The sequence below is a fragment of the Malaclemys terrapin genome, chromosome 7, assembly GCF_027887155.1.
Source record: "Malaclemys terrapin pileata isolate rMalTer1 chromosome 7, rMalTer1.hap1, whole genome shotgun sequence".
In the NCBI taxonomy this organism is placed as follows: Eukaryota; Metazoa; Chordata; order Testudines; family Emydidae; genus Malaclemys; species Malaclemys terrapin.
The window spans coordinates 20,442,108-20,550,499 of NC_071511.1; the positions used below are offsets into that span (position 1 = coordinate 20,442,108).

A 108,392-nucleotide genomic window follows, 5' to 3' on the forward strand; every position below is an offset into this window, starting at 1 on the left:
TTTTCTAGCTTTTCTCTGCAATCAAAGGGCTAGAAACTTTTCTTAAATGAAAGCTGAGATTCTTACAAAATAACATGACTCCAGGAGCTGGGGCTTTAAGAAAGAGACCAAATATCATGAGACTCAAGGTAAAATGCAAGAACTGACCAGACTGAAATGATAACTGTCATTCAGATTGCCCCTCCTCCTCATTCCCTATTGTATCACCTCATCTCAACTCCTCTAAATGAACAAAATGCAAGTGTTGGATAGCTTTCTCTCATTTCCTCCCCATGAAACTCAAGAGGATTTTGCTAGCTCTTAGTTTGCCACCTCTCTGCAGAGATGCTGTAGAACTACAGAATTCAGTTATGCTTCCCACAGAATGTAGCCCCAAATAACCTGAGGGGAGGAACAATAGAATGGGCTTGTCTGTGGCTGGAAAGCTGGCTAACCTTTAGTCAGTGAGATAAGTCTGATAAAATCTGCATTTCCTCCCTACAATCAGCATTCAGCACCCCTGTGTCAAGGTGAATAAAACATCTGACTGCATCACCCAGAACATATTTTGTCATGATACAATGGCATCTACTGGCCTTTTCCTCAGAGAGTTGTAAGGGGAAAGGTTCCTGCTGAGGCCCATAGCAGCTGGTAGCTGCTAATACATTTTGTACTACATGAAGCACACAAGGGACCAAAGCCACAAAGCTCAGAGGCAGATCAAGATTTTGGATCCAGGGTTTTTTTCAATCCATTAGCGAGATGTCCAAGAGGGAAAGTTTAGATCTGTCTTTGAACATTCCCAAATTCCAGTGAGGTTCTTGTCTGGAGTTATAGTTAGTAATAGTAATTGTATTATTATTTGTGTTGTAATAACCATCAGCATTTGTTCATCAGCAGGATTTTAACCTAAGACCATAAGATCCACATTGCAGACCTCTGCCACTTAAAACTACAGGAGTAACTCTGTTAGCCGGTAGCAATAGTTGGCTGTTATCCATTAGTGGACTAGCAATAAGGGAAGTCGGTAACACATAATTTGCCCGGATGTTACAATAGCACCCAAAGAACTCCACTCAGAAGCAGGGTCCCATTGTGGTGAGCACTGTATAAGCACTTAGTAAGACATGGTCCATGTCCCAAAGATATAATGTCTTATAATCTAATTTAAAACAAGATGCAACAAACAAAGACAACAAACAATAGGAGAAGGAAGAGGGTAATGTTAGGGCTGGCTGGAAAACAATAATTCTGTTTCATGAAAAACTTCTTGTCAGGATGGTTAAGCACTGGAATAAATTGCCCAGGGAGGTTGTGGAATCTCCATCATTGGAGATTTTTAAGAGCAGGTTAGACAAACACCTGTCAGGGATGGTCTAGATAATATTTAGTCCTGCCACGAGTGCAGGGGACTGGACTAGAGCAGAGGTTTTCAACCAGAGGTACATGTATCCCTGAGGATACATCAACTCATCTAGATATTTGCCTAGTTTTACAACAGGTTACATAAAAAGCACTAGCAAAGTCAGTACAAACTAAAATTTTATACAGACAATGACTTGTTTATACTGCTATATATACACTATTCACTGAAATGTAAGTATATTTACATTCCAATTGATTTATTTTATGGTAAACGTGAGAAAGTAAGTAATTTTTTTCAGAAAGTGTGCAGTGACACTTGTATTTTTATGTCTGATTTTGTAAGCAAGTAGTTTTGAAGTGAGGTGAAACTTGGGATACCCCATCAAATCAGACTCCTGAAAGGGGTACAGTAGTCTGGAAAGGTTGAGAGCCAGTGGACTAGATCAGTTGTTTTCAAACTGTGGGTCAGGACTCAATACTGGGTCGCAGAATGTAAGGCACTGGGTTGTGGCGGCTCTGATCAGCATGGCCGACCAGGCTGTTAAAAGTCCTGTCGGCGGTGCTGCCCAGTTAGGGCAGGCTAGTCCCTACCTGTTCTGACACCGCGCTGCGCTCCAGAAGTGGGCAGTAGCAGGTCCGGCTCCTAGGCAGGTGGGCCACAGGGCTCCGTGCACTGCTCCCGCCCCGAGCACTGGCTCAGCACTCCCATTGGCTGGTTTCCGGCCAATGGGAGCTGGGGGGGTAGTGCCTGCAGAGAGCCGCATGGAGCTACGTGTGCACCTCTGCCTAGGAGCCGGACCTGCTGCTGGGGTGCACCGCAGTCTACGGTGCCAGGGCAGACAGGAAGCCTGATTGGTTGCTGCCCAAGGTAAGCCTGCGCCCCAATCCTGTGCCCCAGTCTCCTGCCCCAGCCCTGAGCCCCCCGCAAACCTGGAGCCCCTTCCTTCACCCCAAACCTCTCATTCCCAGCCCCACCCCAGAGCCTGCACTCCCAGCCCAGAGCCCTCACCTCCTCCTGCACCCCAACCTCCTCCCCCGGCCCTGAGGCCCCCCAAACCCAGAGCCCCCTTCTGCACCCCAAATCTCTCATTCCCGGCCCTATCCCAGAGCCTGCACCCCCAGCCCAGAGCCCCCTCCCACACCCTGAACCCCTCATTCCCGGTCCCATCCCGCAGCCCTCACCCCTGCACTCCAACCCTCTGCTCCAACCCTGAGCCCCTCCAATACCCCAAACCCCTCATCCCCAGCTCCTTTGGGTCGTGGGCATCATCAATTTTCTTCATCTGGGTCACTAGAAAAAAAGTTTGAAAACCACTGGACTAGATGATCTCACAAGGCCCCTTCCAGTCCTACAATTCTATAAAGGTTTCAACATTCATTTTGGTTCCAATGTGGAATAAAACCAAGACTTTTTGAAAATTTTCATGAAAAAAAGAGAAATCAAGAGAATACCCAATAACCTGGGAATTAGGGCACTCACCTGGCATGGGGAGGACCCACATTCAAATCCCTGCTCCAAATCAGGCAAAGCACTTCTTTAACAAAACTTTGGTTAGGCAGGTCTCTCAGGTCCAGGAGAGAATATCTGGTCACCAGGAGAGAGAGAAACCCACCCCAGAATAGCCAATAGGCCAGTGATTAAGGCACTCATCTGGAAGGCCCATGTTCAGCTCTAAGTCCCTGATCTGACTCAGGCCCGATAGTGACTTGAACTTGCATCTCCCACAGCCCAGACTATCCTGAGGTAGGGCCATCTCTTTACCAGAAATTCCATCCTGCACCTGAAAAAGCTCTCTCAACAAACTGGCATTTTCCATTGAAAAAATGTTTCATCAAAAAGTCTGCAGCCAGCTCTAGTAACGATAAGATCATGTAGTTACATGAGTTAGCTATTGTACAGTTTAATGATTCTGAATAATGCCAGCTATCCGTAACTGCTGCTCTACCTAGCCATCTTTCATTGGCTGATTTCTTGTAGGCATCGCAGCAGAAGTGGGTCTTGAGGCTAGACTTCGATAAGGTTGAAGCTTGGTCCTAGTTCTCATATCAAGGCAAATGAGGTAGTATATTTGCAGGGAGAGGCATTCCTAGGAATAATTCAAAGACTCCAAAATTCTCCAAATTCAATAATGGAGTTTTAAGCCATCACTGCACACGCGACCCCAGCCTGTGCTGTGTGTATCAGATGCTCCCCAGGGTCTGGCCCATTATTTTTCCACGCACTCAATCTGTCCTTTAGCACAAAGTGTACCTTAGGCAGTTCTTATGTTCCATGGAATTACAAATGTGTTCTTAAATCTAAATGTACACATGAATAGCCAGTCGCTTCATTAAGATCAGAGCTGTGATAACGACCTCCCAAGGAATTCATACTGATCACATACTTAACAGGGAGAAAATTTTAAAGATTAAATTAAGCACATATGATCTCTTAAGTTATTCTATGAAGATCCCTTGGTAATTAGAATTAACAGGAGAAGCAGAGCAGGAGAAAAGAAATGTCTCAATGTCACTTCATGCCGAGCATCCAGAAACCCCAGATTCAAGCTACATATTAATTTGGGGAATGCTTACACTATCAACAAAAAACTCATAATACTATAGACTATTCAAACTGGATTTTCAAAATCTAAAGTATTAATATGCTGGTGATTACCTCATTTCATTTCATTGGGTTGAGACTATCAACCTAGACCGGTTACGTTTCACTTATATTTATAGAAAGTTTGGTCCAAATTCTCAAAGACAAACACATACTTTTGCACATGCCTAACTGAGATGTGGCTATCCCAGATGTACATGTATTCACAACCTGATTAGTGCACTTTAAGCAGATTCGCACTTATCGGAAAATGTAGGCCTCCATCGTCAGTTTCACTTCCTGGTTTTCATGCACTAGCACAAATCCTTGGTTTGGATTCACACCACCTCACTGCCCTTAAAACTGCCCCTCCATTTTATCCTTGAAATTTTAAAAACATTCACAAATGCTTTTCTTTTCATAGGAGGTTTTGTAAAACACTTTTGTTAAAGAGACTAAATCTTGGGCCCAAACCCTAGCTGGGAGCATGTTCCTTTAATTCTGGACAACACACGACAGGATCAAGTAGAAACAGAAATGAATAGAACTTGATGCATTACAGCACAGTATCAGTGACTAATTGCAGCTTCTGTAGGCGATGGCTCTGGGATGCTGTCGGAAAACATCAATGTGACAAGCAATATGTTGAGAGTGAATCACCATTTCAGGGTTGTTTGTGGCCATGGAACAGAGGGAAGATACAAAATGTCACACAGGGTGAATTCTAGGCCTGCCTCTAGATAACAAACAATCTTACTCATAAAAGCAAAACAAGAAGCTGATCATCTGCCTTTAGAACTGGAGCATCTGAGCTTATAACATCTGTGACACCTGCCGGATGGAAGCTGAGTCCACCAGCCAGAGGAGACGTCTTTTCTTTCTGAGTCTGTGCCTGTTAAAAGCTTGAAAATAATTTTCTGTCCCACTTTAAAGCTGGCTTAATAATAAGAATTTTACTGTTAATGCATTATAGAAATTGAAGGTGAGAGATCCGTTAGATTATTTTCAGAGTAACAGCCGTTACTTCTTGCATCCGAAGAAGTGGGCTGTAGCCCACGAAAGCTTATGCTCTAATAAATTTGTTAGTCTCTAAGGTGCCACAAGTACTCCTGTTCTTCCGTTAGATTATGTAGCCCATCCCCATGCTGCTGCATGAAAGGTTTTGTTTAAATATTTAACAGCAAAATTTTCCTGATGCCAAACTAATATGGAAACTGGTTTATAAATACAGTCCTGTACATCACCAGCTAGCAGGGACCATATTATTGCTTCTTATACTAACCAAATAAAGCAGGAGTTGGTAAACACCAGGTGGGGCGTAAGAAAGATGCCCCAGGTGGGACTTAAGAAAGATGTTGAGGAAAAAAAGAGAAAATAAAGATGGTAGAGAGCTGTTACATGAGACAAGCGTATATTTACAGTGGGGCAGTCTAATAAACATCCACATACTGGGGCCTGTTGTAATCATTGGAGCATAGCAGGTCTACTTTAATTGTAAGCCTAATTGATGGAAAGTGGTTAAGGTTCACAAATTTTCACATGATTTGTTATATAAAACTGTTTAAGAAAACATGTGAGAAGGAGACAGAGAGACGGAATTAATTTAAACAGAAAGGGTTTACTGATAACACAGTCCTTGAATGGCAAGATTATGAGTGGTAAACAAGAGGAATAGAGGATTGGACATTAATGAACCAAAATTGGTATTTCAGAAATTAGGCCTAATTGGTGGATGAAATGAGGGGATGAATTATTCCACCCATTGCCTGTTTGGGGCCCTTAAAAAGAGACTTTGGTGGAGAACAAAAGAAGAACCTTTATTATTTTACCATCACTGCAGCTGCAATGGAAGGATTGTTGCCATGACACCAGATCTTGATATTCCATTGAGCATGCTTGACCATCATTGCTGCACCAGCAAGGACTCCAATTTGATACATGTGAGAAATTGTATTCTATCTTCCCCTCCCTATATGCTCCTTTCTGCCTCCTATCTTCTTCCTGTCCTCTCTCTTGGCTTTTCCACTGATCCTGAAATCAATTGTACTCCATGGCACCTAATGTAACAGGATCTGACAACCCCTCTCTGGTATGGATTGCTCTCCAGAATGTGACAGCATTACAATACAGTCTTTAATTATATGATCACATACTATTTTTTCCACAGGCCCCCAGCCTGTTAGAGGTGGAAATGGGTGGGAATAAGCAGGAGGGGGCGGAGGGAAACAAGACAATGGTGAAAAGGAATCCAAAGAAATGTGGCAGGAAGAGGTGCGGTCACAGGGAAAGACATGAAGAATGGATGTGTCACAGGGAAGGATGTGAGGACAGAAGGGCCCTGATCTGCCCAACCCATCAAACTACACAGCAACTATTCAAATTCTTATTTGTAAAAGAAGAAGAAATGTGCCAAACTAGCACTCATTTAGTTGATACTGAGCAATCTGTCACTGCATAGCTGGGCTCTGGAAGGGGAGGAGCACAGGGCCAAAAAAGGAGAGGGAAAAGAGAAGGAACGTGAACCTATGGGCATGTCTACGCTGCAGCTGGCAGTGAGCCTCCAAGCCTAGGTAACTCTGGCATTAATGGGACTGAAGCTAGCACGCTAAGGATAGCAGTATGGACGTTGTGGCCCATCTGAATCTCTAGGCTTGAAAGCCTGAGCTCTAACCCAAGCTGCAACGTCCACATTATAGTGCCCTAGCTTGAGTCTGTCTACCTGGGCTGGGAGGCTGCAGTTAGACATACCCCATGACACTTGGAAAGTCTGCATGTGCAAGTGGAAGTCACCCCCAAGTGCAGCAGCCCTGTCTTACACAAGCCTCATGAACATGGATATTAGAGGAATCAACATGGGCGGGAGACTGCTGCTCCCTTTTCATTCTACCAAGTCACCTTGACACACTGACCTCTCACTTAAAAGTACCTCTACATCGGCCACAGCGGCTTTCCAGGTCATGCGCCCATCCCATTATAATGAACAACCTGAAGTAGTCATGGATAGAAAAAAAAATCCGCATGCAGATGAGGCTGTCTTGTTTTGTTTTTTGAGGCTCACACTTTTAAAATTGCAAGCACAAAAGTGTGCATGCAATGCAAGTGAACGTGTAATTTGCATGGGCAATTGCCATGGATGCGAGTGACTACCCAACGAGTATATGCAATTGCAGTCATTCAATGTATATATTTTTTAAATCTTTACATATTTCAGAATTTTTTAAAATATCCTTTAAAGTAATTTTAAGAGTTTGTTGTATTGTACAATATTGTGTCCCAAACAGGTTTGAAAAGGGCCCTCAGATTAAAGTAATCTTTACCCAGTTCTGCGTCTTTCCAAAGTTATATAACATTTTCTTTATAGTGTAACTGAGACCTTTATTTAAAAAAAAACTACTAATTAATATGACAATTTATTATGTGCTGGATGACATTTATTTCCTTTTAGCTGTTTTGAATTTTCCACCTTTCAATTTAATTGAATGGCCCTTTGTTCTTGCAACATGGGACAGGAAGAATAGAAGATCCTAATATGCCTTCTCTAGAATATTCATTACCATAGAAAATCTTCAAATTCTGTCAATAAAAACAGCCACAATGGGTCAGACCCAAAGGTCCATCTAGCCCAGTATCCTGTCTTCCAACAGTGGCCAATGCCAGGTGCTTCAGAGACAATGAACAGAATGCATAATCATCAAGTGATCTATCCCCTGTCACCCATTACCATGTTCAGAAGAAGTGGATGCATTGAACTAAAGGGAAAGGGAATTGAGATGACAGGGGAAAAAGGCAAAATTCATCACGGCCTTTTTGTCTCAATATTGGATTGGGAGCCAGGAACGTCTATGTTCTAATCCTGGCCGTCTGACACCCATTGCGCGTGCACCACTCTTCTCTAATACCCTGGAATGTTATACCTGCGGAAGTATTCATCATTTCCCACTCACACAGAGTAAAGGTTTGTGTTTTTGGAACTACAGATCATGAATTCCAGCTGTGTGTGTGTGTGGGAGGCCACAGAACATTACACAAGCCATTATGCTTCAGTGTATCACAAGTTGCCACAGCAGCTGTCAGGGTGCTGTTTAAATCCTATCCTCTCTAACTGCCTCCTGCAGGAATTTTCACCCATATCGTGGAATCAAGAATAAGCGAATCCCATGGCGATAGTTGAACATTACACAGCTGACATACCCCCAGTCTTTACCTGATGGCTGCCCCATTCAGTTATATAGCTGATCCACAGGAACAGAGAGGCAGATATACATAAGGGGCCCTCTTCGGCTCCTGTTAAAATCAGTAGCAAAACTCATTGATATCAGTGGGAGCACAATTTAGACCTCACTTTTGAACTTTGTGCAACACTGCCATCTAGTGAGTGAAGTATCGGAAACCCAGGCCATGCTTTCTCAATACATTCTTCCATGCACATTGTGCTATGTAGGTAGGATGGAGCGGGAAGACCAGCTGCTCACCTGCAACTGAACATGCCTTTGCTTCTTATTTACAGCTTGCATTTCATATCAAACAGAATTCCTGCCATTCATTCTCTATTATTCTCATCCACCCATAAAGCTATCTTTGAAAACGTTTTGATTATTTCTGCCTGGAAACAAGCCTGCGCAGGACTCTTCAGAGCAACAGCTCAGAACCAAAATATTCTAAACATTTAAACACTTTCTGTCCCACGAAGGGGTTTTCAAACCACCATGACCAAGGCTTTTTGGTGGGTGTTATGTACAACATATTTGTAATTGGTTGGATGGTTACTAAATTCTGGCTATATAGATCAATGGATCTTAGACATAATAATAAAAGTGGACTATTATTACTTGTATGTAGCGGCATTTCAGGTGAGGACCTCGAGGTGTTTTGCAAACATTAAGCAAGGCTCACAACCTCCTGGGGAGCTAGGGAAGTATTGGCGCCACTTTACAGGTAGTGAAACTGAGACTCCTGGCTCTCCCACTCATTTGTTGTGTGGCCTTTGACGAGACAACAGGGCCCAATTTCTTTAAAACTCTGATTTTGGCTGCCAGCTTGAGAAACCTGATGTGCTGAGTTCTCACAACTCCAACTAAAGTCAGTTGCAGCAGCAGGTGTTCAGCACATTTGAAAATCTGGCCCCAGGTGTCTGAAGTAGGCATACCCAAATAGAGACGCCCCAAATGAGTACCTGGGGAATGCCAAAGTCCAGGGATGCTATTAATGCATTTGCCCAAATCCTGCCCTCTCCACTGTGTTTGTTAATTGAGTGATACCTCAGATGGATTGGGCCCATAAACCTCAGTGTATAAATGTAATGATTACAAATAAAAACAATCACTATCAGCCCAAGATTAACTCAATTGTTTGCCTCAGACGCATCTGATGAAGTGGGTTATAGGCTACGAAATCTTATCCCCAAATACATTTGTTAATCTCTAAGGTGCCACAAGGACTCCTCGTTGCTTTTGCTGATACAGACTAACACGGCTACCCCTCTGAAACTTCTTTGCCTCAAACTCTGAAAGAGGAACAAACTCTGAATCATCATATCCGTCACTGGAGCATGAAGCGCTCTCTACCTAAACATATCACATCACATCCTAATGCCACAGCTTTATTAGAGTGGGGTGGCCCAGCAGGCCAATAAATAATTAAAACCAGTGGGTAGTGCATTCTTCAAAGTAAAGAGGAACTTATTGAAGACACCGTGCTGACAATGTACAGCATGTTCTCGGAATTAAAGGCTCTCCCGTAGGTTTTAGATAGTTTGTTTTAACAGTGGAAGCTCAAGAAGATCTCCTGTTCTTCCTTTCTCCCTCCCTTCTTCCCCCTGACTCTAGGGAACAATGCATTACTAATAAAAACCACAAGATCAACCCTAAAAACAAGTATCTGCTGTTGGGCTAGAAAGGTTTGACTTTTGAAAGAATTTGATCTGAGTGGTAATTACATTTCATTTTTCAATCTGTACATGAATTTAATGCTGGGGAGAGGCACCAGATCATTTATCTTCCTATCCCTTCACCAGTCCATCCATCAGCATTTATAAAACATTCACGTAGGCGGCGAGTTATATGGGCCCATGGGGCCTGTGCTCCACCAATATTCAGGAACGTGGGCCCGGCTCCACCAATGTTGGGGCTTATATTTTCATAGGACAGACTGGGGCAACCGCCCCAGGCCCTGCACTTTAGGGGGGCCCGTGCTTCAAGGGGATGCGGGGTCCAAGGTGGTCTGGGTGGTTAGCAGGGGGCTCCTCCCTGCATATTCCCACCCCTGCTCCACCCCTGCCCCGTCCCCACTCCACCCCTTCCCCCAAGTCCCCACACTGCCTCTTCCTGCCCCTGCTACGCCCCCAGCCCTCCCTCATTCCACCCCTTCCCTCAAGCCCCTACCCTGCCTCTTTCCAATTTCCACACCCTCCCCCGAGAAACACTGGGAGCCGGCGGGGCAGGGCCGCATCACTCACTGCTGCCAGCACCAGGACCCCTGCTAAATCCCCAGGCTGCCCTGGACCCTGCATCCCCCTGAAGCACAGGGTCCCCCAAAGCACGGGGACTGGGGCGGTTGCCCCAGTCCGTTCTGCTTGGACCCGTTCTGGGCACCACCAAAAATTATACAAACCTGGCACCCATGAATCATGGTAGTGGCAGTGCTACACCCTAAAGTCCTTTGTTTATTCACAGAGCAGACACAGACAGAGGCAAGTTTCCTATGCACAGTGCCCCATTACTATACCTCCACCATACCTGGAGAGAGCACAACTGGGTTTGAGTGACCCTTTTATTCCTTGGCCTCTGTTCTGAGGTTGCCCACTGTTTTTCAGACAGGGGAGAGTGGTTGGTATGTGTATGTGAAGGGCTGAGTGCTATTCTGCCATATTTCAGCCGGTTGAGATAACTACCAAAATAAAATACCCCATGCCCTATGGTTGTGAACATTACCCACAATACCAGCCACCAGGGATTGACAAGCATGGAGACTGGCAGAAAATAAACAGCAACTGGGAAATTCACAAGAGCATGGCAAATAGTACAAAACGAACTCAGATCCCCAAAGGAGAAATGCTAAGAATGCAGGCCATATTTACAGGAGGGGGACTCAACCTTGGGAAGCAATGACTCCAGAAAAAGACTTGGGGAGTCATGATGGCTAGACGGTTGAACAAGAGCAGCTCCAGGTGAGATGCTGTGGCTAAAAGGTCTAATGCACACTATGGCTGGATAAACAAGGGAACACTGAGGAAGAGTAGAGAGGTTATATAACCTCTGTATTTGGCACTGGTACGATCACTACTGAAATACTGTGTCCAGTACGGGTGCCCACAATTCAAGAAGGATGTTGAAAAATTGCCACAAGAATGATTGAAGGGCTTCTGGCCTGTATTATGTAGCAGAACAGACTAGATGATTACAATAGTCCCTTCTGGGTTATAATCTATGAATATATTAAGTGGACTGCAACCCTTTTACAAGCAGGTCACTTTATCAGATGGTAATAACATTAGAATTTAGTGGGCACCCTGCCTGATAGCCATAAGGGAAAAAAAAGTTGTCTATTATCACGTACATCCTATATTATTTTGGAGTAGGCTGATATGCTCATCTTCTCTCTGAAGATCCTAGTTTGACACTGCAGGTAAATGGGTGTTATTCTTTCAGCTGGTGGTCTTTGTTCAGCAAGGTCTGCCTTGAAGCTTCTGGCCCTCTACACAAGACTAGAGAATAACACTTCTTATGGAGTCAAGTATCAGAGGGGTAGCCGTGTTAGTCTGAATCTGTAAAAAGCAACAGAGGGTCCCGTGGCACCTTTGAGACTAACAGAAGTATTGGGAGCATAAGCTTTCGTGGGTAAGAACCTCACTTCTTCAGATGCAAGTAATGGAAATCTCCAGAGGCAGGTATAAATCAGTGTGGAGATAACACCTCCCTTGGTGTTCACACCTCAACTGCTAGCAGAGCACCTCACCCTCCCTGATTGAACTAACCTCGTTATCTCCACACTGATTTATACCTGCCTCTGGAGATTTCTATTACTTGCATCTGAAGAAGTGAGGTTCTTACCCACGAAAGCTTATGCTCCCAATACTTCTGTTAGTCTCAAAGGTGCCACGGGACCCTCTGTTGCTTTTTACTTCTTATGGACTCAGAGATGGGAGAATTTTTTTAATAATCATAGGATTTTCCATCTCAGGTCAGCCCACTGTCCAGTCTAATTTAGCCCTAAAGAATTGTACTCATCCTCTTGCCTAGGGCAAATACGGGTTATGCTGGACAATAAGTGAATATCATTACTTCCCTTTTCCATTATCATCTCTACTACCACTGTAGTAAAAATAGATGAGGAGAGGCTGATCTAGTCTGACATCCTGCCTCTAGCACTAGCCAGTATTGGATGCTTCTCCTTTATGGCAAAGGTTTTCACTTATAGAAAGCTTATAAACATCACATGGAAGGATTTCAAGTGAGGAAACTTATTTTCTTCTTTACCTGCTTCTCTTGACAGGCAGGGATGTAAGCGGCAAAGTCACATGTCTTGATCACTGCCTCCTTCAAGTTAGAAAGAGAGGCAAGGCGCAGCTATTTAAGTTATGCCCAGCGACGTGACTGTTGGCTTTTTTTTGTAGGACACAAACAAGCCCCCAGTGCACTAGTACCTCTGAGCTTTTGCCCCTTAGATCCCCAAGCAGTTAGTGGTTTCCAGAGCATCTATTATGACTGGCCCTGCTACTTAAAAGTGATATGGTACTGGATAAAGTGGGCATCACAAGGGAGCACTGAAGTACATAGAGGGAAAGCATGAGGAGATCACGTGCCTAGTTCCAGCCCCTAATGGATCTGACTCTAGAAAGTGTACTTGTCACTGGGGATATAATGAGTGATGCAGCCAAAATGATATGAATGAAAAACTGCTTTTAATATCTCCCAGAAGTCAAGTGAAACCTTTGAAACATCCAGAAAAATTTGGAAAACACATTCTTGGAGCAGATCCCCAGCTGCTGTGAATTATCATAGCTCCACTGGCTTCAACAAAGCTATGACAATTCAGAACAGCTGAGGGGCTGCCCCCATCTTTAATTTTCATTTTAAATGTCACACCTCTATTTACTTCCGGAAATCAGGATGGACTAAAAATAGAAACACTGGGATTGCTTCCTACTAGGTATTAACATAGAGCCTAGAATAATGGGATCTCGATCTCAACCGGGACTTCTAGGTGCTACCAGAATAAGAATAATAAATAATAACAATAACAGAAAAATGCATGGTTCAGTGGTCTGAGAATAGGACTGAATACAGGGAATGTCTGGCTAATCCTAATCCTGGTTCATATAGTTCCTCCAGTTGTGGCCTTGGGTAAATCACTTAACCTCTGTATCTCATTTCTGTATCTCTAATCTGCCTGTTGCCAAAGTATCTAGGACTGAGTCTAGGAATTCCTGTCTATTCGAAAAGAGTATGTGAGGGTTAGGCAATGTTTGTAAAATGCTTTGAAGATGTAAAGTGTAATCGTCTGGGGATTCCTGACTGGGGTGAAATCTTGGCCCCACTGAATTTAGAGGGGTCAAGATTCCACCTCAGGACTTTGTAACACCTAGAGAGTGTCCCTCCTGAAAATCCATTCTGGTTTTACACTTGCTCCAGTGCATGCTGGGACAGGACTTTGGGAGTTCAGGAAGCACTGACGGATACCAATGCCATACAAATAGGATTAACAACGCACATAAATACAAACCAATGCGATCAAACTTTAAAATTAGGAATTCCCAGTAGCCTGGGACACAACACTGGACACTACCATCTAAGTGTTCAATACTACATTAAATAATTATTTTAAAGAATATAGGTAATTTTAAGAATACATTTGGACATATATATATAATTAAGTGGAGTTTTGAAAGAGAAATTATCCTCCAGAGTAGGAAATGTTGGGAATCACTCAAAACTACCTCTTCAGATGATATTCTCTGCCCTATGTCAAGACTGAAGATGCCCAGATAAGAATCCAAACCTTCATTATCACTCTGGAACTTCAAGACATTTTGAGCATCACTCATGACTGGCCATGGCATCCTACATTCTGCATGCCATTGCATTTACTGTAAGGCAGTGGTTCTCAAACTTTTGTACTGGTGACCCCTTTCACATAGCTAGCCTCTGAGTGCGCCCCCCCCTTCTACATTAAAAATACGTTTTTATATATTTAACACCATTATAAATGCTGGATGCAAATGCTGGGGTAGAGGCTGACAGCTCGTAACCCCCCATGTAATAACTTTGCGACCCCCTGAAGGGTCCCAACCCCCAGTTTGAGAACCCCTGCTGTAAGGGGACAGCATGCTGCAGAAAGCTATGTTGAAATATTTGCACAGATGGATGCAAACATAAAACTTCCTTCCCTCTCAGTGCACAATCTCCTCACTTCCCACTCACAACAGTTCTCTTATTCTGCCAAAGAAACAAGCCAAACAAAGTGAAATGACTATGGCACAGTATGTGTTAGCTACTGTAGCCGCCTACAGCAGCCTAGTGAATTAACAATAGCCATTTCAGATGAAGGGTAAGAAAACCTGAGTGTACTGCTTTTTTGTGATAGTTTTAGGAGAGTGCACAATTTCCTGGGAAGAAATGAAGAAAAGCAGAAATTAATGCAAATGCTTATGTCAGCATCTGCATTGCACATCACTCAAAAAGGGTATTTCGCTCTTTAGGCAGGGTCTGTTTTTGGAAGTGAAACTTTTTATAGTGATCAATCAGGGAAGGGTTATAAATAAGTAAATTGGATCTATTGGAGATCAACCATGTAGGGTCTGAAACATACACAAGCCAATGGACTTTTCTCCTTTCAGAAATAAGCTGCTCCTATCATGGGAATAGTCTTTAGGGCTTATCTACATTTACCATGGATTGATGCTGCGGCAATCGATCCACAGGGGGTCATTTTAGTAGGTCTAGTGAAGACTCACTAAATCAACTGCTGATCGCTCTCCCGTCGACTCCGGTACTCCACCAGAATGAGAAGCATAAGGTAAGTCAACAGGAGAGTTTCTCCCGTTGACCCAGTGCAGTGTAGACACTGCAATAAATTGACCTAAGATATGTTGACTCCAGCGACTCCAGCGCGTAATTTAGGTCGACTTAATCTCATAGACCTGCCCATAATGTTAGCTGGGACTGCAGTTAAGAATTAAATCTGAAGAAAAATGTGTATTTTGCTACAAGCCAAACAAATATCTTCTAACTGTACAATATGAGAAACCAAAAAAGATTCGGAGAGGTGATGAAGATAACTAGTCCATGTTGTCTAACTAACATTTCTTTAGTCATCTGATACAGCAGGATTATAGATCTGACATACGACAAGATCAGGCATCAATGGGACTACTCACCTAACTAAAGACAGGAGGACCAGACCCTTTGATCTGGGAATTGCTATATACATCAATAATACATGTTTAGCAATAAATTATATAAATAAATCTTCCCTTTTCCCTGGTACTTTCAACATTAGCTTCTCCGTTCCCTTGGTTCATATTTTCAAGTTCCTGAATAAAACACATCAGGCATCTTTGCGTCTTCATAACATTTTAAAATAAAGTTCTTACACTTTTTTGCTAGAGATCTATTGTATTTATTTGTTTAACCTAGTTATAAGCCAAGGGCTGAAATAAATCCTGGCTCCACTGAATACAATGGCAAAAGTCCCAGAACTTTATAAATCCTGACATCTGAGAAGTTTCTAAAGAATCAGGTTCATTTTCATCATCCCATCACATGGCTGTACAGATGGTGTGTTGACCAGAGATTCATAGAAGTTATGGAAAAGACACATTGTTTGCTCACCTAGTCCATCCACCCACAAGCAATGTAGGATTGCTCTCCATAGCATATTCTCCACTGATTTGTTGCATCTAGTTTATCATGTGACCATGCTAATGGTCTGTTCATCATGCAGTTAAGCTGGTGGTTTTCTCAACACCGAAGAGATGTTCAGGGATTAATGTAAGCCCTGGGTGAAATGAAAATTCCTTTAGCCTTGGCTCATGCATTGTAAAACTCCCACTTAAGTCCATCTCATTTCAAGTTCTATTTTGTTAAACAATTAAAAACAAAACAAAATCTGTCTTAGGCTGGAAAGTTTTACATTCCAGTGCATATGAAGGATGGCAACGTGCAGCTTGTGGGCCAAATACAGCCCACACAGAGTTCCACAATGTGGCAGTTTTAATCTTCAGTACAGCGGAGAAACCCACAGAAACTATAGATCTGAGCATACAATGTTCCATCTTGCTCGGAGCAGAAACAGAGCATTGCATGATGGGCCCTGCAGTTAATGAGTACACTTGCAATCTGCAAAAACAACAAGGAGTCTGGTGGCACCTTAAAGACTAACAGATTTATTGGGCATAAGTTTTCGTGGGTAAAAAACCGCACTTCCTCAGATGCAATCTGCTACATCTTACTGCACTTAGACAACCAAGTACTGCCATTGATTTCAGTGGGAGCAGCACTGCTCCCTAGGTGTGAACCAGAGATAGCTAGCAAGGTGCTCAGAGGGCTCTTAGTTGCACTAAGTTTGCTGCCCTGTAACATACATTTTCACCCTTTAGTCCACTGATTCTTTGTATGTGCTGCATATTTATGAAGCCTTAGCATGCCAGAACCTCTTTGTTGGTGCACCAGCTTCATCCATGATATTGGTACAGACGTTCAAATAGCATTTGTGAGTTTATTGCCACTGTAGAACCAAAAGGAATGGATAAAAGATTGTAATGTCGTCGGGTCTAAAATATTGCATATTGTAATTTCTCTGCAAATGTATGGGGCTAAAAAAATGTGAGTTGTGGTCTTACAGTATTTTAGTAGTGTGGGAAGAAAAAAATTGTGTGTTATTTTGTCCTTATAATTGGTTCCTTGAGGCATTAAAATGCCCATGAAAATGATAAACATAAATACAAATGCAGATTTATTCAGCTTTATTTGGGTTGTTATGGAATCCAAAGTATCAACCCTACTGTAAAGGTATGTAAACAGATATAGCCAAGAGATTACTAGAGATCAGAAATTTTCATCTGGTACTGTAAATTAAATATTATTTCAGAGGTAGCTTGGAGGGTACTAGAAATGACCCTCCCCCCTTGCAAAATTTGGATCTAGATGTAAATTTCCTCAGTGTTTAGAGGTGGTCCAGATTTTCAATTCTGGCCTATCTATATAGAAAATATCTGACATTACGTCAAAAGGGATAAGCAGTTAGACAATTCCTGTGCTGCAGAAGAAGTGTTTTTCTCCACTCTCATAGAATCATAGAAATGCAGGGCTGGAAGGGACCCGAGGAGGCCATCTAGTCCATCCCTCTGTGCTGAGGTAGGACCAAGTATATCTCGACTATCCCTGACAGGTGTTTGTCTAATCTTTTATTAAAAACCTCAAATGACAGGGATTACAAACCTCCTTAGGTCACCTGTTCCAGTGCTTAACTATCCTTAGGCTTGGCAGGATTTGATTTTTCTTAATATTTTTTTTTTTTGTAATTTCAACAGATATCAATATTTATTTGTATTTTGTAATCAATTTAAATATTCATGGTTTCATAGGAGGGGCTAAAGGGGGATCCTGGTGCAGCTGTGGGGCCAGTGAAAGTGGGGTTTGCAGGGGGCTCCCTGTGCAGCTGAGGGGCCCAGTTTACTGTATCCCTGCAGCTGCTAGGTACAGGGGAGGCTGTGCTCTCCAGAGAAGCGGAGACCCTGTTTGATTACTACTGATGGATTTTTTTTCACTGATTCATCTATTTCTGTGTGTGAAATTGATGTTTAAAGATGATGGTACAAATCGAATCCTACCAAGCCTAACTATCTTTGTATTTAGAAAGTTTTTCCTAATATCAAACTTAAATCTCCTTTGCTGCAAACTAAGCTGATTCTTCTTGTCCTACCCTCAGTGGACATAGCGACAATTGATCACCACCCTCCTTATACCAACTTTTTACATATTTGAAGACTTATGTCCCACCTCAGCCATCTCTTGTTTAGACTAAACATGCCCAGTTCTTTCAACCTTTCTTCATAGGTCATGTTGTCTAAACCTCTTGTCATTTTTATTGCTTTCCCCTGGTCTCTTTCCACTTGCTTAATATCTTTCTTAAAGTTTGGTGCTTAAAACTGAACACAGTACTTCAGCTGAGGCCACCAGTGCCAAGTAGAGCGGAAAATTACCTTCCACATCTTACATACAACGCTCCGGCTACTACATAACAGAATGACATTTGCCTTTTTCTGAGCAGCATTGCACAGTTGACATTCTATTTGTCATCCACTACAACCCCCAGATCCTTTTCTGCAGTACTGCTGCCTAACTAGTTATTCACCATTTTGTTTCAGAGTAATAGCCGTGTTAGTCTGTATCCGCAAAAAGAACAGGAGTACTTGTGGCACCTTAGAGACTAACAAATTTATTAGAGCATAAGCTTTCGTGGACTACAGCCCACTTCTTCGGATGCATATAGAATGGAACATATAATGAGGAGATATATATACACACATACAGAGAGCATAAACAGGTGGGAGTTGTCTTACCAACTCTGAGAGGCCAATTAATTAAAAAAAAAAAAAAAAAAAAAAAAAACTTTTGAAGTGATAATCAAGCTAGCCGAGTACAGACAGTGTGATAAGAAGTGTGAGAGTACTTACAAGGGGAGATAGTCAACGTTTGTAATGGCTCAGCCATTCCCAGTCCTTATTCAAACCGGAGTTGATTGTGTCTAGTTTGCATATCAATTCTAGCTCTGTAGTCTCTCTTTGGAGTCTGTTTTTGAAGTTTTTCTGTTGTAATATAGCGCTGACAAAGGAGGTGCTGTCGTCATCATGAATAAATTGGAATATGACCAGGAGGCTGCTAGACAGCTCTCTAACACCACATTCTACAGGCCATTATCCTCTGATCCCACTGAGGATTACCTAAAGAAACTACACCATCTGCTAAAAAAACTCCCTGACAAAGCACAGGAACAAATCCGTACAGACACATGCCTAGAACCCCGACCAGGGGTATTCTATTTGCTACCCAAGATCCATAAACCTGGATATCCTGGACGCCCCATCATCTCAGGCATTGGCACCCTAACATCAGGCTTGTCTGGTTATGTAGACTCTGTCCTAAGACCCTACGCTACCAGCACTCCCAGCTATCTTCGAGACACCACTGACTTCCTGAGGAAACTACAATCCATCGGTGATCTTCCAGAAAACACCATCCTGGCCACTATGGACGTAGAAGCCCTCTACACCAATATTCCACACAAAGATGGACTACAAGCTATCAGGAACAGTATCCCTGATAATGTCACAGCTAACCTGGTGGCTGAACTTTGTGATTTTGTCCTCACCCACAACTATTTCACATTTGGGGACAATATATACCTTCAAGTCAGCGGCACTGCTATGGGTACCCGCATGGCCCCACAATATGCCAACATTTTTATGGCTGACTTAGAACAACGCTTCCTTAGCTCTCGTCCCCTAACGCCCCTACTCTACTTGCGCTACATTGATGACATCTTCATCATCTGGACCCATGGAAAAGAAGCCCTTGAGGAATTTCACCATGATTTCAATAATTTCCATCCCACCATCAACCTCAGCCTAGATCAATCCACACAAGCGGTCCATTTCCTGGACACTACTGTGCTAATAAGCGATGGTCACATCAATACCACCCTATACCGGAAACCTACTGACCGCTACACTTACCTACATGCCTCCAGCTTCCATCCAGGACACACCACACGATCCATTGTCTACAGCCAAGCTCTAAGATATAACCGCATTTGCTCCAATCCCTCGGATAGAGACAAGCACCTACAAGATCTCTATCAAGCATTCTTAAAACTACAATACCCACCTGCTGAAGTGAAAAAACAGATTGACAGAGCCAGACGAGTACCCAGAAGTCACCTCCTACAAGACAGGCCCAACAAAGAAAATAACAGAACACCACTAGCTGTCACCTTCAGCCCCCAACTAAAACCTCTCCAGCGCATCATCAGAGATCTACAACCTATCCTGAAAGATGATCCTTTACTCTCACAGATCTTGGGAGACAGACCTGTCCTCGCTTACAGACAACCCCCCAACCTAAAGCAAATACTCACCAGCAACCACACATCACTGAACAAAACCACTAACCCAGGAACCTATCCTTGTAACAAACCCCGATGCCAACTCTGTCCACATATCTATTCAAGTGACATCATCATAGGACCTAATCACATCAGCCATACCATCAGGGGCTCGTTCACCTGCACATCTACCAATGTGATCTATGCCATCATGTGCCAGCAATGCCCCTCTGCCATGTACATTGGCCAAACCGGACAGTCTCTACGCAAAAGAATTAATGGACACAAATCTGACATCAGGAATCAAAATACTCAAAAACCAGTGGGAGAACACTTTAACCTGTCTGGTCATTCAGTGACAGACCTGCGGGTGGCTATATTACAACAGAAAAACTTCAAAAACAGACTCCAAAGAGAGACTACAGAGCTAGAATTGATATGCAAACTAGACACAATCAACTCCGGTTTGAATAAGGACTGGGAATGGCTGAGCCATTACAAACGTTGACTATCTCCCCTTGTAAGTACTCTCACACTTCTTATCACACTGTCTGTACTCGGCTAGCTTGATTATCACTTCAAAAGTTTTTTTTTTTTTTTTTTTTTTTTTTTTAATTAATTGGCCTCTCAGAGTTGGTAAGACAACTCCCACCTGTTTATGCTCTCTGTATGTGTGTATATATATCTCCTCATTATATGTTCCATTCTATATGCATCCGAAGAAGTGGGCTGTAGTCCACGAAAGCTTATGCTCTAATAAATTTGTTAGTCTCTAAGGTGCCACAAGTACTCCTGTTCTTCTTTTCACCATTTTGTATTTGTGCATTTTAATTTTCCTTCCTACACGTAGCACTTGGCACTTGTCTTTATTGAATTTTATCATATTGATTTTGTACCTATTCTCCAGTTTATCAAGATCATCTTGAATTCTAATCTTGTCCCCTAAAGTGCTTGCAACCCCTCCCAGCCTAGTGTCATCCACAAATTTTATAAGCGTACTCTCCTCTCCATCAACCACGTCATTAATGAAAATATCGAACAGTACCAGACCCAAGACAAACCCCTGCAGGTCCCCACTTGATATGTCCTCTCAGCTTGACAGTGAACCATTGGTAACTACTTTTTGAGTATGATCTTTCAAGCAGTTGCATGCCCACCTCATACTAATTTCATCTAGACCATATTTCCCTAGTTTGCTTAGGAGAATGTCATGTGTGACAGTGTCAAAAGCCTTAATAAAGTTCAGTTGTATCACATCTACTGCTTCCTCCAGCCACTATTGTGGTTACTCTGTAAAAGAAGGCAATTATATTAGTTTGGCATGATTGGTTATTGACAAATCCATGTTAGCTATTACTTATCTTCCAGGCTTGAACAATTGATTGTTTAATAATTTGTTCCAGTATCTTTCCAACTTAGGCTGAGTGGTCTGTAACTCCCAAGGTGCTCTTTCTCCCCTTTTGGATGACCCTGTTTAGGACCATGTCTGCCTTTCATGAGTTATCAAAAATAATCACTAACGGCTCAGAGTGCTTCAGCTAGTTTATCTATACTCTAGGGTGAATTTCATCAGGCCCTGCCAACTTAAGAATGTCTAACTTATCTAAGTATTCTTTCATTTGTTCTTTCCTTGTTTTGACGTGAGATTCTTCTCCCTTGTTAATATTAATTGTGCTAAGCATAGGGTCATCATTAATTTTTTTTTTAATGCAAAGCTGAGCACTTCACGTCAGCATCTTCTATGTGATCTGTTATTAGATCTCCTTCCCTCATTAAATAAGGGACCTACACTTTCCCCCATTATTCTCTTACTCCTAATGCATTTATAGAACCTATTCTTTTCCTTGCTAGGTGTAAGTCTTTTTTTGCCTTTAGCCTTTCTGATTTTGTCCTTACTTGCTTGTGCGATTCATTTATACCCATTGTTAGCAATTGTCATTGTTTCCACCTTTTTTTTTTTTTTTTTTATTTTCAGGTCAGTAAAGAGCTCTTGACGCAGCCATATTGATGATTTCTTATCATTCTTCCTATCTTTCTTTTGCATGGGGCTAGTTAGAGACGATGTAGAAGAGGAGGAGAAAGCGTTGCCCAGCACAATCCACACAGATGTAGCTGGAAGACAGAATTTTCTGCCGTTTCATTTGCATGACAAGTTTCACCACTAACAGACTTTTGATAGACAAATTAACACTTGAAAATTGGGGTTCAGAGTTCTGATTCCAAAACAGATCAGTTACCTTAAAAGAGATCTGCAAAATAGGCAGGGCTAGCTCTTGAACAACCGCGGCCCCAGTACCATGGTATCTGGCTGCCAACTGAAGCTCTAATACAAAATCGTGGCCTCTGTAATTTGTAAGGAGTGTAGCTCCAGGTCCTTTAAATTCCACAATGACTCACACAGGACCTGATAATGCAGCCCTTACATGTAAGACTCAGTGGGACTCCTCTTGAGGAAGGCAGCGTGGTGCCAATTATGGACACTGGCTCTGGGTTCTACTCCCAGCTCTGCCACTGATTGACTATGTGATTTTGGGCAAGTCCTTTAATCTCTGTGCTTCATTTACCCCATCTATAAAAATGGAGATAATGAGGCTTATCTTTGTAAAATGCTTTCATGTTTACAGATGAAGTGTGCTTAAGTCCTCAGTATTATTATTCACATGAGGGCTCGTCATCTCTGTAAACTGGCTGCTACTCTACTCTAGCATTCTGCTGAGCAATCTAAAACTGAGAAGAAACCCCTCCAAGGTACGAGGTGATGGTCAGGAATTGTCTCTATCCGTAGGATGATTTAATACCAAAGCAAGAGGTGAGACAATCTTGCTGCCCCTTGCCCTGAGCCAGACAGCATCAGGCTTGCAGTGTAGCAAAACACAGAGTATATCCCATTCTTATGCAAACTCACAAAAAAAAATAAAAATCTTTATTTGCAGGAAACTTAGGCTAGTGACCCAGTGGAGACCAGCCCCTGCTACTCTGCCTGCTATTGCCTCAAACTCAACCCTCTCAAAATTTCCAAGGGCCTGCTGGTCCCTTAAAGTGGAAAATGTTCTGATTAATTCCTCACAAATATCCAGCTCATACACACAAGAGCCACACTGAAGGGAACAGTTATGCAACAAGGCCTTATGGAGGAGAAAAAGTGCTCAAGGCAAATTGGCCATTTACATCATAAATTTTCATGCTCTGTTTGTAATATCTTGCGGCAAGATTTTCACATTTCTGTTGCAACTAGAGATGGGTGAATAGGTTTGGATGAAATAAATAAAAATACCCTACCTGAACCTTCACCCCACACTTAATTTGAACAATTTACTTTTAAAGCTCGAACACATTTGGTGATTTCTGCATTTTTTTAGGTCATGTGCCCTCAATATCATGGTTTCAAGTGGCAAAATTTGGTTTGATTTCAAATTTCCCCAAAATGCCGGGAGGTGTGTGAGTGGGAGGGAGGGTTGGCCTCATCTCTAACTAGAAGCAGAAGCAGCAAGAAATCTATTTCTGTAGTATCAATGGCTCTTGCAAGGAAGCCAGATTTCCAAGCTGGAGGCTCAGAGAGGCTTCCAAATATCTGGATATTCTTTGGAACTGAAATGCCACAGCTTCAGAGATTCACCCATCATTAACTATAACCAGAGGAAAAAAGTGTTAAAAGGCTAAAGTATTAACGAGATATGATGGCTGCTGCCACAGGGTAGGGCTACTTTAAGCACAAGCCAAGCAATCTGAGAGCTGCTGGTTCAATGCATGTTCTACAACTCAGTGGCAGGTCACATCTCCCTTTGGAGCAGCTAAAAGAAAGTTGACACCTCTCACTCCCTCATCTTCTCTTTTAGTATCAGAAAGGGACTGGGGAGGCAATCTACTGGCTGATCTCTTCTTTAGCAACAGGATCAGAGAAGGCAGCTTGTTACATAATTCCTTCCCTTCCCCACTGTGGCAGATTGGAGTCCTGCTTTTGCTTGGGGCCCCATGAACGTCAGACCAGCCTCATGCATCGCATTTCAGTGCGCAAGTATTATGTTCAGGTTGAGAACGCAGTTGTGTCTTACGTATATAGTTTAAATAGAGCTTCAGAGATTTGCTTAATGTGATAGATCTAGGCTGCCCATGATTCCCACTCCATCAGACATCACTTCTTCGAAATTAATGCAGTGTCCATAGAAACTTGACAAACATCTGCATATTGATCAAGTGCTTACTGATTCTTATGATTGCTCTCCCTTCTTGGCTGCTTATGAGTCAGAAGAGTGAGAAGCACAAATGAATGACTACATCTATTGCAATGTAGAATATGCTGCAGCTGACAACACTCTTACTAGCCTTTGGCTACAACAGAAAGAGCCAGAGAGATTAGTTCAATGTTTTTGTTTACTTTCTTAAAAGCCCTTCTCTGTTAATCAGACAAGAGAATCACTAGTATTGAATAAGGTGAAGGATTTGCCTCCTTTTCAAATAGGAATTAGAGATTACAAGATGCTGTATTATACTAAAGGACGCAGCAGCATAGTCCAGTGGATAAGGCACTGGATTGGGAATCAGCAGATCTTTGCTTTCTACATTGACTCTGACCTATGGCAAGTTACTTCATCTCTTTGTGCTGCGGTTTCACCAGCAGTAGAAGGAGAACAACTATGTGGGTGAAACAAGCCAATCACTACGCTCTCGAATGAACTCACACAGAAAAATTATAAAAGACATAACCACCATATCACCTGTGGGTGCATGCTTTTCATACAGTGATCACTCTCTATCTGAGCTCTCGTTCTCATCCTCAAAGGAGACCTACACAACATCTTCAAAAGATGAGCTTGGAAGCTTAAATTCATAACTTGGCTAGATGCTAGTGTGACAAAGTCAGGCTGGGCAGCTATAAGAGGGTGGTAGAAGGCATATATATTAGCCCCAGAATGATAAAGGCCCTTTTCCCTATAAGTTGAGAAGGGGTTACCTCAGGCCGATTCAGGACTCCCGAATCCAATTAAGGGCTGCCTGAGACCTTTTAAAAACTCTTCCTCAGGTGAGAGGGGGGGATAGCAAGACAAGCTGCTGCGGAGCTAGTAGCAATAAGGAAGAAAGGCTGCTCCAGGGTGGAGGGCTGCTCTCTTCCCTACAGGGGAAGCTACAAAACAGACTGACTGACTCTTGGGGAAGGGCTGGCACCCCAGGGCCAATAACAAGGCCACCCACCCTAGTGAGGGGAGGGAAAGGTATTTTCCCTTGTCTTCAGTTGGAATTGGTTTCCTTTTGTTTTGGGGTTGGGTTATTTTTGGCAGAGGGGTATTCCCTCAAGCCCACCCCAGGCTTCTCTGGAAAATACTGGGAAATAAACTGCCAAAACCCCAGGCCCTCACTGCCAGAGAGGGAAGCACTGAGCCTCTGAGCCAGAGGAGGTGCCTTGCCACACTGGATATTAAAATCATGGACTGAATGAAGACACAGGATTTATGTTTATTACAACAATCTATAATCCACTTACCACTGCCCTCCAAACTCCCACCCCCCCCCCATTTCCCCCTACGACTGGAGAGGCATTTGCAGACGACTTCACCTTGAATGGTCCCTTGAAATATGTAAGCTCAAAAGTTTGTCTCTCTCACTGCAGAAGTTGATCCAATAAAATATTACCTCACCCACATTATCACACATGAAAGAAAAGACAGACATGGTAGTTGGCTCTTGGATTAAAGAGTGACTGGAGCACTCATGCCTAGAGGATGTCACAAATCTGTGGGCTGCACATATGCAACCACAATGGTTTTCATTTAAGATTACAGATGTGGTTTGGGGACTGAAATCAGGACAAGCAATTGCCACAAACCTTACCATTTGACCATAAGGAGAATTTCCATTTACCATACCAGTATTAAGTCGTTTAGCATATATGTAGGGCAGCCATTAGAAAGCAACATAACACTTGAGCAGGTTTGAATTGCACCAGCAGAGGGCAATAGTGATCATCTATGGCAGGGGTGGGCAAACTACAGCCTGCAGGCCGGATCCGGCCCCTCGGGGCTTTGGATCTGGCCTGCGGGATTGCCCCCCGTGGCGCCGTGGGCCCCACACCACTCTCAGAAGCGGCCTGCATCACCTCTCTGTGGCCCCCGGGCGGGGGGGCAGAGGGCTCCGTGCATTGTCCTTGCCTCCAGGCACTGCCTCCCGCAGCTCCCATTGGCCGGGAACAGGGAACCGCAGCCAATGGGAGCGTCGGGGGAGGTACTTGGAGGCGCAGCAAGAGCAGCACACGCGGAGCCCTCTGCCCCCCCACCCCCAGGGGCTGCAGCGTTTCCTGGAGCGGCGTGGGGCCGAGGACAGGGCAAGCATGCAGGGGGCCTGCCCTAGCCCCAGTGCACGCCGCTGCCACCCTGGAGCCGCTTTAGGTAAGCGGCACCAGGCCCGCGGCTGAACCCCTCCTACACCCCACCCCCCAATTCCCTGCCTGCACCCCACACCCCTCCTGCACCCCAACCCCCTGCCCTGAGCCCCTTGCCACACCCCACCTGCACCCCAACCCCCTACCTTGAGCCCCCTCCCACAGTCCGCACCCCTCCTGCACCCCTGTCCTGAGCCCCCTCCTGCACCCCAACCCCCCTCATGTACCCCACACACCTCCTCTGCCCCAATCCCTTGCCCTGAACCCCTTCCTGCACACCACACCCCCTCCTGCACCCCAACCCTATATACAATTTCCCCACCCAGATGTGGCTTGGCCCAAAAAGTTTGCCCACCCCTGATCTACAGCTACTCTAACCAGTACATTATAAGGACCCTGTTAAGAACTATGTTTAATTTTAATATAGTATCTTCTGTTGGTTTGCACTGGAACTTCCTCTCTTGCCTTAATTAAGCAGGCAACTAAAATTTAGCTTGGAGGAATGTATCATAAACATATCCAATTTAAGACAAATCAGATTAGCTTCCATGCTTATTGTTAACACCTCAGTTCTTCTCCAAATTCTGCTGATCAGAAGCATGCAACATCTGTACACCGGGGAGAGGTAGCAATTTTACTTTAAAGTCCCGGAACTGGATGATCTAGAACATAGCAAATCATTTCACAGACTTTCTGACTGCAAGATCCACAGCCTTCGATGGAAGCCATCGCAATTATCTGAGGCAAAAAAATTAAATGATGTTCCTTTAAATTGTGCCTAATCTGTGTCACTGCTATGTAAAGAAAAGAAAAACAAACTGTCACTTTTATGATGTTAAAAAGAAACAGGATTATAGCAATTAATCGTGAAGGATGAACATGACAAAGTCAGAGTCATCTGATGCAGAGATAATTTAAACAGCAGCTCAAGCATTAGTGCACCCTTTCCCTGGTTCAAGTTTTTTCCCTACAATCATAATTGGAAAGGTCTGGAGGAAGACTGGGTACACAGCTACAGCTAGGCTGATGCTCAGAATTATAAGCCTTTTAAATTAAGAAAGTTTATAAAGGAGAGACTCTCAGTTTCAACAACAACAAAAAATCAAGGTTCTCTGTGATTTACATAGAGTGCAGTGGGGAAACCATTAAGTGACTCGTTACAAAATTTTAGACAAGCATTTTGTGTTTGGTGTTGAGCGATGCACTCACAAACACATTTGGAATAATGATTTGTGTGGCATTTGTGATGATTTTGTTGCCCAAAGATCATAAAATGAAATTAGAGCAAAGGAAAATTTAAAAGAGCAAGGAAAGTGTCTCAGTTGTGAGGTCTGTTAGACAGTGAATGATGGAGAATCCCTTAATGCATTGGCACCCTTGACAGCTATAGGATTTTGCACCCTCCCAATCCCAAATTAGAGATCCTCCACCAAGAGAACACCTCCCCCAACCCCTTCCATGCAGCAGCTGGGTGTTATGACAAAGGTGCAGCAGCTGGAGAGAAATGGCCTGCTACTGGGAGACCAGGCCAGACCAGGGCTGCCATGAAGTTCCTTTAAATGAGGAGCCATATGCTGCCAGTGGCTAAGTTTGTGACTACAGTCAGTCCATAAAAAATATCCCCAAAGAAGTGGTGGAAGCCCCATTGGTTGAGTCATTTAAAAGTGGACTAGTAATTATTAGAGAATATATTGTAAAGAGCAATCCTGTATTGGCAGGGGGTTGGATTACATGATTCAACTGGTTATGATTGGAGGAAGTTATGCTTATAGATTCATAGATTATAGGACTGGAAGGGACCTCGAGAGGTCATCGAGTCCAGTCCCCTGCCCGCATGGCAGGACCAAATACTGTCTAGACCATCCCTGATAGACATTTATCTAACCTACTCTTAAATATCTCCAGAGACGGAGATTCCACAACCTCCCTAGGCAATTTGTTCCAGTGTTTAACCACCCTGACAGTTAGGAACTTTTTCCTAATGTCCAACCTAGACCTCCCTTGCTGCAGTTTAAACCCATTGTTTCTGGTTCTATCCTTAGAGGCTAAGGTGAACAAGTTCTCTCCCTCCTCCTTATGACACCCTATTAGATACCTGAAAACTGCTATCATGTCCCCTCTCAGTCTTCTCTTTTCCAAACTAAACAAACCCAGTTCTTTCAGCCTTCCTTCATAGGTCATGTTCTCAAGACCTTTAATCATTCTTGTTGCTCTTCTTTGGACCCTTTCCAATTTCTCCACATCTTTTTTAAAATGCGGCGCCCAGAACTGGACACAATACTCCAGCTGAGGCCTAACCAGAGCAGAGTAGAGCGGAAGAATGACTTCTCGTGTCTTGCTCACAACACACCTGTTAATGCATCCCAGAATCATGTTTGCTTTTTTTGCAACAGCATCACACTGTTGACTCATATTTAGCTTGTGGTCCACTATAACCCCTAGATCCCTTTCTGCCGTACTCCTTCCTAGACAGTCTTTTCCCATTCTGTATGTGTGAAATTGATTTTTCCTTCCTAAGTGGAGCACTTTGCATTTGTCTTTGTTAAACTTCATCCTGTTTACCTCAGCCCATTTCTCCAATTTGTCCAGATCATTTTGAATTATGACCCTGTCCTCCAAAGTAGTTGCAATCCCTCCCAGTTTGGTATCATCCGCAAACTTAATAAGCGTACTTTCTATGCCAATATCTAAGTCGTTGATGAAGATATTGAACAGAGCCGGTCCCAAAACAGACCCCTGCGGAACCCCACTCGTTACGCCTTTCCAGCAGGATTGGGAACCATTAATAACAACTCTCTGAGTACGGTTATAAAGCACTCTGTTGCTAAGGTGTTAGATGAATAAAGTATAATAATAATGAAAAATTTGTTTTAAATTTTAAGAAACTAGAGATGCAGAATTATTATTTATATAGCATTAGGGTTGTAACAGGTATTAGACTAAGACAAGCTCTGTGCCCCCATAGAGTTCACAATCTAAAATATACAACAGCATATCTACAAAAATGTTATAGGGCCAGACCCTTAGCTTGCAAGAGTCAGATAAAGCTTCATTGAAGTCAGTAGTGCCATGCCAATTTACTGCAGCTGAGGATCTTGCTCACTGCAAAATATTTCAAACATCTCCAGAAATAAACTATCATTTGGGGTCCAATAATGTTAATGCTTTCTTTTCAAAGTTTCAACTATTTTAGTAATTGCAATACGAATGTGTATTATGTGACTATAAAGCAGGGGTGGGCAAACTTTTTGAGCCGAGGGTCACATCTGGGTGGGGAAATTGTATGCAGGGCCGGGGCAGGGGGTTGGGGTGTGGGAGGGAGGGGGTGCAGTGTGCAGGAAGAGGCTCAGGGCAAGGGATTGGGGCAGAGGAGGGGTGCGGGGTGCATGAGAGGGCTCAGGGCAGGGATGCAGGAGGGTGCAGACTGCGGAAGGGGTGCGGCAAGGGGCTCATGGCAGGAGGTTGGGGTGCACAGGGGTGCAGCAGGGAGCTCAGGGCAGGGGCTTGGGGTGCAGGAAGGATGCGCCAGGGGGCTCAGGTGCACAAGGTGCAGCAGGGAGCTCAGGGCAGGGAGTTGGGGTTCAGGAGGGGTGCGAGGTGTAGGCAGGGGGCTTAGCGCAGGGAGTTGGGGGGTGGGGTGTAGAAGGGATTCGGGCTCTGGCCCGATGCTGCGGGGGGCAATCCCGTGGACTGGATCCAAAGCCCTAAGGGGCTGAATCTGGCCCACAGGCTGTAGTTTGCCCACCCCTGCTGTAAAGCATTATATGCACTAAGGGTCAAATTCCCCCTTCTGATTCACACAGTAGGTTTAGATTCCACTATCCTATTATCCTCTATGCATGGTGGAGTCAAGGTAAGTCCTGTGGATAGTAGAAGAAAATTTTGCCCCAAAGAAAGTGCTCATATGAATAAGTGATTACCACCAAACCTTTTCACAGGATTAGGCAGAATTTTCTGAAATTCCTTATTCTGCCCCCAGAGGCAGTTAATTGTTTTCCCAAAAGGCCAGGTGGTTCTGATCCAAAGTTTGGAAGTGGGTCCTTCTCTCATTCAAACATATTTAGGTAGCAATGCAAAATTTACCTCAGAAGCAGGTAACTGCACCTCTTTCCTTCAATAGTTTGTTTTGCTCTCAAGGCCACATCATCTAGTCCCTTCCTTTCACCCATCTTTGTTTCCCCCCTTCTTCCCCCATAAAAATTTGGATTATATATTATCTTTTTTCATTTGAACTTTCTATTTGCCTTTCCCATTCTTTTTGTTTAGTATATAAAAGGAACACCCTCTTTAGAAACTTGGAGCACAGCATTGTGCAGCCAAGTGCTTTGCAAACTTCCCTGTTGTGGATGACATGCACATTTCTCCTTTGCTATTCCAGGCCTGAGCCCCTGCATAGCTCTGCCATTGCAGCACATTAACCCACCTGTAGTATATACCCTTACTATTCGAGCCAAATCTCTCCTTTGCAGGGAGTAGCAATCCTGCCATGATGATAATGAGGTAACAGGCTTAGCCCACCCAAACTCACATGTAATCTACCCCAGATTTGAGAAAAGGATATTTAAAAGATGAAAGCTACCATGCAGTTACCCTACCCATTGTCCCTTCCCACCTTAATTATCTCTAAGAGCATGGTGTGGAAACAGAGCCTACCTTAGATACAGAATGAGAAACTCTGAACCAAAACAGACTATACAATCTGTAGGTAAGAGTTACAAACTGAATATTTAATGCTGGTCCTTCCTCCCGCAATTTAGCCAGATTTGATCCAAGTCACTTTCATTGGCTCAGAAAGAAAATAAAGAACAATATGGTGACCGTAACTGGAAATAACAAGTGTTTGTCATGTTTTAAACAGAATTGGATACAGGCACATTCAGAAGCTTGACCTGTTTCTAATGCTGAACTTTAATCACATCAAGGCTGGTTCTCTACAGAATATTGAAGTCAATGGTAGCGACAGGCACAACTGGCACATGCATGCTTTCTGTGCTGCTGTTCTTCAAGGAGTGTTCAGCAGCAGCTGAGCAGTTAACCACAATTTTTGTTTTGAAATGGTGGTGTTTCACTGATGCTATTAGCAATGTAGCCAGCCAGGATTTCAGGAGTTTGAATCAGACATAATGCAGGCATGGACGGGAGGGATGGGACGTTGCCCCCTCCTCCTCCAGAACTGCAAACCTTGGGCAGCCATGGAATTTGCCCCCCATGCATGGCCCCAGTGGCCTGACCGGAGCTGCCCCCCCCCCCCCCAAATATAGAAGTCAAACTACACCTATGAATGCAGGGCACATGTACTAAACTGTTTTATACTTACTCTGCCCCGAAATCATTTGTGCCTATGTAAATATCAAGACATATTTGGATGTCTAACTTTACTGCTCAGCATAAGTAATTAGGATCACATTTGATGGCAGTTTTAAATTAAAAACAAATGACTAATTTGAGGAGTATAGGTACAGCTCAAACATACATCACCGATAAAATCAGGCAAGGTGAACCAAGCTTAAACCTGAGGGAACAGAGCACCATCTAGTGTTTTGAATGAGTTAAAATTCAAAGATCAGCTTCAAATTAATCTACACAGAAAAATCGCAGACAGAGATAGTCATGAAGGAAGAAGTAGTTGTAAACCTAATACCCATCCCACACCTCACCTATGGAGTAGAGGCTTTTTGGGGTCAATTGACAGGAAGTGCTGCACCTGTTTTGAAACACCGCATTAAATACCAGCAGCAGACAGAAATAAGACAGAGTTGCACTGCACCAGAAGAAGCCATTAAGTGAAGTTTAGATGTTTACATGTTATGGGCATTTCCTAGTCTGCTGTGCTGAATGAGGTTTACCTGTTTCCTTGGAATGAGTTTCTGAAGGCAGGAAAGGTTTGAAAACCACAGTGGAAATGGGGCATATTACCTCCACTGTAGATCAGTAGTAAAAGGAAGCTGCAGCCTCTTCAGAAGAGGAGCTCTCCACAACTGCACATAGGAGCAGGGCATCCGAAGGAACTTTGGTGCCACTGGCGTCCTACACCTCATCAAAGGCAATACAGGTAGTGAATAGGAGTCAATGCAACTTGAACAGCATTAACTCTGCATGGATATGAGTGTAGGCCATGTGCTGCAGCTGCTCTCCGTACCTCACAACAGAATTGATTTAGAGCAGCAGAGCTTCCAAGGCAATAATCAAACACAGCATAGAGAGGGAAGCTTGCTACAAACTCACTGGTTCCCTGCTCCACCAGCCTTGTTCTGCTCCCTTTCCCTTCAGTAGAAGAGAGCATATAAGGCTACATGAGGTGCCTAAAACACAAAACCATTATTCTTATTAACTATTTTTACATGTGGAGAAGACTGGAACAATTTGCTTACCTAGCATGTTTTTTTACACCACATTCTAAAAGTTCTACTGCTTTCAACAGAAGGCTGTTATTTTTTAAATGGGATAATTAATGCACTGTTGTTACCTGCAGTAATTTGAACTTTGTTTCAGCAATTGTTTCCATTTCACAGAGTTGAAGATACATCTCTCACTGTAAATGTAGGAAAATCATACTAGAGCACCTCATATTATGAAACATATAGAAAAATTAAGTTGAGGTATTCCACTGAAACCCTAACTGGCTTTCTACCCCGGTTGTCTTGAAATGAGGGGAGCAGAAACATACAGAACAGATGCAACGTGGAGGTTCTCGATCATCCTTGGCATAAAAGGGAGCATTTTCTCTTTTTAGAATACAAACCCAGAAGTAGAGTCTAACACATCTGGCACTCTTATTACTCTGGCCACACAAACTAGGGGTACTGTAGATCAGGAAGGGTGTTCACTTCTAGGAGAAAGCTATTCAGGACAGCAGCTTGTGCTGGCATTTATTACAAACTAAAATGTTAAACATGCACTATTTGAGAAACAGGCACAGTACAGAACCAGCATCCTCAATCTAGCCCAGAGAAATTTATTGAAATGGGAAATATGCCCAGATAGCTGGCATTTTATAACTCATTATAAATTGCATAGATACCTAGCTCTCAGGCAGTCCTTTTCAACAGTAGATCTCAAAGCGCTTTACAAATTTGGTTGGTATCATGATTCCCACTGTACAGATGAGGATTAATTGTCTTGCAGAATCTGCTATGCACTGTGGCTTAAATGAAACCTCAATTTCAGACACAGATGCTATGATTCCCATGTGTCAGTGCTTGCTAGGTTTAAGAGTCTAAAGAAAGCAGGTTCCCATCAGCTACCAGGATCACACTTTCCAAATAGTCTGCAAGACATTGGTGACTACTTATACATATTGGTCAACACAAATGGTTGATGTTCAGAGAACAAACCTTGTCAAAACTGAATTTGGATAATAGTTACTAGGGCTGTCCGAGTGTAAAGCAGAAGACTCTATACTTTAGAAATCATGAACTGTATGTGCATACACAAGGATACATGTTAAGAGACTAGGCACAAAACAGCCATCTGTATCTGAGTGATACAACAGCGCCCTGTAAAGTGTCACTACAAGCTGCAACCCTTGCAAATTAGCAGAAACAAAGATGTAATGCAATATAAAAAAATATTAGCCTCCTCCATAAAATAACTATAAGTGCACTTAATTCCACAATAAGTTGTAACTTGTAAATATGATGCATGTTGAAGAGGTTATTTTTTATATACCAAAAATTGATGACAAATCAATAATCCAAAAGATAAACCATATTTATTAAAAAATTAGAACTCAGCAATTGCCAAGACTGTAAAACTGAAAAGATTAATTTACTGATTTGAGACACACCTGTATTATAGCATTTAAATTTACTCCTTGAAAACTAAACTGTCTCACACCATCCTTTCATCATTTTTGTCTGTTGTTTTCAATGATCCACAAGCCAAGCAGGTGCAAAAAAAAACAAACACAAAAACAAAACACAAACCAACAATATCATATAAAAATATGCACAGAGTTTTGCACAGAAGTGTGATCTGAACGGGAGCCTTATCTCAAAGCGAGCAGCTTTCCAACCAGGGAAAATCCTTTATGGTTTCAGCCAACCCGCAATGGAGGAGCTACGAGCACAACGCCGTCACCTCTGACAAAGAGCATTGGAATATTCCTCTTGGTAGACTAAGAAGAAGGAAAGGAAAGCATGATTTATACAATGCATCTGAGAAATGTAACCAACTTTAAATTCATGTTCAAATAAATAGATATCAGAAGTTCATAAAAAGCAAGTTTTGAGGACATACAACTTAGAGTCTTATCCACACACTGAAAAGAGCAATACAGTTAGCAGGCAGGTTTGCTGTAGCTTTTATTTTGATAACAATTTGCCTGAAGTTGCTTTAATGCAAATCCTGCTCAAATCTAGCTATCAAAAATCAATTTTCATCTGTCACCCATTTTAAGTTTAACTAGATAAAACATTTAACTTAGAAAGCACTTTTAGTTTTTCTTTTCTCAACCATAAGTACATTTAAACCCTTACTTTATAAATCTCTTCATAGGTTTCCTCATCAATCTCTATTGTTGTCACAGTCTCTTCAACATCACCCAAAATCATATTTAAGTGCTGATCATAAGCCTGTGAGAATGAGACCAGTTTAAATTATTTTCTTTACAATCTGTACCACACACAACAAAAAAAAGTGTTTAAATATTTGTAGATCAAAGCAGTTCAAATACAAACTGATTAAAATGAAAGTACCTTTTCTCAGCGTATTTCAACTTGGACTCAAGAATAATCAATTGCTTTGACCTTCAAATATACCAGTATTTTAACATTAGTGTTAATTTACTAGTGCACTAGTGAACACAGTACAACTTTTATTTTTACACATTAATTTTCTTTCAAATAGTTGTTACAGCTGTCACATACTTTAACCAAATTATAGTAGCACAGGTTTAAGCTTACTAAAGTTATATAGGTAGGGCCCTACCAAATTCATGTTCCATTTTGGTCAATTTCATGGTAATATGATTTTAAAAATAATAAATTAATTGGTTTCAAATATTTAAATCTGAAATTTCAGGGTGTTGTAACCGTGGGGGTCTCAACCCAAAATGGGATTGTGGGGGTGAGGTTGCAAGGCTATCGTAGGGGGTCGAAGTATTGCCACCCTTACATCTGCGCTGCTGCCTTTGGAGCTGGGCAGCCGGAAGGCAGCTGCTGGCTGGGTGCCCAGGTCTGAAGGCAATGCCGCCACCAGCAGCAGTGCAGAAGTAAGGGTGGCAATACTGTATGATGCCACCGTCACTTCAGCAGTGCTGCCTTCAGAGCGCGGCTCCCAGCCAGCAGCTGCAGAGCTTCCTGTAGCCGGGGGAGGTTCCTAGAGGTGGGCCTGACCTGGCCCCGGAAGCGGCCCATGCAGGGGAAGAGGAAGTCCTGTCCCTCCCCAGCCCATCCAGGACTAGCAACTGGAGCCCACAGCACAGTAGGAAATCCTGGCTGGGGCATCCCCAGCCCTGACTCTACTCAGCTCCAGACTCAGTGCTCAGGAATTAAAGGGGCCTTGAGCTGGCTGTGTGTGCGCAGGGGTGACCACAGTGCCCTGGGCAGTCACCCACTCGCCCACCCTTTAGGCCAGCCCTGCCCCCCTTCAAGCGATGACCTCCTCCCCCCATACCTTGCTACCCTCACTTCTGTGTTGCTGCTGGTGGCAGTGCTGTCTTCAGAACTGGACTCCCGGCCAGCAGCTGCTACTCTCCAGCTGCCCTATGTGAAATCAGGTCTCCACTACAATAGCCAAATTTCACAGGGGAGACCACATTTCACAGTCCATAACATGTTTTTCATGGCTGTGAATTTGGTAAGACCCTATATATAGGGCCTAATCTTGAAGGTTTCACCTAAGCCAAGATCCCCACAGAAGTAAATGAAAGCTTACAAGAGTAAGGCTGCAGGATTGGCAACCTAGTGTGGGTTTTGTGTGTGCACTGATCACAGATTGGACATAAGTGTGCGGTATCTGCTCTATTTGCAGGTTAATTTGCCCTGACACCGTCTCTAAGTGAAGGAACTCTTTCATGAACTATCATTTTCATGTGTATAGAACCTCACAGTGATGACGTGGTGGATGAACAACAGACAAAATGTTGACCCCTCACTTCCACCTTTAACTATCAGAGGGGTAGCCGTGTTAGTCTGGATCTGTAAAAAGCAACAGAGAGTCCTGTGGCACCTTTAAGACTAACAGATGTATTGGAGCATAAGTTTACGTGGGTGAATGCCCACTTCGTCGGATGCATGTAAGCTTATGCTCCAATACATCTGTTAGACTTAAAGGTGCCACAGGACTCTCTGGTACCTTTAACTATGTAATTCTATTTGAAGTATTCCTTAGAAAATTCAATGAGCTTTTTCCATTAAAAAGCCAGCAAGGTAGAACTCAGCAGTACAATGACATAACGCCTATGTATTCATGAAATAAAAGTTCCTACAGGAAACAGATTTGAAGCTTTCAAGATGTCATAAAAGAACATAGGCAAAAGGCTTAATGTGACCTTTTTAATTTAGTCATTAATGAACAGTAAAAATCCACACAATCATCTCCAGTAGGGATGTAAATACTGTTTAAAAAGTTAACCGTTTAAATTATTTTAAAATATGTCATTTAAACAGTTAACTGTTTAAGTGGCTGGGGCCCATCAGGCCAGCATGGCTCGGGCCGCTCCGGGCAGGGAGTGCGGCTGGGCCTGCTCCGGCTGGCCAGGCCTAATGGTTAAGGCAGTTAACCAGTAAGACTATGCTTACCAGTTAACCTTTTACATCCCTCATCTCCAGTATGCCCACTGAAACTGGATCTACCTGGGGCCAACTCAATAAGCCACGTAAGAATTTCAGCTAGCGTAGCACTCAGAAGGCCTAATCAGAGATGACCATTCCCAACACATTAAACCAACATGCCATGAACCACACTTGTGCTGAAGCCATTTCAAGGTTATTGTCCTAGGGATAGCCCGTTTGGGACTTTGAAGATGAGGACTATACCACATTGCAGTGTTCAGGAGGGATGCTTTGACAAAATGCCAGATATCTGCTTGTGAGAGCAAGGGACAGGCCATTATCACTGAAAGTTGCTTGAATACAGAATAGACTTCTGTAGGATATCAGCTTGATTCCAAATACCATTACTTTTAGAGAATGTTTCAATACCTACCTTTTATAAAGCTCTTTTCATCGGCAGATCTAAAAGTACTTTATAAAAAGGTTGGTATCATTATCCCTATTTTACAGATGGGAAACTGGGGTATAGCGAGCTGAAGTGACTTGCCCAAGGTCACTCAGGAGGTCAGTGGCAGAGGCAAGAAACAAATCTGGGTGTCTACTGAGTCCCAGTCCTGTGTTCTAGCTTAAACTAGTTTAGAGCAATGTTGCTTAGTGGATAGATTTCTCCTGAACCATCATATTGTAAAGACAACTGGTAATGGCAGGAAAGAAAATCCAGCATCTTGTCATTCTAAGATAACAGAATAAAAGACAAGGATTTCTACCTTTTACCAGTACTGGTGCTCAGATACCAAGAAATGCTCAATTAACATGTCAGGCACAAAAGAAATTTCTATACACTTTAAACAGACCTTAAAAATGAACTTGAATGGAATACCACAAAGCAACCAACCTTTATGAGTATAAGTTGCCTTGCCTTTTATATCTACTGTTTTATAGTTAAAAGTACACCAGTGTTAAATCTTGCCACAGTGTTTTACTTACATGTAATCTGCCTCGAAGTTCTCGGTCATTCCTCATTTTCACATAGATTCGTTCATCTAGACTGAGTCTGATCAGATCCAGTGGCTCCTCTACAGTATTTGTTGTTTGTTGCTAAAAAAAATAGAAAGCAGTTTTTGCAATATACACAAAAGCCTCTGAACTTTTATGTTGAAAAGCAGTCTCTCTCTCTCAGGGATAGGATAAAGTACCTTTCACCTTCAGGTCAGTTATTTGATCCTGCCCAAGCTGGTAGCAACCAAAAATCATTACCATAGGATGAGCATTTGGTGGCCTGTATGAAGTTACATGAATTTCAGTCCACACTACCATCACAATTGGTACCCTTTACTGGCAGTCTTAGTGGACAGGCCAGAAACCTGAACAGAAAGGGAACCAAATATGCCTTTCACTCTCAAAGTAGAGCTCACATGGTCAGGTCTGAGATACTTTGGCAGGGGATGTAGAGAAGTTTACATTGTCACTAACTATGCTGTTCTCATTGGTGGATAATTATTATTTGTATTATTGTAGCACCTAGCAGCTCTAGTCACGGACCAGGACCCCTCTGTCCTAAGCATTGTTCAAACAGAACAAAATGGTGGTCCTTGTCCCAAAGAGATAATGCATTGGGGTCTCTGGGGTAAGTGTCCTGTATTTTATATTCCTTCACAATTATTCCTTCAGCTTCACTTTCAACAAAACAAACTGCACTAAAAATAGGAAACATAAAGCCATGCATCTCTTAAGCTTGATAGCACTGACAATATTAAGGTTCCAGAAGACTTAAAACAGCACTGAAATGGCACTAAGACCACAAGGAACAATTCAAGTTAGATTTTTATTTTTTAATAAAGCAAAGATCATAGTAAAGACTGAAACAAAGGAAAAAGTTTTGATGTAAAATGCAGTAGTGAGAGCTTAAAGATTTGCTGTTCCATAAGGAACATGCAGTCTGCCTCACATCAAAGGCTGCAGCTTTCTGCAATTTTTTTATGTCATGCCTCCACTCTGTCATAGAATCATAGAAAATCAGGGTTGGAAGAAACCTCAGGAGGTCATCTAGTCCAACCCCCTGCTCAAAGCAGGACCAATCCCAACTAAATCATCCCAGCCAGGGCTTTGTCAACCCGGGCTTTAAAAACCTCTATGGATGGAGATTCCACCACTTCCCTAGGTAACCCATTCTAGTGCTTCACCACCCTCCTAGTGAAATAGTTTTTCTTAATATCCAATCTAGACCTCCCCCACTGCAACTTGAGACCATTGCTCCTTGTTCTGTCATCTGCCACCACTGAGAACAGCCTAGCTCCATCCTCTCTGGAACCCCCTTCATGTAGTTGAAGGCTACTGTCCTTTTCCTGCTCTGCCTTAGCTTACTAACCCAGGGAAAAGGAAGCATCTCGTGTCACTCTTGAGCAAGCCCCTCTGGCTGAGCTAGGACTGAGGAGTGGTGGAGGCATGCTCTGGAGTAGTGGTCACCAATCTCCCAGTCGATTGCGATCTCCGGTTACAACGGTCCCAGGGGGGCGGTGCTCCCTCCCCACGCTGCTCCTGCATGCAAGCACCACCCCCGAAGCTCCCATTGACTAGGAACAGGGAGCTATAGCCAATGGGAGCTGCAGGAGTGGTACTTGCAGAGAGGGGCAGCTCACAGAGCCATGTACCCCCCCCTCCCCCCCGGGGCATGCTGACCCCTTCCGGGAGTGGCGTGGGGCCAGGATAGGCAGGGAGCCTGCCTTAGCTTTGCTGTGCCGCCGACTGGGAGCCACCCAAGGTAAGTGTTGCCTGGTGGGAGGCCACACCCCAACCTGCCTCCCGGAGCCAGCACCCCATACCCCCTTCTAATTTCTACCCCAGCCTGACCCTCTCAGAGCCAGCACCCTACACCCCCTCAGGAACCCCAACACTCCGCCCCAGCCCAGAGCCCCCTCCCACACTGCAAACCCCTCAGCCCAGAGCCCACATCCAAACCCCTGCCCCAGCCTGGTGAAAGTGACTGAGGGTAGGGGAGAGCAAGCAAGGGAGAAAGGGGGGGATGGAGTGAGCAGGACAGGGCTTTTGGGAAGGGGCGGGGTAGATCCTGGGTTGCCCCTAAATTCAAAAATCGATTTGGGGCACAAGAAGGTTGGAGACCACTGCTCTGGAGGGAGCTGTATCCAACGTTTCTTTGCTGGAGGGCTCAGTTCAGTTAGACAGTGAGCGTCTGAGGCAAGCTGGGGGGGGCTGAGACAGGGGACACTGGGGAGAGTAAATAGTGAGGGACCCCTAAGGAGCCCCCCTGTGAGCCCCATTCATTAACCATCCCGGCACTGTCTGAGGAGGGGAGAAGCTGAGTAAGAGAGGGGGCCGATAGCTACAGCGTCCAGGCGGGAGGACGACCCCGCTGCGGGGAGGGATCCCCAGGAGAGGGGACCAGCCCCTGGAGGAGGGGGGGAGCCTCGCTCGACCCCGCACAAGGGCCCAGGCTGGGAAGGGGGCGGGCCCCAAACGTGGCTCCCGCCGAACAGTAAGAAAGGGGGCGAGTCGCTCACCTGGTCCACTTCGTCCGCCATCTTTCAAACGCGAGCCCCGCCTCCTCTCGCGCGAATCTGCCGCCCCTCGGCGAGCCGCCAGGAGCGCGGGCGAGTCGGCGCGTAAGAATGGGGGGTGGTGACGACACGCATTGCGTGAGGGAGGGGGCGTGGCTCGGTCTCCAAGCGAGGCTAGAGTGGCCGTTGCGCCGTTGGTCGGCCCAGGCTGGCAGAGGCGGGGCCTGGCGGGAGGGGCGGGGCAGGCGCTGTCTGTGCCCCACAGGCAGGGCGGGGCCGAGAGGAGCTAGGGGTGACTCCCCCCTCACCCGTTGTTCTGCCCTAGACGCTGTGGCTCAGGTCCCCCCCCCGTCACAGGGGGCTGGGCAGGGTGAGCGCTGGCTCCCAAAGGGCGCGGCGAAGACCCACATTACAGATGGGCAAACTGAGGCACTGCCCGGCCGTACCCACCGGCTCCCTTGGAATTACTTTAGAATGGCCCCAGTAGGCGCGAGAGCTGCCAGCGTGGGTCAGCCCACGGCCTGTCTGCCCCGCAGTGACCGCGCCAGGTGCGTCAGCAGCGTTGCCCCAGGCAGGCGCACGGGGCGGGGTGGTAGCAGGGCACGTGCTAGTGCCAGGCAGGCTCGGGGCTGGGAGCTGCGTGGCCCGTGGAGACCAGTAACTGGCACGTGTGACCGGGGTAGCCCGTCTAGCCCCTGCCCGCAGTCACTCCCGTCCCGGGGGGCACGTAACGGGGACACGGCGTTCGCCCAGCCTGGAGCAGAGCGGGCACAATGGGAACAACCGCTGCCAAGAAGGGGCAATTAGCGAGCGCTGTCCAACAGGCCTTTGCAGCGCCCCGCACGGAGCAACGGCAGCCCCGCGATCCGGCCCTAGGCAGCTCTGCACAAACGGGATGTGACGGGCGCCGCCATCTCCCGCCCTTGCGGGCTGCAGCCCAGCCGGCTGGGACGGAAGAGACGTCAGGCAGAAGGGGAGGAGAGAACTGAGGTAGGAGCCGGTTGTGTCAGCCCAGCCTCCCCTGGGCTTTTCTGCAGCGACGGGAGGCCAGAGGGTGCACATGAGCGTGCAAAGGCCTTGCCAAAGGAGGGGGGCTGCCTTCATCATCTCCGCCGTGTTTGCTTTGTGTCCCCCCACCAGTCTCTGGTTGCTCCCCTTGACAGACGCAGCTGTGAAGAGGAAACAGCATGGGCAAGAAGCGCAAAGGTTCCCTGCAGCAAGAGGCTGCCAACAAGAAAGTCAAGGGAGAGCCTGCTGCAGCAGCCACCAGGGCCCCCCAAACTCACAGGCAAGAATCAGAGGGTGAGTGTAGAAATAAACTCTTTCTTAGGCCACAGTCTGTTACAAGCAGTTGCATAAGCATCACGGAGAATATAAAATCAAGGAGAAGCAGCCCCTGGCACCAGATTGCGGGAGGGAGATTCATTTGGAGGGAGTCGGGGAGATTTCCCTTTCCCCCAACATGCTCCTTTGGAATTACTTTAAAAATGACTTTTAAATGATCTATCTGTGCTGATGAAGGATTTTTTGTACCATATTTCTATAGGACATTTAAAATCTTACTTGATTTTTTGGACTTTCCCCTCATTTAAATGTTACTGTTTTTGCAAGCCTCTGGCCTGCTGTCCAAAGTGCATTTCTAATTAGATTGTGAAGAACAAACCAAATTTTCCCCCGTAGTGTTTATTTCTAGCTGCATTCATTCTGTGACTTCAGTTTTCCTGTAAGGTTTTTATAGGAGTTAAAAAAAAAAAAAAGTAAAAGTTTATTTAGAATTGTTTTTGTCTCTATTTTTCTGTTTAAAGCTTAATAGAGCGTTTGGAATATTAAACAGCAGATATACCCCTTTAAAAACACAATCTGTTTTCATAGCCACTAAATAATGTAGTGTTTGTGTTTAACTCCATCTGCTGATATGTTGTCCCTTATACAATGTGTAATCATGTGATCATGACTGATTTAGCTTTTTTTGTACGCCTCATTTAAATTGTACAGATGTTACATAAGCAAGATAGTTTCCTCTCTAGAATTGAGAGAAGTTCTTAGTGCTGTCAGTAGACAATCCAAGATTTCCAAACCTTTCCTTTGTCACAATGAAAGAGGGCAGGATCAAATGAATTGGTCTGGCAGCTGCAGCTAAGAAAAATGAAAGGTTCTAGGGTAGATTGTGGTTGGTGGCTTTTAGTAAGTACAAGTCATTTTAACAGATCTTTAGGGCATTATCTTATCTGTGTAAAATATAAGCATGGAATTCAGGCCATTCTTAATGCAAATAATAGAATTTGATTGATTGTACATCGGCTTGTGGAAAAGGCCAACTGAAAAAAACACTATAAACTCTTAAGGCCTGAGCCTATATTTCTTGTGCATCCAACACTCCGGCTCATAATTAATATTATACTATGGTATCGTCTGTTCCTTCACCACATCTTCCATGCGTGTTATTTCTCTCTGGATTTCACATAGGTGTAGAACAGGGATTCTCAAACTGGGGGTTGGGGCCACTCGGGGTCGCAAGGTTATTACATGGGGAGGTTGCGAGCTGTCAGCCTCCACCCCAAATCCCGCTTTGCCTCCAGCATTTATAATGGTGTTAAATATATAAACAAGTGTTTTTAATTTATAAGGGGGGTCACACTCAGAGGCTTGCTATGTGAAAGGGGTCACCAGTACAATAGTCTGAGAATCACTGGTGTAGAAGATGATGTGGTGAGAGTTCCAAGCAGTCTATCATTCCTTAACGTGTGAGAGAGACCCTAAATTTTCACAGAGTACTGTCCTGCTTTTTTGTGACTGCTCTGTCCAACATATTGGATTTGGTCCTTCAAAGTGCTCAGCACCTTTAACTCCTGTTCAGTGAGAGTTGAGGATACCCAAAGAGCCTCAGAAAATCAGGCCTCTCATAAACTCACCATTTAAGAAATTATGATTTTGGAATCAGTGTAGGCCTTGATAGAATGTTATTGGACCCTGGTGTCTATGTAAAACCCTATGAAAGACAGGAGGCTACTCTGTGGGCTCAGGAGTGTGGTGTTACAGAGCAGTTTACAGGATTGGGGCCTTTGTTTTTTTAAATGGAATGTTTAAAGTACAAAAGCCTCTCTCAGTAAATTTTCTCTTAAGGTTGCTTTTTAAAAATTTCATTGAATTTGAACCAATATTACTGGTCTCAGAATTGGGTCCATTGTGGATGCTCACCAACCATTGCAGTATTGCCAACCCCACATGTTCAAAACCATGACTCAAGCCCCCAGAATGCATGGTATTGGCTTAAAAATCATGAGACTGTAAAAACATAAGAAGGTCTTCTTGTTTGCCTTCTGAAGTGGTGTTGTTATTTATTATTTATCATACATTTGGGTCACATTTTCAAGTTTTGCTTGGCTGCCTATGTTATGCTGGGTGTCGTTCTAGCTTCCATAGCAGTCCAGTATGAAGAGGGTGCAAAGGTGGCACCTTAGACCCCCCTCATCCTCCCTCCGGTGTTGTGAGTTCTGCTGTGCCTTGAACAGCAGATACTGCAAGACTTGCAATAAAATCATAAGAGTTGGCAACTCTGCTTCTCATATATATTTACAACTGCACTGGTTTGCAATTGCTTGGTCGTATATGTACTGACTTGAAATAAGAAAGCTTGTTTCAGTAAAATTGATAAACAGAGTCAACAGAGATCTCTCTAGTTTTCTTGCTTCTCTCAGACTTCCAGAAGCTGTAATTTTATAACTGATAATCTCTACTTATTAGGAAATAAAAATTAGGTCCTAATCCTGCAGCTAGCTCTATACATGCAGAGGATCTTAAAAGTGACCTTCAAAGCTTTCTTCAAGGTGGGATTATTACAAAGTAATGAGCTGAATATCAGATAGCCACAGGCAGAGGAATATTCAGCTAGTAAATTATTGTAAACGTAGCGTTGGGGTGGGGGGGGAAATCAGCTCCTTCAAAATTACATCGGCTGGTGTTTCTCTGCTATACTGACCCAGAATGCATTGATCTGTGGGCCTGATCCTGCAAACAGTTAGACACGTAAGTGTCTTCATGCAAATAGCCCTATTACTCATGCATTGACTTCAGAGGGGCTACATGCATGAGTAAAGTAACTTGTATATGTGAGTGTTTTCAGGAACAGTGTGTATGTCACTTGGACACCAGCAGCCTCCCTGGAACATGGAATAACCCATAAGGGATTAGGTAACTGACATTTTTTTCCTTACATAGAGTGGCTTTGGAAACCACTTATAGACATGAAATGACTATTTCTATATACTGGATACCAAATAAAATAAATTATGTGGAACCATGCCATATTCTAAAAAAGGAGGAAAACCTAGCACATTGCATGAGGGGATTGTGCCCATCAATCCAATCTCATATGTGTATAATGCACCCATCACAGTGGGCACAGTGGTTTCACCCAGGTGTGATGAGGAAAGCATCTTGCTATTGTTACGGGAGAATCTTCAGAAAAGAGGTGCTTTAAATCATTCTTGCTAAATTCCACTTGTCTGGGGAAAAAAGCCTTTTGCAATAGGTGATTACAATATTTGTTTTTCATCCACCATCAAAGGTAAGGGTAGGTATTGTCTATCTTGTGTATTTTGGGCTGCCAAATTTCCCTGATGGTTTTGCTTCAAATGCACTTTTTGGTAAAGACTTCACATTTGTTATTAAAATATTCTCATAGGCAGTATGTTCATTTTAAGCCTTCATTTTTCCCTGCAGCCTATGAGTGATTTATGCTGGCTCCCTTGAAGTTGTTGGGAGTTTTATTATTGACTGAGTTCTGTGGAGCTAGGATTTCGCTCTTTGACATGTATTTTTCCCCTCTGATCCATTGCAGATGATTTTGAAGAGGAAAAGCCCAGTATGAAGAAGAATCTCTCAAAAGTTTCTGGTGGAAATAATAAGAAGAAAGGAGATTGTGACACTGAAGTTCATAGCCTGCCAGGTAGATCTTCAAGGCAAAAAGGAGCAAAATCAGTAGCGAAAGAGGAAAATAACATAGATGTAAAAAACAAAGGGAATCGTAACAAAGGGGAAATGTGCAGGTAAGTTATGTACAGCATCAGCATAACAGTCTGGAACAATATTGTATTCACTGTTAAATGTGTTTAGTTAGAGCCTGATCTTGCACATACGCACATGTTCCTTTACTCACACTAATAACCTCATAGTTCCAATATGCACTTGAGCATAATTATTCAGGTGCATGGTTGTTTGCAGGATCAGGCCGTTGGAATTCATTCTGGGTGGAAAGCTAATATTTGAGACATTTCCAAGTTTTAGTGCAAATAATTGTAATTTTATATGGAAGTTGTCAAGTAATTTAGGTCAAAAATTCAGGTTTGTTTGTCTTTAAATGAGGGTAGGGAGGAGGAATGTAACCTATGACAAGAAGAAATGGGCCTAAACTGCAACAAAGGAAGTAATAATCCTGCCTTCTGTGCAGGGGACTGGACTAGATGACCTATTGAGGTCCCTTCCAGTCCTACACTTCTATGATTCCATGACATTTTGTATTTAAAAATGTCAATAGATGCTTTTGTATGGACTAATAGCAGGAAGTGAAACTGATCAGTTTTGTTTCACTGGCCAACCTGAACAAAATTTACTAAAATAGCAAAACAGACACAGTTCTAATTCCTATTCTTTTTATATTGATGAGGCTTCAGCAAGATTAACAGTTCAGTGCATGAATTCTGTGAAGCCCTGATCCTGCAAAATGTTATATGGAGACAGAACCTCTGCATCTATGTAGAGCCCCATTGATTTCCCTGGGATCTTTTGAGGGTGCAGATATCCATCTCCATGAAGATCCTTACAAGATGGGGACCTACATTACACACTGCACTGGGAAGAATATTTCCCCATATGTACTGTTCTCCCTCTACTTATGGCAGAGATGTTTTACTTTACAAGTACAGATACATTCTTTGCATTTGTGCTTTGCTTGTCAAATATTTTAAGGCTTTGCAGCTGTTATTTTTAATACAGATACATTGTATTTGTTTTTCTATTATTTTAATATTGTTTTCCTCCAATTTTTAAACAAACTAGCAAACAAACTACACACTGCAACTCTGAAAGCCTTTTTTTTGTTGTCTTTTGTAATCTTTATAGTGCTTTACCGAGCCCCTCTCAGAAGGAGATGACTTTGAAGAGACAGTCAACTATTAAAAAAGAAATGGATGATGATGATGATGATGATGATGGAGATGGAAGTGAGGATGAGTGGGAGGATGTGGAAGGTAACAGTCTTTTACAGTGGCCCTATCAACTATTATGCTTTAAATATTGTCATATACTGTTCTCAGTGATGATTTATTTGATTTTGGTGCAACCTCTCTTGGATTCAGATAGTTTCTACAGTCACTATTACAGCTATAGATTTTTTTTATTGAATCTCTTATATAAATATTTATAAAGGATCTAATCTAATATACAGATCAAGATTTTGAACATCCCAGTGTTCATGGGTGTTTAAAGATGGGTCCAAACTAAAATCAATATACTTACCAACAGGTGGTATTTTAGCCTCATATTATTCATGCACAAACAGTGGATAAAGGGGCAGCCTTACCCCTTTTCTGGAATTTCCTTTACTGCTTACTTAAATAACACAAGGTTCCTAGCAGAATTTGCCCCTGAGTTTAGGATTGCTCCCTGCAGAACCTCTCTGTCTTGCCCCTCATTCAGTCTGCCTCAGAAAGACAGTAGAGACCCTTTTATGTATGGTAGTTGGTGTTACTAAGACCCACCTAGTTTGGCTGCCAGTGTCTGTGAGCAGAACAGCTCTGCATCTTTATGCACTTAATACCTATTAACATGTGTAGCAATGCTGCTACCCAATATGTGGCACTCTGAACTATTTGTAAATATGAAATATCACTTTATGCCGAGAGAAGCTTAGAATGAGTCCAACAAAAGAATCAGACTGTGATTTCCTAGAGATGGGGACTAGCCAAGTTAAGTCATTCAGTCAGATACCAGTTAGTTGGCCATCAAACCAGGCTGTGAAGACCAGAATTGTATTGTCTTGTAGCTGTAAATGTGTGCCTACTGAAGTGAACTCTCTACTTAAAAACATTCCTGAGTTTTGCCAGTCATTTTGAACTGATACATTCAGGCTAAATCTTTCACTAAGACTAAGGCACCATGGGAAGAGGAGCTCCAAAAGCCAGAGGGTGAAGTCGAGAATACCAAGGCTATGGTAGAATTTTGACATTGTTACTGTACGTAATAATATCTCTCTACCACAGGACACATGGTAGAGCCCCAGAACATGTTACTTTAAATAGGGCTGCAGCGCTGTAGAGAAGGCTGCATTCTCAGCTCCTACCTAATGTGGAGCACCCAGTCCACGAAAATATGAATGAAGATAATTTTACAAATAACTGTCTAAATGTAGTGATCCTGTAAGGTGCCATAGAGACTGATCTGAAACCCAAGTGCTTTGTCCCCACAACAAACGCAGCATGGCCCATAGCAAGGCAAAGCTTCCCTTATGCTGCTCCACCAATGTTCCTCAACCCACTTCGGAAGAAATTATTTGTTCTTTCGACTTTCTGCTAAAGTGATGTGATTGTGATGGTAGTGTAGTGAAAGGGAGACCTGTCTGCTAGAAACTGGACTGAGTCAATACCTTGATACTAAAGCGACTGGCATTCCATGAATACCTTAGATACAGAATATCCGCTCATTTAACATAGGTTACTAAAGAGACACCCAATGGCAGCGACTTTTGGCAGTCCAACTTTGGCTATGTTTGAACAGATGAACTTGAGAGGAGAGACTCCCCAGGGCCATTGATTCCATGGGTATTAATTTTAACTTTCCATTTCCAGAGCTCGAAGATCCTGTCCTGGATAAGTCAGGAGAAGCTGCTGCCCTTCCTGCACTGATGTTGCCCAGCCAACCAGTTGAGATAGAAATTGAAACTCCAGAGCAGGCAAAGAAAAGAGAGAGAAGGTAAGATCAGTTATACAGGGGAGGCAGCATAGGCCAGTGGGTAGAGCAGGAGGGGCAGGAGTTGGGAGACCTCAGGTTCCAGCTCTGATCATTGTCTGGCTGTATGACTTTATCATCAGTTGGGGTAAGTAAATGGTCATAGCTCCATTGACTTGAAGTCACTGGAGTTATGACCATTTAGACCATCTGAGGATCTGTCCTCTGATCTTTAGATGTGCTGAGCATCCAAAACTTGAACTGAAGTCAATGGGAACTCACGGTGCACAGCACCTTAGAAAATCAAGCCCTTAACTTTACTGTGCCTTTGTGTGTCCCCATGTATAAAGTGTATATACTTTTATAAAGCGGTTTGAGATCTGTGGCTGTTGTAATGTAATTATACAGTACTATAACTGTATATATCGGGGTGGCCAACCTGAGCCTGAGAAGGAGCCAGAATTTACGAATGTACATTGCCAAAGAGCCACAGTAATACATCAGTAGCCCCCCATCACTTACCCCCCTTCTAGCGCCTCCCACCCACTGGCAGCTCCCAGCACCTCCTGCGCCCTCCTCGCACCTTCCGATCAGCTGTTCTGTGGTGTGCAGGAGGCTCTGCGGGGGAAGAGCGAGGGCACTGCAGGCTCCGGGGAGGGCACGGGAAGGGGTGGAGTGAGGGCAGGACCTGTGGCAGAGCCGGGGTTGAGCAATGAGCATCCCCCGGCACATTGGAAAGTTGACGCCTGTAGCTCCAGCCCCAGAGTCAATGTCTATTCAAGGAGCCGCATATTAACTTCTGAAGAGCCACGTGGCTCCAGAGTCAGAGGTTGGCCACCCCGGTATATACCTCCTTTGTCTTTTCCCATTTCCATAAGATTTTTTTAATATAGTAGTACCCCATCAGTAAATTCAGTTAGGAACAGCCCTTTTAGATCCTGTCACAAACTTGGGTAGCCAGGCTAAGAATTTACATCTGGTCTTATAAATCTGTGCATACTAGTTACAGGTAGAATCTTGTTACCTGTATGCTGAATTTTTCTTTCCTAATTCACATGGGTATTGGGAGAGATGAGTAGTTAGTTAGTTAATGAAAAGTGCTAAATAAGTACTAAGTATTTTTTTTATTGTTAGTTTGTTCTACCCCCTTACACTGACAGCTCTTTAAATTAAGGCACTAAGTCTCAGTAGTAAGGTATGTAGAGCTCACGGTTTTTTAATCACATCTGCACCTCATGACTGTTTGCATAGAATTGACTGAATTCTCCCAAAGCATGCACGGGTCTCCGTGTAAAACCTGGAATTGATTCTCTGACGCATTCTTTTTTTGATTATTCAGAGTCCTGGTCAGAAACCTGGAATGGTAGGTCCATAGGGCATTACAGCATTCATTTATTTTATAACACTTTGCAGAGAGAAAAGGAAAGCCGAGTTTGAGACCTATCTCCGGAGAATGATGAAACGCTTCAACAAGGAGGTTCATGAAGATACGCATAAGGTGAGGGTCACAGAAGCAACATGGCAGAGAGGGTACAGATCATGAAGACTTCAGAACAGTTGTGGTATGTGATTAAAAAGGCACAATGACATGCAGAGCCAATTCTGATCTGTATGATCCATGGACATGCCTAGAAATTAAAAGGAAAAAGGAAAGTAAAGTTCCAATCAAATTCACATACAGGTTTCTCTCTGACCATCATTTGGAATGCCCTGCCGCTTGGAGAATCTGCATTACTGGAATTCAGGAACAAGATAGATGTCAGTGGTGTGTGTATATAGGATTAGCTACTGAACTGGGGTGATTCCTGCTCATATTCATGGAGTTAAACTGTTCATCACATTTGGGGCTGGTGATACTGATGAGCACCAAAGGGATTTTGATCCAAATCCTCAAAGGTATGTAGGCACCTAACTTCTATTTACATCAATGGGAGTTAAGTACTTACATACCTTTGAGGATCAGGGCCTTTATCACCTTCCTCTGGAGCATTGAAAGGTAAGATGGCCTTGTGTTCAAGGCACTGGGGCTCAGGAGATTTGGGTTCAATTTCTGTTTTGACACAGATTTCCTCTATGCCTCAGGTCCCTATTGCTAGATCCAAGGATATGACTTTCCTATTTCACTAGAGTGTTGCAAGAATAAACCCATTATTGTGTAGTGCACAGATATGGTGAAGGTAGCCAGATAAGTACCTAGATACATGGAGTTAAATTAGGAAGGCATATGTACATGATTTTATCATTGTTTTGTTATTGGCGGATCTCCTTCCAGCTTCTGTTTCCGTACTGGCTATGGGAAAAGGGTGGGAAATCCAGTACAATGAAAAGTATTTAAAATAAGGACTAGCTTTTGACTTTGAAATTGCCTTTGGAGATGAATATTGCTTCTGCTCTCAGGTGAAGCAATGACAGTTGTTTCAAATGAACAAGACACAAAGTTGGTTTTGTATCTGTTTTGTGCCTAGTCCTAGAAAACAAATGATGGGAAGTGTTTAAAACAAAGCTCATCAGTGTTTCCAGATGGTAGATGGATGCATGGCTGTCAAAAAGGGAACTTAACTGGCATTTCATTTTGCATTAATTTCAGGTATAGTTTAAAATTTGCTCCTCCTATTTTAGCTATCGTTATTTCACTTCCCTAATAATTGTGTCATGGAGAGGGAATTGAAACAAAAATCTTAGAACTGATCATTTGAAAGACAGAATTTATGCTGTTCCAACGGAGGCTACAGAAATTGTAGTCACAAAAGGCCACGTTCTCCTCTGGCTTACATGGCCACAACTCCTTTGAGAATCTTGGCATCTCCTTCCTCATATAGCTATTGGGTCAGATTCATGCTGGTATGTTAACTGTAATGGTGTTGCACCTGAATTAATATGGCTTGTTGTATTAGCTGAAGAGCCTTTGGATTTGCCCTATCCCTGGCTGTTGATGGAGGAGTAAAGTCATTAACTGTACCAAAAACACTGGCTGTTTCAATCTTAAAACCTATTTTCTATCTCCTCCAGGTTCACCTACTATGTTTGCTAGCAAATGGTTTCTATAGGAACAGGGTCTGCAACCAGCCAGATCTTCAGGCTATTGGCCTTTCCATCATCCCCACCCACTTCACTAAAGTGCCTGCAGGTCGTGTAGACCTTCTCTACCTCTCCAACTTGGTGAAATGGTAAGAATCTCCCTTATAAACCAGCTCTCTCATGTTAATTTTTGATGCAGCACAAGGAGAGAGATCAGGGTTGATGAGTGTAGTCACCCAAGCTCAAGTGATTTATCTTGTTAAATACTAGTTTGGGGAAAATCCCCCCCCCCCCCTTTTAATTTTTTTAGGGGGGTGAACTATGAAGAAGTTATTCAGGAAACTGGACACTAAGGTGAATTTGTCATTCTTCAAGGTTTGTTGCAACCTTCACTATCAACACTGAACTCTCTGTTGATGATCGAGAGAACCTGCAGTCCACTTTAGAGAGACGCTTCGCCATCTACGCTGCAAGAGATGATGAAGAGTTGGTCCATGTGAGTGACTTGAAGTCTGGAAGCTCCTGAGGTTGCTTGCTGGGTTTGGATGCCAAATCACTGGGGCAGTATTGCTGCTGTAGAGGTCGCAGGTTAGGCTCAAGGGGTCGGGCTGGATTTGAAGAAAACTGATAGATCATCTCTGGGCCTCTGCTTTCTCTTTATTTTTTTCTGTTTTGAACGTAGCCTCTGTGCTTTGAATGACATATGTGCCTTATAACCTGAACAAGCACCCACTGGGGTTCTGCTGTGATTAGGCCCTGGTTCTAAGCTGTACCCAACTGAAGGCCTGGTGATTTTGACCCTCTGTTCTAGGCAATATCCAAGTGGGTTAGTGTAATCGGTCCTGATGCTGGTGGTTTCACAGATAAGTATGTGCATTTGTTCAAAATCATTACCCCCGAGTCTGCTCTGGCAGTGCAAAGCAACTACAGAGACAAATTAACCAGCTCCCTAAGGATTCCTCTTTTGTAAAGCGATTCCTGGGGTCACACAGCCCCTTCTTGGTCCCTGGTTTAAGGGGTTTACCTGAAAAAAGAGTTGTGATCAAGGTGTCACTGCATTGAGGCAATCCTCAGCAGTCAGAATGACCCCTTGAGGCCAAGGCAGCCAGGTGTGATTTAGAGCAGCCTGAAGGCTTTAACTGACAACTGTTTTTTAAGGCATCTGGCAATAAGTCAGCCTGTGACTTTGGAACTGGGGTATGGGGGCAAACTAGAGTCATATCTTTCCAGTTCACATAGGGGTTGCTGGTTAAAGAAAAATAATTCATGAGTATAAAACTGAACATTGAGGGAAGGTTTCCCATTCTTTGGGAGAGCAGCATGTGAACTGCCATTTTGCAGGCATTCTGCCCCCAAATCCATCATGGTCCTTGGAAACTGGGAAATTGCAGCCTTGATCTAGTTGTAGAATGTCTTTGCTGTGGCTGGAGATGTAGAAGTACCTCTAGCTAGGAACTGAGGAATCATGTTTACATACATTGACGGGAGAGGAGCACAGACAAAGTGAACCATGCCTAAGTTTGAACGCTTCTGGTTTGAATTTATCTGTTCTTGCCCATTTCTGCTGAACTCCCACATAACAAAACAGTCAGCAGGTCACCACTGATACTAGGTTACAGTTACTAAATTACTATTGCAGTGTTCACATGAATGGCAGATGTTTCTGTATAGTAACAACTTGTTAGCATACATAATTTACTCAATCCGTCCTTGAAAGAGGTGCCACTTTGTCTTCTTTCATTCCGTTTACCTCAGGAATGAGGAACAACGGTTCAGTGTTGGAGCACTAGACTAGGACTTGGGAGAACAGGGTGCAAGGCCCTGCTCCACCACAGACTTCCTTTGTAATCTTGGGCAAGTTATTTAACTCTTTGTGCCTCTGTTCCCCATCTATAACATGAGGATAAACACATATATTGTGAGACATTGACATTGTGGTAATGGGCGCAATGTAAGTACCAGAAATGAATCTTTATCAGCACACATTGAAAGATCTGGATGAAACTGACTTTTGGGTTAAAATTTGGCTCCAATGTGGTTTTAAGCTGGCTGTTCATACTTTAAAAAACCAACCCCCTCTCCCCACCCTCCACCCCCAACCTCAAGTCTTTTCTTTTTTCTTAAATAGATGTTTTTACTTATTCTACGAGCGTTACAGTTGCTGTGCCGGCTTGTGCTGTCTCTGCGACCCATTCCCCTGAAAGAGCCAGCGGGAAAGGTAGGGTTCATTGGGATTGTGAAAGAAAGGAATTGACTATTTTAGGGGTCCACACTCTGGCCCAGAGCATGATCGGTTGGAGTCACATGATGTTAATGAAGAAGAAAAAATTAGGCTGAATATCAGAAAAATCTTTGACAATGAGCTGTATTAGGGCAGAGTTGCCAGGGTTTACCTTAAGGTGTGATGTTAAACTGATTTAGCTAACAGTAAAGGCTGTGTGGACACTCTCTTATTTTGGTTTGAATGTCTTATTTCAGTTTAGCTTATACATGTTTCTATTCAAATTAAGATGAATAGAAATAAGCCAGGTTTAAACCGAAGTAAGAGTGTCCACACAGCCTTTGCACCAGTATAAATTAAATCAGTTTAAAGCCACACCAAGTTGAACTGGTGCGATTGAGACAAGGATTTAAGCTGTAGAATGTCTTCCACCACTTTTCTTTGGAGACCAAGTTGCTTGGGACTTTTAAAACTAGGCTGTATGAAACACTAGAGTTGGACTGAATGATTGAATAGGTCTTTTCCATCTCTGACATCTGTGATGGAGACTAAGGCCTGGTCCATACTAACCCCCCACTTCAAACTAAGGTACGCAAATTCGAAATACCTTAGTTCAAACTTACCGTGGGTCCAGACGCGGCAGGCAGGCTCCCCCGTCGATGCCACATACTCCTCTCGCCGAGCTGGAGTACCTGCGTCGACGGCGAACACTTCTGGGATTGATTTATCACGTCTAGACAAGATGCGATAGATCGATCCCAGAAGATCGATTGCTTACCTCCGGGTCCGGCGGTAAGCAAAGTGTAGACCTACCCTAATTAACAAGCTCAGATCCTTTAAAGCCAGCCAGCCCGTGTATCTAGCCAGTGTTTTCTTCTCTGGGGTTAGGAACACAGAGTACAGCCTCTTGAAGCTCACCAAATGGCCCTCCCCAGCTGTTTGACTTATGGTTCCCTAAAACCTGCATATTAACAGCAGTGTACTGTACTCACAAAGCTTTGTTCCGCTTCCACCTACCCCAGTTAGTAGAAGTTGGAGTTATTTACTCTAGAAAAATCAAGATCGCCTCTTTTGTTTTCAGGGCAAGAGCTCCTGCAAGAAGCACGCTGCCAAAAACCCTAAGGCTCCATCAAGAAAAAGCTCCTGCAAAGGAGCCAAGCAACAGGAGACTGTGTCAGGGAGTGAAGGAGCTGAAAAGGAATCAAACACCTCTGGAACCAAAAGGAAAAGTAAGTCAAAGGTGATCAAGGATTGCCAGGAACAAAAGGAATCCAGTGATGATGAAAGCAACCTCGGGGAAGAGGAAGGAGCGCACAGGCCTAGAAACAATTGCCGACGAAGAGTGACCTTGAAAGTGTCTTACAAAGAGGAGAGTGGAAGTGATGAGGGCAGTGATTCTGAGTTTGAGGCTTCGGAGGAGGAGGACAGTCATTTCTCTGATGAGGATTTTGAAACTGTGTCTAAGAAGCAGAAAAGATCATCGGGGCCCCATAAAGCAAGGATAGCGGTTGAAAACAGCAGGAAAACCAGGTCTTTGGAATCAAAGGGGCCCAAGAATTCAGGTGGAAATGAGCAATTGCTGGCAAAAGCAGCTTCTCCAGGCTCTTCTAATACACCCAGGAAGAGGAACAAAATCATATCTAGTGACGATGATGGGGAGCAGGAGGTGGTGAAAGTGACAGGCACAGATCAGTGGCTGGAAATCTTTGTTGAGCGGGAAGACAGGTGGGTGTGTGTGGACTGCGTTCGTGGCATCGTTGGCCAGCCCTCTATGTGTTTCAAATATGCCACCAAGCCAGTTTCCTATATTGTGGGGATTGACGGCAATGGGCACGTAAAGGACGTAACACAAAGGTACGACCCAGCATGGATGACTTTGACAAGGAAATGTCGTGTGGATCCCCAGTGGTGGGAAGACACGCTGGAGCCATATAGAAGCCCCTTTGTGGAAAGAGAGAAGAAGGAAGAAAGGGAGGTAAATGAACACCAGATATTTGGGTCATTTCATACCAAGAGCCAAATCCTGACATCCTGAATCTGGCAAAACTCCCTGGGAGATTTTCCCTGAGAAGGGATGCTGGGATTTGGTGCCAGAAAATTTGCTGTAATCATATCTGGGTGTTTTAAATCTGGGATCACTAAGGGGAACATATATATATGTTAGTTACAAGAAATAAAATAAAATGGAGGCTGTTTAGGAGAGAATCTGGGGAGAACAAATGCAGAGGACAGACCCATTTGTAATTTGTCGCATAGAACAGCATTGCCCTTGTCGTTAAACACTTTGGACCAAGTTCATCTGTGGTGTAATTCCATCAACACCAAAGGAGATCCACCAGGGATGCCTTTGGTCATTTGGATTACCTGCTTTTGTATGGGTTTCTGATTCTTTTTGGGATCAAGTTTATAATACAATCTTTCTTCTTTTTGTAAAATGCTGGTGCAAAAGACCATTGAATTCACTATTATTTGCATGGGTCATGCAGTTTCTAGTTAAGCTTCAAGACCAACCGCTGCCGACAGCCATTGGAGAGTACAAAAATCACCCTCTTTATGCATTGAAGAGGCATATCCTGAAATATGAGGCCATCTATCCTGAGACTGCTGCTATCCTAGGATACTGCAGAGGAGAGGCAGTATATTCCAGGTGAGACATACATGCTTGTCATATTGTAAAAATTTATATAGGTAGCTAAATTGATTGAACATCAGCAAGAGTTCTGTGTGTTTTTGCAATCCATTGAAAGAGTGTAGACAGTTGCTTTTGTTCTGGCGTCTTTAGAGACTGTGTGCACACACTGCACTCCCGGGACACCTGGCTGAAGCAAGCTCGAGTGGTGAGGATTGGGGAAGTGCCCTATAAGGTAAGGGAGCTTGGAATCACGTGATTGCACTGCCCTCTGGATAAATAGTCATTGCTTTTATACCTTTTACACAGACAAGATTTGCACTGGGGGGCAGGATTCTTTCTCTCCAGGCTGCAGGGAGCTGCCCTGCTGCTGTGGATCCATCAGCCAGCCATGCGCCAGCTCTAACCAGAACTCCACTATATGCTCTTCACACTCTCAGGGACCATCCCTGTTTGGAGGCCTCCTGCCTAGCAGAACTGCACTCGTTAGATTCTGTTCAGAGCCTTCCGGGATCCTTCCTTGAATTGGAGGATTTGGCCCCAACTTGCTCACAACGTGCCTAGGTGCATCAAGCATAAGCTATAAGTTACAGATGTCAAAGCTATAGAATGAGCGCTCCTTTCCTCCCATACCCTTCTCTTTCGGTCTCCTAAATAAAATCTGAGATCCCTGATTAGTGTCTGTTTGTTTCTAAAGTGTGACAAATGCAGCCATTGTGTTTACACAGATGGTGAAAGGATATTCCAACCAGGCAAGGAAAGCACGACTGGCAGAGCCTTCAAACAGGGAGAAAGACGATTTGGGGCTGTATGGCCTGTGGCAGACAGAGGAGTACCAGCCTCCTGTGGCAGTGGATGGAAGGGTAGGCAGGAGGGAAGAGAGGGTGGTGTGTGTGGGGTGAATGCAAAAATCTGGAATGAAGACACAGGCTTTATTTTTCTAGAGCATCTTTATGTGTTCGAGGTAGATCAGTCTGCAGCTTCTGGATCCCAAAGTTCTGGGATTTGTAGATTATATTGGTTAACTGCCCAAATTTTAGTCACACCTTAAGTAGGCCTCCATTTTTATGATTGGAAATAATTACGGAGTTCTGTGCCTGCAATTCAGGGCTTGCAAACATGGGGAGTTATTCTCGATTAACTTTGGAAGTGAATTAAGTTAATTTGGAATAAGGCAGTCTTGTTCTGGTGTAAGAGCATCCACCTATGGAGAAAATTGGAAATCGTTAATCTGCTTGAAATTCACACCCCACCATATTCTGGATTAATTTTTAATTTTAATTTTCAAGCCCTTAGTTATGAAGCACAGATGGTAACCATAAACCAGGGTTGTCAGTGTAGTTGCAAAGTGTAGGCCAATGCCTGAAAATATGGCTTGTGTCCTGAATATTAAAGAATTGTTGCCAGATGTCGCTAATCAGACATTCAGAATAAGGATCACTAAGCAGACACTTGTAATGTATCTATTTCTGAATGAGAGGAGAAATTTCCATTCATCTTCTGACTGAGCATGAGCTTCACTTTTTATTTTCATTTTTCAAAAACAGGTTCCCCGGAATGAATATGGAAACGTGTATCTCTTCCTGCCCTGTATGTTACCAATAGGCTGTGTGCAGCTAAAGCTTCCCAACCTGCATAGAGTGGCACGGAAACTGGACATTGACTGTGTTCAAGCCATCACTGGATTTGATTTTCATGGTGGCTACTCACACCCAGTGTATGTGATGTGCCTGCTTTCTGGTTTGTTTGATTTGTGAGGATTTTGTAAACTGCATGGTGGGTGCTCCATGCTAAGGGGCTATACCATGCCATTTTCACTGTCCGCTGCTGTAGAGGCAGAACACCTCAGAGCAAGCTGTGGCACGTGACATCACAGAATTCAGCTCAACAGCCTGTCCTTTCATTTCCATTAGCAGCCTGCCCTTGCTCTGGAAGAGTAGGGAAACCACCCTTGCAGATGTGTCATGTGAGATACTCTGCTTTCTCTGTCTATGATGCATCAATATGTATTGGCTGGCTTCCTTTCTTCCTCTAGCACTTGGCCTGTTTTGCGGATGCATAAACTGATAGATGAATGTATTCTCTTTTTCAGTACTGATGGCTACGTAGTCTGTGAAGAATACAAAGAGGTGCTCATCGCAGCCTGGGAGAATGAACAGGCGGAGATAGAAAAGAGGGAAAAGGAGGTGAGAATTATTTTCACGGGGTCTTTATTTTTATATTGAACAATAAGTTACCTTCACTTACAGTTATGTAAAGTAACAGTCAAATGTGGGGGCTATTCAAGCATTAAACACAGAGCTGAGCCAATGTAAATGTGTAGTGGTCACAATCTTACATTTCAATAGAACCACTTGTCCAGCTGGATCCCAAAGCACTTTAGTCTGTCCATACCCTGGGCTAAATTTTAGGCACAATATAATTACCCAAGTTGGAATTTGCCAGGGAACGAGGGCCAGCATCCCTGCTCATTCAAAAATAGTTATGAATGGCCATGACACTAGTGTTGTATTTAATCCAAATGATGGCCCCTCCAGCAGCCCTGGATAGTGGGGCATTGATTCAGTACTTACTTTGAGAAAAGTGCCCAATTCAGTATTGACTCAGAGATGAATGCCCCATATCCTGCAGCATCTATTGACATGTTCTTTTGGGGCTTCCTATAGAAGTACTGGCCAATCCTGACACTGCTGGGCTTGTGAGATGTGACATTGCAAAAAGCCATACTGGCTGCTGATAGTGAGTAAAATGGTATAAAGTTATACCCTGTTTCCCCGAAAATAAGACATCCTCCGAAAATAAGGCCTACTTACAGTTTTGCCTCTCGTTGTAATATAAGGCATCCCCCCAATAATAAGACCTCCCCGATAATAAGGCATCCACCGATAATAAGGCATTTTTCATTTCTGAAAAATAAGACATCCCCTGAAAATAAGACCTAGCGCATCTTTGGGAGCAAAAATTAATATAAGACACTGTCTTATTTTCGGGGAAACAGGGTATGATGGAATAAATACGATTCCTGTACAAACAGATACCTCTTAAAATATAATGATGATTGGTTAATAGGCCTACTGAATGCTCAGGAGTGATGCAATACATTTAAATTAATATACAGAATTTTTCTGTTTTGTTTAAACACCAAAGACTGTTTATATGGGTCTGAATATATCAGAATTCCTGACTTTAAGGATTTATTTTTTTGAAATAATAATTGCACATAGAAAAGAGAGAAGAGAGCACTGGGGAACTGGAAATTGCTGGCAAAAGGACTTCTCATAAGAGAGAGACTGAAGCAACGCTACTGCAGAAAGGTAAGAATCTGTGTGTATATCTGCTACTAGTAAGGACTAAGGAAAATGATAGCAGTAGAATTTGCACTGGATTCTTGAGTCTATTTTTTTTTCTCAGTTCTTACAATCTCTTCTTGCTCATGGGACAGCTCAAATGATTAATGTGAGCAGGCTTTGACCCTTCTGAATGTCAAAGGTGGGGAGGGGTAAGAAGCCCAACTAAATGCTTCCTCGATTCATTTTAAAATATATCTAACATTGTAATTTGTCTAGTGCTCCCTTTGGCTTTTCCATGTGTTAGTTGCAGCCTGTGAAACGCTTCTGGGCTTGTCATAGCAGATGAAGCTAACCGAGCACCATTGCTGTCCTCTCTATTAATGCAGCCGAATTGCATCTCTTTCAACACAGCTGCTGGTGGTCAAGATCACTACATGCTTAGTCATTTGATGGATGACGCATGTAATCTTTAGCAGCGTTTGACCCTGTCTTGCTTTATACCCAAAATCTTAAATTTTCAATTGATACATCAGAGAACTTCCAAAATCTCTTCACGCAAAGCTCTCTTCCCCTCTTCTCACACTAACTTTGAATAGGAGTTCATACTGGGTTTTGAACAAGAATTCAGCTCAATCATGTCAGTTGAAATCTCATCCCTATTTAACATAAGATGAGCACTCCGCAACCAGGCAACATGGTTTTATATTTTGGCCCTATTCTTCTGACATAGCCACTTCATATTTTGGATTTCTTAGTCCAAACCACACCTGTAGTTTTCAGAGGAGCAAAGTGACCTGTGTTGGTTTGGGTTATGAAGTGAAATGATTCTGTCCTTAAATATGTTTTTCCTCATGCTTGGTGATAAGTCAGATTTTAAAGCCGGTTTATTCTTACACTCTCTTGACTAGTGAATATTCTTTCTGAACTTGAATTAATGCTGCACATATGAGACATGGACTGATACTGCTTTGTGTAGAGAATTACATAAAATGTACCGCTTGTCTGTTATAGATAACTCCTGCTAACTACAGCAGCATGTTCCATGGTGTTGAGACTATATTATGACAAAAAAGACCCTTAAAAAACACCACCTAACCACAGTTGCCAACTTTCACATGGTAAATAAGCACCCAGACTTTCACAATAAGCCAAAAAATCAAGCTAATCCCATTTCAAAACAAGGCCCAAACAAGCCAATCCCTAAGAACCCCAATACTCTATGTGACTAGATCCCCCGCAGGGTGCAGTGTGGGACTGTGGTGGGCCTGCACCCCAGATTCCCTCCCCCTCCTTGCCAGGAGCCGATCGGGGGGGAAAAAAAAAAAAAAGCTACTAGGCAACAACAACTCACAAGCCAATTAAGCCAAAAACAAACCCAATTTCTGTGGGTTTTTTTGTGGGTTTGGCATGTCTGCCCCTAATATTCATGCTTATTTTTTCCAGAGTGAGGCATCCGGCTCCACGATGGAGAAAGGAGTTGGATTTTCTTCTGATGAAGAAGGGGAGCCAAGTTCAGAGACTCCAGCCGAAGATGTGGTTGTTTCTTGGCCTCAGAATCGGCAAGTGGATGAACAAAGAAAAGAGAAAAAAGGCAGAAAGAGCAAGCGTGAAAAGAAAGGAGAAGTAGCACACTTGTTCCCCTTTGAGAAGTTGTGACCAGAACTGAGTGCTAAACCCTTTGCATTCAATTTCCCGATGCAAGGATGAAGGTGGTTGGTTTCTTTAAAACCATCTTGTAAATAATTTCAGAGCTAGAAAATGTTTGATGTTTTCTACTAGTTGTCTACTTGGGACTGAATGAGTCATAATTATATAATTAGAGCAAAGAGCAGATGTGGCGGTAGATAAAAATACATCACAACAGGAGCATACCAGCCGGTGTGTGTTTTCAGCCCTCCAGTGTATAAGCATTTCTGGTGGTCAGAGGTGGACTCTTTCCATAGTGTAATCTCAAGCCTCTTTCTCTGATCCAGCATTAAGAGTTCTAAAAATATGAAACTGGATTTATTTCTTTTGGAGTCATGGATAACCTTTTTATTTGTGGAGTTTTGAGGAACAGACTTGTCGATATCCTATACCTTCTGAGAAGAGTGACCCATTGCAGCTGTTCTTCCCCTTTGACAAGTATTGTCACCCCTGCAGTATACCTAGCTCTGCATCACTTTCACGATCTCCTTCCCCCAAGTCTTGTTTACTGACAAACAGAAGCATGTGTAGCTGCTATTCAGGAGTCCCTTGTGTACTCTATTATTGGCCTATTATCGCTATAGGTAGTTAACCCATATTATTTCAAATCAGCAGTGCAATAGATTCCTTTATTCACATTTGTAGTCCATCATCACAAGGGATGAAATGTAAAGAATCAAGTAGCACCTCAGAGCCTGGCAGATCTCTAATATTTACATGTTTTGTAAAGGACAGAGATTTCTTAAGCATAGTTTTGACTTATTTTACTTTCCCTGCCTCCATAATCCTTTCTAGAGAGAGAGAGAGAAAAGTCTTGAGATAATTTGGGACACTGTCATGTTACATTTTTTTAAAGATTTTTTTTATATTGTCACCACCTTATCATTAAACTAAAATAACTAACTTGTCACCCTTAATGTTTATTCACTGTCTGCATATGGCATAGCTTAGACAATGAGAGCAGACAAGGAACGTTTAGTTTGGTGCAAAATTTGCAAGAGCACCATTGCCAGAAGTAAAAGTCAGTGGGAGTTGGGCACTTTTGAAACTGTTACCCATGATCTATAGCAAGTTTCACTTTCTCTGCAGCACCGTGTTGGGTTTGTATTCTAAACACTGTAAGGGAATGTTTAAATCCATGCAAACTGTTTATGGGATTTAAAAAAAAATGAAATGATAGATTGTAATTATTTTTTAGAAAACCTATAGTTGGGCTTAAATGGACCTAAATTTTCTCTTTAAGAAAACTCCTAGTTATGGTGGGAATACAGTAATGTTAAGAGCCTGCTGCTTCCTTGCCTTATGCCACAAGTTCAAACTCATTGTAATCCTAGTGGAGAGGCTAAAAATGCAAGAAAAAAAGCTTTAGTACTTATGTATATTTAGAAAAATATTTTTATACTGAATTTTTGGAAAAAAAATAAAGTGTTTGCAAAGATCAGTCTTGTGTATGGTCCCTGTTATTTCTATGGGTCATTTATCTGTATTCCCAATGAACAATTATTAAAGGAAAAAAGCAGTGACCCTGAGGTAGCTTAGTTATCACACTTTTGTATTACATCAGCAGTATCACCAGTCCTAAGTGTTCAAAACATGTAAATTTGGGGTTTTTTTACATTCTGCTCTTGAAGCTTTTTTTAAACAAAGATTAAAAACTTTTTTTAAATGAAAGCTGAGATTCTCAGGTAATTACTTGACTGCAGATGAGGCTTCAAGAAAAACTCTGTATTGCAAGATTTGACAATACTGCAGTAATTACCAGAGGGCCCCTTCAGGGTCTGGGTCCTCCTGTGCAAATACATATGAGGACATGCTCACACCCTGAACCATTTTCAGTGTAAGGGCTAGAATCCAACTCTAACTGAAATTTTGGAGTCTTTCCCTTGCTTTAAATGGGTCTGAAATGGAGTGACAGCTAGGCATAAATGGAAGATTGAATTTTGGACTGTATCGCTGGTGGAGGTTCCTAGCCTGTACAACCAGCATAAGAGAAATTTTATTGCTGCAGTTGTTAGTATAGAAACCTTGGTTGTATATATGCAATGAAAGCACCAATTCTGGCTATGTTGTTTAAAAAGAAAATGCACCTCCCATTACATGGAGTTCTGCTTCATGTTATTTGTGTACAAAGTAAGCTATTGGGGATCCATACTTAAAATTGTTCTGATTGTAGAATTAAGCCCAAAGCCCTTAAATATTTAATCCAATGGAACGAGAACCATTACAATAGTTCTAGTTCCATTGTATAATGCCTTTCAAAGAATTGTGGTGGAGATAGAAATGTTGCTGCAGTTAAATAAGGAAATGTATGCCAAGGTTTAAGCAACTTGATCAAGGCCTCACAGCAAGTTTGTGGCAAACTAGGAAACAGCCCCTGTCTCCAAGTTCTAGTGCTCTTCAACCACTCCACCATGCTGCCTCTAGTATAGATAAAGTACCTTACCATGGATACTAGTAATTCAGGTAATATGAACATGCCTCCTGATAGTGAAATATTTGAATGCAAATCTACAATTACAGTTGCCTTTTTCTTCAGTGTCGTTTTAGTAATGAGCTCATTTGTCTGCAAGCTGTATGTCTCACTGTATTTAACAGTCTCCAGAAGAGTTTGGACTAGCTGTGGTTACAGCATCTTTAGCATCAAAGCCCAGTTACAAAACCAAAACACACACTTAACCATCTGAGAAACTTTTTAATAAAAACATACAAAAGTTCAGCACTTTGACAGAAAACTGTTTCAAGAGTCTCCATTGTACAGTAGCTGAATGCTGGTTGGGGTTTAAGTTTTAATATATGGAGATATACCCATCTCATAGAACTGGAAGGGACCCCAAAAGGTCATCAAGTCCAGCCCCCCTTCACAAGCAAGACCAAGTACTGATTTTTGCCCCAGATCCCTAAGTGGCCCCCTCCAGGACTTAACTCACAACCCTGGGTTTAGCAGGCCAATGCTCAAACCATTGAGCACTGTTAAACACATTGTTCCCTAAAAGGAAAACACAATTTGAGGTACTGGAAGATATACTGCAATGATTAAGTAGCAGACAAACACTCCATAAGTTTATTAATAGACTATTTGTATATCCAGGCAACCTACCTAAGAGCCTGTTCCAATTGACTTCATTGGGAGCAGAAGAGGGTCCTAGAGACTTGAAACTGAACCAACACTGGCTGGATACCAACAGGAATAAAAGGGCACCACTTAACAATGATTATTGTTCATTCAAGAAGTAGCAACTGCCCAAAGTTATATTTTACAAGCCATTCTATTTAATAGTTTTGTGCAAAAAAAAAAAAAAAAACTTTCACAAATTGCCCCATCACTAAAGCCTTGGATTCTTATCGTGTAGTCAACTTTTAAATAGGCCTTGGGCTGTTAGATAAGTTACTAATGCTAATAAACCTAGTACCAACAGAAATTGATTTTAAAAATCACATGGCCTGATTCCTTAAACATGTCAACTGTATGTGTTAAGTGGATTTAAGGACTATGCCTTTCACATTCCTCAGCTTTGGTATAGTTTCTCCTGTTTAAGATCCCAAGCAAGCAAAATCCCCTTCTTCAGCCGTTAGATATCTTCAAGTAAAATAGTGTAGCAAGGGGAAGGAAGCTTTCTTGAAGTTCTTAACTGGACTTTAAGGGATAAGATTTTGAAAACCAAGGTTGAGGTCAGTGAGCTGCCACGTTCCCGCTTTGTGCATGGAATTAGGTATTCTTCTTAAACATCAGTTGTGCTTACAAAAGTGGAAGCATAGGAAAAGGCAGGCTGAAAGACAGCCCCAAGTTGTTAGAAGCAAATGCACTTTTTAAAATAATACAAAAGGGGTTCCAAAAACAAATACTGGTATTAGCAGAAAAATGTAAACATGAATCAGTGAGAGGTTAGAGGTGGAGTTGCTTCCCCCCTAACATGACAAAGCCGAACATTTAGGTTACTAAAGTTTACAAAACATTAACTAATTTTGTAATGATTTAATTTCAATTAAGGTGTTTAAGTATGAGGCAGTTGCAAACCCTGCAAGAGAGCATTTAAATCCAAACACTACAGCTTATACAAGTACTCAGTTTGTCTCTGATGCATCTTTCATTAGCCAAATGAAGTGAAATAAATGGGAAAACATTACATCAGTTTTTAAGTACAGGAGTTTACACTAGTTTTACAGGTTACATCAGTTCTTAGTTTCAAGCTGTTATGATTTTTGACCTTAGATTATCCCTTTAAGCAGGTGGAATTTGAAATCAGTTTTCAAGTTTTACAAAACAAGGTAGACATGCTAGCAACTTGAAGCTGTCTCATTTGGGCACCCAAAGGGTTCTGATTCTGAGTAGGTGAAGGCTTTCTGAAAATCAGGCCCCTTTAAAATGTAACAAGTTGAGCAGCCAAAGTCACTAATTACTTTTGAAAACCTTACACATTATACGTGGCTTTCTAACTACTGAAAACAAATTAAATGCATAACACAGCTTTCACTCAGATGCAAGCAGCATTTTGTCTACGAACACGCATTTCAAAACATTGTCAACATAAGTATATTTCTCTGTGTACATAAGAAAATAGAGGGAATAGTTAAATGAGAGGCAGGCACACAAAATCTGCTAGAGATTGCACATCATGGATTGCTTAATTAAATCTGTCCCTATTCCCGTGTAAATAGCACACACCACTGTTCTTTTAACAAGTAAAGATTGGCAAATAATTAAGTAACAAATGCTGTTTCCTCCCCTAAATACACAGAATATCACCCACTCCAAACTGCAGCTTCTACAGTTACATTGTCTCATGGATGTATAATCATAAAAAAATTGCATCTTGGTCTCCTACTGGACTCTCTAGTGCAGGGAGTCAAGATTCTGAACTGTAATGTGCCTTAAGCATGTCGTAAAAACTTGAAACATGATAAATGCACTGGGCTTCAAAGGATAATAAAAAAAACAGGATTCAAGTGCAAGGGAAAAAAAGGAATTCTTCCATCTTCACTGATGCTTCTTTGGTGGAACCCGGGATTTTGCAATCACAATAGGAACGACAGACAGCAACCCAATCAGTAGAGCCCATAGTGGGCGGTAGAAGAGCCACCCCACCGAAATAGTTAGCAGGGAGAGTGAGGTGGCTATACAAAAGGCAAAAGCTTTAAGTCCAATATCAACCAGATCTCGAACAACAGGAAACCAATCCACTGTGGTTAGGAAGAAAAATTAAACAGAAAATGAAACATTTGAGAATGTGAACAGCTGTAAGATTTAATACTGCTAAAAATTTGTGGTTAGAGTCCCCATACAGCTGCCAGTGAAATCAACGGAAAGACTCCCATCCACTTCAATGAACAATGGATAAGGTCTTTCCACAGTCCTTTCAATCAGAGGATCTCAGATCACTTTACAAACATTGACAAGGAAAGCCTCAACGTCTCTGGGAGGCAGCTATGGGTCATTCCCCTTCTCTTCAGATAGGGAAAGTCAGGCAAAGTAGTTAAATACCTGTTCCAAGATACAACAGTAATTATATAGCAGAGCTGGGACTAGAATCCAAAGCCTCCTAGTGGCCAAGCCTGTCCCATATCTACAAGGCCATCCTTCTGCTTATGTTTAAAATACATAGGATAGATGTGTGTGAAAGGCACAAGAGGAAAGACTAGGTATAACTGGTCACATTTCACTGAGAACTGGAAATTGCATAAACTTCCTGGAAGAGTCTCAAGTACCATGAATGTTTTTCTCAAAATATGGGATAGATGCTATTTCAGAACAAGAGGTAGCTCTGGAATTCAATTTATGCAAGTTTAATGTAAAAAACGCTCTTTTGCCAAGTTTCTTCTTGTAACATTTGCCTTAAACTAAAATACAAATAATTCAAGGACCATTTTTTTGTTCTGTGTTTGTACAGCGCCTAGCACAGTGGTGGCCTGGGACTCAAGGCATTACTGCAATACAAATAATCACAACAATTCAGACTTCAGACATGGCAGTTCTGTATTTGTAAACAATAGTAGGTCTGATAGAGATGCATGGGGAAAGTCTTTAAAGAACCTGCCCAGCTTGTGTTATCAGTCTCTGACTTTGGTAAGCACCAGCTGGGGATTAGACAGAGACGAGACCATGAATTGTGACCTAATCCACATTTTAAATTACATGGGTTCAAGTCTCAAAGTTCTGATCCAGATTTTATATACCCACAAAGCAGACGTTTGGATCTGGGATTTTGGGTCTGATCATTATCGATTTAGAGGCCAATAGCAAAGTTCAGATCCCGATTCAAATTCTCCTCCCCACAAAAATTCATTTGTTTGTGTTGGTTATTTTATCATTAGGATCCAGTGTTTTGAGTCCGCTCCCATCTCTAAACCGAGCTCCGTTTCTAGTAACAGACTTACCCAAAGTGTAAAGGATTCTGGTCATAAGGTTGATGCCTACAAACATCGCCAGCCAGCCAGCTGCACGGAGACCCCAGGTCTTCATGGTGTTACTTTCATGCTCTTTTTGAAACACCTCCTGAAACCCAAACACTGTTATACATTGCCCATTTCTGGGTTCCTCCAAGCCCCAAATCCTGCTGCTTCCTGAACCTTATGAATAAACACATCACAGCTGATCATGCTTGGAAATATTAATGCTTCCCAAGAGATACAGGGCCATTTGCAATACTATATTGGCTGCTAAAAGTGTGGCTTTTTTTCCTAGCCCAACATGTTACAGCAGTGGCCAAACGGCAGGGCCAAGGGCATCTTTGTGGAGTCCTAACTTGGTTCCCAAAATTTTCTGTCACACCTTGTGACTAAAGGTGAGGACACACCTGAAAAGTGCACAATTGTTGTTGCTGATGAACTCAAATAAGGAGCATCCATTTCCCTATCAAGAGAGAATCAGATAACCATTTAATCAAAAACTAGTGTGCTTACACCTCTGTAAAGATTGCTGCCTTCTCTCTCTCCTTATTCAGACACATGCACTAAAATCAGCAACCTCCATTGGGACCAGGGAAAATTGTAAAAGAGCTGCATATTAATTCATTTTGTTGTTTTTATTCAGAAGAGATACGTGTGTTTTGCTGACTAGAAATGTGGGCATGTTTCAAAAACAAGACACTGCCTAGCAAACAGTTTTAGTAAAGGAGATTTTCAGAACCACATGTACTACATTAATGAATTAAGTTCACACATGCTTTGAGATGCTCTGCAACTGCTTATAAAGATTTTATAGTAGTAAGACACCTCCTGGAAACTACTTGTATCCTGTTTGGACCAATTTCTACATTGGTGGTGTCTCTGTTTCTGCTGAAGTAAAAATATATTAAGGTTCATATCTTACAACGAAAGTTGTTACTATTTCTGATCTCTTTCCAGATCAGCCTGAAGCAAGAGCCAGTTCACCTGCTTTTGGGAACTCAAATACTTAGCATCAAGGATCTTTGCAGCAGGGCACAAAACCATCACTAATGGGAGCCAACCTGCCAGGGGAGTAAGTGAATCACCAAACTGCTGGAACATGCAGGGTTTACTGAAACCCAGTTAGTTGCCTGAGGGTTCCTATCTAACTTTACTAACAAATTGTATTTAATGTCTAGGTCCCTTAAAAGGGAAGGATTTTGGAAGGGGTGGGGGTGGAATTACAGGCTTTAATTAAAGAACTAACTTTTTTAAAATATCACCTTTAGAAAGTATTTGGGTGATCATGAAAAACAGATGGCAAACAATGGGGTGGGGGCTAAGAATTTACAACAGAGTTGTAGCTGAGTTGGTCTCAGGACATGAGAGAGGCAAAGTGGGTGAGGTAATCTCTTAGGTCCACTAACAGACATTATTGTACCCACAGTCACTCTCTCATTTACAGCAGAAGTAAGCAGTAGCAGAAGGAAGTTATTTTGTTTGGTAACTTTAGCCACAAATCACTATTTAATGAGCAAGAATGAAACAGCCAAACTGGCTACTGCTAATAGGGTAAGAGTACACAGAGTTTGCATTCTTCTGAGACAGAGCAAAGGTTAGGCATACACAAAGACCAGGGTGGGGGGGAGGGGGATGAGGGAGGTGGACACAGGCTCACAACTTTCTTGCCCTCCAGCAGTGAGATTAGAGGCAGGAAAGTCAATACTCAGACCAGATTTCTCCTGTCCAGTAGCAGACTGGTAACTTACCACCTGATCTTTCCCCTGCAAATGGAACGTGAAGAGGGAGGAAACTCACTGTCCCATTCCCTGCTTCTTGCTACCTCCTCCAGTTTCAATGCTAGCTGTCTCCAATAGTTTACTCATGCTGCGGGATAACTCACCTCAGCAGAGAGATCGCCAGGATAAAGAATCTGCAGAATGTCTCCAGACTTGGTTTGGTACGAAACCAACTGGTCCCCTCGCTGACGAGCAATCACGGTCACCTTACAAGAGGCAGAGGAACCAATCAAAGGGCTTTACTTATTACAGCACTGGGGCCTTAGGGAGAAAATTACTGGAGAACCTGAAGATTTACCACATCTGCTGGGCCCCGGTGGGAGTTGTCTCCACTCAGACCCGCATAGAAGAATGAAACACGAAGGTCTCCCACCTGAAAATAGGGAAATCATCATAAGTTAATAAAGATTTACTTCAACAAAAGATTCCCAGCGAAGCCACTCTGCACGGGAACGTCATGGGAGGATGCTGTGCCATAGGCTTTGCACCAGCATGTGAGACAGCCAGGTAGGATTCCTGGGTTGTGATTTTTCCAGGCTGGGTTGGCAGAAGGGGAAGGCTGCAGAGACAGCACAGCTCAAGTCCCAAAGGAGAGCAAGCTTTATGCCGCTTTCCCCTCTGTCTGATTTAGGAGTGGCAAGGATGGGCTCCCAAAAAGAGTTACAGCTAGCTCTCCTCAGCCGCAGGCAGGCAGTGCCAGCCAGCATCGACCTGGCTCACTCATTACTGCGCTCAGTTCACTTGCACTGAGCAGACCTAATTCAGACAGACCAGTTAGACACCGATGAAACCCACCTATGCGAGAATAGCAGTAGCCCTGCTCTTGTTTCTTTAAATTTAAAAGCATCTTCTTAGCCTGTCAGTCTAAGACAGGAAGAAGACACTCAAGAAGAGAAAGAGGAGGGTGAGGGCAGGATCAGAAGTTCCTTTGATATACAGAAATTAATCACTCTTCCATTAGCTCTGCAGTCAGAGCTAAGTTTGACAAACTGCTCAACACTATGACTTCCATTGATTTCAATGGGAGACGAGAGTGGCGTGCAGCTTGCAGGATAAAACCCTACTTTTTCTTCGATGAATAGATTTTAGTTGCTGCCTTGATGGTCTTTGCAAAGCCCCTTCATCTTACTTCTGGACGCCCGGGATTCTCGCTGTGATAAAAGTAATCTCCTCTTCGAGTAATGTCAGCATGCGGATCCTCCAATTTCGACAGGCTCATCTGCTTAAAACTGTCAATTTTCTCAACAAGACCTGAGCAGAATAAAGAGCCAAATGTAGGTCTTAGGTGGCGCATTGACTTCAGGATCCATTTCGTTAGCCCTAGACAGCCATTTAAAAGTCCGCCATCCCAAAAGATAATGAACCAAAAGCCATCCGCAGTGCAACGCCAGTGAACTTAATGGTGTTACACTAGTGATGAACTTGACCCAGTGTGTATTTGTTATACAAGTAAAAAACATCCCTTACCTTTTGAAAGAAAGAAACTGCCCACCTGGACATCAGGAGCAATTGCAGTGAAAGATTCCACAGCCATGGCACTTGGGGGAAAGAAATAACCTCTGTATAAATTCTAGTATTATGAGCACACTCTTGTCCAACAATATAGAATACACAGAAGCACAAAATACTGTACGCATGCTGATAGAGACAGACAAAGACCTGTGAGTGTGAGAGTGTCCCTGTGAGTTAAATAACTGCCATGATGTAAAGATAAATACATTAGAAGATTGTTAGGTGCTCAGATACTACAGTAATAGGACCACTAGTAGTTACTAAGGTCAGAAGGGGCAATTATGATCATCTGGTCTCATTCCTGCATAACACAGGTCAGAGAATTATACCAGGTGATTTTTCACATCTAGCCCATAACTTCTAGTTGAGCTAGAGCATCTCTTTTAAAAAGCCATTTAAGACGTCACATGATGAAGAATCCATCACATCCCTAAGTAACTTGGTCCAAGGGTTAATTACCATTATGGTTTAAAAAATGAATCTTATTTCTAAGTCTGAATTTGCCTAGCTTTAGTTTCCAGCCACTGGATCTTGCTATGCCTTTGTATTTGGTAAATTAAAGAGCCCTCTGTCAGAAATCTTCTCCCCAAGTTGGGACTTAAAAACCATGATCAAGTTATAGTAGTAGCAGAAGCCCCAGTAGTTCTGGAAGCACTTCCACATGTGCTTAACTTTACTACCATGAATAGTTCCATTGATAACTCATGATAGTAAAGCAAACAAACATGCATAATAAGTGTTCGAAGGATCAAAGCCCAAGATACATATAGAGAGAGCACCCTATAAAAGAAAGAATAAATTCAAAGACCATATATTTTCCCTACAAACTGTTTCTTAGAGTTTGAGTCTCTTACACTTATAATAGCTAATGAGGGGATAAGGCACTTTGACACATTTAAAACCGACCTGAAAGACATAGATTGCCATCAGAAAGGCATGAACTGTAAATTTTAGTGTTCAAATTGGTGGGTTTGAGTCAGGCATGTAACTCATTTACAATTGCATTCACAGCTTTTATGGCTTGCACCATTTGACTCTGGGCTGCTACATATTTTATTGTTATTCCTGTGGCAGCCCTACAAGCAGAATGTGATTTGCTTTCAAATAATAATCTTAATGGTAGATCTGGTTGGAAAATGTCAATAAAAAATAAAGGAAAACTGACACAACAGTCCCTCCACCCTGCCATGTTTTCTGACCAGCTCTAAGTTATGCGCATTGCTCATGGTGCCAATTTGTTAAAAATACAGTGAATATATTGGAAACAAAATTCCACTTGCATAAAAATGCTTCAGTTTATGGGACATTTGTGAAAGTCCAAATCTCCAAAACAAAGACGCAGAGATTTTGCAAAATCCCAAATGTCCGTTTTCCCACCTATCCTTATAGACATTCTTTGCCACATCACACCACTGGAACATGCTCAGATACTACCATGTTTAGGGTAGTATAAGAACCTGTATGTAATATTATTTGTATTACCATAGTGCTTAGGAGCTTCTAAATCAGAACCCCACTGTGCTAGGCACTGTACAAACACAGGACAAAAAGAAGGTCCTTACCCCAAGTTATTCTCACAAGAATAACTCAAAAGTTAATAACTCAATAAGTCAAAATGTGGCAGCAAGGAGTAATTAAAAATAAATTATGTCTTGAGTGACTGACACAAACCAATCTGTGATCTTGCATATGCGCTGTCAAAAGATGCGTGCACTATTGCATCTGGCATGACAATCACACGGGATGTCATTCTATTTTTGTATTTTTAATAGCTCCATGCTTCACTGATGGATTATGAAAGTCAGAAAGGAATCCTTTCTAGTTTTCATACTTGGAGGCAGCTCACTCCAGGGGCACAAGAATACAGTTGGAAGTCAGGAAGACCCCCTGCCTATTAATTATTAGTTATAATATAAATAACTTAATCTTGACTCCACTGTTGATTCACTGTGATACCCTTGGGCAAATCCCCTCCCCCACCGTGTCTGTATCTCAGTTTCCCCACCTATAAAATAGCAATAATTCTCACTACCTCACAGAGTGCTGTAAGAATTAGTCAGTTAGCATGTGTATCAAATTCAAAATATTATATTAAAGTCAGAATTACCTGGGGTTTTTATGGCCAATCTCTCGATCAAAGTTTCTGCTGTTCACAACTTCTGATTTCCATTCAGTGTCTGAAGGAAAATGGGACAGAAGTTGGGAAGAGAAGAGTTAAAAACACTAAAATTAGGAATGTTCTGCTTAAATGCCACAGACGGAGACGACAAGCTTTAGGCAGGGTGCCTTATACTTGCAGTAACATTCTTTACACCAAGATGTACATTTAAAAAGGTTCCCTATGTACACCTACGTCTCATGACATATTTATAAAGGAATGGAAGGATTTAGGGAAAGACTACCTGGTGTGAAATCCTGGCTCCTCTAAAGTCAATGGGAGTTTTGACACGGACTTTAGTGAAGCCAGGATTCCACCCCGGTTCCCATCACTGGATGATTTCTCGCTGGCTGAGAAGGGATAACTGTTCTGCTGGAAAAAGCTGGTTCAGTGTGGAGATCCAGCAGACAGAGAGGGGAAGAAGCCCCAGTAGGACACAAAGTTGTGCTACTGTCTTCACCACAAAGAAACACAAAGCAGCTTCTTGAGATGCTCAGTATTGGCTCTGGCAGCTTCCTTCTTACTCCTGCAGCATTATAATCTCTTCCCTCTTCTTTGTGCAGCTCATCTGCTAAATAAGGAAAGCTCCATGTTTCCATGCAGGGACAAAGACAAAGCAAGGGATCCACATTAAAGGGTGAAGTGGGGGTGCTTGCATGGAATGCTCTCTTGTGTGACCTACTGACAACTATTGGATGGAACACACCGGTCCAGTCTATATTAGTTCCCTTCTAATGTAGGGCAGCTCCTTTAGCTCACAGCCACCAGTTCTGCTCCTGATATAGCTCCATATCAGGGAGCTCTATATTCCAATAGGCTGATGGTATTTTTTATAATCATGCACATGCATTGTTACATACCCACATTACATGCCCATGTGCTTGAATCAGGGACAAATGAGGCTCAGAGACTAATCTCCTGAGATGTGATGACTCAGAGTCAGAGTATTTATTTTCTGCCAGCGGGTAGCTCAGAATAAGAGGAAAATAATCCTCTCTACTGCTTCTGCCAGATGTGCATTATAGTTTTTGCCAAATGCTTGTCAAAAGGCGCAGGAACTCAAGATACTGGGCGTTTCCACTGGCTGACACCAGTGCCTGAGCAGTCTCTCAATACGTTACATATACAGTATGAAGTACACATGCCACTCCTCCCAGTCACCCACTCTGACTATCCAAGCCTGAAGACATTTTGGGATTTCTAGGTTATTCATGAACAGCGTCCCAGTTTGGTCCTCATCTCAATTACCTCATGGAACAAAGTCTCTGCCATTTGCTAAGGGAGCATGGAATGAATCTTTCCCTGTTCCTCCAAACCCCATTCCTCTCTTCCTAGTAGGGCACTATAGGACTTATTTTTAAATCAGCATGCAAACCACATTTTGAATTCAAAGGGGGAGTACTGTGCATTGATAAACTTACTATAAGAATATCTTGTTTCTTTCTTAACTTCGCCGTTCTCCTCATATTCTCTGCAGAAAAAAAAACCACACAGCATGAAGGTCAGGACAGGGTCCACCGTACAAGTGAAACTTAAGGAAGCCCATGAGAAACCAAGCACAGGCCAAACTTATCTTTAGAATGAAGTGAACATTTCCCTAAATAATGGATTCTGAACAGCAAGGTCAGGGGGGAATCCTGCAGACAGGTATCATGAAGTGGCACACACCCTGCCCTTCCCATAGAGCTAACTGGAAGAGAGGTGTCCACTAGATTAGTGGTGGGGAGCCCGATATGGGAAGGACTGAGAACCACTGCCCTAAACCAAGGACTCTTACTGCCATTAGCATCATATGCATATTATAGGTAGTTACTCTGATGGCAGTGTGTAGAGTACAGACACCTACTCTAGAACAGAGACAGTACCCAGCTAGCACAGGTATACGTAGCGGAGTAGACAGCGAGGCACAGCTTTGGTGAGTAGAGTAGAGATTCCTACATCCCTGAACCCTACAGTATATACCCCACACAGCTCTATACCACACCCAACCAATGCCTCCCATGTCTACACTGCTGCCTCCCTGCTGCCAGAGCCTTTCCCTCCTGCAGTGAAAGGCTCCAGCAGCGGGGAAAGGCTCTGGCAGAGGGGAGCTGACTGTGATGCCCTGGACTGTGGCGCGCTACACACTGCAGTGACAAGTGCGGCTGTAGCTGCCTTTCACTGTGGCGTATAGCTACATGGGTGGTGCCCATACTTTACACGGTGCTGTAAATGTAGACATTCTCTAAATTGGGGACCTCTTGTTTTCTGCATCTTCATAATTTTCTAGATGATTGTTTTCGGAGTGTTATAACAGTTTCCCAAATAGTGAGTCCTGATTCCATACCCAAAGCTACAGACATCCATAACAAGTTTTTATGATAACAAATTATGTTGTTGTTTAAATGTCAGTAAAATAATCAGTAAATAATAATAATAATGCTTTGCTCTTCCATTGCACTGGTCAGCAAAGCAGCTAAAAGACCTTTCCTACATTCACTCTTGAAAGTTTCACAGCCCACTGGGACGAAGGTGCCACTAAGATTATTACAGGCAAACTCCAGTGAACTGGAAGTTTTGGATGACCCCGAGACATTTAAGAAACTGGAATTTACAGAAATTAATTTTGTTTTTTTATATGACTGTTGAAATTGGGGGCGGGGGGAAGGGTAGAAAAAGTTTGGATAATCCAAAATTCAGATACTGTTTTTCTCGTGTAGCCATTTTATAGATGGGCGAATTGAGACACAGGAAATTAAGTGATTTGCCCAAGGCCACATACTGAGTCACGGCTGTTGGCAGGGCTGAGAATATAACCCATGAATCTGGATTCCCAGGCCTCTGTTCTAACCAGTATATCATACTAAATATATTTTAAAACATTTTAGGTTATGTTAAGATTATGGTATTGATTAGACACTTTCACAGAGTTTAAGGCCAGAAGGGACCCTTAGATTATCTAATCTGATTAAGTTTCACCTAGTTACCCATTCACGGCATTCCAGCCAATGATCAAGGGCTGTAGTTTACCACAGAATTCACATCTTAAATTGTGGGTTTTACTTGTTCTAAGAAAGTTCATCATCATTAAGGGGAGGAAAGGAAGAATCCATGTTTAACATGGAGAGGTTTCCAGATCCAGCAGAAGCCATTTAAAATGTGTTTACTTTCTGGCAAAGGAGGTCAAAAATGAGCTTGTGCCGCCATTCTCGAGTTTGAGAGTTCAACAGTGGGGAGGGTTCAGCAGGGCGATACCAGAAAGTGATCTCTACTCTGCAGCTAGACTTTGCATTTAAAAAACTTAAGACATCAGGAGCAAATGCTTTGAGATTATGGGCTGCAAAATGATCAATGCAGGGAGAAGTCCTAGGCAATACTGAGCCATAGAGACTCATGGGAGTCAGCAGGGTTCCGCAGCAGCACATCCACATTGATCAGTCCGTACGATCCTTAGTGCCACTTTAAAAAAAATATCATGGATTTCTATACTTTTTAGAAAAGTGTATTCAACCGTTTTTGTAAATTATTATAAGTTATGCATGTGTGGATTCTACGGACATCAACAAATTAATATTCCAGGAGCCTATGGAATTGTATCAGAAAATAGAAGGTAAAAGCCACAGCTGTATCTTAAGATTTCAAGAGGTCTGATATAGTATTATATGAGGTTAGGGGATGGGGAAAACATTTCACATACTGCTGGAGGTTGTTGGGATTCTCCTGCAATTGGATCCACCCGCATAGAGCTCATTACAGGATTGGGGCCATAATCACTAAACCAAAATTAAATGTAGGGAAAATTAAATGAAATTGTGAAAACCCAAGGGCTCTAGGGCCATCACATTATCAAAAAAGGTAATTAGCCAGCGCCTTTTCCTTAAATTGTGATTGGATTCTGGTAAGAAGTCAAAATAATGAGCCTATGACTTACTTGGAGTCTTCATATTCTACCCATTGATACATTTCCACCTGACGTTTCAGTTTGACAGCGTGGACGGAGAGCCCATAGCTGGGATCAAACAAAGGCTATAGGATATAAATAAAATACAAGTCAGTCTAAAAAGCTGCATCTCAGACAACTCCAAACTGCATTTTTTCATTATCGATTCCAGCAGAGCAGATACTTGTGAATTTATCTTGGGGAGAGCTCATTTCATTGTGATGAAAAGGTAAGGGGCTGTCATGTAAAATTTTTCCTTCCAAAACACTCTGAAATAAAAAGAAAAAGGCCCCAGTGACATACAGCAAGACAGATGATGGAATAAAAGTATAACAACGCCTCAGGAACAGTTATTTCTCTGAATTTCTAAGCTGTAGCTTCTTTCATCTGAGGATCTTGAAGAATTTTACACACATTAATTAAGCTTCCCAAAAACCACATGATAAGAACGTATCTCCATTTTGTGGATGGGACACCACATTTATCACTGTCAAAAGTATGTGAAATTTCATGAAGCCACAGAGATATCTCAGTGATGGATAGGATGTAAAAACCTTCAAAAACAGGGAGGCCTACAGCCTATCTGCTTATACCACTGGTGAATTTGACCTGAAGAATCCAAGACAGCAAGTCATTGGCACAGCAAGGGAATTGAGCCAGGATAATTTATTCCTGGTTCTCACTTCTAACCATTAAACCATGCATGAACCCATTTGAAGATAACCTTTTATTCTTTTCTGCTGGCCGCTATTCCATCACATTCTCTCTTGCAAAAAGAGCGGACCACAAACAACATCACTATCTCTGGAATAACCCAGAAGATGCACAGCTTCTGCAGCGTAAGATCCTCAGGACTTGTGTCTTCAGGAATGCACAGCTGGCTCCCAAACACACAGCACAGGAATGGGGAGGAACATTTCCAGATGGGAGGTTTACAGCCCACAGTAGTATTTCATATCAAGCAAGTATAGGTTTAATCTGGCAGTAAAGAGTTTTCCTTCCTTTTAGTTCATGCATTATTTTCAAACCAACTATTGTTTATTTACCTTTGATGTTCTAAGGGCACCTGACAAGTGCACTAGTTTTCCCTCATTCTGTTGAAACACGCTGTGAATATTGTCAAGAGGGACCACAAGAGAAAGCCCCTCATCAAGGGAAGTGGCCGTCTTCAAAGCTCGTCCCTGTAGTCAATTAAAAGAGAAAAAAGAACATGTGGAGGTATAGTCACAGAGGGCCACTTTGTTAGTTTAGTAGGAGTTGGGGCCACAGCTTCCATGAAGTGCTAATAGGTTCAGCATCCATGCATGTAACCAAGGAATACATCTGCACTTCCAAGCTGTCACAATCTTATGTCTGATACTTAAGAGAGTAGTACTTATGTGTGAAACTAACCTCACCGATGTTAATGGAACTACTCATGTGCACAGGGATTACTCCCATGAGTAAGAGTTTGTGGGATAATCAGACTAGCAATAACAGGTGGCACCCTTAAAAAAAACCCACTACCCACACATGTAGTTCTACTGAAGAAAACAGAACTGCTCTTGATTTACACTAGCATGAGAGCTCAATCCAGCAATCCTTATGCATGTAACACTCACAATGACTTTGATGGATGTTGCAGGCACATACAAGTTGCAGACTAGGACCCTGAAATTACTCTCTCTCACCTTTTACCTTACCTGTTGTTTTTGAATAACTGTAATGGTGGTACCATCATGACTCTGCTCCACTGTCCAATTGTTCTGATTTACTATCTAGCCATTTTTTCTTCCCTTATTTTCAGATTATTGTTCCTTGTCCTACAATCTCCTAAACCTGTGAACAGTTCCTTTCCTTCATTTATATAGCAATGGTTAGAAACTGTAGATGAAAATCTGAAATACAATTTCACAAAATTCTGCTCCCACCCCAATCAGCGCTAAGTATAAAGACCTTCAGGATAACAGATTATGGCCTCAATCCCGCAAACTCTTACGCATGCACTTAACTTTACTACCTATGATTAGTCCTGTTGATTTCAATGGGACTTCCCATGGTAGTAAAATTGAGAACATAATCAGACTAGGAATGAATTAAAATAGACGGTTTGACATAATGCATTAAATAACCTTAAGGATAATTTATCTGCCCAGTTTGGCTAGATGTATTCAGTTCCTTTCATGTAAGCAGAATCAAGCTAACTGAAAATTTAGCCTTGCAATATACCAAGAGAATGAGGAAGCAATGAGAGAATAAAAACCAGGCTAGATCAAAATGATCACCCCGCTCGCTAATGGTAAGCCATTTTCTGAGACTGGTGAAACAAGTCAGCTAGTCATTCTGTGCTCCTGCAGCACATCAGCTCCCTCCTCACTACAACTGCCTCTCAGCTGTGCAGCACGGAGCAGAAATGATGTACACAAATGAGGTGCACTAGCACACAGCACACACATGCAAGTGCATGCAAACTCTTCCAACCACACTTGTCATGTGCTGTTGACCCACCTTTCTCTGCACTTCCCAGTCAATCCACTCCACTGCCAATGGATCTTATCTTACTCAGTCATATTCTCTCTCTACTCTCCACACTCAGTTCTAGATAAAATCTCCATATATGGCTCTACCATCCCATTTCATATCCCGCTGTAACACTCCCATCTTCTAGGGGGTGTTGCAGGACCAGCCTGCAATTCAGGCTCTCCACATACAGGCCACCTCTCTCAAGTGTAAATTACTAATGAATCCTGGAGACAATCTGAACAGCTCAGCAACATAGTGTTACAAACATTGTAGCAAGAAGAGCTTTGTCTTGAAGAGCACTGGACTTTGGGCATAGAGGTAAACATGGACTTGAAAAGAAAATCAAAAGTCAATAGTGTTTCACTTACCTCATTGGTAAAAATAAGGTAGAAAGAGAGAGAAAATGCCGCAAGTCCAATTAGCATCCCTCCAGCAGTGTCACTGAGTCTCTCCAGAAACCCTGGCTTGGGCTCACTTGTGATTTTAACATTTTCTTTCTTGCTGCTTGTGTCAGAAAACTGGTAAAGAAAAACAAACACTAAATAACTTCTTAGCTAAGGCAGAAATTGCTTTGCCACTCACGGGGTCCCTGTTTAAAAGGCACATCTCCTAATTTAGAGCAAACCTGATCTCTGTCCCAGTTAAACATTTGTCTCATCTCACTTTTATTACTTTTAGTTATTTATACCAGAAAAACTGTAAATAAACTGAGGTTTATTGAATGAGGTAATTTACACAATAATAGTCCGGTGTAGTCTTTAAAGCTTCCTGAGCTATGTTTTGTTAGGTTTCTCATTTTGTGTCAGTAGCACATATTTGGGCGTTGGCAGGTTAAATTATATTCCTGGCACCTCTACCACATAAAAGTGGAGCTGTGACTAACAGACAATATTTTACATTACTATGGAATAACTGACAGTATTTTTCAAAAGTAAAGACCACTCTCCCTCTTAGGTGCCACAAGTACTCCTGTTCTTCTTTTTGCGGATACAGACTAACACGGCTGTTACTCTGAAACTTCTCCCTCTTATGAAGCATCTTGGGCAATAAATGGAGACAGACGATTTGATCTAAACAAATATTATTCTATTGTCTTCAGATTAAAAGCAAGATAATATTGGAGTGGAGGCACTCGGTAGTTATATTGATGGTGAGGAATAGCTAGAAACAGTTTTATAATTTCTTTAGGTAGCTAAATAAGATTTGCAGGTTTGGGGATTTTTTTTAGAAAATGCTCAGGAAGGGAGTGACCATCCCACCACTTTTTGTTCCAATCTGAGCATTGCATGTAGGATATAAAAATTGTGTTATAGCCAAACTGCCTCTTACAACCACACACACACTTCCCGCAGCACCACGAAGCTACCCAGTTAAAATACAACACGGTAGAGGGGCGGGGAGACTACGGGGTGCCACCGCGTCCCGGAGGGCGAAGCAGCCAGCGGGCAGGAGCGATTCAGCAGCGCAGGGGGGTGGTTAAGTGAGTTATTCCCGGACAGACGAAGGCTCCCCACCCGGACACACACTTACATGCCCGGACATCTTCAGCCTCAGCGGGCGCGGCTTAAGCCCGGGCTAACGCAGCGGAGACGGACACCCGCGCTGAGCTCGCCCCGCCAGGCTCCCAACCCCGCACCGCCCCAGAGACCCCTCCACTGCCCCGCTCCCCAATGCACAGACTCCGAGCGCAGCGCAGCCAGAAAGTTGCTGCCCTAGGGCTACACTGTTGCACATAGAACTTTAGCCCAGCGGCCAAGCCCCAGAGCAAGGCATGCTGGGAAATGTGGTTCTAAACTGTGAGTTGGCGTAGGGCATGCTGGGAAATGTAGTTTCAACTTGTGTCGCCGTGGGGCATGCTGGGAAATGTAGTCCATGCGTTGGTTCGGGCAATCGAATCCGAACCCTGACAGAAGCTCGCTGTCCCAGGGCACGATGGGAAATGCAGTCCTGTGTCTGTAAAAAGCGCGGCAAAACCCAAAGCACGCCGGGATAGGCAGAAGGGTGGCCCGCAAAGCTCCTGGTCTTTGCTGTGCCCCCCCCCGCTTTCCTAACTGCTCCTCCGTGGAGCTGCGGCCGATAGAGGGCACCCTCTTCGCAGCCATCAGGGTCTTGAATACGGCTCTCAATCAGGCGCGGTGCAGGGCAGCCCGGGGTCCTTCGGGGAGCGGGGTGAGAGGTCGCAGTGTGGCGCGCCGGCTGCCGCTGGTTCAGGCGCTGGCGGGGACGGACGGGTCGCTGGCAGGGTCAGTCAGTCAGTCGCCGCGGGCCGGAGCTGCGGAGAGATCACCCATCCCTCACCATGTCTTACTGCAGGGAAGAAGGTGCGTGGCGGGGGGAAGGGGCGGGCGGGCGCGCGGGGGAAGGGCCTGTTCTCAGGGGCAGGTGGGGCCGGGCCGGCGGTGGTTTGGGGGCTGCGGACTAGTGGAGGGTGGGGAGGGGCTGGGGAAAGAGAGCACGGGGGGGGGGGGGGAGGGGAATCACAGCAACGAGGGACCCAGCGTGGGGTAGCGGCACCCGGAGCTGCCTTCCTGCCAGCGCCTGGGGACAGGCGGCGCCCTGCACCGCCATCAAGGGCAGTCTCCTGCGGGAGCCATAACTAACGGGTGCAGGGCGGCCAGCCTCGGGGGTTGTACAGATCAGGAGCCTTTTCTCCCTCCGTGTTTGCGTTCTGGTTTTTGAGCCTTTAGGGCTTGCTCGTGTCCCATTTTTATGCTTTCCCCTCCTCCCTCTCAGTCATGACAGTTAGGAGCTTCTTTTAGAAAAAATACAGCTGAATCTTTTCATTCCAACAATGGCGGTGTTAAGAAATACATCAAATGGCATGAGATTTGTGATAAAACAATGAGAGTTGACAACTCCCTGGCACAAGATGTCTCTGAGGCCAAGAGTTTAGTAGGCATCGAATAAGGCTTAGGCACACATAGGCATGGTAAAAATACCCAGTTATGTTAGACTGTACTAGCCCTTGTACTTTGCAGCATACGCCATTTTATAGCAGGGGTTAAGTAAGAACCTACTCTCAGGGCTCATCTACACGGTGCCTCGGGGGCTTGGGTGAATTCTAAAGCCTGCCAACATTCTGCCTTCAGCGCTTTAGGATTCACATCCCTCTAGTGCGCATTGCCACCCTGTGTAGATAAGACTTAATTGTCCACTGTCAGGTTACCTTGTACCTTCCTATGAAGGGCTGGTGCTGTCTGTGCTGGAGATGTAATACTGGGTTATATGACCACTCATTAAATCTGGCATGGTAATTTCTGTGTCTTGTAGCCAGATTGCACTGTGGTTGTGCTAGATTTCACTATCTGAGCTGGGTCAGTGCTCAGATGGGAGAACAAGGAAAACCCCAAAGCTGCACAGGATGGTGTGTAAGACATACTGGGAGCATGCCTGTTTGGCTCCACGTTGACTCGGATATCCTAGGATGGTGCTACTGGGTATTGTGCTGTATGAGGCATTTCAGAGACCTGACCACTCATCGCTAGGGTTGCCAACTTTCTAGTTGCACAAAACTGAACACCCTAACCCTGCCCCTTCCCTGAGGCCCCACTCCTGCTCATTACATTCCCCCTCCCTTGGTGGTTTGCTCTCCCCCACTGTCACTGGGCTGGGGCAGGGGGTTGGGTTGCGGGAGGGGGTAAGGGCTCTAACTGGGAGTGTGGGCTCCAGGGTGGGGCCAGAAATGAGGGGTTCAGGATGCGGGAGGGGGCTCTGGGCTGGGGCAGGGAGTTGGGGTGTAGGAGGGGTGAGGGCTCTGGCTGGGGGTGCAGGCTCGGGGTGGGGATGGAGATGATGGGTTTGGGGGGCCGGAGGGGGGCTCCAGGCTGGGAGGTGGGGCTGAAGGATTTGGAGTGCGGGTTGAGGCAGGGAGTTGGGGTATGGGAGGGGGTGGGGCTGAGGATGGGGGTTCAGGGTGTGGGAGGGAGCTCTGGGTTGGGGGTGTGGGCTCTGAGGTGGGGCTAGGGATGAGGGTTTGGGGGGCAGGAGGGTGCTCTGGGTTGGGGGGGCTCGGGGGTGAGGTGTAGGCTTATCTCAGATGGCTCCCAGTCTGGGGCACAGCGGTGGTGCTAAGGTAGGTTTCCTGCCCGTCCTGGCACCGAGGACCACGCTGCGCCCCGGAAGTGGCCAGCAGAAGGTTCGGCTCCTAGGAGGAGGCTCACAAGCAGCTCCGTGTGGCTGTTGCCTGCAGGCGTGCGCACACCCAGCTTGTGTAAAGTGCGGAACTGGTGCTTGGGGTGGGGGCAGTGCACGGAGCCCCGTAGCCTCCCTGCCTAGGAGCCCGACCTGCTGCTGGCCACTCAGCTCTGAAGGCAGCACAGAGGTAAGGATGGCAATATCACAACTTCCCTACAATAGCCAGATTTTACAGTGTGTGACATGTTTTTCATGACCAGGAATTTGATAGGGCCCTGTATATCACACCTGCTACTTCACTGCTATTCACTAGGCCAGTAATCCTGTCAAGGAAGGAAATTAGGTGGTTTTGCCATGATTTTTTCTTGAAAAATCCATGCTGGCTGTTCCTTATAACCCTGTTATCCTCTAGGTGCTTACAAATTGATAATTTGTTCGAGTATTATTCATGGCTGCAAAGTTTGCTTGACAGGCTGGAGTGTTTGCAGTCATGCACTCTACAGTGTTTGAAATAGCAGTTGCCATGCTTCACGCATTTAACTGGTATATTTCAGACCCATCAAAATGAACATTAGTAAATGTTTCACCAAACCATATACATCTTGGGATTTGTATGTGTCCGCTGATGGCAATCACGTTACCAATAGCCAGGAAAGCCTTAATTTCTAATCCCACTCTCCCTGTTGACTCACTGGTAGCTTCATGGAAATGTGAGACCGAAGAGAGGCTATCGTATATCACCCTTTCTCTTCCCTCCTAAATAAGGATTGTTTCCCAATGAAGTTTCTGACACTCCTTTTGGGAGACTATTCTGCAGTCTCATAGACTTCAGGTAGAAAAATTTACTTTGAGAATCATCCTAAATTTCCCCTAAACTTTCCATTACTCTAGTTGTATACCCTTGGACCATCATAGTGAGTTCTACCTTTGTAGTGTTTACACCCCACAAATCTTATGCAGACTGTATTTTTCTATCTTTGGTAGTGTTCACAGCACTTCCCTATTTAATATAATCTGCAAATTTAATATGCTCTTTACTTGTTCATTTAGATCACTAACGAAAATATTGAATCCATCCCTAATATATTGACCCCCTCAATAGCCTACTAGACATTTGCCTGGAATTCAATACATGTGCCATTTATCAATACTCTTTGTTTGTGTCCCTTTAGCCAACTCTCAATCCATTTGATGGTTTTGCTCTCCAAGCCAGTTTTGAATTACTATAACTTTTCATCTTCCCTGATCTTCAGTGAAATGAGCTGTGACCTTGGATTACAAATTAAGAGCTGACAGTTTCCTGTTTAACTAGATTTTAAACAGGATATATACAGAACTGCACCTGAGTTTTAGTTCTTATGGTAACTCAATTGCAAAAATAAATAAATTTTGACAAGTCACAGTTAAGACTGCCTAAAAGTGCTACCTGCCCTGTAGCAAATTACCCTACATGCATGCTAGAAAGACACTTCTCCCCTGTAGAGCATCAGAGGGGTAGCCGTGTTAGTCTGAATCTGTAAAAAGCAACAGAGGGTCCTGTGGCACCTTTAAGACTAACAGAAGTATTGGGAGCAGTAATTCTTCTAGGTCACCTTGACAGTAGCTGTGCCTGCCAAGATAAGACTAATCACTTCGAATGCTTCAGGGCATAAAATAAACTCCTTCCTAACCCCTGTGGTGTCTGCCCTACATCAACCCCCAGCTCCAAACGTACATCATTGTGCAACTCTACTCCAGTGATGTGTACCTTAATAAAATCTAGCTACAACTGATTAGATATATTATGGGGTTTTCTAGCTTCCTCTGTTGGAGGAGGAATATTGGACTATGTGAATAAATGGTGTAATGTTGTACATAGTTTCTTAGTAATTGACTGGTCATTGTTTTTTTTCTATGCTAAACTTTAACCAGTGCTAGCTAGTTAATATTTTGAAAGACTATAAAAAAAAAGTTATCTGGTATTTGATGTGTGAGAAAGATCAGTGGGAAGCTAGTTACTTTGTTTTTAAATTCTGTTGTATCTGTATATGTGGCAAGTGCAGAGGGGGTTTGCAGGTGTTCTTAGCAAGCCAATGGTGCCTTATGGCGTTGACCTTTAAAGTTCACCTGAAATTAGCCAAACATTTGCCATTTTTAGCTGCCTTAGTATATCCTAGCGGAAATTCTGCCTATATGCATCAAGAGAATATGGTTTGGGTCCTGTCTTTACTGTCTAATGAGACACTAAAGTCCATTGCGGAGAAACTAAATGAATTCTTTGCATCAGTCTTCACAGATGAGGATGTGCGGGAGATTCCCAAACCTGAGCCATTCTTTTTAGGTGACAAATCCAAGGAACTGTCCCAGATTGAGGTGTCATTAAAGGAGGTTTTGGAACAAATTGATAAACTGAACAGTAATAAGTCACCAGGACCACATGGTATTCACCCAAGAGTTCTGAAGGAACTCAAATGTGAAATTGCAGAACTACTAACTGTGGTATGTAACCAGATTCTGTACCAGATGACTGGAGGATAGCTAATGTGATGCCAATTTTTTAAAAAGGCTCCAGAGGTGATCCTGGCAATTACAGGCCAATAAACCTAACTTCAGTACCAGTCAGATTGGTTGAAACTATAGTAAAGAACAGAATCATCAGACACGTAGATGAACACGATTTGTTGGGGGAAGAGTCAACATGGTTTTTGTAAAGGGAAATCATGCCTCACCAATCTGCTAGAATTCTTGAGGGGGGTCAACAAGCATGTGGAAAAGAGTGATCCATTGGATATAGTGTATTTAGATTTTCAGAAAGCTTTTGACAAGGTCCCTCACCAAAGGCTCTTAAGCAAAGTAAGCTGTCATGGGATAAGAGGGAAGGTCCTCTCATGGATCAGTAACTGGTTAAAAGATAGGAAACAAAGGGTAAGAATAAATGGTCAGTTTTCAGAATGGACAGAGGTAAATAGTGGTGTCCCCCAGGGGTCTATACTGGGACCAGTACTGTTCACATATAAATGATCTGGAAAAGGGTGTACACAGTGAGGTGGCAAAGTTTGCAGATGGTACAAAACTTCTCAAAGTAGTTAAGTCCCAGGCAGACTGTGAAGAGTTGCAAAGGGATCTCAAAAAACTGGATGACTGGGCAACAAAATGGCAGATGAAATTCAGTGTTAAAAAATGAAAAGTAATGCACCTTGGAAAACATAATCCCAACTACACATAAAATGATGTGGTCTAAATTAGCTATTACAACTCAAGAAAGAGTTCTTGGAGTCATCGTGGATAGTTCTCTGAAAACATCCACTCAATGTGCAGCGGCAGTCAAAAAAACTGACAATATTGGGAATCATTAGGAAAGGGATAGATAATAAGACAGAAAATATCATATTGCCTCTATATAAATCCATGGTATGCCCACATCTTGAATACTGCGTGCAGATGTGGTCGCCCCATCTCAGAAAAGGTATCAAAAAAGGGAAACAAAAATGATTAGGGGTATGGAAGAGCTTCCATGTGAAGAGAGAGTAATAAGACTGGGACTCTTCAGCTTGGAAAAGAGATGATTAAAGGGGAATATGATAGAGGTCTATAAAATCATGACTGGTATGGAGAAAGTAAATAAGGAAGTGCTGTTTACTCATCCTCATAACACACGAACTACGGGTCACCAAATAAAATTAATAGGCAGCAGGTTTAAAACAAAAGGAAGTGTTTCTTTACATAATGCACCATAATGCATTGGCCACTGTCGGAAGACAGGATACTGGGCTAGATGGACTATTGGCCATACTGGGTCAGACCATTGTTATGTTCTTTTATAACTTTAATTCTGAAAGGTTTTTTAGCATAAAGGGTCCCTAATTTTTGTATTGTGGTTCCTAGGTGTCACTGAAATAAAATAATAGTGGGTCCCAGAGTAATTTCTAACCCCAATTCCATGAATCCTAGCAGTTGGCTGCGAATCTCTGATAGATGGACATCTATGGTAGCCATGAATCCCTTCAATGAGGACCCCTCTGCATCTCCTCTGGCATCAAGTTCTATTGCCTAACTGCTCTTATAAAGATGTGAATATTTTTCCTAAATTACCCTGCTGTATCTTAAGCTCATTATGTCTTGTTCTGTCCTTGTTGATTAATTAGAATAATTGATCCCTGTCCTCTTCATATCATCTTTTATGTATTTGTAGACAATTATCCTGTCTCACCTCAGTCATCTTTTTTTCTAGACTGAACATAGCCTGATTCTCTTAACCTTTCCTTCTAGGTCTTATTTTCCAAAACCTTTTTGTCATTTTTTAGCGGCTCTCCTCTGAACACTATCCAATTTGTCTTTTTTAAAATGTGATGCCCAAAACCAAACACTGCTCCAATTGAAGCCTAACCAGGGCCAAGTAGATCAGACTCATTAGCTCTTAAAATGAATGCATCTGTTTACATGCACAACAGTTCAAAAGCTTGTACTGTGCAGCGGCTTTGTAAATGGCTTGTTTTGTCTCAGCTTAATCCTTTTTCTGAACTCTTTGCTTTTTGTCTTTCCTTAAAATGTTAGGAAAAGACAGAATTATATTCGTGACCAAAGAGGACCATGAGACGCCAAGCAGTGCAGAACTGGTAGCAGATGACCCCAATGACCCTTATGAAGACCAAGGTCAGTAACATTTGGTAAGAGGATGGTAAGACACATATTTAACAATCTAATATATTTGTGTGGCTCTCATTCAAATTAGTGGAGTAGGTCCTCAGAGAATCTCTAAAAGCTAGGTCAGTCTTTTTCCTAAGGCAGTACCATTAAACTTACTTGTAACTTTACTTTAACTTACTTTTTACTTTTAAACTGAGACATAATCCTTATCTATATGTGTGACGTTCCCCTTTGGTGTTATCTGGACCGTTGATCTGCTAGGTCACTCCAATCCTTGACTCTGGGAGCCAGCCTTACCCCGCTCTGCTGTGAGAACCCCCACTCCTGGGCTGTTCACACACAGCATCTAGTATATAAGCTACTCCTTGGATTGTGCAACCAAATGACACTAGCCAATATCTCTGGCCCCAGACACAACCCTAGGAACCTCCGTCTTGCAGTGTCCAGTTATGCCTGCTGGACGTTGCAAGCTTATATGAGTTCGTCAATTTAACAAAGAAATTGATGCGCACCAGGCTTGTTATCCCAAGGGGAGTCTCTGACATGCTTCAAACCAAGCACACTGCTTCAGGTAGAATAAACAAACAGATTTATTAACTACAAAGATAGATTTTAAGTGATAGGTAAAAAGTCAGAGCGGTTACCAAAATAAAATAAAACATAAACACGCAGTCTAAACTCTCAACCCTATTAGACTGGGCAGCATCTAGATTAAGCAGTTTTTCTCACCCCACTGAATATTTCAGTCCTTAATATACAAGTTTGTTCCTTAAACCTGGGCCACTCTCCTCTGTTGCAGTCTTGTCTTCTCAGTGTCTTAGTTGCTTGCAGCGAAGGTGGGGGGCAGGAGAAGGACCCAGTATGTGTCCACTCTGTCTGTTTTATACCCTCAGTCCATGTGCTTGGGGCACACAAGTCCAGGCATGTCTGGGGGCATTGCTGAGTCTCTCCAAGCAAGGTTGAGCAATTCCCCTGCTGTGGCCTCATGCAGGTGAGTCATTGCATTGTGGTTCCCTTGCTGGACAATGGCTGTTGATGGGTTGTTTGACACCCCGCCTGGGTGTTGGTTACTTTCCTTGCTGTTGCCTCTGGGGAGCTGATATCTGGCTGATTCCCCAATTTGCAGCATGTTTTAGTGACTACCATACAACACAATTCTCATAACTTCATATGCATTAATGATACACGTATATGGATAGAGAAATGACTTTCAGCAGATCACAACCTTTCCCCTAATACCTTACAAGGCATGCTTTATACATAAGATCACGATTATATGAAAATGAGGAATAGGGGGATACAGTATGCTCCCCCAAGGTATAGAATGTCACAGTATGACCATAGTTTATTTGCCATTTTGGCAAACAGTCAACAAACTTTCTGTAATTCCACAATTTAATTCTTTCTGAAGAAACCAAAGACAGTTAATCATGTTTTGAACAGGTCTAAGAGGAGGAGTTAACACAGTTTAATTCCATACAGTAGCTTAGTGTTTCTGTAACTTCTTTATTCTGCATGTTTTCTAATGGTCCCACCTTCAGCTTCAACTACTTCAGTCCCTCTCCAGTCCTTCAAAATGTTTAATTCTGCAGTCTATCACACATGCAGTTTGTTGCAGTAGTAGTCTGAGATTTTTCAGAAATCCCAATTAGTGTGAAAGTGACTTACACCCATGACCTTGTCATGTTCTGCACCCAGTAACCTATTTCAACAAGTACTAAAACTATTTTCCTCCTCCTGTCACATAATGACAACTCTAAAGGGATCCAATTATCACTAATGCCTTAAGAGGCAAGTACCTTAACATTTGCAGTTTAGAACTGAAGTTTGCCAAATTATCAAGCAAGATAAACCAGTACTGATGCTAAACAGTTCACATCTGCAAGTGAACAAATTTAAGAACTCTCTGCTTTTACTATTGCTATTTATTATCTTTTTTGCAAGACAGAATAACAGGGGATTAAGCCTTGTAAAATCGTGGTTGCCTTGGGCAAGTAATTTTTTTTTTTCCCTCAAAATCGGTGAGTAAAATATCTTAGTTTATAGTCATGGTAAAACCTGAGTGGATAGATTTTGACCCAGGCTAATAAATGTCCATGAAAATTTAAGACTGGATTTGGGATTTATTGGATTGCTTTTATGTTCACCAGGCACAAAAGGCAACTGTTTGAAATATGAGGCCCTAAATGGAAACAATCTCATTTTTAGAGGTGCTGAGATTCACAGCTCCTGTTGAAATCAATTGAAACTGTGGACGTTCAAGCAATTCTGAAAACTGGTCGCTTTTATTTGGGTGCATGAGTTCAGGTATTCCAGTTTAAAATTTGGCTATAGTGTCTACTTCAGTTTGCATGAATTGAGGCATATTAAGTCTCAAGTCTTGTTGCCTCCAACTTTGACTGAAGTTGAGCTAAGTTGTTTCTTTTCCCAGTTGAAAATCTGTTAAACATACAATAGTTAACAGAAACTCTGCCCCAGCATTGTAATCTCTAGGGGGCAGTATTCCTGCATCATTTAGCACCCAGAAAAGGATATCGGTGATGATATGTTAACAAACAAACATACAGTACACCGTCTAATTTGAACCATCTTGTCTTGTATAATTAAACTCTTTTTTTGTTTTCGTACATAGATTTGTGCTAAAATGAGCACGCATCACCTACCTGCACAGATTCTGAACCTGTTTACAGCAGTATTCAGAGTGAACAGTTGTATCTGACCACATCCTCACCTTGGATCCTTTGACTTTTGTAATGATCTAAATGAAAATTGGGACAAGGGGTTAGAGAAAGCTTTCATGACTTAAGATACCACATGTATGTCAGGTGAACAGATTTCTTTCAGGTAGCACAGTAACTTATCAGACTCCTTCCCATAGCATGCTTGATTCAAAGTGAAAAATTTCTCTTGAAGCTTAGGACAGTATGGTGAGAGATGCTCTGTACCCTACTCTCTCGGCTATCAATCAGTTCAGCTACTCAGAAGGCTGCTAGAATCTATGAAGTGAAGCGATATTCTGGGGCATTGCTCAATAAGGATGTGATAGCATATGTATGTTAGAAGAACATTTAACCCTGATGTGTGTGGTTGTTTAACCCAAGACATTATTAGTATTAGCCCAATATCTGGGAATTTAAGACTGTTATGTTTAGGGGGTAGGTTGAGAGAACAGCCCATGTGGAACTTCTTGTGAAAGCAAGTAATAAAAGATGATTAAACATAACTTCACAGTAACAATAAGTAGAAACAGACATTCTTACACAGTACTTGATGATATACCTCAGATATGGTGCTCAAAATAAGTTTAATTGGCTTTCTCAATATATGGGACTGACAGGCTTGGTGTGATTGAGGTTAACCGTACACCGTTTCTGAGATGAAAAGAAATAGCTGGTTCCCCCCTTAAACTTTCCAGTGTGTGTGTCTTATTTCAGAAAGATGTGTAGAAGCTAAAGTTTAGTGTCTGTCAGGAGTTCCTTTACCCCTCGTATTTTCAGGCAGGATGTGTTATTGGCTCAGAGCCAATGCTCAAACAGCAGATTTGTTTTCACCAATCTGCACAATAAGATTTCTCAGCATTTCCACTTTGAAAGCAGTGCATCGGATGCTAAAGATTTCAGGTAGAATCTGGTACTGGCCATGAAATCCAAACTGTATTTGCATCTGTTTTCTTCTCAATTTATGTCTGTATCTACAACTTCCTGACTATAGAGAGGAGACTAGAGCCCACAGTATCTACAAATAGTCAGTTCTGTAGTACAGTTGACCCTTCTATGAAAAGCATTTTCTGAGAGAAGTTTATCTGATCAGCCAGTTATTGTACTCTGTGGGAAAAACAATGAAGAAACATATTTAAATGCTGTTTCAAACATTTTAGAAAAATCTGTTTTCTCTTATAGTGTTAATAGCCTGTGATGGGTGATCTTTTTCATTGATCAGTATGGTGGTGGTAAGATCCCAACTCCCGTCTGCCTGGCCTGTCTCTCTTCTGCAAAACTAGACTGCCGAAAATAAAGATCCCACCACAACCTCACATCCGGAGAATATAAGCGCTTGGAGATGTTATAATGCATTTTAACAGTTCATAGAATGAAAAATCACCTTAAGTGGTGTAAAAAGAACAGGAGTACTTGTGGCACCTTAGAGACTAATAAATTTATTAGAGCATAAGCTTTCGTGGGCTACAGCCCACTTCTTCGGATGCATATAGAAAGGAACATATATTGAGGAGATATATATACAGAGAGCATGAACAGGTGGGAGTTGTCGTAAGTGGTGTGCAACTGAACAAAAAAGACTCCTGCTTATATTGGCAAATTCTAACATTCATGCAGTCCTGGGTTATAGGAAGTTGCTTCAAGTCTTAGAATATCTCCCATTATCATTGTAAAGACAGTGTGTTGGAATTTTTTTAAAGTGACACTTCTGTTCTGAACTGGAAGTCATGTCTTCAACAACCAGGGCTTCTCTAGTAATGGGGTGTGTGAATGTAAACTTATCTCATTGGAACTGAGCCACAACCGTTCATGATATTTTGAGTTATAGTAATAATTATGGTCAGCAAGCCAGTCAGGTTTGCTGTATTGTCAATGCCAGATCAAAAGAGGGAAGAAAAGGATCTCTTGGCATTGGTGTGACACAGATACAAGTGATTCGAACATGAACTCTGAGCATAGTTCTTCTCTTGGGACCTGTAAGGACAAGTTGCTTTGTTATTCTTTCATGGCAGTGGTTGCATAAATGAAGTTAGCATGGCAATGGTTGCATAAATGAAGTTAGCATGTCATAGAATCTAGTTCCTTTCCCAGTTGGACAGCCTGGGCAGAATTTGAAGATGGCCAAGACAACTCATGTGGAAGGGCCAGTGAAATGCCATGTTTATGTTGGATGTGGAAGGGCTTTGGTGGGAGGGAGATCTGTATCCTCTCACAAAGCAGTAATTCCAGCACTTTAGACCACCAGCTTGCTGTACTCTGGATTTATATTCCCAATTTGGCCTTTCCAGGCCTATTATGGGTGGGGGAGGAGAGTGAAAAGGCTAGAAGCTAGTTGTGTTGGGGAAATCTTGCAATGAAAAGGATATCTTATCCCTGTCCTTTCCATTAGAAATACATATGATCCAACATGAAAATGGGTTTTTGCATTAAATAAATGGGTTTTTTTGAACAGGCCATGAGTTGCTGCCACATTTTAAGGGTTTTCTCAAAGTTTCTCACTTCAGCTGTCCAAAGCTACAACACAGCAAATCAAAAAATGATAAACAATTCACATATCACAGATTGCAGTTGTATCCGAGGGGAGGGAAATCTATGGAGGGGAAAGACATGGGCAAAACATTTTGAAGCATTGTAGGGCAGAAGCTCTAGTTTACTGTGTGATTTTTATTTAAAAGAAAATTGGAAAAGACTTTATGAACGGCTAAAGAAACATGCAGGTTTTTTTAATTTAGCTTATACTTTGAACAGGAGATCTGATTTCCAGTATTCAACTTCCGTGACATAATTCACAGTAATGGCCCTTTTGATCTTTTTTTTACTGTACTATACACAGAATAATCACATTTAAGGAGGAATATGCTTATTATATAAATGCCTTACTCTGCACTTAGTCCTAATATAATGTAAACCTTTAATGTTATGCCGAATGTGATCATTATTTTGCAGCCCTCCTGACACTTGGTATTATAATGCAAAACAATTGTTGTAGTTCTAGTTGTTAAATTCCTCTTTACATCAAAGATTCTTTATTAAGTTTCTGATCAATAGATTGCATAGGAAAATCCTAATTATCGTGTTATTTCTCTTGGGTAAGATCATAGAATATCGGGGTTGGAATGGACCTCAGGAGGTCATCTAGTCCAACCCCCTGCTCAAAGCAGGACCAATCCCCAACTAAAAGAACAGGAGTACTTGTGGCACCTTAGAGACTAACAAATTAAGGTGCCACAAGTACTCCTGTTCTTTTTGCGGATACAGACTAACACGGCTGCTACTCTAAATTCCCAACTAAATCATCCCAACCAGGGCTTTGTCAAGCCTGACCTTAAAAACCTCTAAGGAAAGAGATTCCACCACCTCCATATATCTGGAGCCCACTTTCTAAGCCAGAAGTATTAAAAGTACAGTGGGCAAAGTTACACTGATTCCCTGCTAAGTGGGATGGCAAACTGAGATAGATTTAAATTAGTACAGCTTTTATGTTCTAAAAGCTGTAAAGTTACATTGTGACTCTCATTATAACATCCTCTCTTTGCAGGGATGGGCCGGGAAAATTGCCTAAGAATCTCTTCATCTGCTTTTGAATTACAGAAAGATGAAAAAATATTTTTCGCAATTTAAGACTTTGCTTTTTGCTTCCACGGTGCAAACAGATGAACATCACAGGTGTTGAATTTTTCAGGGTGACTATTCCTAACTGAGGACCTGTTTCTATTACTTGCAAAATATATATATACTTTAAAATTAAGAAACCTCTTATAATTGTTTTTAAATATTTTGTGCATGCCAGGTGACTTTTGTGAATGTTACAGCACTGTTAGCATAACCAATGTTTTAAGTAGAAGGCATTAATCACAAAAGATTCTCAATAAATAGATTTCAGTGTAAAAGCAGGTTCTGTATTGAAATCATTGTCTAGTGGCAGGAGTGGTTCCCAAAACTGCTAGTGAAGGCACAGGCTCTTCCCTGAAACTTCCCATTATACAACAAATGAGGATCATAAACAGACCCCCAAAAAGATGTTGGCGGAAGGAAAGGATACTACAAGATCATGTAGAGTACATGTCTTGACAGTTCCATTAACTTTAGTGCTTTTGTGGGGTTTTTAAACTTTCCATAGGTGAGACAGTAGAAGAGAGTTTTAAGGATACATTTAAATGGGGGGGATGACTTGACTTCCTCTTTGCACTGCAAGAGAGAATTGTGTGGCTTTCCAGGCTTGCTAAAGAAACTAGCAGAGCTTGTAAGCTCCCAGTCTTCAATAACGTAATTTTGAAGGGCCTACAAGTTCCTCAAGGCTAATTGTTTTGGGGTTTTCCTGAGTTTTTTTGAATGGGGAGCATGTCTGAAGAGGATTGAGAAACTGAAATGTTATGAATTTAAAATGTTCAAAAGTAAAGAAGTTAAAACAAAGGTTCTCTTAAGAATGCTAGTTCAGCATCATTGCATCTTTTGCAATTTATACTCCTGTGTTTTAAATATGTACAAAACATAAATGTTAAGTGTCCTTATCAAATATACAGGATGTGCCAAACTAATCTTTACTTCTTGCATTCTGGGTATTTTAAATTTGTAGATTCCAATGCCAGAAGGGACCATTGTGATCATACAGGCTCACCTCTGTATAACACAGGCCATAGAACTTTCTCAATATAATTCCTAGAGTAGATCTTTTAGAAAAACATCTAATGTTAATTTTAAAATTGCCAGTGATGGAGAATCAACCATGACCCTTGGTAAATTGTTCCAAGGTTAATTATACTCACCGTTAAAAATGTATGCCTTATTTCCAGTCTGAGTTTTTGTCTAGCTTCAACTTCTGGCCATTGGATCATGTTATATGTTTGCAAGATTGAAGTACCCATTATCAAATATTTGTTCCCCATGTAGTAGTTATAAACTATGATTAGGTCACCTCATAACCTTCTCTATGTTAAGTTAAATAAATAGAGTTCCCTGAGTCTGTCACTATAAGGTGTGTTTTCTAATTCTTTAATTATTCTCATGGCTCTTCTCTGAACCCTCCCCAATTTATCAACACCCTTTTTGAACTGTGGATGCCAAAACTGAACACAGTATTCCAGCAGAGGTGTCACCAGTGCCAAATACAGAAGTGAAATAACTCTCTTCTACTCAAAATTCCCCTGTTTATGCATCCAAGAATCGCATTAGCCCTCTTGGCCATAGGATCGCACTGGAAGCGCGCATGCAGTGACTCTATCACAACCCCCAAATCTTTTTCAGAGTCACTGCTTTCCAGGATAGAGTCCCCCATCGTGTAAGTGTGGCCTACATTCTTTGTTCCTAGATATATACTTAGCTGTAGTAAGACGCATATTGTTTGCTTGCGTCCAGATTACCAAGTGATCCCATTCGTGCTGTACCAGTGACCTGTCCTTTTCAGCATATACCATTCCCCCGATTATTGTGTCATCTGCAAAGTTTGTCAGTGATGATTTTATGATTTCTTCCAAGTCACTGATAAAAATGTTCAATAGCCAACAACCAATCTTTGTGGGACCCTACTAGAAACACATCTGCTGGATAATGATTCCTGGTTTGCAGTTCGAGACCTATCAGTTAGCCAGTTTTTAATCCATTTAATGGGTGCCAGGTTCGTTTTATATCAGTCACATTTCTTAATCAAAATGTCATGCAGTACCAAGTCAAATGCCTTAAAAAAAGCGAACAGAATGTTGGGAATCAGGGCTGGCTCTGGCTTTTTTGCCGCCCCAGGCAAAAAAGCCGCCGGCCGCCCCCCCCCCCCTGCGGGGGGAGGGTGGCTGGAGCCCCGGGGGGAGGGCGGCGAGCCCCGGTGGGGACTCTGCTCTTCCCCCGGCGGCCGGGGGGGGAGGGCGGCCGGAGCCCTGGGAGGAGGGCGGCAAGCCCCGGCGGGGGCTCCGCTCTCCCCCCGGCGACCGGGGGCAGGGCGCCAGGGGGGAGGGCGGCGAGCCTGGCCGTGGCCCCGCTCTCCCCGGGGGCCGCAGCGCCGCGCCGCCCCCCTCCAGGTGCCGCACCAAGCACAAGCTTGGTGGGCTGGTGCCTGGAGCCAGCCCTGTTGGGAATCATTAGGAAAGGGATAGATAATAAGACAGAAAATATCATATTGCCTCTATATAAATCCACAGTACGCCCCACATCTTGAATACTGCGTGTAGATGTGGTTCCCCCATCTCAAAAAAGATATATTGGGACTTGGAAAAGGTTCAGAAAAGAGCAACAAAAATGATTAGGGGTATAGAATGACTGTTGTATGAGAAGACATTAATAAGACTGTGACTTTTCAGCTTGGAAAAGAGACGACTAGGGGGGGATATGATAGAGGTCTATAAAATCATGACTGGTATGGAGAAAGTACATAAGTGTTAGTTACTCCTTCTTATAACACAAGAACTAGGGCCACCAAATGAAATTTATAGGCAGCAGGTTTAAAACAAACAAAAGGAAGTATTTTTTCACACAACGCACAGTCAACCTGTGGAACTCTTTGCCAGAGGATGTTGTGAAGGCCAAGACTATAACAGGGTTCAAAAAAGAACTAGATAAATTCATGGAGGATAGGTCCATCAGTGGCTATTAGCCATGATGGTCAGGGATGGTGTCCCTAGCCTCTGTTTGCCAGAAGCTGGAAATGGGCGACGGGATGGATCACTTGATAATTACCTGTTCTGTTCATTACCTCTGGGGCGCCTGGCATTGGCCACTGTCGGAAGACAGGATACTGGGCTAGATGGACCTTTGGTCTGACCCCATATGGCCGTTCTTATAACACTGTTGGATGATTTTAAAAAGCTAATGCCCATCAGAATGCCACTTAAAAGCATTAATAAAAGAAATACTTTAGAGGTGCAGTAGATGATAGATATACAAGCTCACATTACAAACCAACTACAACAAAAGTCAATATTCCAAGAATGAATTTGTAATGTTATAGGGAGCCCTAATGTAGATCTCTGCATCTCTGATACAACCTAATTATAGGCACTTAAGTAGGTTAGAGAGGACAAAACAAGTATTGCCAGAAGTGCAGACATTTTTATTTGTGGCTGTGATATTATCAGTTTCCGTTAGCTAAGAGGGTTTAGGTTGGATGAGCTCTGCAACGAATTGCCAGTCTAAGCCCTGGACCTGTTATGATGCAAATTGAGTGGTTTTCAAGTGAGCCTCAACTAGTGCTTAACAGTAGGTCTGGATTAGAGGATCAATGTGCTGCAGACTACCTCCAGAAGAAAAAGTGCAACTTTCTGTTAGTTCAGAGATTTAAAAAAAAAAAGCCAATCCTGCCCACTTGCTTCATGTAAAAGGATGTCCTAGGTGACCCTAGAGGTGTCTTCCAGTTCTAATTGGGTAGAATTCTAGCTGATATACTAGATCACTTTTAGTGTAGGGAGACTTTTCTGTGCCTCTGGCCCACTGGGAACAAAGCTCTTACTCTTGTTCAGCTTTCTTTTAAAATGTGGTTTCTGTGTAGTTGGTATTAGAAGCTTGTGTCTTCTTAATGGTGAGATTAGTGGAGTTATACCTATTTTTCCACTTTTACAATATCCAGGAGTATGTGCCAAAGATTCATGTGTGGAAAGTCATAATTTACAGTTGAACTCTGTGTCACCATGCAGTCTTGAGTTTTAAAACTAATAATTTCTGTTTCAGATTGAGGATTATATGACCAGGAATTTTATTACTGCAATGCCCTGATCAGGTTAATTTCAGAACTTTTTCGATGCTCTTAAAGTATTTGAGACACAACCAGTCATTTTAACAGTTGATATTCCGTAATGTCCCTCAGTGACTTCAAATTCTAGTTTGGTCTGTTTACAAAGCAAAACCATATTTATTTTACACTGCAAGATCAACCTATGTTCTTTCTGCTTTATATCCTCCCTAGCAAGAGAGAGTCTGCAACAGGCTATCCACATTTTTTATGACCTCCTGCTTCTCCCCTCCTCCCCCCCTTGGATCCCAGCCATGGTTTGCCAAAAATGATGGACTGTACTAGCTACATCTTATCCATGAAAGAGATTTTGTCTGGCAGGATAAGTGACAATTCTGTGAGCATGTCCAAAAGACCTATGCATGACAGTGTTCCAGTCTTTGGGTAGTAAATAGCACTTCCAACACAGAAATGGTACGAAGGGGACTGTGCAGTTTACTACTAGGCTTGGTGTAAAGCAGATAGTCAGAATTCAATGCCTTCTGGGGTGCTGAACCAAATGCACTTTGCTTCAGTTGTAAATGCTGTTTTCAACCAGATCAGGTCAGAAGAATGGAAGTGAACTCCAGAGACTCTCAAGATTCTTGAGCAAAAAAATAGTAAACGTTTTAAGTGTGTATACTACAATGAGTGCTTAGCTATTGTTTTTCCTACTTTGTTCATTTTTGTTTTTAGAAATAAAATATGAATTGTGGCCCCCAAGCACTTGGGATAACATAACTAGTAGGCCCAGTGCAGAGAGAATTTTCAGAGATTTTAGATGTTAAAGGCCACTGCCCTACCAAATTTCAGGTCCCAGCTACAAACATGGGGGTCACTAGAGCTTTTCAAAGAAAAGGTTACCCACATTTTTTAACATGGGCAAAACCTCTTTTCCTAGCCTTATTCTCAGCAATGGCTGAAGCTTTATGGCTTAAATTTTCAAAAAATAAATCCGACTGAGGCAGACACTCACTCATTAAGGAAAATTTCAGTCCAAACAGTTAAAGTTTGACAACATAATAAGCGACTGAAAACAGGGTCTTATAGCGGTAAGTATCAGGCAACCTTAAGTTATCTTTTTGGGGGATGAAGGCTAGTAGCACAACCTATAATAACATTATCAATACACTTTATTTTATTTTTTTACAAGCTTACATTTCTTGATCTTGTTAACCTGTTTAACTTCTTGCCTTCACGTTTTGTGTTTTCATTCCTAGAATAGATCCAGATATCTTTTTCCTGTGATGTTGTCATTGTGTCCTCTTTTCCTTATCAAACTGTCTGTACTGGGCTATCTTGATTATCACTTCAAAAGTTTTTTTTCCCTCTTACTTAATTGGCCTCTCAGAGTTGGTAAGATAACTCCCACCTTTTCATGCTCTCTGTATGTGTGTGTGTGTATATATATATATATATATCTCCTCAATATATGTTCCATTCTATGCATCCAAAGAAGTGGACTGTAGCCCACAAAAGCTTATGCTTAAATAAATTTGTTAGTCTCTAAGGTGCCACAAGTACTGTTCTTTTTGCGGATACAGACTAACACAGCTGCTACTCTGAAAATTGTCTTCTCTGTTTCCTTCCCTATGATTTCTTTATTTTCCCAGAGCCTGAATTGGGCCATGAACTAACCTCTCCTCTTTCCCTTTCTCAGCAGTGAGTCATACAGGTCAGAGTTGAGGCACATTGGCTAGGCAGTACAAGGGTGGCTTGCATTGCCACTGATGCTGTACTGGTTTTGTGGATGTAATAAAGAACCTCAGACTTCAGTGCTGTCACCCAGTACATTTCATAGAACAAAATTCACCTAAAAACCAATACGATAACCTATAGGACACCTAATTTTTATTCTGTCTTTTGTCTTTTTGTTCAGGATTGATATTGCCTAATGGAGATATCAATTGGAATTGCCCGTGCCTTGGTGGAATGGCTAGTGGTCCCTGTGGGGAACAATTCAAATCGGCCTTTTCCTGTTTCCACTATAGCACAGAAGAAATAAAGGGATCGGACTGTGTGGACCAGTTCCGTGCCATGCAGGAGTGCATGCAGAAGTATCCAGACCTTTACCCTCAAGAAGACGATGAAGAGAGAGAAAATCAGAGCAAAGATTTGGAAACTACTCCTGCAGAGGCTGCGGTAGCCAAAGAGGAGAAGGGATCTAGCTAATGAAGATGCATGGAGGCTCTTGTCTCCACTCCTTAAAATCAGAGACATGGACGTTTTGAAAAGTGTCTGTCTTTTGAGTCTTCAAGAAGTGTTTCACCTTTAATGTTCTATACACTGTATTGTATGAAATAACTTATTACAGGAGCAGAGACCTCAGCCCTGTGGTCTTGCAAGTAAACACTGCAGGAAGAGCAAGTATATATGTAGGTACTGTGTAAAATGTTAGTGGGTACAGCCACTGCTTTAAAAAAAAAATTCTCCAGTTCTCAGTTTGCATATTGGGTTGAATGATGTCTGTAAAAGTATAAAACATACTTTTTTCAACCAAAAAGTTCCATTGGCCAGTGTGTCAGGTCTATATCCATTTCAGTTCATTCTGATCAGTAGTTGTTCCTTTTCAATGTGTTCTGTGCTGTTGATAGGAAAAGCATTTTGTGGAATTTCTTAAAGCTTCTCTGCCAGAGAGTAGCCCTTAAAAGGAGTGAAGCTTAGAACTTGCAAACTCCATAATTTCAAATGGCACTAAAAGATATTGGCTGCATATACTACTGATTTCAGGTAAAGATTTCCTGAAAACTAAAGTTAAAATGTGTGGCTTTATTAATTTTATTAACTGAATATGGCTCTTGCCTTTTGAAAATGGTGGTGTGTTGAGCAGTTTTTGATAAAACTATCAAGTGAATGGGAAGAATGCTGATCACTGTTCCTTTGTTCTGAAAGCCCTGCTTTTGGGGTCCCTCTGTTAGCGCCTGTTCCTTCTGTATAGACAAGTTCTTACAATATGCCATTGACAATAAAATTGAAATGTTACCCGGAGTAACACCTTCAGAGCAGATACTGTGACTTGAGCACACATTAAAAAAGCAAAATCTTTTTACCTTGCTTAGAAGCCTGTCTCGTTGTTGTTGTTGTTGTTTTTAATTAGTAGTGCTTGGATTGAAAGTAAAACCTGACATTCTCTTATATTGTAAAGAGATTTTGAACTCCTCTGAAATTCCTCTTAGGTTAAAGTAGTTGACTTTTGTATTTACCAGGTGTATGGCTTAGTCCTTCTTTCTCTGAGAAGCATCAGCAATGAAAGCACCTCCTCAGGCTGGAATGGGATGGGTACAGGACACATCTCAGAAGTCCATAGTGGCTATGAAGCCACAAGGACCTCTTGCCATAATCCATGAATCATATGAAGTTAAGTGTATATATAAAATGAAAGATATGATCTGCTTTAGACTTGTATATGGCCAGTCTAATATAAAAATTACATTGGATTACAACTTGCAGGTCAAAGGGATAATACATATACCACCCTCTCCACTAGCAAAAAGACGGCCATGATAGTCAGTGTGATACTGAAGCCTTGGGTAAGATCCCTTTCATAATATGCAAGTACCATGTGTAACTTGCCTTCACATTCATTAATCAGTTGTTACCTAAATATAGCAAAGTACATTTTACAATAGCATTAATTCTCCCCAGCAGGTGTGATAATGTTTAGATACTTGCCTTGGTGGCTAAAAGCCTTTGGCTTCATCTCAACACTGCTGAGATGCCCTATATCAATACTTTGGTTTAGTGTTACTTGCTTATTAAGTTATTTAAGTGTAAATGGACCTATTTATTCTCTTCTGATAGCCTCTAAAGTGCTGTCTGCACTCTTTGAATTCAGTAGTAGTTGAATCTTCATCCAGGATTAGGCAGTTGGTAATAACTCAGTCCTAGTGGGATGGATAGCAAGTACTCTGGGCAGACTTTGCATTTAAAAGAAGCAAAGTGTGCGAAAGTTTCAGTCTGTGCATGAAACAGTCAGCAAAACAGATGCCAAATAAACAACTGAGAAAGTGGGCACAAAAGTGACAGTGATAAACCTTGACGACTAGGCAATTGGGCCATGGAGAAATGAAATCTCAGGCAAACAGATAAATACTGAGCACTGATAACGAATCACGTGTACCTGAACCTTTGTTTTCAAAAGGAAACCCAGCTCGCGATTTGTTAAAGGAATACCACAGTGTGAAGGAGTGCTCTGTTCTAAGAACTGCTTGCCTGTTGTGCTTGTGTGGTGTGCTTTTCTTTCCCACGCTGCCTTGTCTCCTTGCTACTTTAGGATTTATTATCTGTAACTGAGTATTTGGAGCATCTGTGTTCTGAATACAGAATGCATGAGTTCTAGCCCTGTATTTGTTGCATCTCAATCCATACTTCAGTCCCTTGTCAGAGTGTCCCATATTGTCAAAAATCATTATGTATTTGTTGTGCCTTCTGTATGCTGTACAAACAGGAAGGAGCATATAGTCCTTTCCTCAGAGAGCTTACACTTTTAATTTCCTAACCAAAACAATGTCAACTTTCGGTATACAATTTTACAACTTAGAGTAGATTAAAACTAAGTTGCCTCCTGCTATTTCTGATGGCATTCTAATGCCATTTCCATTGTTCGTAATTTCTTGTTCCAGACTGCACTGTCGATTAGTTACCGTATTCTACCCCAAATCTGTCTGCATTACACTGGATGATGACAGGATTCTTGTATTTACACCATATAGCTTAACATACTTTAGGGTTCCTTTTTGCCTAAATTATTTGTAGTGAGAGAGTGCCTAGGCGTTCCAATCATGGACCAGGACCCCATTGTGCTCGGTGCTGTATAAACGGAAGAAAAGGATGGTCCCGGCATCAAACAATCTAAGTAAAAATTACGAAAGTTTCTATATGTACACAGGATGTGTAGATAGCCACTTTTAAAACCTCTTGAGTATTTTATAAAAGGGAATTCTGGAATTGCAGGAGTTGATGGTTTACCTTTTAAAGAGAACTCAATAGAAGTTTCATTCTTAACCAAAAATCTAGAAATTAGTGGCTAAAATAATTGAGCCAACACTCATTTTTCATACTGTCCCTTAAAATGCAATAACACTTTGAAAAGTGGGTTTAAAAATGGAATAATGACATTTTTATTTTTCAGTGACTTGCAGATCAGTTCTGCTAACTTCCAAAATTTTCCTTTTTTTTGACCATTTCTAACTGCTAGCTCTACAAACTTCACTTGAGACCTAAAAGTCTGCTAAAAGCTTATTTAGTGGAGAGTGATGCACAAGCCAAAATATAGTATGCAGTTCATTCTGTGTAGGTTCTTGCACTGCTCTTGTCATGGTATGTGGGCACAGTACTCTGCTGTGTTAACAGGAGTAAACCTGTGTAAAAAAAACACCTTGCTTTTGGGATATAAAATCCATTAGTCATATAATGTTTTTTGCACTTTTATATAAGGTGGTATGGGGACTCACTAACAGAGCAGATGCTTAAATATTACCATTTTACAGCTGAAACAATTGAGGCACAGAGAGGCTAGCTGACTTACCTGTAGTCCTGTTGTCACTGGTGATTGCAACTAGAATCAGTCTCCAGAACAGTTCTGTCTTCTGATTAATATCCATGTCCTTAGAAAAATTGTATGAAGATGCTGCCTGCTCAGGATAGGAAGGAAACTTCCTAGTTTTAAATGGCTGATTTCCACTTGATTATCTGTTCTGTTCATTCCCTCTGAAGCACTGGCATTGGGTCATTTTCGGAAGACAGGATGCTAGGCTAGATGGAACTTTGGTCTCACCCAGTATGGCCGTTCTTATGAGGAGAGGGGGACAGATAAAAGAAACAACTGAGTGGTACTGGGCTAGAGATTGTTGCTATAACCTTTCCTTTACTTTATATGTTAATATGGGTATTTGTGCAAGGCTGGTACAACTCCATCATACTACACCTTCATCAGCACTACCTTTTGTTGGTGCTGTTTCTCTTTTATACATGCAAGTTCCAATTTAAACCTATAATCAATCCAGGCTATTTTAACAAGTAACAGATGATAAAATGCTTCCCAACATTATGTGGCAGGCTGTTGAAATTGTAGACAAGGGGTCATTTTTATTAGTTGCCGGAGATGGAATGTAAACCTGCATGTGGCAAATATTGCTGCTTTTTCAATTTCTTGTGTTTACTACTTTTAACAAGATGTACTGGATCTCTGCCACAAACATATCTTATTTTTTTAAAGTGGCAGATCTTCAGTGTCTGGTCTTGGGATATTCCTGAGTTTGTTTTGCAGGGGCCTAAAGGAACTATGGACAAGTTCTATGTAAATGTATTGCATTACTTTCACATTTATCTTGATTAACAACATAAAGAGCTTATGAGTCAGACAGTAAAGACGACGAAGTGAAGCTGCTGATCTAACCTACACATGAATAAAGGTTTATGCTTGTCCACCTGGACTGCTGACATCTGACTTAGGGTTTTAGGTATGACCCACTTCCTTAGTGTCTTTCTTGAAAAATTATTTTAAAATATAATAAACAATTATTGATTCAATTAACCCTTTTTAAAATCTTTGTGAGAGACATAACAATACACCTAAACATTTGGAATGAATTGCCTGTTAAAGGGTTGCCAACAATTGCATGTTTTATGCAGTCTTAACCAGACAAAATCTAGGTCAAAAAGAACAGGTAATTATCAAGTGATCCAGCCCGTCGCCCATTTCCCCTCACCACAAAGGGATGCAGTGCTCAAGGTACAAATTGTAGTTACTCTACTAAAATCTGAACTCCAATCTCCTACCATAGTGCTCACATACACTCACAGCAAGTAGGTAGCCCTACACTAGCAGCAAGAGCAGTATTTGTCATATGGTAAATGAGTGGATCTAGGGTGCCGGAGGGCCAACTCAGCCTGGCTGGGTAGGGAGTTTTCCCAACAACACTATATATTGGTGAGTTATCTTGAACAGGGAAAGAACCAAGCTTAAGGCTATTGCTGCCAGGGCCGGCCCCAGGCACCAGCCTACCAAGCATGTGCTTGGGGCGGCACCTGCAGTGGGGTGGCGCTCAGGGTTGGTTTTTGTTTTTGTTTTTTTTAAACATGGGGGCGCCCGGCAGCACTCCAGCCCGAAAGCGGGGTCCCGGCTGGGCTCGCCGCCCTCCTCGTGGCACTCCAGCCGGCCAGGGAGAGCAGGGCCACGGGCGGGCTCGGCGCCCTCCCCTGCTGCGCTCCCCGCCGAGGGGTGGGGGGCAGCAGAAGGCTTTTTTGCCTGGGGTGGCAAAAAAGCCAGAGCCGGCCTGATTGGTGCCAGGTACCCAGAGGCCAGTTCTCAGGGGCACCCTGCATGCAGGCCCGGGACTCAGAACCTCACCACACAGCAAGTCCTGCTTTTGTAGTGACTGGCTCCCGACTCCTCCAAAATGGCTTCTCCCCTCTCCAGTGCTTCCAGGGCAGGACATCTCGCTTCCTATTGATCAAGCTAGCTCTTCTTACCAGGCTTTTTTCCCCTCAATCATTTGACTACACCCCCTTTCCTTTTTCTCCGTCACTGCTCCTCCTCTTAGCAGGCATACTGGTGGCTATACAGGCACCCTGCTGTCCTCCCTCAACCCAAGGTGTGCTCCTGCTTCTCCAAATAGTGTCTCTCCTCTCTCCTCCTTGGTTGCCTAGCAGACTGAGTCTGCCTTTGGCCCCCCTTCCTGCCAGGGACAGCATGCCTCTCCCTGAGTTACAAGCACAGCCAGCCAGGAACCAAGTAAGCTCCTTGGGGGTTACAGTGGGACTTTTGAGGTTTATTTAATCATATCCTTTTTATAACACTGTAAATAGGTGTTCCTTTTTAAAATATGAAGATAGTATCAAAAGCCTAGATATATCAAATATATGGCTTTCTTCCTACCCACAAGGCTTGCTACCCTGTGGTTTGACATGATTTGTTTCTGACAAATCCACATTGACTGTTACTTATCACATTATTTTTAGGTGCTTACAAATTGATTGTTTGTTTGCTCCATTATCTTTCTGGGCACTGAAGTTAAGATGACTGGTCTATAATTCCCTGGCTTGTCCTTATTCCCCTTTTTATAGATAGGTACTATAGTTTCCCTTTTCCAGTCCTCTGGGATCTCTCCATTCTCCATCAATTCTCAAAGATAATGGCAAATGGCTCACAGATCTCTTCAGCCAGTGCCCTAATTAGTCTAGCATGTATTTAATCAGGCCCTGCCAATGTGAAGACATCTAACTTGTCTAATTAATTCTTAATTGTTCTTTCCCTGTTTTAGCCACAGATCCTACCCTACTTACCTTGATGTTCTCTATGTTCATCGTCCAATCACTGCTAACTTTTTTGGTGAAAACCGAAACAAAAAAGGCATTTAACACTTTGCCCATTGTTGTGTTTTCTGTTGTTGTCTTTCCTTCCTCATTGAGTAATGGGACTACCCTGTTCTTGGTCTTCCTCTTGCTTCTAATGTCTTTGTAAAATGTTTTCTAGTTACCCTTTATGTCCTTAGCTTGTTTAATCTTGTTTTGTGTCTTGCCCTTTCTAATTTTGTCCCTAGATGCTAGTGTTATTTTTTTTTATATTCATTATTCTAATTTGACCTAGTTTCCATTTTTTGAGTTTCAAGTAATTGAAGATCTCGTGGTTAAACTAGGGTGGTCTCTTAACGCACTTCCGATCTTTCCTACGCATTAGGGTAGTTTGGTTTTGTCCCCTTAATAATGTCTCTTTAAAAAAACTGCCAACTCTCCTGAAGTTTTTTTTTCCTCTTCGACTTTCTTCCCAGGGGATCTTACCTACCAGTTCTGAGTTTGCTAAAGGCTGCCTTCTTGAAGTCTATTGTCTTTAATCTGTTGTTTTCCCTCCTACCATTCCTTAGAATCCTGAACTCATCATTTCATGATCATTTTTACTCAAGCTGCCTTCCACATTCAAATTCTCAACCAGTTCCTCGCTATTTGTCAGAATCCAATCTAGACCAGCCTCCTCCAGCTGCTTTCTCAACCTTCTGCATTAAAACGTGGTTTCACCCACCTCTCCATGTTCTGGACTTATCTGGGGGCTTTTGTCACCTGCCCCATTAGGGTTGCCAGGTGTTCTATTTTTGACCAGAAAGTCTGGTCAAAAAGGGGACCTGGCAGTGTCCGGTCAAATGTACTGACTGAACACCAAAAGTCCAGTTACCGCAGGCAGGGGAGGGAGGCGCTAGGTCATCAACCAGCCCCTGCTCAGTAGCCCTTCTTCTTGGAACAGCAAAATGGGGAAGGGACGGGGGCAGAGAGGCTCACCAATTAATATGTGCCTGGTTTTGAACAGTAGAAAGTAAGCAACTGCAATGCATGGTTATTTTTACTAGTGGACTTTTAAAAGCTCAGGCTACTATTAACATGTTAATAGTATCAGTAAAAGGCTGCAGTCGGCTTTGTACCCGCCGCCACCAGAAGCACAAGGGTTTGTTTGGAGTACTCCATGCATTCAGCCAACGGTTCAAGCCAGAGCAATTTTTTTCATACATTTTGATCTACTAGAGGAGCCTGTGTAGCGCATTAAAATGCTTGGAATGTTGCTTT

The 108,392-nt window shown here is 42.6% G+C and overlaps 4 protein-coding genes across 6 annotated transcripts; 2 read left to right on the forward strand and 2 right to left on the reverse strand.

Moving 5' to 3' along the window:
• Nucleotides 1–34,088: 34,088 nt before the first annotated feature.
• LSM3 (LSM3 homolog, U6 small nuclear RNA and mRNA degradation associated) lies at nucleotides 34,089–40,756 on the reverse strand. Its single transcript, XM_054035293.1, has 4 exons — nucleotides 40,633–40,756; nucleotides 38,102–38,212; nucleotides 34,877–34,972; nucleotides 34,089–34,515 (listed from the first exon to the last, which is right to left on the reverse strand). Exons 1-4 carry the CDS (start codon nucleotides 40,651–40,653, stop codon nucleotides 34,435–34,437), a joined length of 309 nt encoding a protein of 102 aa, XP_053891268.1. The 5' UTR covers nucleotides 40,654–40,756; the 3' UTR covers nucleotides 34,089–34,434.
• Nucleotides 40,757–41,086: 330 nt separating this feature from the next.
• On the forward strand, nucleotides 41,087–62,858 carry XPC (XPC complex subunit, DNA damage recognition and repair factor). Of its 3 annotated transcripts, none has more exons than XM_054035292.1 (17): nucleotides 41,087–41,177; nucleotides 41,793–41,931; nucleotides 45,470–45,677; nucleotides 46,750–46,877; nucleotides 48,474–48,597; nucleotides 49,987–50,071; nucleotides 51,583–51,740; nucleotides 51,967–52,087; nucleotides 53,720–53,809; nucleotides 54,894–55,787; nucleotides 56,299–56,459; nucleotides 56,595–56,676; nucleotides 57,170–57,304; nucleotides 57,989–58,158; nucleotides 58,534–58,627; nucleotides 59,666–59,755; nucleotides 61,175–62,858. In XM_054035292.1, the coding sequence occupies exons 2-17, from the start codon at nucleotides 41,817–41,819 to the stop codon at nucleotides 61,385–61,387; spliced, it is 2,868 nt and encodes a 955-aa protein (XP_053891267.1). In that variant the 5' UTR covers nucleotides 41,087–41,177; nucleotides 41,793–41,816; the 3' UTR covers nucleotides 61,388–62,858. The 3 variants fall into 3 exon arrangements, with proteins under 3 accessions (XP_053891267.1, XP_053891266.1, XP_053891265.1); XM_054035291.1 differs by lacking the exon at nucleotides 41,087–41,177 and adding an exon at nucleotides 41,537–41,619; XM_054035290.1 differs by lacking the exon at nucleotides 41,087–41,177 and having other exon boundaries at nucleotides 41,626–41,931.
• Nucleotides 62,859–64,089: 1,231 nt separating this feature from the next.
• Nucleotides 64,090–81,401, reverse strand: TMEM43 (transmembrane protein 43). The gene is made up of 12 exons (XM_054035160.1): nucleotides 81,201–81,401; nucleotides 80,039–80,188; nucleotides 78,215–78,349; nucleotides 77,160–77,254; nucleotides 74,671–74,720; nucleotides 73,199–73,268; nucleotides 71,047–71,117; nucleotides 70,709–70,830; nucleotides 69,878–69,952; nucleotides 69,684–69,785; nucleotides 67,790–67,907; nucleotides 64,090–66,595 (listed from the first exon to the last, which is right to left on the reverse strand). Exons 1-12 carry the CDS (start codon nucleotides 81,210–81,212, stop codon nucleotides 66,393–66,395), a joined length of 1,203 nt encoding a protein of 400 aa, XP_053891135.1. The 5' UTR covers nucleotides 81,213–81,401; the 3' UTR covers nucleotides 64,090–66,392.
• Nucleotides 81,402–81,841: 440 nt separating this feature from the next.
• On the forward strand, nucleotides 81,842–101,891 carry CHCHD4 (coiled-coil-helix-coiled-coil-helix domain containing 4). The gene is made up of 3 exons (XM_054035431.1): nucleotides 81,842–81,991; nucleotides 88,338–88,436; nucleotides 100,717–101,891. Exons 1-3 carry the CDS (start codon nucleotides 81,970–81,972, stop codon nucleotides 101,007–101,009), a joined length of 414 nt encoding a protein of 137 aa, XP_053891406.1. The 5' UTR covers nucleotides 81,842–81,969; the 3' UTR covers nucleotides 101,010–101,891.
• Nucleotides 101,892–108,392: the final 6,501 nt, after the last annotated feature.

Coding starts and splice junctions, on each gene's coding strand:
- LSM3 (XM_054035293.1), bottom strand. CDS start 40,653: ATGGCGGACGAAGTGGACCAG. Junction 38,213..40,632: donor TGGCGGACGAAGTGGACCAG/GTGAGCGACTCG, acceptor TATTTTTTTTAG/CAACAAACAACAAATACTGT. Junction 34,973..38,101: donor AACTTCGAGGCAGATTACAT/GTAAGTAAAACA, acceptor TCATTCTCACAG/GCTTATGATCAGCACTTAAA.
- XPC (XM_054035292.1), top strand. CDS start 41,817: ATGGGCAAGAAGCGCAAAGGTTCCCTGCAGCAAGAGGCTGCCAACAAG. Junction 55,788..56,298: donor AGAAGAAGGAAGAAAGGGAG/GTAAATGAACAC, acceptor TGGGTCATGCAG/TTTCTAGTTAAGCTTCAAGA. Junction 58,628..59,665: donor TAGAAAAGAGGGAAAAGGAG/GTGAGAATTATT, acceptor AATTGCACATAG/AAAAGAGAGAAGAGAGCACT.
- TMEM43 (XM_054035160.1), bottom strand. Junction 73,269..74,670: donor AGAAACAAGATATTCTTATA/GTAAGTTTATCA, acceptor ATTTTCCTTCAG/ACACTGAATGGAAATCAGAA. Junction 69,953..70,708: donor AGAATCCCGGGCGTCCAGAA/GTAAGATGAAGG, acceptor CCCTATTTTCAG/GTGGGAGACCTTCGTGTTTC.
- CHCHD4 (XM_054035431.1), top strand. CDS start 81,970: ATGTCTTACTGCAGGGAAGAAG. Junction 81,992..88,337: donor GTCTTACTGCAGGGAAGAAG/GTGCGTGGCGGG, acceptor TTAAAATGTTAG/GAAAAGACAGAATTATATTC. Junction 88,437..100,716: donor TGACCCTTATGAAGACCAAG/GTCAGTAACATT, acceptor CTTTTTGTTCAG/GATTGATATTGCCTAATGGA.